The sequence below is a fragment of the Melopsittacus undulatus genome, chromosome 3 (assembly GCF_012275295.1).
Source record: "Melopsittacus undulatus isolate bMelUnd1 chromosome 3, bMelUnd1.mat.Z, whole genome shotgun sequence".
NCBI lineage: Eukaryota > Metazoa > Chordata > Aves > Psittaciformes > Psittaculidae > Melopsittacus > Melopsittacus undulatus.
Window position 1 is genome coordinate 28,577,274 of NC_047529.1, and position 144,179 is coordinate 28,721,452.

General features: G+C 42.1%; 2 protein-coding genes across 8 annotated transcripts; both read right to left on the reverse strand.

The window, feature by feature from the left end:
* Positions 1 to 14,697: 14,697 nt before the first annotated feature.
* GRHL1 (grainyhead like transcription factor 1) lies at positions 14,698 to 58,132 on the reverse strand. 5 transcript variants are annotated; one of them, XM_031052685.2, is made up of 16 exons: positions 58,013 to 58,132; positions 54,097 to 54,283; positions 51,183 to 51,253; positions 49,262 to 49,652; positions 48,393 to 48,469; positions 47,433 to 47,589; positions 46,797 to 46,908; positions 45,744 to 45,838; positions 32,343 to 32,501; positions 27,032 to 27,119; positions 24,684 to 24,823; positions 22,738 to 22,775; positions 22,549 to 22,637; positions 20,677 to 20,762; positions 18,873 to 18,937; positions 14,698 to 17,726 (listed from the first exon to the last, which is right to left on the reverse strand). In XM_031052685.2, exons 1-16 carry the CDS (start codon positions 58,030 to 58,032, stop codon positions 17,612 to 17,614), a joined length of 1,890 nt encoding a protein of 629 aa, XP_030908545.1. In that variant the 5' UTR covers positions 58,033 to 58,132; the 3' UTR covers positions 14,698 to 17,611. The 5 variants fall into 5 exon arrangements, with proteins under 5 accessions (XP_030908545.1, XP_005153302.1, XP_030908546.1 ...); XM_005153245.2 differs by having other exon boundaries at positions 27,068 to 27,119; positions 58,013 to 58,032; XM_031052686.2 differs by lacking the exon at positions 58,013 to 58,132 and adding an exon at positions 57,408 to 57,581 and having other exon boundaries at positions 27,068 to 27,119.
* A 7,844-nt stretch (positions 58,133 to 65,976) lies between these two features.
* TAF1B (TATA-box binding protein associated factor, RNA polymerase I subunit B) lies at positions 65,977 to 117,039 on the reverse strand. Of its 3 annotated transcripts, none has more exons than XM_034060875.1 (15): positions 116,973 to 117,039; positions 116,064 to 116,162; positions 115,482 to 115,569; positions 113,561 to 113,658; positions 113,172 to 113,267; positions 112,420 to 112,552; positions 108,069 to 108,225; positions 101,390 to 101,489; positions 79,615 to 79,762; positions 77,314 to 77,491; positions 76,951 to 76,997; positions 74,082 to 74,172; positions 73,583 to 73,653; positions 71,184 to 71,409; positions 65,977 to 66,625 (listed from the first exon to the last, which is right to left on the reverse strand). In XM_034060875.1, the coding sequence occupies exons 1-15, from the start codon at positions 116,988 to 116,990 to the stop codon at positions 66,430 to 66,432; spliced, it is 1,746 nt and encodes a 581-aa protein (XP_033916766.1). In that variant the 5' UTR covers positions 116,991 to 117,039; the 3' UTR covers positions 65,977 to 66,429. The 3 variants fall into 3 exon arrangements, with proteins under 3 accessions (XP_033916766.1, XP_030908602.1, XP_030908601.1); XM_031052742.2 differs by lacking the exon at positions 116,973 to 117,039 and adding an exon at positions 116,665 to 116,753; XM_031052741.1 differs by lacking the exon at positions 116,973 to 117,039 and adding an exon at positions 116,562 to 116,647.
* Positions 117,040 to 144,179: the final 27,140 nt, after the last annotated feature.

Here is a 144,179-nt window from a genome sequence, read left to right on the forward strand (position 1 = left end):
CTGCTGGATTATCAGTCTTTGTTCCTTCCTCCGTTTCTCAAGACGTGACATCCTCCCTGCCCGTGCGGAGGGATCAGCTTCAGTGTTTCATCTCCTTTTGCTGTTAGCACTGGGGCTCATGTTTTATGTTAACAGCTCTATCCGAACCCTGGTTCTTCCCTGCTGTCCGTGTAGTTTCTAAAGCTTCACTGTACTGTGCTCACCTCTGGTCTTCATTACCACACATTTCATGTGCTCCAGCTTCCCAGCGCTACTTCCAGCCCATCAAACACCAAATTCATAAAACTGTAGAACCACAAGATGGCTTAGGTTGGAAGGGACATTAAAGCTCATCCAGTTCCAACCCCCTGCCATGGGCAGGGACACCTTCCACTAGACCAGGTTGCTCCAAGCCCCATCCAACCTGGCCTTGAACACTGCCAGGGATGGGGCAGCCACAGCTTCTCTGGGCAACTTGTGCCAGGGCCTCAGCACCCTCACAATAAAGAATTTATTCTTCCTAATGTCTCATCTACATCTCCCCTGTATCAGTTTAAAGCCATTCCCCCTGTCCTGTCACTACAGGCCATTGTAAAAAAACCCTCTCCAGATTTCTTGTAGGCCCACTTTAGGCACTGGAAGCTGCTCTAAAATTTCCCCAGAGCCTTCTCTCCTCCAGGCTGAACAACCCCAGCTCTCTCATCCTGTCTTCATAGCAGAGGTGCTCCAGCCCTGATCATCTTCATGGCTTCATCTGGACTCACTCAGGCAGGTCCATGCCCTTCTTCTGTTGTGGGTAGGAAACCAGTTGTGTGACAGAGAATGAAACAGTGACTAAAAAGCATGATGGGGGTGGCACAGGGGGGGCACAGGCTATGTGCCTCTTCTATTGATCACTGGCTGTCCCCTGTAAGACCAGAACCACTCACACTGTCTTGTTTTGAGGGAAAGTTTTGGGAACTGTAAAACTAGGAAAACACTGCGCTGTTCTAGTTTGCATTTTCTCCAGTTCTCGCAGTCGAGAAACGATTGTGTTTGTCTCTTTGCTGCTTGTTGGAACACATGTAGTTTCTGCTGAAAGCGCTTACACACACAGCCTTAGTCATTCACAGCGCACATTCTTAATTGAATAATAGCATCTGAAGGCAGCACAGCAGCCTTCACAGTGAAGAAGAAGTCACAGGGAAGCAGAGTGGGTAACTTCTCCCGACTCCAGCAGGGTGTTTCCCCATGTCATGTGCCACAGATTTTGGCTACGTGTTCTGAGTCCCCAGGTGGAAGTCACTGGTCCGGGGGTCCTCGCTGCAGTGCATGGATGCAAGACCAAGTAGAAGAAATGATGTTGTTACATGTCTGTACTCCAGCTTGCGACATAGGGGAAATGTGATTGTGTTCCCTTTGCTGAGCTAAAAATGGCAACTAAGCTTTTTAGTATAAATCCTCAGAGCTCTTACCAAGATCACCTGGTCTACCTTGTTCTGCTGCTGCCAGCTGAGACAGCATTAGATGAGGAAGAGCATCTTCCTCCTCTCATCAGATGTCAGTGGCAGAGCACATGCCCTGGAGCTTGAGCCCCAGCAGCCTAGTGCTTCCCCCCTTTCCCAAGGCTGCACAAAATGGAATATGAATGTAATTAATATTATCTTGCTTCTTTGTACTTCAGCCTACACCCACCAACTTCCCTATGGGTTTCTACCAGCAGCACAGCTTCCCGATGAGCATGCTCATCAGGATAACCTGTGCTGGCTGTGGTTCCCTCCTGAAGCTATCAACCTGGAAGAGGGCCTAAGTATCCCCAGTACTCCTTTCCAAAGAGCTTGGAGGAGCCTGCCCACATTGGCAGCTACAGGATGCTGGTGCCCTGCACTGCCTGGCCGTGGTGGTACTCAGCAGAGTCATCCTCCACCACCCTGCCCCTGAAGCACTGATGCTGCTTCACTATCCTCCGGATGTGGTATCCTCTGGACCTGCCTTTCCAAGCACCGTTTGGTTTTATAGAGGCCTATTTGACTCAGACTGTTGGCAAACACTTCAGAGAAAAGCTTTCTTTGTCAAAGATAGACAATGTCTTTGTTTCAGTGTAGGAAGGAGCAGATGTAAGTCACTTCAGCAGAGGGTTGGAATGACTCTGCTTGGGATGTCTTATCCTTTTGGCTGGGAAGAGAAGAATCAAACATTGCGTGTGAGCGGGAGGGAAAATATTTAATACTGCAGACTGAAAACAACAAAAGGGCACACAGGCAGCTCACCCTATTCCTTTTCTGCAGTTAATTACACAATAAGTGATTCAAAAAAGACCAGAGAAAGAATATTATGGGTTAAGACAGTTTTCCTAATGTTTACCAGCAGTTAAAAATAGACCAACGCAGTTGTCTGGGGTGCAGCTTTAGAGTTAGTGCAATTTGGCAGTGGCGTCTGGTCTGGCTGAATACAGCAGCAAGCTACTGTAGCAAACATAGAGCCTAGCAAACAGGGTGGGATTAAATAATATAGAGAATTACAGAATAGAGAATTCAGAGCTCCCATACTGGAGACATGAGAAGATACTTCTGAAAAAATGAGAGACTGATGCTCATGTAGGATGTGTCTCTCTGTTCCCTTTCCCCCTCTCTGTCATGCGTTTGAAGGATGGGGTAGTTGAAGCTGCCACAGCCACATGTTGCCCCAAAACAGGCTTGCTAGACTAACAGCAGCAGCCAGAGGAAGAACTCCCCACCATGCAGCAAATGCAGCAGTTCAAATGGAAATAGCTGCAGCAGCCCTGGCCAAGAGCAGGACCAGGACTGGGGAAATTCACCCATGGGGTGAACACACCATCTTCAGTGGGAATTGCAGAGTTGTACAAAGGATTTATAATCAGAGAGTTATGTACAGGATATCTGTGAAAAACGGGGAAAGTGATAACCATGAAGAATGGGGGGGGGAGGGGGGGGGGGAAAGGAAGAAAAAATAAAAAAAAAAAGCAGACAGAACAGCAAGGAATATTTCTTGTTGGAATAATTTCTAAATGAAAAACCATGATAAATCCAGGGGCTTTTACACAGACGTTGGCTGACAGTGTGGGTCTCTTTGAGTGATGTTTGAATGGATTGCCTTTTTCCTAGTAAAACTCCTAATTTTCCTAATTCCTTTTCATTTTCATTTCTCTCCTAGCTAGTGGGTGCCACCACACAGACCATTCAGCCTCTGGCTGTCCCTGCTCGCGTGCCTGTCGCTGTGCCCAGCTGAAAGGACATGCTCCCAGTGTGACAACAGAGGCGACTGCACTGCTAAGGGAGGGAGAGCAAACGTGCACTCCCTCCATGCTGTCATGCCGCATGTGGGCCAGCTGCTGAAGGGGAGATCTCATTTATCGCTGTGGGCTATCAAATAGCACAGCAAATCCCCCCGCCGCTGGGCAAGGAGCCCTAGCCCTCCCCAGCAAACTGCCTACGTGTCTGCCTGCAGGGACAGGCTGTGACACAGCAGCCTTTGCCCAAAGGGAGGACGTAAAAACACAGTTCTGGCATGCCATCCTCAAGTGGAGTGAGTCAAAAGGCAACTTGTGCCTCGCCTGCATCTTTCGTATTCATTTTATGAAACTCATTGAGCTTCAGTACGTGGATAAGCATCCAAGGAGCAGGTAAGCAGCCAGCACAGCAGAAGGAAACATAGCCAGGTTACAGCAAAAGGCGTGGGTTTAAGGGAAGAACCATGGAGATTGTTTCCCACTTTATTTTAGACCTGGGGTGCTTATAGAATAAACACACTCTACCAGCTATTATTTTTTTCCTCCACTCCTAAATACATGTTTCTACCTGAAAAAAATACCTGCTGCATCAGTCACTTGCTGAGACCTGGAAGTACTATGGGGAGAAATCAATGCTCAACCAGATTTCTTCTGAGTATGTGAAACACCATGTTTGCTGAATTAAGAAAATCCAATCCACAAATATTGATTACAGGTGAGGACCAACCAGAGATCCACCGTAATAGAAATAATAAAATAAGTGACAATAATAAGCATGACACACTAGTGCACCATCTGCTCACTTGAGTGCACCATCTGGTTTTTCTACTGCTGCTATTTGTGCCCTGATCTTATTTTAGTGACACCAGCAGATGAATTCAAATGCCAGCAAAATAAAAATGGCATGTTATTTATTTATTGTTCTGCTTAACTGGATGTCTTCATCGTTTCCACAATTCTCTTGACCTCAATATTACTGTTAGCTAATCCCATGCGTGCTTTCTGACACACAGTATATTAAAGCATTAGCAATGCTGACAGATGTTCCCCTCTTTTGGTCATTTCACAGCTTCCTTGGGCAGGTATCAAGCCTATATGCAAACCTGTGTTTCATCCTGAATCATCTTTGACATTTTATTAATGCCAAAGGGTTTTCATGCAGCACTTGGGTGCTGGGAAATGCCCTGTGTGACCAGAGACTAACTGCCAGACCAGCAGGATCATCCACACTCAGAGCTATGTGACTGGTACCACAGATCTCCAGCAGGCAGGGGCGATCTTGCACATGGAATTAACAATGATGTCCTCACAGTTGGAGAGAAGATCCTCCAGTACCAACACTGACATCTTCTCTAGATTGTTGTCTCTACACACCCGTGTACTTGTGCAGCACCCAGCACAGTACAGTGCCAAGCCCAAGGGAAGTCTATGGGTAGGAGGATTTGCCTGTTTTGGGTGTCCAGCTGTCTTGTCATATATGTTTAGTTACCTCTTCACTGGTTCCTGGCCACATGTGGTCAGAAGATGGCTGATGCAGTCTTCCTATGTGGCTACTGTGGCAGCTCACTAAGAGTCATCTGTTTTGACCTCTCCCTCTACCTTCTTGGTCATGTCCTGGAGAAATACCAAGAATAAGGAATATCCACATAAAAAAAAAACAAGTCTTGGATTGCTGTTAATGACTATCACTGAAAATGAGACAGATGAAGGCACTGCAGAAGGACAGGAGGAGAGGGTAAGAATGTGGTTGTGGGGCCACCAGCATGGCAGGAGCATGGTCCTCCCCACCTCACTGCCTGTGGATGGACGGGATCTGCAGGAGCAGATGAGCAAGAGACAAAAGCTGAGTTACTCTGCTCTGCACGCTCAGCTTTGCTTGCTGCTTTCTATAACAACATAAATGCCTGAAATAATGTCTGAGTGAGTGCCACCCTGGACTTTTCGCTGGATAAAATCCTCCCCATGACAGCTAGCTGTCACATTGCACTGACATCCACACTGAAATGTGATCACTAACCCATTGTATTTATAAACTCCTCACCAACCAGTGCGGCTACTGTGAGAGACTGAACATCAGCCTCCACTGTCCATCACCTTGAAGATTGGCATGAGAAGCTGAGATGGGATTCCACTGACCACTGTCTCAGAGATGGGTTGGAAGAGCTGAAATAAGACCCCAACTCCAATGCCTGAGAAAAAGGTGGGAAGAGTTGAGATAAGACCCCAGCTCCAATGCCTGAGAAAAGGGTGTGAGGAACTGAAATGGGATGCCATGGTCCATTGCCTGAGAGATGGGTGGGAGGAGCTGAGATAGGATTCTTTCATCCATTATCTCAAGGATTGGTGTGAGGAATTGCTGCCCATTATCCCAAGAACTGCTGCAGAAATGTGTGGTTGAAGAGCTGTCTGCAAGAACAGTGAAACTGGTCCACCAGGAACATGTTGTAACAGAGGTACTCCCTCAACTCATAATAAAAGGGGAAAGGGTAATTGCCAGTGAGGACGCCCTCCATGGGGACACTTCCACAGGACACCTCCATTAGGACACCTCCACGAGACATCCTCCACAAAGACACCCAACTCTGACAACTACTATGGACTCTTGGGGACACTCCTCCAATGCCGACTGTGGACCCTGGAGGACTCCCACCACCAACGACAGTGAATATGGACACCTGGAACACTGCTGGATCCACAGTGGTGACTATGTCTCTGCACCCAGAATCCTTGTTTCATATCTATCCTTTCTCCAATCTGTCCTATCGCTATCTCTTTTTTTTACAGTAATTTCCTTTTTTATAATCATAGAACAGTTAGTGTTGGAAAGGACCTCAAGATCATCCAGTTCCAACCCCCCTGCCATGGGCAGGGACACCTCACACTAAACCATGGCATCCAAGGCTTCATCCAACCTGGCCTTCAATGGAGCATTCACAACTTCCTTGGGCAACCCATTCCAGTGCCTCACCACCCTAACAGTAAAGAATTTCTTCCTTATAGCCAATCTAAACCTCCCCTGTTTAAGTTTTAACCCGTTACCCCTTGTCCTGTCACTACAGTCCCTAATGAAGAGTCCATCCCCAGCATCTCTATAGGCCCCCTTCAGATACTGGAAGGCTGCTATGAGGTCTCCATGCAGCCTTCTCTTCTCCAGGCTCAACAGCCCCAACTTCCTCAGCCTGTCTTCATATGGGAGGTGCTCCAGTCCCCTGATCATCCTCGTGGCCTCCTCTGGACTTGTTCCAAAAGTTCCATGTCCTTTTTATGTTGAGGACACCTGAACTGCACACAGTACTCCAAGTGAGGTCTCACAAGAGCAGAGTAGAGGGGCAGGATCACCTCCTTTGACCTGCTGGTCACGCTCCTTTTGGTGCAGCCCAGGATACGGTTGGCTTTCTGGGCTGTAAGCGCACACTGAAGCTGGCTCGTGTTTAGTTTCTCATCAACCAACAACCCCAAGTCCTTCTCCGCAGGGCTGCTCTGAATCTCTTCTCTGCCCAGTCTCCCGCCAGATTGCTCTGACCGAGGTGTAGGACCTTGCACTTGTCATGGTTAAACTTCATGAGGTTGGCATCAGCCCACCTCACAAGTGTGTCAAGGTCCCTCTGGATGGCATTCCTTCCCTCCAGCGTATCAATGGAACCACACAGCTTGGTGTCATCGGCAAACTTGCTGAGGGCGCACTCAATCCCACTGTCCATGTTACCAACAAAGATGCTGAACAAGACCAGTCCCAACACCGATCCCTGAGGGACACCACTGGTCTCCAGCTGGACATTGAGACAATAATAATAATTGTCTTTTTCTAACACAGACCAATCAATTATGGTACTTGACCTCATTTGTGTCTTAATTACACTCTTGAGATCACAAATGAAATGGGTCCTACACTGGGGTTTTCTCCAGTCGGACCCTGACATCATCTTCTCCCAGTTTCCTTGGACTGTGCTGTGCTCACTCCTGTCTTTGCTGCTTGTCACAGTGTCTCTACCTGAACTTGCCTGAGGCCTTCCTTCACCTCCGGAAAGGCTATCTGGCAGACAAGCCTAGTGCCGCTTGATACATTTAACCCCTGTTGTCTCCTGCTGAGTTAGCCCATACTCCCTCATGATGAGGGGGTTTCTGTGTCCCTCTCCAGTGCCACTCTCCTGCTGGGGAGCTGAGCACAGATGCATGCAGCGGGATGGGTAGCAAGCACAGGGACAAGGACACATCCCTATCTAACAGCAGTCAAAGCAAAAGAAGGCAAGAACTGAAGGTGAGCTTGCTTGTAAGAGTGGTATCTCCCCCAACACTTGCACTCATACAACTAATGGTTATATGCCCTGAGTGCCCTCATATAATGCTAAATTAACACTGTGCTTTGCAATTAGCTGTATATATTAAATGGGTACAATCAAGAATATTCAAGGCCAGGCTGGAGAGGGCTTTGAGCAGCCTGGTCAGTCTAGTGGAAGGTGCCCCTGCCCCTGACAGGGGGTTGGAACTTGATGATCTATAAGGTCCCTTCTAATCCAAACCATTCTGTGATTCTATGATTCTAAGTGTAGCAATTTTACTACTGACATACATTTTCCAGTAAGAACTGAATAAATAAAAGCCCCCTATGTTCTTCTGAGACTCTGGGGTTTTGGAGGGAAAGACAGCAGCTGATCCTCTTTAAATCCCTGTTCTAACATCTAAGGGGGGTGTCTCCCCCTAGCAATGTCCGCATCACATCCCTTCCCTGGCTAAGGAGCTGGAAAACTGAATTTCCTGTTCTTGTGCTACTTTCTCAGCAGTTTTGCTGGTCACAGATGACTCAGCCTCCTATACCCGCTTGCTCAGAAGCAGAACATACCTTGCTGCTTGGCTGAAGTATCCCACCTGCTGGGCTGCTGAGTATGACCTGATGCTTTTTCTCATAACTGGTGCTTACTTGGATTTCTTTGCTGTTAATTCTCTGCACAACGGAGATCCTAATGCCTCCCTTCCCACTTAGTTTTATGGAGTTTTATAAAAGGGAGAAGGAATCCCCATTTTTGTCACAGCATGGGTAAATCCTTACGTCAGCCTTGGGTGTGCACTTCCCTCCACTACTTCAGTGCTTCAGGATGTTAAGAAGATGCAACAAGACGACTAATGTGAAATAAACCCGGGCTCTAATTCTAGGCTGTGGCTCGTCTGGTTCGAGGCTGTGCTATTTCCCCTTCCTGAGTACAGACCACACTGTTTATACTGGATTTCTTTCCCCTTGGGCCTCCTCCCATGGTGCTAGAAGAGCAGAACAACAAGCCAGTGCCGCGCATTGCAGAGGTTTGCCAGGCTGTGGGTGTTGTCCCCTCTGCATGCCCTGACTGGGCTGCTGCGGGGAGTGAAGGGCAGCAGCCAGGCACATGCTGCAGGTATCAGGCTTCTTTCCTGATGAGTAGGTGAAGTACTTGATGCTTTTGCGCTGTGCTGGACTATTGCAGCGTTTTGGCATGCAGTGTTTTCCCAGGGCTTTCAAGCTTGAGGAGCTCAGCCACCTTCTTCTCATGACAGATTTTCACTTAGTATCTGTCCTTCCCTGTAAAACCCAATTGCACTTTACAGTAGAAATAACCTACTGCTCCTGGGCACATCAAGACCTCCTCTCTGCTCATGGGCATCCCGTGCTGATGGGGCGCTGCCCAGAGGGAACCACACTGGCTTTGATTGAGTTCCTTGTAATGAAACAAGCTGTTTAACATCTGATGTTGAACATTCAGAACACTTGCTTTGGCTGTTTCAACTACAGGATAGCTCTCTTCCCCACACAGTGTTTTAGCCTAGGAAACAGAAAGCTGGAAAGAGGAGAGGAAAGTAGCATAGAAGACATGCCCACAGCTAAGTCTCAAGATTCAGGATCTCACCTTCAGGAGAGCTTGATCTTGTGATCTCTGTGATGCCTGTGACATGGATCCCATCTCTAGTTAAGCTCCAGGCTGTCAGTAAGGGAATGCCTGGCATTCAGCTACACCTTGGTAAAGCTGTACAGATGGGCTGCACAGGACTTAAGGACATTGATAACTAGCATCACCATCAGACTGCTCATCCTCTCCTTGCATCCCACATTCAAGCCTCCCCTGTAACCTATGAGGAATGGTGCACCCCTTCATCATCTCACCTGCTGTGGCTCAAGCCTCAGTCTTAGCTGCTCTCACCCATTCTCTGAATCTCCACTGTCCTCACTGAGACACCCAGTACCACTAGGTACCATTTTATTTTCATATTGATAACGCAAGCCCACTTCATCTCTCTTATCTCTTGGTACTGTTTCCTCCAGGACATCCTCCACGTACTTTCACAAACCGAAACACAGGGGGAGTTTCTGAACATCAGGAAACACTTTTTCACTGTGTGGGTGACCGAGCACTGGCACAGGCTGCCCAGGGAGGCTGTGGTCTCCACCTTGGACATACACAAAAGCCATCTGGACACAGTCCTGGGCAACCTGCTCTTGGTGGCCCTGCTTGAGCAGAGGGGTTGGACCAGATGATGTCTAGAGGTCCCTTCCAACCTCAACCATGCAGTGACCCTGTGAAGAGCTGCCTGAGGATGAACATTCACAGTTCTGGATATGAAAGGCCACAGGCTGGGGAGAAACCTTCCCCATCCACCCAGGGTGTAATTCCCATGGTCAAACTGAGCCCTGGCCACAACTCTTCCTCCTCCACAAACATTGCCCCTCCTTTTCTCCCATGCAAACTGACCAAAAGCTGAGCTGTGAATACCTTGTCTGAACAACTTCACCTGAAGGTTTGTGCTTCCATTGCAGTGCCAAAGACAGACTTGCCCACATTATATTTTCCCCAGCTCTGTCAGTCTCAGGCCAGGTCCTTTTTTCCCCTTCACCTGGGTATGAAATCTTCGTGCCACTGCAACCAGCCACACCTTCCCTTACCGGGCAGATCTGCACCTCCTATCTCTGCACTTTGTGGCTTTCACACAGGCTGTCACACTGAATTACATCTGCCTGAGTACTGTTGTCAGGGAGCTCAAATATGCTTCGTAGAAGCCTCAAGATGTACCTTTGGAGCTTGTTCAACATCTTTCTCGGTGACATGGACAGTGGGACTGAGTGCGCCCTCAGCAAGTTTGCCGATGACACCAAGCTGTGTGGTTCCATTGATACACTGGAGGGAAGGAATGCCATCCAGAGGGACCTTGACACACTTGTGAGGTGGGCTGATGCCAACCTCATGAAGTTTAACCATGACAAGTGCAAGGTCCTACACCTGGGTGGGAGCAATCCCAGGCACAGCTACAGGTTGGGCAGAGAAGAGATTCAGAGCAGCCCTGCAGAGAAGGACTTGGGGGTGTTGGTCAATGGGAACTAAGCATGAGCCAGCTTCAGTGTGTGCTCACAGCCCAGAAAGCCAACTGAATCCTGGGCTGCATCAAGAGGAGCGTGACCAGCAGGTTGAAGGAGGTGATCCTGCCCCTCTACTCTGCTCTCGTGAGACCTCACTTGGAGTATTGTGTGCAGTTCTGGTGTCCTCAACATAAAAAGGACATGGAACTGTTAGAACAAGTCCAGAGGAGGCCACGAGGATGATCAGGGGACTGGAGCACCTCCCATATGAAGACAGGCTGAGGAAGTTGGGGCTGTTGAGCCTGGAGAAGAGAAGGCTGCATGGAGACCTCATAGCAGCCTTCCAGTATCTGAAGGGGGCCTACAGGGATGCTGGGGAGTGACTATTCATTAGGGACTGTAGTGACAGGACAAGGGGTAATGGGTTAAAACTTAAACAGGGGAGGTTTAGATTGGATATAAGGAAGAAATTCTTTACTGTGAGGCTGGTGAGGTACTGGAATGGGTTGCCCAGGGAGGTTGTGAATGCTCCACCTCTGTCAGTGTTCAAGGCCAGGTTGGAAAGAGGCTTGGGTGATATGGTTTAGTGTGAGGTGTCCCTTCCCACTGCAGGGGTTTGGAACTAGATGATCTTAAGGTCCTTTCCAACCCTAACTATTCTATGATTATAAATAACAGCAGGGTAATGGATAGATGTAATGCAGTGTGAAAAAACCTTGGGGAGCAGAGAGAGGGTTTTCAAAGCAGTGCAACAGGCTGAAATTCTGCCAAGGAAATAAATACTGCAAAATTTGATGCTGTTGAAGAGTGTCATTCACCCCAAGCACTTAGGAACTGGAAGATGGACATGAAGTAAAAAGAAAAGTATGGTCACAATCATCTTCATTTATTTTCCTCTTGAGGCATCTTCCAAACACCCTCTGCAGTCCTGGAGGAGGGCTCAGAATTTTCCTTTGAGAAATTAATGAAAGTCAGCATGAGGTCTTGAGGCCCCACACCACATACAGATGATCTGGGACATGTTCCACTACAGAGACCCAGCAGATGTGGGTCTCTACCACTGAAACTATCACCCCTGCTGAGTTTGGGAAGCCCAGAGGCATGCAGTGTCTCCTTGGGCATGGCTCAGCCCCCTTCCCAGGCCAGGCAGGGTGTCACTCACAGGTGAAGCCATGAGGTGCCAGCTCATCTGGGGACAGCCATGGGGCACAGCAAGGGGTCATTTAAGCCGCAACAAATGCTTTTTGCCATTACTGACTTTATAACTGTCTCCTTCTGTTTCATCCGTTACCCCAACCTCGAGCTTTGCACAGAGCAGGTCTCGACTGGCAGCCTGGGCTCTTTCTGCACATAGAGCAGAAGCAAGCGGGAGAGCAAGGGCTGGTTTAGGACCCGACACCCATAGGATGGGTGACCTGGGACTGCTGCCTCTGAGAGCCCTTGGCCAGTGCTGACAGGCTCAAAGCAAAGTATTTCAAGAGAGAAGTCATGGAGCAGACTGTGGAGAGACGACCTGCAGAGCTGACCAATGAGCTATCCTTTTCACTTATTGACTTACTGATGTTTGCAAACCTCAGGTAGTTATTTACTTTAAAAACACCGAAACAAACAAACCCAAGCAAACTTTATTGTGCCAGAGTTAAAAGCAGTATCAAGCCAACTGCTGGCAACAGCCCCACTGCCACTGATACAGCAGCCAGCAGAGCTGGTGGTGATCCCTGTGCTCCTGAACCCTTGTCTTCATGCACACATCACCCCTCTGAGCAGGACTGAGCACCCATGTGGATGCAGCTGCTCCAGCCAATGTGCTTCTCCTGGCAGGGGACCAGGCTCTGCCCAAGCACGTGCTGATGGCTGGGACAGGTGCTGGTTCAAGCCACACTGCCAGGCAGTGGCAGTAGTACTGTGCCCAAGCCATTAAGCCCAGAAACTGACAGTGCAAATGCTGCCTGGCCGGAGCTCCATCCAGCTCCCCGTGCCTGCTGGGCAGTGAGGAACCATGGGATTTGATTTCCATGGTGCCGGGGAAACACGAGACTTGGTTCACCCACCTGTGGCTGGATGCCCACCAAGCTGCTCTATCACACTCCTCCTCAGCAGGATCAGGGCAGAAAATAAAATAGCCAAAACTTCATGTATCAAGATAAAGACAGCTCAATAAAGCAAAAGCAAAGGTCACTCACAGAAGCAGAGGAAAACAAAAGATTTCATTCTCTACTTCCCATCAGCAGGAGATGCCCAGCCACTTCCCAAGAAGCAGGGCTTCACTATGCATAGTGGTTGCTCCAGAAGACAAATGTTTTAAGTAAAGAATGCACCTTTCCTCTGGCCAGGGTGTGCTTCCCACGCATCACACTGCAGCAGAGGTGACTGACCTGCAGTCCAGCACCAGGCCTGGGATGCCGTCCAAGACAGCACCTACAGTGGGAGCACCTCAGTTCAGTGTTGACACTGGTCACCAGATGGTATTTGCTCATGCATCTACAGCCTGCAGGGTGGCTGTGCTGGAGAGACAGCAAATAACACTTCAGGCAGCGGGCATCCCCATCCACAGGCTGTGTGTGCAGGCAAACACAGCAATGGGTAACGGAGCATTGCCCTGTGCAAATATAAAACTGCAAGATGCACTGAAAACCCCACAATCACCCTAGCCATGGCAGCTACTGAAAGCAACCAAGAAGAGGAGAAAAGCCAAGATATTGCTTCTATGGTATTGGGAGCTATGCAGAGGTATCCACCAAAGAGCAGTGTGGTATTACAGTCAAGGACAAACAGCAAAGCAAGCCGTGAGACCTATTTTTTTCATTAGACCAATTCATGTAGTTGAGATGTCATCTCAATATTATCTAGTAATTTCATAATAAATGAGGGAACTGGGGTTGCTTAGTCTGGAGAAGAGATGGCTCAGGGGAGCCTATTGCTCTCTGCAACTATCTGAAAGGAGGGTGTTGGTCTCTCCCAAGTAACAAGTGAAGGGACAAGAGGTAACAGCCTCAAGCTGCACCAGGGCAGGTTTAGACTGAACATTAGGAACAATTTCTTCACAGAGAAGGTGCTCAGACATTGGAACAGACTGCCCAGGGCAGGGGTGGAATCACCATCCCTGGATGGAAGTGTTCAAAGACCTCATCAGGCCCTCAGTGACACGGTTTAGCGGTGGCTTTGGTAGTTCTGGGGTAATGGTTGGACTTGATCTTAAAGGTCTTTTCCAACATAGTTGATTCTGTGATTCTATGAAATCAAATGATTTAAGTATCAAACAAACCAAAGAGAGTAGCAGGTAAGCTCCATGCTCTTGCAAAGCCTCAAGAAAAAGCTCATGCAATTAATAGACAAGTAATAGTGCTCCACACACTACAGCCACAGCAGCATTAGGATTACTCTGGAGAATCAGAACAGTTTTGGTTGGGAGGGATCTCAAAGCTCATCCAGTTCCATCTCCCTGTATGGAGGAAGGTGGTTCTACCCCTAGACCAGGTTACTCAAAGCTCTGTCCAACCTGTTCTATTTAACCCAGCCACAAAGATTTGCATGGGGTTTAACTGAGTGTTTTCATCTCAGGGACATCAATGCCTGCAGCTTTACCAGTGATCCCCCAAGCTGCCTGGCAAGTACCAGCTACCAGCAGTGGTGGGGAAGACCCAATGCTCCCTGCAGCCACTGTGGGCTGAAAATTACATGAAGCACCTTAGACCTGGCAGCCAAGGCAGCCGCTGGCACCACCACAACCCCACAACTCCCCCTCCTCACCCACAGTGATGGGGACCCCACCCCTGCTGCATGGGCAGTGGAAGCATCAATGCCCTTATACTGGTGACCAGAGAGCAGAGAGCATCAGGCATCACCATTAGCCCACTATACATTTGAGCTCATGCATGGCTGTTCTCTTCTGTTTTAATGCCAAAGGAAAGGGTCCTACAGACACAAAATGCTTCAGAGCTTCCCTGCACTTACAAGTGGATGAGGTCAGTTGAAAACAAGCAGGGAATGAGAACAGGACTAACCATTCCTTACATGGGAATTACAGCAGGTCTGGCATTAGGATTATTTTCTTCTGTAAAGAAAAGAGCAATTAGAAAATGATCACTGACTGGGGTTTTGTTTTATAGATCCCAAGTCAAAGGAAAAACAAAGGGGTAAGAGGAGATGGGTTTAATACATAAGCGACTTCTCATTAGAAATGAACATATAAAATTTAATAGCTTGGTTTAAAATACATTTTCAATTAAAAAACAGCAGGCAAAACAAAAAAAAAATCAGTTTCATAACACATACATAACATTGCTGCTACTGTTACAAGACCCGTGTCCCAGAGTATCTTAGGAGTGGAAAACAATCATCAGATTTAGTTCACATACTTCATTAAGCAGTAAAAAGAAATAACATTTGTATCAATCTTACCTCTATAGACTCTAAATCTACTTCCCTGACCCTAGATTGAGTTTCTGTAATAAAACTTCCATTTTCAATAAAAATGTGTAAATATATATATATGTATTCTATATATCAGGTTTAAAAAAATTCCCTTGCCATAGTAACAGTGTACCTGTGGCTGATGAAGGGGAGCCCAAGCTGTGAGTTGGTGTTGGCTGTGTGCGAGTCCCGTGGCTGCTCTGCTTGGCTGGTGGTAGATTCCTGTATGGGGTAGCATCTGTTGGCCAGTCAGTCTCTTCAGTGCCAGCTTCTCTGCTTCAGCTTCAAGCCCACAGTCATGGATGCATCCATGTGGAGCCTGCTTAACTCCAGCCACAGAGCAAAGAAGGGAGCACATGGTGCCCAGAGCATTGGCAAGCCTCCGTGGGGCCCGTCAGCAGAGGAGGAGGGGGAATGGAGGGGTCTGAACACAAATCCCAGAATACTGTATTTCATAAAAAGCATTAAAAAAAACATGATGGGGAGGGACTTCAATTGTCACCTGGTCTCAGCACCAAGGGAGGATCAAATACACTGTGACAGTGCAGAGAGTTTTGCCCAGCCTGGCTGTGAAGACCTCTGATGCCTCCCTGGGCACCCTGCACTGCTCACCAGAGAAAACTGCCTCAACACCTACCCTGAACCTCTGCAGTTCACACCCAATACTTCTCATTGTGCTTGCCATGGAACCAGGAGAACGCTTCCACATGTTGGGAGGCCGCTCCTCTACACCTGCATCCTTGCTTATGGAGATGACCCCTCTTCTCCAGGGGACTCACCCAAGCCCATCCTCCTTGGAACCACATGCTTTGGCCTCACTAGGACACCTGACAGGAGGCTGCTCTGCTGGAAGCAAACAGTGCTCCAGTGGAGGCCTCTGCAATGCCAAGTAGAGCAAAAGGCAGGTCTCCAATTTCCTGCAGGCCACGCTCCCATTTATCAACTCAACCTGGCATTTGCCTCCCTCTTCCAAATAGCAACATGACACAGCTGAACAACATTCAGTCACAATATACATTAAGTAGCATCGTTAACCATTAAGCAGACCCACATCCCACTTTTCAGGACTATTTCTCCAGTCTATCCAGGTTGACCTTCAGGTGAGGCACATGCAGCTTTGTGCTGCCTGAAGATGTTATAAACCCTTATTTTATTATCCAGATCCCTAACAAAAGCACTGACACTGAACCTGGTACTCATGCTCATCTGCTTGCTCTGTAATGCAGGTTTTTCCTTACAGCCAAGGGCTGCTGTTTAAATTGAGCTAACCTTAAGTTGCTGCTAACCAGAGGGTGACTTTCTTCATAAGCACATGCACATGATGAGTAAATACTCTAATGCTGAGCAGCATCTGGAGCTATGCTCAGACTGCCTGCTGCTTAGCTGCCTTTTTGATCTCTCCCACCTCAGCAGTGGTAGCAAGGTAGGTACATCAGGAAGCCCCTGTTCCCCACTAAAGCTTGGCCTGCTGAACTGGGATGCCACCCTCCTCTCCCAAAAGCCTTGCCTGAGAACTTCCAGCTGTTGACATCCTAGGCCTTGCAAGCTGGCTCCAACCCATGGGTTCATCCAGCCTGACCTGCTACGGGCAGTACACTGCTGCTGAAAAAAGCATCCACCCTCCAGGAGACCTTCTTCCTGACCCCAAGATGGGAGATTTCCAGGAAACTGCATCTGCTCAACTCTTCTTGGAACCCAGCTCTCAGACTTGGCCCAAATGACCTCCCAGGGCAGCAGCACACAGCAGTTCCAGGGCTAAAGGTCCCAAGAGGAGCCAGGACTGCCATCGCCTGGCTGTGCAGGAGGGCTTGGGAGAGAACCAGTACCTTTTCTTTCCACACAGGGAGATCCATGTTGAACAAGCAGGTCTCTTGTGCCTTCTATGAACATACAAACATGTGCTCACCTTTGGTGCATGTTAAGGATTTGTCCATTTTTAAATAGCGACGTTAAATATCTGTTTTCTCTGTATATGGCATCCTTTTAGATGGGCTTCATTGCATATATTCACGGTATATACAGAACACCATATTTTATATATATTATATATCAGTTGTATGTACACATTTACAGACCTTCAAAAATATATTGCACTTATATACAATATAGCTTCATCTGATGAGGGTTCACACAGTTACTAAGGCGAGTTCTTCATAAGCAAGACAGTTTTACATTCCCCCCCCAGTGACACAAGTGATTTCAACAGTCTGCCCTGTTCATGAGTAAACATTAGAAAGACTTTTCTCCAACCTGCACACAACTCCTACTACTATCAATGAGTAGTTCTGCAGTTCTACCGAGCAGAAAACAGTCCAATAAAATGGTATTAGCTCATAACGGGCTCAAACATAGCTACCAAATAGATAAATATTACCACTCTAAAAGGCCACCTTCCAGGAGTTTTCCCCTCCTGTATTTACTAGTGTTTTATACATGCTCTCTTATTTAATTGCTGATCTTTGCTCACTCAAGTGCAAATAAGGTCATGAGCACTACAATGTTCTTTGGAAAGAACAGAAACACTATATTAAGCAAAACCACTGCTCTGCTCCCCAGAACAAGTCAATACCTGGCTTTCTTCTGGAGAAGGTGATTAGTGTTTTGCCCAACATACTGAATTATGGGAAAATGTTCACTTGAGACCTTTGTTTAAAATCCACAGAGGAACTCTGATCTTAGATCTCGGTCAGAGTGAGCTTGTAAGATCCTCCAACTTCTTCAATCTGCAGCTGGAAGGTATCTTCATTAGAATAGTGTTTCACGATGTTATCATCCATGTTGACCAGGATCCTGGAAAAATAAAATAGATCAGGGATATATTATAGATCTAAATGTGAAAGACAGCAAAAGTACCCTGAAACCTCAGAGAGCCCAGACCGTCCTGGGGTAACACAAGTTCCCTGCTCACCTCTCTCTGCCTCATTGCTTCCTACAGTAGATCTAGCTGTCCCTTCCCAAACCTGCCATCAATGCTTACAGCCCCTCTTCTAGGATATGAACAAAAGGGTTAAAGCTGGCTCCCAAACCAGGGAGAGACATCATGGAGCTGGCAGAAACCCTTCTGAACTGCAGACTTAGGCAAAACCACTACAGAGCTTGCTGGGAAGAAACCTCTGATGTTTGACCACCTTATTCATGTTCCAGAAGGGCAAATATTTTGTGTCTGTGTGCAGGCACGCATGTGAGTGTGCATGCACACATAAAGCTGTCCTTAGCAGTGGTTTAGCCACCATCAATTCAAAACATTTGCAGTTATCCTGCTATGAAAACACAACCCTTGAAACTACATTCCTAGGGTGATTAAAAGACGTAATTTTCTGGCAGAAGGGCATTGGGGAAGGGGCTGAAACACCCAAATGACTTTAGAGAAAAAGAAAACCAAGAAACTTACTGGGAGATTAAAAGGAAAACCAAAAGTGGACAGTGTTCAGGAAATCCACTATTTACACTAAAAAATAAGACAGTGGAGTGTGGCCTCTGTGGAGAATGGGCAATTCACAATAAAGTTCTCCTCAATTTAGCCCACAAGACAACCAGGCTTAGCAATTGTAGCCAAATGCAGACATAGCAAGTCCAGTTAACCACTGGAACACATTAACATGGGTTGAAGTAGGGTCCTCACCACTGGGAGTCTTTAAACAAATGGAACTCTTCTTCCTCTGACATGATCAATCTGGTTCAAATAGCAATAAATTCAGAGAGAATCTGTGACTTGTATTTACCCAGGAAGTCAAACTGCTTGTTCCTATGAGACCCTTCCGGTGTTCAGCTCTATGAATGAGGCTGGAATGTGGGTACATGGCACGCACACACACATACCACAAACAGCATTTGCATATGTGCAGTGCATGGAGGAGTTCTGAAGCAGCTTTGCCTACAGGTCTGAAAGAGGGGAGTTCATGTTCTCAGACAGCTGCTGTGTAGGAACATACTCACCCTTTTTTACATTTTTTGAAGATCTTCCCTATTTTATCAAAAGGCACATCATACTTGTCAGAGATCTGGAACAAAAGAAAGCAAGCACTGGTGAAGCAAGGAGGTTGCTGGCATTGTCTTCGACTTCCTATTTTACAGAAAGGAACAAAAAAAGCCCCACCAGTCTGCAGATGAAAGCAACTGCTCTGCCCTATAAAGACAATACTAAGTGCTGAATTATAGAATAAGCCTATAGATGAGAACCCCTCTTCTGCATTTTGCCAACTGCTATGCAAAAAATTTAACCATGTTCTAAACCTGGCCACTCACCCCTCATACAGCAACCCATACGCACACCAAAAAGCCCACACACTAAACACCCCACATGCTGGTTCTCCTCCTCTCTTGGTTCTGTTCTCTTAGCACATCAAAACCCATTTGTAATTCAGTGCCAGAGGGATCAAATGAAAACTAGTCATCACAGTGGCTGGCACAGTAAGAGAACAGCAGCAGAGTGAAGACCTGTGCAGCTAAGGAAGCAGGCTGGTCAGAAACATCCTCCTTACCCAACAGGATAATCTTTGAATGAGAACCCACAGCCACTCACCATGGCACTTCACTGTACAAACCCCCAGAACTCAGGAGGTCAGCATTACTTTGCCAAATGGCTCTGTCAAACCAACACAGCAAGAAACAAACCAAAACACTGTTTCAGGATACAAAAGCACAGGGGGCTTACTTCAAGCTACAGTTGTGAGCTCTTGGTTCCCTGCTTTAAGTAGTCCCAAGTGAAACAATTTACCCTTCAGGACCATGAGGTAAGGAGGACTTCATAGCCTTCAATCCCCCTACCTATTAGCCCCTGCCTCCAGCCTGCCTGTGCTCCCACAGCCAGGAAAGAGACAGCCTCAGGATACAGACACATCTCTGGGTCCCAAAGCTACTGGTAGAACCTGGCCATACAGCCCCAAAGTCTCCATCCTCTGAGCATCAACACGGCATTAGTCACAGAAAGAGACAGCTAGACACGTCAGCCTTGAGCTCGCGCCAAACATTACAGCATTCCTCAGCATTAAGCTCTCTGCTTCCTCTGCAGCACTGCAGCAGCAGGGACAGTGAAAGGCTATTTTGGAAGCCAAATAACAGACAGCAATTTCACACACATGTGCACTGATATATAAAAGTCTTCAGGCACTCTCAGAAGCTGGGACAGCGGCTTTTCAAAAGCCGGTTATGAAAGGGGAGGGGAGCCCCCCCTAGACAACTCAAGCCACTGAACACATTCTGGATAGCACTCTATCTTCTAATGAAAATACCCTCTGACATGAAGGATGTCCACAGTGGGAATCTGTTGACAGTTTTTAGATGCAGCTAGGAAAAGACCTACACAGCTGCTTCTGCAGCTTGGCCAAAACAGAGTCTGCATAAGAAGCAAGTCTGGAAGACTCTCTCCAGCACCTCCTGTCATTTTGAGACTATTTCATGCACCAAGCCAACAAGCTTGACACACCTGGATTTTCAGGAAGGCTGAGAAACACCTTCTTACACCCAGACCATACAGATGTAGGATAAAGTACTTAAAAGAGAAGTCCTTTCTCGAGTCCTTTAATAATGAATTAAAGCATTATTTACATTAATGTCCATGTTATTGAAAGGAAATCCGCCTTATGCTTCTTAACCAAAAGAGCAGGAATACACGGACACAAGCTGCAACTGAAAGTCTACCTCCTATGACTGCCCAGTATATGAGGACTAGATAGCAAGGGACTATACTTGCTTTTTCTCAAACTGAAGGCAAAGGCTATAAACCAGCTTTGTTACTTACCGCTTCCATTAGGCCTTTCAGAGATGGTGTCTTTAACATTAGTGCATCAAAGACTTCCTCTGACTCTTTTCGGACATAGAGCAACACTGAAAAGCAAATTGGAGAGAGGAGTTAACAGAATAACTGCTCCTCGGAAGAGATCTGTATATGATAGTGGCTAAGCACACAGTGACACACACTGAGGATCTTATGAAGAGATATATATACGTACATTCAGCATATATTGAAGATCACATCACAAACATGCATAGCTAGGTTAGCTCAAAACATGCTTTTGCACATAGAAATACTGCATGCTGGAGCATCTTTATTGTCAAAATAACTCTAAATCTCTATTTGATATTTTCTCTATTATTCGGGAAAAAAAGTTATACTTGAAACACAGAAAGGAGAAATACAAAACACAGCTTTGAGAGTCTCCTGTCACTCTGTATCTTACAGGTCACTTGCCATAAGGCTCTGCACAACAAAATGATTTGACAGATGCTGCCACAGCAGGCGAAGCCATCCTGCCCACCTCCTCATTTTTAAATAACTTATTTGTACAATCCTCTGCTGCTCCTGTGCTGTCTCATCTCCATTCCTCCCCCTTGCCATGTTTCAGCAATACCCATACCGTCACTGCTGACATGCAGTGCAGACTTAGCCTCCTGCTAGGAGGGGAATGACAGAGTAAAGAGCCCAATGAGGTAAGTATCCCTAGCGTTCTCAAGCTAGCAGAGAGTCATCATATGTAACATCTGCCTCATTAAAAACTGCATTAAGGCTGAGGAATAATCCATGAGAGCAAGAAAGCTTCGACTTAAACAGCTTTGCTGTCTTTAATCCATCTTCTAATGACTAGGTATTACAGCCTGGATTGTTTACAAGGTTCATCAGCCACAGTTTTGACACACCTGCAACATGGAACAATTGCTGGCATTTCTAAATGACCAAAGTGAACTCAGGGCAGCACAGCACCTCGATGGACTTCCTCTGCTACAGGCAGGTTTAAAAACAGAACTGTAGGTGTAAAAGATGAAGGCAGCACACACACTCTCAGTTACAGCACAGGTCAGACAACACACCAGCCAAAGGGGAGAGAATCCCACGGGTCTCATGGCACAGAGCAACAAGAAAAATGAGGAAGTAACTTCCTTTAATAAAACAGAATTTCCTTTTATAAGATCAATCCTTCCTTACTAGTTTATCCAGACTACAGAAGTGCAGCCCCATTAAGGTCACTCACAAGATTTAACCTTTTCAACATCACAAGTTTAATCTTCCTACTTCTTCAAGCTTTGGACTGGTCCTTCTACACAGTCATCATCAGGCAGGTATTCCTCTACACCATCTCCAAAGGGACCTCTCACCTCCTTCCACACCACCACAGCAATATTCAATCCCACAGCAAATTGCAAAGATCAACAACAGGTTAAAAACAAGCAGAATGTTCTCTCAGTTTGGCTCTCAGCAAGCATCCCATTTCCCAGTACCGGTTTTGCAGGTTTTATACCCAGAACAATTCACGGCGTTCATTGCTTAAAGTCCCAGAGAAGTTTTCCAAAGTATTTTGTAGTGGATTATGTGATGAATTCTCTCACCCAATCCACCAAGGAGACTGGTAAACTGCTCACTCTTCTCCAAGCCTCTCTGTTAGAGGTTCAGAGCCAATTAGTGCCTAAATTGGCAGAAAACCCCAGAAATTCTGACACTGTGAAAGATTTGTGGAGCTACATCCTGATGTACAAACCCTATTCCTAGTCAAAGCCAGAATAACCAGGCTGAAATAGACTCTAAAATAAACTAAAAAAATTCCTTAACCTCCGATGCATCTCTATAATAATGGACAAATACTCCAATAATTCAGTCTCTGAAAGAAGAAAATAATACCTCTTTTTGGTTCTTCTATTCTGGCCATCTTATTTGGAGTAGCGATGAAGTCCTCTTCACCAATATAGGCTCCTCTCTTCAGGTTGGAGCTGTCATTGACAGGGAAAAAAAGTTAGTGGTACAATTACAGGGACTTACCCCACTGTCTGAGGGCAAGACATCAGTAGGCTGAAGTAGCACAGCTCTTACCTTTCACCCTCCAGTTCTTCTGAAGCAACAGGTAGGACCTTTTGAAACAAAGGGGAGATGTTTATTGACAGATGCAGAGAAACACATGGTGAAATAGCTAGTGAGTACCTGATGTGGTACCCAGTCCTCAGAAAACACAATATGCTCTGAATGCTATGAAACAAAGTTGCCTAAGGACAGACCATTAGCTAGTGTAACATGGTCTTGTCAGCAACACTCTCCCCATCCCTTTAAGTGCTACCTGTTAATATAGCAACACAGCATTAGCTTTGTTTGCACTGAAAAGTCACTGGCATAAAACCACCCTGCTGCATCCAGCATCAGCAGTGGTTTAATGGCACTGAGTTAAAGGATAGGGAACCCCTGATCCCACAGCAGGGACAGGCAGATGGCTCAGCCACCCAACCCTCTTGTAGGCACATCAATACAGGACATAGGAGAAATCAAGGCTGTGAAGTAGGGAACCAGTCACAACCACACTACTAGAAATAAGATGCTCTGGTCCAAGCAATAAACATTGGCCTTCATTTTAATACACAAATAATATTTGCAGTTAGGGTAGTAAAAATTTTATCCAGAACTAGATTTCATTTATTATTATTATCTTTCAACCCTGTAAAAAATGACACTGGTTCAACCTTCCAAAAGCCAGGAAGCATCTTATTTATCTTTTTTGATAAAGGCACATTGAAGGGTCTCAAATGAGAGACGCAGGAACATACAGTTCAGGTGTCCTCAACACAAAAAGAACATAGAACTGTTGGAACAAGTCCAGAGGAGGGCCATGAGGATGATCAGGGGACTGGAGCACCTCCCATATGAAGACAGGCTGAGAAAGTTGGGGCTGTTCAGCCTGGAGAAGAGAAGGCTGCGTGGAGACCTCATAGCAGCCTTCCAGTATCTGAAGGGGGCCCATCGAGATGCTGGGGAGGGACTATTCATTAGGGACTGTAGTGATAGGACAAGGGTTCAAACTTAAACAGGGGAAGTTTAGATTGGATATAAGAAAGAAATTCTTTCCTGTTAGGGTGGTGAGGTACTGGAATGGGTTGCCCAGGGACGTTGTGAATGCTCCATCCCTGGCAGTGTTCAAGGCCAGGTTGGATGAAGCCTTGGATGCCATGGTTTAGTGTGAGGTGTCCCTGCCCATGGCAGGGGGGTTGGAACTAGATGACCTTAAGGTCCTTTCCAACCCTAACTATTCTACGATTCTATGAGTCTATACAAGAGCTGACCAGCTTTCTATCTGGACTGGTGCAGCCTTCTGACAGACCTCAGCGCTAGAGCCTTTGTAGGAACATGTGCAGGAAAGTCAGCCTCATGGGCACAAGTTTATTCTCCATTCCTGCTAAGACTTTAGGAAATACTCTTAAAAGGCGAGGGTTGGATTATGTTACAGGGTGCCAGAACTTCCAGCACAGCAGAGTCCGAGATTTTGAAACTTGGCTGTAGTCTAATTTTTTCCCTTCCAGTTTCCTGTCAGCTGGGACTTTCCAGGAATGCTGAGGCAGGGCACTCTGGCAGTGGATCACAGAGCCACACACACCCTTGCCAGTTTCAAAGAAGAGATTTTCACCCTGCAGCAGCAGGCTGGAGGAGCCCGCGGTCTGCAGCAGTGCACCAGGAACCGAACGGTCTCCACAAGAGGAAACCGGCCTGCAGCTCATTCAATGAACTCTCAGTTGGAGATGCTGTGATAAAACCCTTTCAGGTTCATGGAAACAGGAGTTCACAGAAAGATGATTTAACCAGGAAACATACCCAGTTAACCCCAGCCAACATGTCTAGGAGCAACATCTCTCACTCACATGAGACTCACCCCGTGTTTACAGCATTGATGCAAACAGTCTGGCATTTCACATGTGTGTATGTACACACAGCATCCCAGGCTTTTTCCAAATATATTCCATACCCTCCTCATCCCCGCATTTATGAGCTTTACTTACGTGAGCCCCACGCTGAAGATTCGCAAAGTGAACGTCAGGAATGAAAAGGACAGGCTGAGTGTCTAGATCCATGAAGGGCTTGAAGATGGTGATGTCCGTGCGCTTGTGTGAGGGAAGCATGGGCACTTTGACATCAGAAACTGTAGAGACCAAAGATTGAAGTAGAGAATAGTGAAGGCACTGACAGGGCTGTAGCTTTCCTACATCATTTGAAAGGCACATACACTCTTGGACAAGGGTGCACTGTAGTCAGGGTTAAAGGGAGAAGCTCCTGTGGTAGAGGAGTCTGAATCTCGGTTGTCTCCCTCTCTGATGAGGGCCTGGATCCTGAAGAAAGACCTTGTTTCACAGAGTAGGACAAGTTTTCTCCAGTGAGCTGCTTTACTTCGTTCTGATATTAAACTGGGCTGGAAAAGGTTTGAACACCCACCCCAAGAGAGAAACCTAGGTACTAAGCAAACCACCCAAACAGAGGGCAAAAGCTAGTCCAAGCCTCTGCTTCTCCCTTCTCCCTATCCATTCCCTCAAATGGTTGCTGTATTTCCTCTATCAGGAAGGCAGAAAGACAACAGAGACAACTTGTAACACATGTGGTTCCAGTGGGGAGCCTCTCAAAACAACAGCATCACAGAAGCATCATCATACTATAGTTAGTACAAGTATTGTTTCTTGCAAGATGATACATTTAGTTACATTTTGATTCCACATTTCCAATTTTACATTGTTGTTCATCTCATTGTTCATCCTCACAAGCTGCCAGACCCTGATTCATCCTCCCCCAGACTCTAGTTCTGTCTCTCACAGAGCACTTGGGCTTTCACGATGCACCAACTGATGTGAACAAGCCACCAAGTGGATAGGCTTCACCCACAAAGGATGGGTGAGAGTGAGGCAGGAGGCACCTTAAACTGCACTTCAGACGCACTCATGTCAAACTGACCCCGAAGTGAAGACCTGGTTTTACTAAGTGAAAACATTTCAAGTTTGGGTCAAGCTACCTGCAAACACTCCACTTCCGATGTCCCCAGTGCAAAATGCACTTCTTTTTTTCACTGAAAAACTTAACTCTAACTCAATCCCTGTAAAAATAACTTTGGCCAAAAGCCACAAACTATTTCTGCTGTTGACGAGTGCATGTGCACGTGGCATTTGTGATCCTGGAGCTGGGTATAACAGCTTATGGCTTAAAGCAACCAAAAACTTCCCACACAAGAACTGAACAGCAATGGACTGTACTTTCCAGGAAAACAAAGGTCGTATCAGGCTAAGCCCAAGCTCAGGGAATTCAGTTTGGAAAGCAGCTTTTGTAAAGTCAGACAGTCCTGGAAGTCTGCACTGAAGCTGTTAGCACTTTTCCTGCCATGACGCAAGGGCTGCATGCTGTAATCTGCTGGGAGCCGCTGGGGCTGCTCCATGTGTGAAATGCTAACAGTGTGCTAAACCTGCCTTTCTTTGAGGACAAACAAACCCAAAACCCAGCCCTTGCTGCAACAGCCCTTAAACAAATGGGTTCCCTTACAGCATTTATCTTCTTCTGAAGCTACTCCAGCAGCCTGTACCTGCTGTGTCAGGAAAATCCTGCCCAGCAAGCTGTGAGGTGCATGCTTGTTGAACCAGTTGGACTGTTAATAGCACAGCTCTGACAAGAACGCTGAGCAGAGCAAGTGGGAGCACGCACCTGCCCCCTGCCCAGCAGGGAGATACATTATCCTCTGCGCAGCTCTGCTGGTGAAGTGATCCAAACACGGGATCTGTTGCAGTCACCTTCAGCAGTTAAATGAAGGATGCTCAGCAGGAAGAGGCTCCACAGGCTTTACATGCTGCTGAGGCTTTCACATGTGCAGAAACAACTGCTGGAATTATTTACTGAGGACCACTTTGCTCTCTACAAGTGTGTGTGCAGGACTGGGAGGATGAAAGCTCAGTCCCAAGGCTGCCACTGCCTGGGTAGAGCGTTGTAAACCATCTTTAACTTCAGTTAAACCTAAGTTTAGGATCAAGCTGGAAACATCTGTAACAGCTCCATTTCTCTCTGCCCCTTGGAGTGTAGGGGGTCCGCAAGTGCCCAAAAAATCCCACTCTCACACCATCACTTCAACTGCTAAAACTCATACCTGATTGAATATGCAGAAGGACCCTGCCTTGGATAGGGAAGCTATGTAGAAGTGAAGTCCTAACTGACTCAGTATGTTGAAAAACACAATTAATGACTCCATAAGACACTGCTTAAAACAAGCCCTATTCCATAGGCAATATAAATTCACTTAAGATGAGCTCTACCACAGAAGTTATTTGTAGTCAAAATGATTTCTAATATTCAAAACACCGATGGAATAATTTCTACTTACAGGCATTCAACTGAGAGCTGGGGTCAGTGCACTTGCCTTTTCTTTTGCTTTGCTTTCGCTCTTCATCCCTGATCTTCCTCTCTGCTCCCTGCCAAATGAGATTAAAGGAAGGAGAGAGAGAGAAAGAAGGTTTTTTTAGGCTTTTTAGTCTTTTTCAGCTGTGGAGGCAGGAACATCGATTCGTCAGAGGTCAGCTCCATAGTACCCAAGCTACAGGTTTGCCAGCGAGTACCAACTTCGGGGATCTTTTTACTTTTGAGTCCTGTCTAATAAAATCCCACAACATATCCAAGATGCAAACACTTTTCTTTCACATCAGATAAGGATAAGATGACAAAAGATACCTACGGCTATAACAACTTCATAAAGTGTTACACAAATATATATATTTGAAGCATTTAAAACAAAAAAAATTACAAGTTCCCTCAGTTTAAGAGTTCACTAGATCATCATTACATCCCGATCCATAAAAGCCACACCACACCTGGATCACCAAATGCAAGATACCTTCCTGCACACTGCACATGGAGCTGGTAGCAGTTGTACCATTCACTGCTCCTAAGCTGCAGGCATGCATCATTTTAAGAAACAGGCATTATTTCTTCTCTTTGTATTGGGGCCAGACTATGGTGGAACCCACAGACACCTAAATGGGTTCATGCCTGCATAGTTCCCAGCTCTCCAAACCAAGCAGCAGTGGGGAGAGACACATATTTTTTGCAAGGTATAGACAGCTGTGACAGAGAAGGAAGATGGTTTGTATTGGAATCGTGTTCATTCCTCCAGTTCTGCCCAGACCTCACACATGACTGTGGGTCAAGTCAGGTTTGTCATGTTGTCAGCTGCATGAGGCAATAAGCCCAAGTAGATCCCCAGCATTCAATCCTGGTGCCACCACCAGATCACTGCCCAAACTGGTATACACGAGTTCTACCTGTCTCCCAACACCCTCCTTGCAAAGCAGAGTAAAAGGTAACGGTTATCTGGCCACAGGAAGCCATTATTTCTCATTCCCACCCCTGAAAAGCTGCCAAAACACACCCACATCCCTACGTGGTGCCAGTGGAAGACTAGGTTAGCTATGGCAAACAAGATGTTAAAGAAGCATATGGCGATGGGGTGGGAAACAGTGTCTAATGTTGTGCAGCACTGGAGAAGGGCAATAGCCCTCCTAAACTCCCAGTAAATCAACACCCTGTAGGTGACAGGATGTCTATGTGTAGTAGGTAGCAGAGGGCACATCTGCACCAGCATCAAAAAGCAAAATTAGCCTAGATATTTGATATGCATTAACATGTATCACCTTTTCTCCCTCACAGCAGAAGGGACACAAGCAGCTTCAGGCAGCTGCTGTGAAAAACAGAAAAGAATCATCAATGAAGACGCAGGCATCACTAGCTTTCATTGACCCCATAGAGCTGATACAGCCCACTACAGTGACAACATCCCACTTGAACCACAGCACAGCTGGACCCACACATCTCTGCAACTTCCCTTACCAGAAGAGTCACAACATCTCAGCTTGACAGCAGGAAGACCAGATTTGGCTCCAGATCTGTTTTTTACCTTTCATGAGAAAACAATAAAGTTCTGCTGCTCAAACACTGGACTCCAGAACAGCACCTGCTTCCCTGTGAAGAACGTGCTAATCCATCAAGACCACACGCTGTGGGAAAACCTCTGCCTTCCCATACCTACAGCCAGAGTTCTGCTTGAAAGTCAACTTGATCCAGGCTACAGGGGCCCAGGTAAACATATCTCAAATCCACATCAAAAAAGAAAGTCACATCTTGATAACAGGCTTTTCTGCCTTGCCAGGGAGCTCAGCAACAGCCAGGATCAGATACTTCTGAGGAATAGGCAGTGGCAATCCTGTATTCCACAATTATGGAATAAATGAACTAGTAAGAAAGAGGTTTTCCCAACTTCACCTAGACAACAGCCTACAGTCTACAAATCAGATTTCATACTCTCATCTAGGTGTTGAAGGCTGCAGGGGTTTGGGGGTTTTTTTTTGTGGTTTTCTTCTCCTCAAAAACTCCAGTTGTGTAACAGACTCCTGGTCTGAGAAAGGGAATTGGCATTTTGGAGAGACCTGCCATTCCTCCCTTCTTTCCTCCCATGGAGGGACATGATCTATCTGATCTGCAAGAGAGGTGCAAAGGGAAGATGCAACATCCGTTTACTATGAGAGTAGGGAGATACTGGCACGGATTGCCCAGAGAAGTTGGACACTGCCAGGGATGGGGCAGACACAAGGCCAGGTTGGATGGGGCTTTGAGCAACCTGGTCTACTGGAATGTCTCCGTGCCCATGGCAAGGGGTTGGAAGTGGATGATCTTTCAGGTCCCTTCCAACCCAAACCAGTCTATGATCATTCAACAGAAGGAACACTCTTAGTGTTGCTGTCCATCCACATCCATGCTGCCTCCAGCTGTCTTGCACCCTCTGTCCTTCCAACAGCATCTCACTTGTAACTACCATCCCATAAAAAACTTCCCACAACACTGCCCATCGCTACAACAGAAACAGCAGATCCCAGAGGACAACACTAACTCTGGTGGGCACCTGGTGTCCAGCCAGGGTCAATCCAGCACCGTGAGTCAGTACCTGCAGCTGTAAGGACCCAAGTCTGCTCACAGGAGCACTCACCCTGTGCCTCAAACAAGCGTCTGAGTACAGAGTTTGATTCAGTGTGGTGACAAATAGTACTCTGCTTGTTGGCCTCTGTCCCCGTCTCCCACTGCCAGACCTGGAGAGGATCTGAAAGGCAGCAAACTTCAAGACCATTTCTACAAATTTCTACACTGGCTGCACGCTCACAGAACAAACAATGGTCAGGTTAAGTACAGAAAAATAATCTTTTCCCCTTGCCTCCCTCTTTTAATTCAACTTGCAAAGTATCTGGAGGAATAAAGCAAGAGAAAAGGTCAAAATCCCAGACAAAAATCAAAGTTACACTGGCATTACTGTAGTAATAATACTGTGTCAGAGTATTACTGTACACTGTATTTCTGTACTACTAGATTTGCTGAAATTTATGGTAGACTGAAATGGTTTCCTTTAAGTTATGTCCTGACTACACACCTGCTCGTTTATTAACCATTTATCTTACTAGCAGTGGCGCAAGCTTGTCAGTAATTTTAGCACAGCGTCAGTAATTGATCAGACAACTTAGGGTTAAAAGATCCTCCCATTCCCTGCAGCAAACCTATACTCACTGGCATTGGACAGAACCCATGCTGATAACACACCAGACTCCCAGATAACAAAAGAGCTTTAGATGACACTCTTGCCTCAGTTTCATTTTAGAGCAGGAAAAAGAAAAATAGAAGGGGCAGGCGGAAATGCCTGAAAAAGCCTGTAAGACCCAAGCTAACCAGGTTCACTGGCAAGTCTTTAAGATAGTTGTGAAGAGTATTCATTGACTCCCTAGTAAATTCTTTGCAGAGATCATCACAACAGAAGCGACCTCAGGAGGTACTTGAAGGAAGGTCCACAAGTAGCAGAGTTTGATTCAGTTCAGGTGGTTACAGGCAGCTTCTCCCAACCATACAGAAAAGCAGAGGGACCTTGTCATGGTTTGAGCCCAGCTGGAAACCCAGAACCACGCAGCCACTCGCTCACTCTCCCCCGTCAGAGGGATGAGGAGGAGAATTGAAAGAACGTAACTCCCACGGGTTGAGATAAGAGCAGTCCAGTAACTAAGGTATAGCACAAACCACTGCTGCTACCACCAATAATAATAAGGGAAATAACAAGGGAAGAGAATACAACAGCTCACCACCAGCTGACCAATACCCAGCCCGACCGAGCAGTGATCCAGCCCTTCTGGGTTAACTGCTCCCAGTTTACATCCTGGGCCTGATGTGCTGTGGTGTGGAATACCTCTTTGGTTATAGTTTGGGTTAGGTGTCCTGTCTCTGCTTCCTTCCAGCTTCCCCTCCTCCCTGGCAGAGCATGAGACTCAGACAGTCCTTGGTCAGACTAAATATTACGAAGTAGCAACTAAAACTATTGGTGTTATCAGTGCTGTTCTCAGGCTGAAAGTCAAAACCACAACACTGCACCAGCTACTAGGAAGGACAAAAATGACTGCTACTGCTGAACCCAGGACAAACCTATTTTAAAGCATATAGATGGACAATAAAACATGGGAGGATGAGTCAATAGGATGCTACAGTAGAGGTAAGACTGTAGAGTCCCTCTATTTTGGGAGGGAAGTGGTAACAGCATGTAAGAATCTTTATGGCAGTGTCCTGGGGAATGACAAGGTGAGACTGCACAGTATGGGACCTGAGCAAAGGTAGCACAAGACTCAAGAATGGGGGTTATGAGCCCATCTCAGACCTGCAGCTGCACAGAGGCAGATCTGAGGTGTCACTCAGAAGGAGCCTGTGCTTTGAAGACAGTCTGGATGTACAGAACCAGAGACCCTAATTAAGTAGGATGCCAGCAAAATAGGAAACTGGTGTGATTCACAACAATCAGAAGGACTAGGGAAGTCCAGGCAGCATTTATCCCAGCCCTGAAAGATCTTGGTCACTCTAGAAATAGCAACATTTCACGTTACTTGCTCTGATCCTTCGAAAGACTCTTCAAGGCAGGAACAGGTTACAAAGATTGCGAAATGTCCTTTCTTTTGCAAACTCACTTAAGCTTTTACAAATGCTTTCAGCTCAGCTCCTGCTACATCTCTTTCACAGCTTCTGGTGAACAACGGCTTTGGGAAAGGTTATTAATTCCCTGCATGCTAAATCCATTTGACAAAGCAATCAAACTACAGCACCCACCCAACTTGTAAATGGGCTTCATTATACTGCTGTATCCCAGAGAGATATGTTCAAGTTAGTGGGCTTTTCTTATAACAAGTGCACTAAGAAGGCACAAAGACATGTAAAAGGACCAACACTACACAGCTTCAGCAAAAAGACAAGCCTCCACTTGCTCTAATCAATTGCAATGATTTCTCCTACTGAGAACACTCTGCAAGACTTCCCAGGACTACGAACAGTCTTTTGCCACTGACTGACCTTTCTCCAAAGTCATCGCTCAAAAACACTTCTCAGCACTCCAGCATTTTGAAAATTGCAAATTTATCTGAGGTCACCAAACACCATAACATAATCTGAGGCAAGTAGAAGAGGTTGAACTCTTTTCCTTGCCAAGGCTGAACACAGATGAGAGTTTTCAGGAAGCCAAAACAGCAAATGGTAGAATTAAGGGAAGAAAAGTAAAATTAAGGAAAAAATGCTGTTAAGCTGTTGACTAACCTCTCCCAAGGGTCACTGGCACACTGACCCCATCTTACCTTGTCACAGAAGACTTTAATCTGGCAGTAGGCTCTATGGACAGGCTTGTTACTCCTGTTATTGTAGCTATAGGTGTCAATCTGAAGATTCAGAGGCAGGCCTTTAACTCCCTTCTGAGAGGAGAAATCCGTGCTGAGGCAGTTCACAGAAATGAAAACCTGCAGAAGAGGAGAGCAGCACCCATCAGTAGTGACACACAGAGTCCTGGCTGGCTGCTGAGCAAGAGACTACTCACTGAGTGCCGAAATCTGTTTGTCCTTGCACTGCAAGCAGGATCTTCTTTAGAATCATAGAATAGTTAGGATTGGAAAAGACCTTAAGATCACCTAGTTCCAACCCCCCTGCCATGGGCAGGGACACCTCACACTAAACCATGTCACCCAAGGCTCTGTCCAACTGGGCCTTGAACACCACCAGGGATGGAGCATCTTTCTTCTGAGAGATCAAGTAAAATCCCTTAGCAGCAGTACAACATCCTTAATTCTTTATATAAAGCCACTGCAGGGGACAAAGCCACTTTTTCCAGAAGAAATTTCAATGAACTCTTCAAACTTCATGCAGAGTCCACCCACCTTTCCCAGAATATTCTGCCCATGAGATTTCCAATCAAACCTTTAGCAACAGGAATCCTCTTACACCCAATTCCCACTGCCCAGTGTCTTACCATAAGAACACAACCATGCTTCAAAAGAATTATGTTACTTTGGACAAGTTATAGCAAAGCTTTCCACGAGTTTTACATAAGTGGCTGTGAGCACAGCTTATGCGTGAAACAACTTGGGTGGTTTTTGTTGGGTGTTGCTTGTAAGTAATATTAAAACCTTTTAAAAATGTATTAAGCAACATGTTTCCTTTAAACACAAGAATAACACTATTATTTCAGTGAGAGAGTTTCAGGGCTTTATGCCTACAAAGATGAACACTATTTCAAATATTCCCCAGTATGACTTAAAATATTCTGTTAATGATCATATCAAAAGGGAAAGAGAAAAATTTTCATTATTCTTATAAAAATTGAATTGTGGGGAAAACTGAGTGATTTTGAACACAACTGTTTTCCTTTTCATAACTGCTTAAAAAAAACCCAAACAAAACCAGAGAACAAGGCTACTTAAAAGAAGGAGGAAATATCCCTATGTGGATATGAACAAATAGACCAGTGTACTTTGCATCCACATGAGCTTGCTGAGTGCCAGGCCTTTTTCCCCAGACACAGTCCTCATTACTGGCACATCTCAGAGGCAGCTACAATGATTAATTACCAGGAATTTATGACCTACCAAGACCTGCAACGGCTCCTCTCACCTCATAAATAAGGGCTGGGAACCCAGCCTTCAAAGAATAATCAAAAGCCTTGGGAGCCAGAAGCACCTTGCCAGAGATTTCGAAGGATCACTACCTGACCACTTACTGTGCTACTACTAAGGACTAATTTGATAGCCTCCATAGTGAGTTAGTGCCATCTCCCGGCGCCATCCCGGTGTTGCAAAGACTCAACGTAGGTTTGTGGCTTTGCAAAGTGCTTATCATGGGCTTCTTCACACAGGTCCTGCAACACCCTTTGTTAGTTTTAACAAAAGAGGGGAAATGGAAGCTTAATAACTTCCCCCATACACAGCAGTATGAAAAGCTTGGTGGGGATAGTGAAGAACAGTATAGGCGCCTTCTCTTGTAATAACTTGTCTGAATGTTCGAGACTCACATGTAGTTTCTGGTAGCCCCTGTGAGCACCAGCTCCCCTCACACCACCTCAGCAAACAGTCTCACAGCCCTAGCAATGCCCCTGCCAAGTTCTGGTTGTGCAAAGGGACATGGAGATGTGTGAAGAAAGAGTTAACTCATGCCCGCATGGCATCTGGGCAGAGCCCCATCCCCAGCCATCCTGACCTGTGTTGCTCATTCTGCAGTGGCCCAAGACAGGACACCTTGCAGGGACACCTTGCTGGGTCAGAGCAATCCCAGGCACAGCTACAGGTTGGGCAGAGAAGAGATTCAGAGCAGCCCTGTGGAGAAGGACTTGGGGGTGTTGATCGATGAGAAAATGAACATGAGCCAGCTTCAGTGTGTGCTCACAGCCCAGAAAGCCAACCGTATCCTGGGCTGCATCAAGAGGAGCGTGACCAGCAGGTCAAAGGAGGTGATCCTGCCCCTCTGCTCTCATCAGACCTCACTTGGAGTATTGTGTGCAGTTCTGATGTCCTCAACATAAAACGGACATGGAATTGTTGGAACAAGTACAGAGGAGGGCCACGAGGATGATCAGGGGCTGGAGCACCTCCTATATGAAGACAGGCTGAGAAAGTTGGGGCTGTTCAGCCTGGAGAAGAGAAGGCTGCGTGGAGACCTCATAGCAGCCTTCCAGTATCTGAAGGGGGCCCATCGAGATGCTGGGGAGGGACTCTTCATTAGGGACTGTAGTGATGGGACAACAGGTGATGGGTTAAAACTTAAACAGGGGAAGTTTAGATTGGATATAAGGAAGAAGTTCTTTACTGTGAGGGTGGTGAGGCACTGGAATGGGTTGCCCAGGGAGGTAGTGAATGCTCCATCCCTGGCAGTGTTCAAGGCCAGGTTGGATGAAGCCTTGGGTGATACGGTTTAGTGTGAGGTGTCCTTGCCCATGGCAGGGGGGTTGGAAATGGATGATCTTAAGGTCCTTTCCAAGCCTAACTGTTCTATGATTCTATAACATCAGTGTCAAAGGCAAGCCCCCACTCAATGCCTGTAACCCAGCATCCCAAACCCATGCTGTGCCAAGGTGACATTTCTGAAAACATTAAGTACATCACAAATCATAGCCAGGAAAATTATTTTCAACTAAGCTCTTCTCAGCCTTACCCAGACCAACCCCACTGATGGCTTTGCTAGCTTTTATCCACCTCCTTCACTTCCTGCTGCCTTCAGCTTTACAAGTGCATTTTGCTTGCAGCACTGGAACACGCCAGGGGGAAAGCTTCACAGAGTTTGAGGAGCTGCTTCCAGGCGCTTAGGAGCTAGGTAATCAGATGTATGCACAGCCTGAATAATTGTATTCCCTGAGCAGGGGGTTTGTTTGTTAAAGAGCATCAACTCTGGTGTTTGCATATTTTTACATATTACATCTTAAATTTATTTGCCCATCCTGAATATTCACACTCAGCCCTCACTTCTGCATGAAGAAATGACCTTGTTCTTTGAGATAACATGCCCAGGCAGCCATGCCAGCAGGTCCACCACAGCCTCCCAACTTCTGTGAAATCCCCCATCTGAGTTTCACACCACTGGACACCAATGGACTCTACGTGCAGCATCAACCAAATCGCAGTTCCCTTGCAAGCAGGGCCACTTTTCTTCTGGGAATGCAGGTTTTCAGTTTTCATGGCTTATGAGCCCTGTAAAGCCCACACAGCACACTGGGCTGAAGGTAGAAGGGTTGGTCTCAGCATGACAAGACACATGCTACTACAGTGGAGCTGCACGAGCATCCCATGGGAATTTGGGATTGCCTGTCAGATAACAAAGATTATCCTCCTACTTTAGAGTCTCCTCATTTGACTAGCTTTAGCTTTACACAGCTGACTTCATTTTCATGCCATTTAAGTCTTCAGGACTCCAGGCAGGAGATGACAACTAAAACCTAATCACCTCTCTGAAGCAACAGAGCCAGCTTGTCTTCTCCTGTCCATACAAAGCCATTTCAGTTCAGAAGGATCACCTACTTCTCCCTACCTGTCCTGTAACTCCTACTTTTGAGCAGCTTCAGGTGGCCTCAAGTACTGCAAAAACAGAGTTTTAGTGAACAGCTTCTCCAGCCGGGGCTACAGCAGTTTCAGCCAAGTGTGGTTTTTGTTCAGGAAGATTTGACTTGTGCTCAAAAAGAAGCACAAGGCCCAGTGACTGCGCCAGCTACATCCCCACCCCAAAATTGCCAGAAGAAAGAAAAACGTAACCGCAGAAGTTGCTCTGCGTCTTCAGCCTGCTGAGCAAGATTCCTTTTCATGTGTCCAACCTATTTTTCTGAGGGCAGTTCCGCATTCTCAGCTATATTAAGATTTGTTGTTACTTTTAAAAAGACTTCATCTCACCTCCCAAGATTCGACATGAAGACAGCACTTAAAATAGAGCCTGAGCACCAACAAACCTGGAGTCAAACCCTCAGAAGTTACGCAGATTTTCTTTAAAGCTGAGATCTCTAAAAGGATTAGATACCCATTCTCGAGTTACTTTGGTTGTTTGGCAGTTAAGCCTTTAGTGTGTAGTTGAATCCTATTTCCAGGCTCTTCTCTCCAATCAAAGTCAAGCTTTTTTTTATCTTTTCTTTTTTTGTTGATTTTTTTCATGCCTTTTTAATTATTATTATTATTGAAAGCTGAGGTTCTCATTGAGACAAGTGGCTCCACAGTGGCGGGGCTTCACATAAAACACAAAACAGCATGAAACCTGTGAGCTGGTACAAGCTGCTAACTGCCCCACCCCCAGCCTCTTGACATTCACCCCAACAGGCTACAGAGCCTCCTCCACTCCACACCAGGTTGCATTTCCTGCAGCCTTTGGGGCAGACAGGCAGCAGCCCAGCAGCACACAACAAAAGACCAAAGGCAGAAGGATTAAAGCACCTCCTTTGGGATCACACTGGAAGTCAGTGTGGGAAGAAGCCAGACCTCATGACTTCTTGGTCTGCTTTAACCACTGACCACTCGTGCCCTTCCTTGCCAAACTGGGGAGGAACACACAGTCCTATGTCCACATCTACGAGAAACAACCTTCCATTTTAATAATGCAGGAAAAAAGAATCCAGCAGCTCCCCTGCATGCCCTCAAGGAAGGGCAGCAGAGACAGCCAAGTTCTTTCCACACAGCACCTTTTTCTAACAAGATCTGCCTTTCAAATAAACCAGGAAAAACAGACATAATTAAAGGGCAATCAAAGTGCTGCAGGAACCTCGCTGTCAGCGAGATGAAAGATGCCTTTTCTAAATGAAGGCTTGCATACCCAGATCTCTTCTCCTCAGTTTATCTTGGACACTGTGCTCTGTCACACAAAAAAGCACCAGCAATTTTTATTAGACCAAAGGCTACATACGCAGCAGCATATGAAAACTCACCTTGTACAGCCTCTTCTGACTCACCGCAAAGCAAAACCGAAGAGGAACGATAGGTAGGTACACATCAGCAATGTCTGGGGTTGCCATAGCTAATGGCAAGCAACTCAGGTAGCTATTAGCACGCCATAAGCTCTGGCCAGTCCCCAGCAAATACAGGTATGGGTAAGATCGCAATGGACATGTAACAGATCTCCCCATCATGCAGTCTTGTACATCCTCCTGGATAAGACCCTGTGTGGATGGACTTGGAACTATTCCAGTCTGATCACCTTGCTCTGCATGGTTTTCATTTCAACAGAAGACAGTTAAATTGAATTCACCTCCTATTTATGCTCCATTATATTTTTGTACTTAGAGAATGAAGACATCACGCAATAATCCAAGTCTACTGGGTATTTCTTTCTCTATTGAAGATTTAGATAACTTGAGCTCTTTTCTAGTACTAGTAGGCAAAATCCTCTCATTTTAATGTTCCATTCAACTTAAAACAGTATTTTAAGTTCAATATAGGATGCTTTTGATTTTGGATTACTGTGTTTGTATAGAATACAGTTTGGAGCCTACAATACAACAACCAGGGAAAAGGGAATGCAGTTGGATGCAGTTTTTCCCCAGTGAATACAGTTGGATATGTTTTTTCTTGACCTTGGTCAAATAATTTCAATATTCTATCCAGGACACAGTAGGCAAAGGGATTCCAGTGGGTCCTAGGACCATTTTCCCCACACAGAAGATGGATCATCAGACATCCTACTCAATTATCAGCCTGAGGCTATGGGCAGCCCTTGCACAACTGGACCCACTGGACTTACATTGCCTCTTATATTTTGCTTTTCTTTGGAGCAGCAAGGAAACCATTCCTGTGGTCTCTGGCCAGGAGGGCAGAAGTCACTGCACAGCAGACTTGATCTACAAGTTGTTTTCACTTTTTGCAGGACAAAGGATCATAGAAACCCTCAACCAACCTGATGTGAAGAGGAGCCTCTGAGGCTACAAGAGGAGATTAAAAACCAGAGGAATGAATAAAGGACCCATCAGACCCAAATAAAAGGACTTGGGTATAGACCTAAAGACACAAACGAACTGCCTCTTCCTCTGCCTGCATAGTGTTCCTCAGAGAACTAAGGCATGCACCAACACTAGGGAGCAGCCCAACCTGGCTACCAGCAGGAATTCTGTGAATGTCAATGCAAAGCCCAGCAGCCACCAGGTTGCTTAGTCTCCTGCAGATGCCTGTGCAGTTCAGGGGTATGTAGCCATGTGGTCATAGCACTCCTTGCTGGCTACCTGAAGAAACAGCCCTAGGCCCAAATTCCACAAACAACTCATCTATCAGCCCTCTCTGCTAAAGAAAAAATACCCAGAAGCTCAAAGGTTCTTATTTTAATGCCAGTGGCTGAAAACATACAGTTTCTCAAAAGACTGGAGCAAATACAGTCATAAAAGGGAAAAACTAAGGGTCTTTATTCTAGAGATGTGTCCACATGTGCTTCATCCATGCTGTGAGCTGCCTGGATGCAAACTACCTCCAGCCCAAAAGCCTTATAAATCACACCAGCACAGCTCTAAGCCCTTCTGAGAGGGAGAGCTGCCAGCCCAGGCACTGTGCTGTGCTAATGCAACTACATGGTTTCCAGGATTGGCCCTGGGTTGGGGCCAGGCAGCTTGGAGTGCAGGCAAGGCAAGCACAGGTCTGCCCGCACACATCCGGCAAAGGCACGTCCTAAGAAAGCAGTTCTGGGAAGACAGCTCTGTCTTGAAAAGAAGGAGGAAGAAAAACCCCACACTTCAGTACAGATCACCTGAGAGGTGGCTGATCTTACTGCTCTCACATTCGTTTCTTCACCTCCCACATGCACCACAAGTTTTGCATCAGCAGCAGGCGAGCCAGGAAACAGAGATGATAAAAATTGGGCAACTCATGCACCTGTGGGCTCCCAAGTCTCCTCCTGCCTTCGGGATCGGACGCTCCAAATAAGGCTCGTCTGGCAGATGTGTGATAGGGCCGCATCCGTTCCAGCCCCAGCATTGTCCTGCTCCAGCCCAGGGGAGTCAATTTACATTCAAACCAAACCAAATTTGGGTGACTGACACAAAGCACATCGTGGGCCCCAAGCCACACCAAGGAATGCCGGGTGGGAAACAGGACCCAGCCCCGGATAAGAGAACATCCTCCTAGCAAGTTCACTCCATCAACAAAACAAAAATGAATGGTAATGAAAGGAAAATGCATATTCCTGCTCAAAGAGCAACACTCCTTGTTATTCCAACCTGTTCTGAGGCAAGGAAATACAGGAATGTCTCCACTTACAACACGTGGGAAACCTGGGGATAGAGGTTCCCAGTCCTACTGATGCTTGCTTCCTCCAGCCCCACACACTGATAAGATAAATGTGCAGGGCCAGGTGTCAGCTTTTGTTTCACTGGTTGGAGAGAAGGTAAAAGCAGCAGTTTGGCCAAAAGTGACAACATGTATAAAAACAAACAAGAACACCCACCTAAAAACCCATCAAACAAATAAACCAACCCCCTCAAACAAACCCACAAAACCCCCCCACAAACCTGAAAGAGTTAAGTCTACAAAGGCATACAAGTAGCTGAAAAGGAAATACTGCCATTGGGTTTAAAGGGAATGGAGAAAAGGGCAACAAAAAAAAAATCTCCCAGTTTTCTCTATAGAAAAATTAACATCAGGAAGACTTTTCTTTTAGCTTCTTTAAGAACTAGACTGTGATCACCATGGTTGGTTGGGAGACCAGATGGGAATGTGGCATTTAGGACACCAAGTTCTGAAGAAGAACCGAGTTGAAAACTTGCTTCTAATTTGAAATGTTTAATATCAAGGGCAACACATGCTTGTTTTTAAGGAAAACCCAGGAGTAAGGAGATGTCTACATTAAGAGGCAGGTAAGCAAAACTTGCTATGACTTTCCTATGTCACTGCTCCAAAGGCTGTGTGTACTTGTGCCTCAAAGTTCTTGTGGTCTGCAGCCTTGGCTTCAAACCAATCTCTTTCCTTTAAGTATGTTTGACTCATCACATTTCATAGTTTCATTTCCAACTAGCCAAACCTGTACCTAGTCGATGCTGCTGAAGGTGGCAACACCTTTAATGAGGCATATGACTACTGCTTCATTACAATGGCATCCATATAAATGCATGCAATATTCATCAATCAAAAAAGATGAAATTCTTTCTACAGTGAACACCAAGTGAGGATTATGCTAGAATAAACTCTTAAAACAAATCAGTGGTGTACACCCAGGCTTACTTCAAGTTGTAGGGAGGGATCCACCCTCTCCAAAAATTGAGCTCATCTGAACAAAACATGAACAAAAAAATCCTGCCCCAGAAGTTCAGTCAACACACACAAGGATCTGCCAAAGGACCACCCTTGTTGCCCAATCTGCAATTTCAAAAGGCAACCCAAATCAGCTGCAAATTATCTTAACACAGGATTGTTGCCCCTTTCTTGGACAAAAGAGACAAAGAGGAAAGAAAAAAAAACAAAAAGAAAAAAAGAGGCACTCTAATTGCTCTGTCATTCAGGTTGTCACTTAAAGAGATACCACAGCACCTTCCTTTTGGTGGAAAGGCAGCAAAAAGCTCTACAGTGACATTCTCCAGCTGGAAACACCCCTTACACCCTCACCACACACCCTTTTTTAGCAGAAAGGGTTTTTCACAGAGTATCTGGCTTACAATGGGGTTTTTTTTGGAGGGAAGGAGTGGGAAGACAATAGAGCCCTTAATGTGCAGTGACATCACCTTTGGCCACAGACCCACCATGCAGCCTAAAGCAAGCCAGGCAGAAAACCTCCACAGGGGCCCCTCTCTGGCTGCTGCTGGAAGCAACATTATGTTTCAGAAGGGACACGTTGGCAAACATGGAAGGGGTGCCCCGGTGCAACAGCAGGGTCCTGCAACTGGAAGGACTTCAAAAACAGGGCAAGGAGGCTCCTGCAATCACCATGCAGACAACAACTTCCCCTGTTTAGACATAAGGCCTCAACCCTCCTGCTCCACAGGGCAGGAGCTCAAGACAGGATTGGAGCAAAGAGAGATCCAGCAAAGCCAGTTAACACTGGGGAAACCAATCTGTCCAGATTGTTCAACTGCCACTGACCTGAGAGTAGGCCATGTCCTCGGGCCAGAGTTAAGGGATAGAGAATTTGCTTCACAGCCTAACGGGTAATGCAACGGAGGTAACAGGACAACGGCCAACACCACGAAGAGCAGCAGAAAACACTCAGAAGAAATGTACATTAAACCATGCATATACTGGCAACTTTCATTAGAAGACTGTTAATGGATACCAGCCAACAGAAGGAAAACTGGGCATGCTGTACAAACCTGGGAACATACAGTTCCCAGCCTCAAAAACTCATGACCTGAACCTACAAATGCTTCTCCTGATTAACATATGGAGGTCTAAGACACAAGAAGGGCTGCAAGGACAGAACTCCTCTTCCCTAGCTTTAAAACCCTGATTTTAAAGATGGCCAAGCCTGCTCAGTCAACAAGGAAGTGCAGGCATCTCCAGAGAAAGCTCCATCTCAGCTCTAGACACCCCATCCCTAATGAAGTCATAGAAGCAAAAGATGATGAGCTTGTGTTCAGACATCTAAAAGCTTCTTTGCAGAGGAACCCCACCTCAACTGTCTGCCCAACACAGCAGACACCCAGGATGGGGTGGGAAAAGTGTTTGAAGTCTCCACAAGCCTCAGGGTAACTCCAGCATTAGCTGTTGCATGCAAGTGAGTATCAGTTACACATCTTTGTCACACTCATTAGACCATGCTTCCACCCAACTACAATAGCTCCTGACTGAGTAGCTGTGTTGGCTTTCCTAAATATCCCATTCACAACTCACCAGTTCATCAACTAGTTTCCCAGTTCACTATCTCCCCTATTCTTCTCCAAAGCATGGTGGTCTCCTCATCCATTTGTTCCACTCCCCTGGTCTGTCAGGGGATGGGGTCAGACCTCACCTCTAACACAGGCACCTAGAAGCCCACCTGAATCACTGCTTCCTCACTCTGCAGTGTCTCCTGTCAGTCTTTCCAACCCTGACCTCACTCTCCTTCCAATCTCAGAAGGACCACTTCAGACGACTCCCTCCTTCCCTCTCGAATCCTGGCTTCCTCCCCATCCTCGGCTCCCTTCACTGCCTCAGAGCAGAGACGCTTTGAATCCTAGGCTCTTTTCTAGCTTGAACATATTCTTGCAAAGGTCACAGAATACTTAACCCACCACTCCTCTATAAAGCAGCTGCTTCTAGAAGCTCCTGTGATGTCCCAAAGCAACAGAAGAGGGCAGAGAGGAGCTGCCAAAAAGAAGCACACAGCATTTGCTCTGAAACCCACGGACACTGCCTGATCCCAGAGTGGGAAGTGTCTGTCATGCACTAAATACTCTGGTTTCTTCACGCACGTGCTCACAAACAGCACAGCAACACAGCCAGCTCCACCCATGCAGAGCCAGGCCTGCCTGGTGCCTCCAGAGCCCAAAGCTCCAGTGCTGCCTTCAGCTCTCCCAGCACAACGCAACTAGGACATACCAGTTGCTGAGGACACCTGAACATCCTTTCCATCCCCCAACTCTGCAGCTACGAAATTCCCTTGCACATTTCCCTGACTACAGAGGGAGCACATGACTTGTACTGCCTGAAAACCGTGTTTCTTCCCCTAAGACATGTGTTTTACAAAATCCCCAAATGCCTCAAGGGGACTAGCAAAGCACTCTCTCAGGCAGGTGACATCCTCCCGCACAGACAAAGCGGCAGATGTATGATATTCCTGCACATCCCCACAATGAGGACTAGCACTAAGAGGGCAAGTACCTGGTCCCAGAGCTGCAAAGGGCAGCTTCTGCTAACATGCTATTTCTACATCAAATACAACACACACACACACAGAGCCCTGGGTGCCTAAATGAATAATTACATCAAAACCCCCAGACGCAGAGCCCCATCACCTTCCATGTGACACTGCTGCACAGGATCAGATCATTCCCGCAGCAAATTGGAAGCAGGAGGGAAATGGGAGAAGCAGCAACCCCAGAAGAATCACCTGGCTCTGGACCAGGTAACTTCAGGGCTCAGGAAGCAAACTCCTAATAATCAAGGGTTGTTGGCTGGCTAAATACACCATGTATGCAGCACCGCTGCTGTTATTAAATGTAACACACTATTTATTACTGTGAAACACTTTCTGTGCATCAGAAACTCAGCTCTCTTTATTCCCTGCTCTCCTCATATACTTCAAGACTATTGGGTTTGGGTTTTTTTTTTGGTTGGGGGAAGGAGAAACATCACAAAGGAAAAAAAAAAAAGGAAAATAAAAGAGAGAAAGAGCATGCAAGGTAAATGAACCATGCAATAAAAATTGTTGAAACTGGCTCAGGCATCTCCTGATAAGATCACAGGAGTTGAGAAAGAACTGCAGCTCTACTGGTGAGAAATCCAACCATTGACAAAACACATCTACTCAGGGGGAAAAAAAAGAAGTTAAACAGACACTTAAACACACAGAGCACTTGCTAAAAATGCCAATTATTTGAACACTAAAGTCTAGAGTATTTTTGTCTTAACATGATTCTGATCCCAGGAGCCAAGGCATGCATTCTTCACATCAACAGTCCACTCTGCAGGTTCATACAAACCAGTACTCAAAGTACATGTATCTCACATACTGAGAATCTGAAAGCAAATTTGTCTCTGTAGTTACAAAACCAGTCTGGCTCACACCTCCCCACACCACTTCATCCCACTAAGTTCAGTCCTGAGCTGAAATATCACCATAAGGGTCCGTAGACCTTTTCAAGTTGCAGTTTTACTATAGACTGAAACTACCCACTCGGGGTCTGTAGAGTATCTGGGCAATAACCACCTGCCTCACAGGCCTGGGGTCTGTCACCTCGTGGAAAGGGATGGTTTTCCTTGGGATAGCCGCAGGGTTCTCACACCAGTTCTAAGCCCTGATCCTGGGTTAGCACCTCCTTTTGACAGCCCTTCTGAAGCTTCATCTATTTGTTCATATAGCGAAGCTCTTCATGTGTCAAAGACCTTCAGCCTTTTAGCATCCTCTAGAAGGTAGGGCCTATCTGCCATCCCTCTCAACCCAACTGAACCCAAATCTGGTGAACAGGGAAGCCTGGCACCCAACAACAGCTTCACAAGTAGTGTCACACATACTGCAAGGCGGCACTTTCATCAGCAGCACACACAGTTCCTCGCTGCTACCTGCCAAGCATCCTTAACTTCTCCCACAGAGCTGAAACCTGGCAGCAGTCCCCATACAACCTCTCCCCGTCTCTTTTCTCCATAGCCACCCTGCGCAGCACAGGGCAGAGGTCATGGTGACAGTGAGCTCTGTGCAGTGACAAGATCCCTTGTGCCTCCTGCAGCACACAGTGGCACACAGAGAGCCAGAGAAGGACATTTGTTTTCTGCTCAGAGCTCCAAAGTCCCCCAAGGTAGGCAGCCATTGGTAGTTTTTGCCCATGATGCTGGTAACTAGTAAGGCCAGTCTCCAAAACTTGAAGGAAATCATTCCCAACTTTTAATAAAAATCCAGGCAGTAATGAAACTCTCTGAAGAAAATTCCTGCACTTTGACTCCAGCAACAACTGGTGAGGAATGCTTTGGAACTGAGGTGACTGCACTCTGACCTGTTGTCCTTGTACCCAGAAGATGCATGGGCCTTTTTCAAAAGCTGGAGCGGCTTTAAACAGCTGCAGTTAGCTGCTAGTTAGGGAAGCTGTCCATACTTACACACCTACCACAGTGCCCACAGTTCTGAAAAACACATCAGAGTTCACCAGGAGGCTGTGCTAGCTTGAAATAGGTCACTGGGTGTTGGGATCCGCAGTTTCAGCAACACATGCTTTGGAAGCTCAACAGCAGCAGCTACTCCCTCTTCTGCTAAAGGTGAGCTCATTGCCACAGCCTTAACTCCCTCAGAAGCTGCCCCCAGTCTCCCACAGGGATTCTCCAGCAGACTGTGCTCACTGCCAAGCCCAGCTCCGCTCCATCACACCTCCCACACCACTTCACCTGCTCTGGAAACACTCCGCGCTTCCTTTTGTCAGTACTTGTCTGTCAGGTAGGCAGCTCTGCCAAGAACCTTACAGCAGTTGCTGAGCTCTCCACAGTTGCACATGCAAACCCTCTTAAGAAATAGCCAGAAGGTTTTGCCTAATGTCAGAGCATAAACAAACTTGTTACACGCTAATCACCAGGTAGGCCACACACCCTTCCCCTCCCCCAGCCCCCAAATCTGCTGAAAGGACAGGAAATAGAATCATGGTCACATACCTTGGCTTCCTCATTGATGTCCCAAGTGAAGGATATGGCGTTGTACGCGATCTCCTCAATGTTACTGATGGTGTTGAAACTCTCCTTGTAGTCAGCTGATAGAAAGAAATATGTATGAAGGAGAGACGATACCATCTGGAATCCTTAAATCACACAAGGCAGCCAGAAACTGCAACTCCTCAGCAACCCCTTGGGGGCAAAGGAAGCTGAACTATACTTAAGAAAGGATCATTAAAAAGGCTGGAAATTATTCTTGTACTAAAACAAAAAACCACACCAACAAACAGGAGGAAGGACAAAAATTGGACTCGGCAGAAATTCCGAACTAGAAACTCCAGTGAGGAAACCAAATATACCAAATATCACATGTCCTGTGCCATAAACCAACTATGCTGGGGAAACTCTACCCTGTATGGCAGAGGCATAAGCTCTCAATAAAACTCCTTCAATAACAAAGATTTGCATGCGCGTCTGCTTTAAGTGCCGAGTGATTAATTCCTGCTCTTATTCACAGAAGGAAGGGACAAGGAGTACAATCCAGCCTTCAGCCTCAGAAGGCTGGAAGCCAGCCAGCCCCAGCCTTGTCTGGAGGCAAGTGGAGATTTGCAGCATTTTGTTTTCTACGTGTACCAAACACCCGTTGCGAGTGAAGCTGTGGTGAGGAGGATCAGTAGTGACCAGGTATTTCTACAGGGATCTTGTCCTTTGAATAAATGCAGTATTCAGGACATCCCTAGAGTCTATAAGCTGTGATTTCGCTACAAGCACCAGGATATGCCAAAGCAATGTGGTCTGGAGGGGAGTGTTAGATCTCCCAGTGCAAAACCCTAAACTCAGAGTGCTCACCAACCAAAATCCTCCCAAAATCAGCTTCTCTAAGGAGTTCTGAAAACTACAGCATTAGTTCTAAGCAATGAAAAGCTCTCTCTGGGCTTTCATCAAAGCTATGGACAGCAGAGAGTGTGATCCAGAGATTCCTTAAAATAACAAAGAATTAGCCAAAAACCAAACCTAGGTTTGAAGTTTGACATCAGCAATGACAGTATTCCTTACCTATGTCAATGCATCTTTGTTTGGCTGTGTGCTGTCTTGAATGCCAGTACTTCCAGTGCCGAAGCTGATCTTCCCTTGTTTTGTCTTCAGCAAACACAACCATGATGACACTCTGAGAGGGGTAAAGGGTAAGATTAAAAAAAAAGCAACCAACCAAACTAAAAACACCAATCAACCAAAAAACCCAAACCAAACATGCAAAAGTGTGAAACAAAAGGCCAGAGAGTACATTTGTGTTGGAAGTTCTTGTTGGGGTCATTTTCCACTTTAGGCAGATTCAACTTGATGCACCACAGTATACCTGGCATGCTGCTGCCAAACAGGAAGGCAGACAGCAGAGCTTTCTGGGTCATAAACAGAGATGAGCAGAACTGCTCTCCTAACTGCAGTTCAAGGATCTCATTCCAGGTGTTGCATCACCTTTACACAAGTGCTGACACCACTTCTTAACAGACTGAGCCAGGATGGGTTGGTCTGGAAGTAGGTGGACAGCAAAGGAATGAACACTGACGTAAGAGAGTGGGTAAGCTGGCCTTAGTGCTGATGCTCTGATTTAGATTACTGCACTTTGGGAGAGTTTAAGGCTACCCTTGTACACACCCTCTTTCCCAAGAAACCACAAGAGCTGCCACTCACTCGGACTTTACTGATGGGGTGATGGATTCCTTCACTGCTGCTGACTTCTTTCAGTGTAATGGGGTAAAATTGACCTTTATTCAGGTAAGTCATCGTGCTGTCCCCAGGCTTCTGTCGGAGGGACTTGGAAGCTTCCAGAGTGTATTCAAAGTTATTCCTACAAAGCAAAGAGGGCAACGATTTCTAAGGCATTTTCCTGGAAAGCTGATTAAATGTTCCACATTTAATTTGGAGAAATTCCAAAGTTGTTAGTTGACTCACTAAGCCATTAACAGGCAAGGAAGTTGGAAAACAGGATGAGCCCCTTTTTCAACCATTTCCTTCATGAATGAACATTTAAGATAAGTTCTTGGCAAGCTAAATCCTGAGATGTGTAAGGAGGCAAGACTGTAAAGTCCCTATTCAGGCTTAGAGCAGCAAGCTGCACCTCATGGAAAAGTATCTATTAGCAATTAAATTCACAAGCTAATAAGCCATTCACTAGCCAAGGTCTTTTTTTCCCCTTTTGGTCAGTTGCAACCAAACAACTAGTTTATTCCCCTCTCTTAGGGGTTCAGATGAGTTTCATGATTCCTATGTCTGCTGTGGATTTCCAGCAGGGAGAAAGCAAGACATGCAGGCCAGGGAGAGGGATACACAGCTGGAAGCCAGCTCCAAGACCACTGCAGAGCTGATGGACAGCACTGCATCTTCTACTGGGACAGGGAGTTGGTACAGCACAACTGAAACTGGGTGGCATTTCCAACCCTGCAGGAAGAATTTCCTGAAAGTAGTTTTCCTTAGGAATACAGCTAGGATTTTCAACCATAAAATTCAAATAAGCAAACACTGTCATGGTTTTGAGATCCACAGTGCCTCCAGTGCCTGATACAGACTGAGCACAGAAAGGCACGATCTGTACTGCTTGCTCATGGACAACTGTAAAAGAACAGGAGGGTGAACAGGGGCTTTAAGCATTACCCAGAAATGCTGTCAAAAACATAATCTTCTGAATTCATGTTGGCCATCCGGAGATTCAGTTCAGTAGGAAAGAACACCTGGGGCAGACACAAAACAAAGCAATGCATCAGCTAACACAGCAGCAACAAGTCAAGATTAAACAGATATTTGCTACCATAGAACTTCTGGCAGGCAAATTGATCATCCAATAACAACTGATATTTCGGTCTGTACAAACAGGACACTTGAGCAGGGTTTTATTCCAAAACTTCTGGGTGTCAACTAAGCACAACAGCTCAAAAACCTTCTGAGTCAGCTTGGGGCAACATTGGGGCAACATTCGGATTTCCTCGAATCTCAAAGAAAACACATAGCAACACAGCTCTTCCAGGTCTGGCTATTTAAAAATCAAAACATTCTTATGTTGCTGTTTCCAGTTGGTACCGTAACACAAAAGCTATAGATTTTCATCCAGGTTTAACTCTCACTCAAGGCCCCTAAATAAACCAACTATTTCTCACTGACACACACCACACCTAGAAACTGGCAGTAAGGAAGCTTACAGTCACTTAATTTCAGTACCCGCAAAGGCACCATGGAGTGCTGAAACTCTTGCAAAACCTAGCACAACACTGTGGATCAAGATAACTATTTCCACACTCTGCAGACCAAAGGCTCTGTCACTAGTGAGATTAGTCATTTGCTTTTGATAACTATTTCATATTGTGAAGGTTTTATTTACTCAGTCATGCATCCTTTTGAGAAAGTCCTCTATTCCTCAATCACTGGGCACATTTCTGGCTCACATAGCAAGAACAATTAAAGATGGAACTGGATCTCTCCATCCAGATCAAGACGCACACACACAGAGTGACTGCCTCTCTTGGTACCTCTTGCACGCCCTCCTTGAAAGTCTCTGAGAAGGTGGAATCTGGTGTTCGCCTCTGGGAGTTCTGAGGCTGGGTGTTGGAACTGAACTGGTCAGGGTTGAGGTTCCTGTCAAAGACCACCACCCGCTCAGGGGGCTCGGGATGGTAGACACTTGGTGGGATGCCCACTGCAAAGCCATGGGGCTGTGTCTCCGTCTTGATGGAATGGGTGGGCATGGTGGCAATTGAAACGGTGACTGTCGTGTCCGGTGTTGTAAGGTGGCCTCTCTTATCCATGCCCATCTGGGGCGTGTGTGGAAGGACAATATTGAAAGGCACATTTTTCAGAACCTGGACTCTGTTTTCTCCAGCAGAAATGAGTGACTGTTCTGTCACATTGGGGATGCTGTTCCTTTAAAGAGCAAAGAAAAAACAACAGTGCATAAATTATACAGCTCACTTTCTCATTAAATAAGACCTAGAAATTACTTCTCAGCCTTCTGGACAAGGACAGCCAACACCAACTCTCCTGCTTTTGCAGAGCAGCTCAATCCTAACCTGAAAAGCTGAGAAGCTCATTAAAAAAAACCACCTTACCCACTGCTAATAACCCCACCTCAGAGATGAATTACCCTAAAGCAAAGGGTGAGGGCTCATAGCCCAGATCCTCACTGCTCAGAAAACAGTGGTCCACAGCTAAGTGTTTCAAGGTCCTTCCTACCATGTACTGACACACCAGCTCCATGAAACTGCTCTTTGGTGGATGGAGAAGGACTGAGAGCAAGGCTGCTGCTGCTCTGCCCTGGGACTGTGTGCCACCGAGGAACCACTAATAGCGAAATTACACCCCTCTTTCATGCACAAGCCCCCAAGAAAATCCACACCGAGACTCTTGGGAATGCTTTGCATAACTTGCCACTTGCCAGCCCATTAACTCATTTCTGTCAGGACAACACTGAGATCTGTGGCTAAGCTGACCTCACAGCCAGTAGCCGCTAAGCCAGTCCTCCCTTTCTCTCTCCCCACAACGTGGTTCTGCCCTCTCCTTTGCACCAATTCTGATGCTCCCCCAGTCTCCTTGGTGAGCCAGTTTGGCTTGTTCCTCTGGCAGAAAACTAGCCACTTTTTTTTTACCTGTTAGGTGATGGGTCAGTGCAACACCACAGCTGGTACAAGGGGAGCGGTGGGAACACATGACTGAGAACCAGACTGCTCTTCAAAACAAGCTTTTAAATCAGCTCAGCCAGACCACAAAACCTCACTTTTGAGTCCTTAAAGCATTCTAGTCTATCTAAAGGAAGAGGATGGTAGGACTGGAAGCCTGGCTTGAATGAACCTCACATTTGTTATATTTACCTAAGCAGTACCATCTTCTGCTGAGGAGGCACGAAAGAGGGAAGGCAGGAAGAGGAAGAAAGGCGCTCTAGAGGATATGAAAGAAGTCCCCAACCAATACAAAACCAAAACTAAATCATAAGCACTTTGAACTCCTTCTTTATCAGTCCATGCATGAAGAAGCAATGCTGCTGGTACTCAAGAACAAAAGCAGCAGTGAGCAGCTGAGGCAACCACATGCAAAAAGGGTTGCTAGTCACCTCTGCAACCTTCAGAAGGGGTGCCTGTACTACCAGGCTGAGCCTGGTGTTAAAGAGAGCAGATTTTGCTACACTGACTGTACAACACCTGTACGTAGGAAGCAGGCAGATGGCAATGAGAAGCAGTTTTAGCCTCAGCTCTCCACATTATGGTCCAATCCCCATCCTGTTCCTGGGGCAGCACAAGAGTAAAAACAAAGGGCACAGTAGAAGGGGCACAGAGTAAAAGCAAACAATTTCTCTCTTCCAGCACAACACCGCAGTGCAGCAAGTTACTTTCTTTCAGCAGCTTCAGTGGTTTATGAGGGAAGGGAGATAAGCAGACACACAATAATGAAAACTAATACCTTTTGCTATGGTCTTGGTCAGGATGTTCTACCTCTGGTTTAGCTGTCGAAGATCTCCTCTCCCTTGGGACCTGGGAAATACAAGACATACTATAATTACATTCCTCCTCCCATACAAAAAACCCAAACAACAAAACTACCTCCTCAAAACAGAGCCATTTGGTCAAATTAAGCATTGTTGCCTGACACCCATCATTATTTGCATTACAGATGCTCAAACAGCTCTGGGATGCCAGGCAATACTCCATGAATTCCTGTTCATTCCTGTCCATGGCTGCTCCATGGCCCATTCCCCAGGAATATGTGCTCTCTAGGCCACTTCCTCAAAGACCACTCAAGGTTCTTCTTTCTCCTTGGAGACCAGGTTCATTAACCATATTGAGATGCTACAGCTCATTTTTGTGCATGGCTACATACAATACACTGGCCCAAACTGTATTAGAACCTTTATGAACAAAAATAACTACCAGTGCTTTGGATTTCAGATAGCTCAGTACTGCTCCTTGAATTTTACACCATGAATAGGATTTGCCCTGAAACCACCACATACCACAACACCAATAAAAACAAGCTACCTCATACACACACACAAACACTACACACTGCATTTAGAAGCCATACAGAAGATGGTGAGCTCTTTGACCTGTGGCAGCTTGCTCCACTGGAGCACTCAGCCAGCACTCCAGCAACCCAAACAGCTCTTGCTACCACTGGCACAAGCCCATGGTGCTCAGGTTCACCTTGACTCTACAGCAAGTCCATGCAAGCTCCTCTGCAAACCCACACATAGGGCCCAAAACTTTTGTCACCCTTTACACACCTCCTGAATGAGCAAAGCAAACACCTTCTGGTGTAAGGAGGTGTAAACTCCAACAACCTTCCTTTGCTGAAGCCTGCTTAGATACTGCCTGTGTTAGGTAACCTGGGTGCAATGCAGGGAGCCACCACTTTACTGCTAACTCAAATGCTGATGGCATACCTGCGTGAATAGCATATTTCTCTAAACAGTTCCCGAATAAAACCCAAGTCCTGGCTCTTCCACATAATCTGGGATCTCCAACAACATCAGAATTGTTCGGTTTTCCACAGTAAGCAGAAAAATTTAGCTGCCTACCATAGCTGGAGACTGTTAGGGGGTCAACACTAAGCAGTCACTGAAAAATAAAGATCTTCCCAGCGGCATTTGGCCAACACCGCTAAAATCCAGAATTTGATCAAAAATGGGTTTCTGCAAGGCCTGGTTAATCACAGCTGAGCTGTGACTGATGGTGAGCTGAGCAGCCCATTAGACATACAGAAAAACACTTGAGTTGTTTGGTTTTGGGTTGTTTGGTTGGTTTTTTTTTGTTGTTAGTTTTATTTAATACAAAGGTGATCTCATCAGGTGCCTTTAGTACTGTAGAGGGGGCGTATTAGAAATGCCTAGACATCATCCCTATAGCATTACTTCATAACAGCCCTCAATAAATCTTTCAAAGCTCAAACCATTTTGCTTAACCAAAGCATGCAGCATACCTGTTCTTACGCCAATTTTTCTGTACACCCACTGACACCCAAACAGAAGAGGAAATCCCAAATTAGACAATAATGCATGGCAAATCCCTTCTGCTTTGCCGAGCATGAAGGATCAACATAAATGCTCTCTTTGTAATCTACATGCTTAGAAATCAAAACTGATTTTGTGGATTAAAATAATTCTGGTGAAAGTGGGGTTGTTGGTTCCCCCATTCCTCTCCCCCCTCAAAAAAAAAAATCATAGCAAGCACAAGCACAAAGCAGAAAGCCAGTTTTCCTACAAAACTGGCTGAATAACATCCACATCAGTGAGTCTGTGGCACTCTGTTGTGTGTGTGGAGTGCTAATCTCCATATTAACATTACAAGAATATTCCAATACTTAATATATGTCCAGCTCCTAAAAGGGCAAGGCAAGGATTTCAGATTCACAAAGAAACCTCTCCTAGTGTGTAAAGAACATACTGGGGTTGGCAACTGTACTCACTACTGTTAGAAGACACCAACTGAAGTGTCGGGCACACAAGCCAAGTCAGCCTCATGGCCTCCCTGCTTGCTCAGCAAAGGAGAAACGGGTATCTCCACCCAGTGAGCCAGGCCACCGTTAACACAAGCATCTAACATGAGCAGGACGCCTGCCTGCCTAGAAATGGCCACTTGTCTCCACTGACTTGGATGTAGACTGGAGATAACTGCCCTGGCTTAGACCCCTGGCATTTGGGAAAAAAACTCAGCAAAATGTATTCCATGCAAACCTGAAGGTTATCTGTTTGACTGTGTTCAATTCACTGCTGAGCTCCTACTAAGGCACACGTCTCTGAGAAGATTGTGAATGCTGGGGAAGACAACCACAACTGTCAAAGGATTAACAGATTACAGCAGCTGAAGGTTAGAAGGACACAGACAGCAACTCCTTCAAGCAGACACTTCTGCCCCACACTCCACCAAAGCTCTGTAGTTATAGCTTAGTATCAGCTGAGACTAAGCTAGCACATCAAAGCTCCAGCAAAAGAAAACAGTTCCACCAGAACAGGGATCACACCAGAAAAAGGAGAAGAGTTTTCTTCTCGATATGTAATTACATTCAGACAGACATGCTTCCCAAGCCTCATTCTTCATCACTATTTGCATTAATATACTGCCACCTGCAGAACCTGGACTTGACAGGCAAAGCTCGATCAAAGTTTTTGACACACTACATTAAGATCCAGATGATCTTATTTTCCTGAGCTAAAAACAAACTAATTTTCAGAAAAAGGGATGTGGATTTTTCTCCCCTTTTAAAGCCCACATAATTTAAAGTCCTCATGATCTATTCGTAACTTCTGTAAAGTCCTCTAGCAAATGAGAGGCAGAACAAGAGCTCCTCTGGCTGCCGGAGCTTACCCACGCCAATCTACCTTGTAGTAATCATAGAGCAGTCCCAGGGCAGCTGCGCTGTCTTCATCACCATTGATGCTCATCATAGCTTTGGTAGCTGCTGTAAGGGGATTTTCAAGAAAGGTTTTCCAGGCCTCATCTTCACTGGTGTAAGGACGTCTCTGAGAGTAGAGAGAGTCATTCTGAAGAACCAGCACAGGTCTTTTACTTGCATCATAAGGGGGGGAAAAAAAAAAGGAGGAAAAAAAGCCACCTGTTAGAACACATGAAAACCATTCCTAAAGTTCTTCAAAATTAACTGCTCCAGTTTCACAGGGTTCATATTTTGATTCAGTGCACTGCAAGGATTAGCCAATACAAAAAGCCCAGAAAACTAATTCTGATCTCATTCACACTCAGTGTACATCAGGATTAATTTGACCAAACTCAGCTGGATTACACCAGCCTATATGAAAAGGCAAATCCGTTTAAGAGCACAACTGACCTACTCATGCTCTGAATCCAACTCAGAAAGAGTAATATGCGCTTGCTAGGCTGCCACCCACAAAACCTCTAGCACATCCTATGTAATACTACCAAGCTGCAATCTGCTCCAGTTGCTGTTTCTAGTAGTTGTTTCTAGTTCCAGAGCCCGCATGGAACTAGAAAATGTGAATTAAGGAAACATGTCTTTCCCCCAGTTTTCAGAAGGTGTCTTTGTTCTCAGAGTATTCCTGGAAACATCACCTAAAAGCTGCTAGTTCGTTACAGACTACACAAGGAAAATGGTCAAAGGGTCTTCCAATCAGTTTGGCAGTGAATTGTTTTTTTGAGAAGGGAAGCCCAAAGCCTGATTACTGCTGAAATAACTTGTGACACTAGTTTGAAACACACTCAGCAGATGACTGGGGAGCAAAAAAAAAAAAGGAGGGAAGGGGGAAAATCAGTTTTCCCTTTATGTTATAGTGTACAAAAAAAAAAGTTAATATTTACTCTGAGCATTTTGAGATTCCTGGGAACAAGAAAGCTCCAAGATGACCTGGACTTCTGCCCACAGGCAAAAGTGGGACACCTGCAGAAAATGCTGTCCTCCCAGCTTAGACAACTTAGTATGTTTCGGTTGTACTGGTAAAATAAACGCTTCATTTTTCAAGTCAGTTCAAGCTAATGTTGCTTAAATCTGCTTTGTTAAGCAGCTCAAACAGTTTTCTTTCCAGTGCTAGCCCACCACTCATTTACTGCAGACTGGTGGAGAGAGAAGGAAGGCTTTTGTTTTCTTAAGTAATTCCAGACTCATTTTGTAATGAATTGGTAATAATTTAAAATAAATAAATAATTCTATTTTTAAGAAAAGACCCACAAAAAGCAGTTCCCCACCATCACACCCCTTCTCCAGTATATATTTTTTTAATTTCTTTATCCACATGCATTCAGACTGAAATATACTACAGATACAAAAAGTTATGAAATATAGAAGTTATGAAATACTCTAATCACTATAATCAGCTTAACAGTATCCTACATTTATCACCACCTTCTACCAAAAAGATTGCAAAGTCCTTTGCAAATCACACATTCGATCCTTTATTAGTTACACAAGTAGCTTCAACAGGACAGCTTGGCTGAGTTGAAGACACTTAAAACATGGGAGTTTCCAGGACTTGTAAGAGTACTTTGTGGATATCAATCAGTATTATATAGTTGGAAAAAAAGCAAACAAGGACAACAAAAAGATGACAAGCTCTTGCACCTAGCCCTTTGGTTAGGTCTTCACATGTACACATTGACACAGATACCAAAATGAAGTATACCGAATTACAGACAACTATGGTATTGAGGACATCCACCCTCTATCAAAGCAGAAGACAAAGCAGAATTTTCTTCAAGGACATGGAAAAAGTTCCTGTTCTTACACAATGTGATAAAAGACACCTCAAGCATCTAGCAAATGGGTAAATCACCCAGTTAAAGTCACTCATAAAGAAAACGGCAAAGTAACATGAGTGCAGTTCACTTGATTCATCCCTCCCAAGCTGAAGGGCTAAGTCTGCCTTGCTGGAACTCCCAAGAGCACTAAACTGATTCCTTCCAGCCAGTGCAAGGCTCCCAAGTAAAGAGACACCAAAGCCACCAAGAAATAAAGCAGCCACTACCCACAAATATACAAAATGCAAAGCCTATATATTTTTGTGTGATTTCTTTGCCATTGCAACACCTAAATATAACATGTATCGCCCTACAGGTAACCTTACTCCCTTAAAACCAGCGTAGAAATAATTATCTGCAGAATTATCAGAAGCGTAGGGTTTGGCAGCAACTCAATTCCTTAACAGAACCACAGCTTCTTCAGGAAAATTAGAATATTATTAATAAGAGGAAAACAAGCATCCTAAGTTTTATGTTTCAACGTTATTGGTACATGGATCTGCTCCTAAACAGACAAGTCCAGCAAAGGCTGGAAATACATTTCCTACTGCAGCTTTAGTAACTTTTGAATTTTATTTTCTACATGACCAAAGTGGAAGCAGAACAGTATACATAAAGCAGACTCTCTCCTTGCCAGTGAGGATCCCACAGCCCCCAAGTGTTCTGTGTTCAAATCACAGAAACTTCTCCTACTTACTTCACCGACCCAAACCCCACTGTTTCTCTCCCTCGCCGTGCAGTTTAACTCCAGTCAGCAAGAGATCATCAGCCGCACAGTGCTTTTATACCTGGTCTTGCACAGAGCACACCTTTAATGCTGAGGCAGCAGACAGGATTTCTTCCGCCGGCTTCTACGTGCCAGAAAAGTGAAGCGCACGCACCTAAATTACTATGGCCTCATCTATTAAGTGTCATCAGAGGTAGAAGTACATATGAAAAATCCTAATCACAGGGTGCAGTTACTGAGCTGCTGCGTTAAGAGGCCTCCTTCCAGACAGCAATGTATTAAAACCAAACTGAATCCTTTGGTAAAAAATACCACGCTTTCCCCCCAAAAAAAACCCTAAAAACAATTTCGTTTAAATCACCGATCGTTCAAAACCCAGTAATTTTAGAATCAGTTCTTCCAAGTCACTTCAGAGTTTTCCCATTTTCCATCCACTTGCAGCGTCCACAGCCACCGTCGCCAGAGTGATACAGTGACAAGTGCAGCAACAAACCCTAGTCGTTAAAAACGGCAAAGGATCCGTCTGAAGAAGACAGAAGACGTCTCGGCATTCAACACCGTGAAGTTACAAGAAAACACACCCTGAGCTCAGTTTTAACTCTTCTAACCCCTAGTTTCGCGCAATGCGAGACGGCTGCAACCGACCTCACCGAGAGCCCCCCTCGGGGCTCGGCTGCGGGCCGGCGGTCGACCCCTTACCTGCCGAAATCCACCTTGCCGGAGGGGTGCGCCTCGTAGAAGTCCATGGGGGCAGCGGCGCGGCGCTCTGGCGGGGCGGGGGACACAGCCCGGCGCTGCGGCTCCGCCCGCCTCCCTCAGCCCCACGACAGGGGCAGCCCCGCGCTCCACCGGCGCCCGCTCCTCCCGACAGCGCGGCCCGCTCGCCGCCACCGCCCGCTTTTAAGGCGCGGCACGGCGGGGGGCGGACGGCGGCGGCGCTGACCCACGCCTCGTTGCCGGTGTCGGGTTTCAAAGCCGGCCCTACCTCGCCGCTCGCTGCGCTGCGCAGGGTGGGGTGGGGAGGCCGCGGGGGTCGTTCCGCTGCGCCGCCGGGATCCCCTCTGGCCTCATCCCCCGTCACCCCCCTCAACTCCCCCTCCTGCTCTCCTCCGCTATTTCGCACCGCCCCGCCGAAGCCTCCGGTCACTCCCCAGAAAAGATGGAGGGGGGCGGGACCCCAGGCAGAGTGGCTCCCCCCGGCCCGGCCCCCGGGCGGCGAGCCCCTCTCGCCGCAGCCCCCCTGAGGGGCAACAGTACCGGTCCGACCGGACCCGGCTGTCCCCTTCCCCGCCCGGCTCACTCACTTGTCGTAGTCTTGTGTCATGTCTGGCGGAGGCAGCGGGCGGCAGAACTGGCCCAGCTGGTCGGGAGGGCAAAGAGGGGGGAGCGAAGAGAGCAGCGCGCAACCCGCCGCACCGACGGGTTTTGTCGGCTTTTCTCGCCCGCTCAGGTGGCTCTCGCAGCCGCAGGTGGACGGGCCCCGAGCTGCGCCTCCCATTGGCTGCCGCGGACCTCGGGGCGGGCCGCAGCGCCCCCATTGGGCAGCTGGACGGGGCGGGGCCGGCGCTCCGTGAGGGCCGGGGGCCAGCTGAGGCGGCCCGAAGGGACCTGGCCGAACAGAGCCGAGCCGAGCCGAGCCGAGGTCGGCCCGGGCAGTACTGCGGGGTGCTGGCCACAGCGCAAGTGAGGGACGAGTAAAACCTGGCGGGGAAGGTGCTTCTTCGCGGCTAGGGGCTCCCTGGGGCGGCAGCGCGCTCCACTGTCAAAGGCCGCTTTCCTGAGGTAAAAAACAACGTAAAAACCAACACAAAACAACTTTTCTGTCCGGTTTCACCATCCCCCAGCACGCGTTCACCGGGCTAAGGCTAACGCCAGAGGCGGGGCAAGAGGGAAGCACCCGGTCAGCTTTATCGCACTAAAAAAGGGTTACCCTTCTCCGTTTTCCATCCCGTACACCCTTATCGCTCCTGCACTAACCCTGTTTTTCGGAAAACTGCATTGGCTGCTACAGTGCAGTAGATACTGGCATCGTTATGTGCCTCACAGGTGAACCCGGGTTTGCAGAGAAAGCAAGCTTTACAATGGAGCTACTGCTGGAAATACGTCTTAAATCCTTTGGTTTAACAGCAGCAACATTACAAATACATCAGATAGATCCAAACTGGCATGGGTGAATTTGAATCAGAAAGCTCTTAAGTTTCTCCTTGAGAAATAAGGGTGGGATGATGGTTGTTTAAGTAACAAGTTGAATCCAACCCATATAGCAACAATGCTATCTATCATATGTCAAGATGCTGCAGATAGCTACTGTAATTTAGAAGTATGCACACTAATAAGAGGTCTCTTCTTCTAGGTCAAAATCTCTTCCCTATTTGTACACAATATACTCCAATGCAAAATTATAGAAGGACAATTCAAGCAGCCAACTGAAGGAAATACAAAACTGAATGGAACAAACTTTCACTAAGGATCTAATCCTGAAAGTTGCTTAATATCCGCTGACTGGATTACAGCTAGCATTCTAGAAACAAAATGTTTGTTGCCATCTGCAGACATTGCCACTAGGATGGCAAAAGATAAATATCATTACTGAACCAGGATCCTGCTCTTATGATGTGAAATGAGCTGATGTAAACTGTTCTTTACGACATACAATAAAAGTTATTCTATATTTTTAATCCTTTTTATAAATCTAACTTGATACTACATGGAAGATTTCTTATCTGCTCTCACATATGAAAAAATACTGTCATCTGATTAAGATGTCATTTTCCCAAACAAGTATAACTTGCTTTGTTTCCAATACAAATTATAAAACCAGCTTAAAATCCCAAGTACTGGGAAGGACTGGTAACATTCTTGGGTGTTATTCACTGCGCTTCACACTCCCTGCTGCTGTTTGTAGAATCCTGGGATACACGGACACAATTGCTGCTTCTTGGCATATGTGCATACTTTCCACTAGCAATAAAATATAATACTCTCCTGTAAGTGACCCAGATGCAGCAGCTCTGTCACATAATTGCATTGCTCCCAAACTGCTACAATCTTAATGATGTGCCACACTTGGTACTTGAGCTTAACTAGAATTTGCCATGATTTTATTCCAAGTAAATCAAGGCTGTTGTCTCTGCAAAAGGAATGGCTTTTCCTAACAGCCTGATCCGCTGATGAAAACTTAGTTATCGACATAGGAATCACTTCCACGTTCAGGAGACAATGATATAAACACTGGATTGTGACACCACTGACTAACCTGCCGGTCACAATCTAGACTCTGTAACACCACTGGTAGGTGTATTTCTGTGATGTCACCAACTGGGTTGCATAATTGCTGAATAAAATCAGGGAAGAAGCACAAAAGGATTTAGCAGAGCTTTGGTTTGGGCATAAAGCCATGCCAGCCTGGTGTGGCAGCGCCCTGGCAGGACTCCCCTTGCCCTGCGCTGTTCTCTCCAGCTTCTTCCCTCACTCAACCCTTTCACCTCAGTCTCGTTGCTTTCCTCCACCTCTCACATCCTTCCATTTACTTTTGCCTCTGCCTTGGTTCTGCTGTCAGCGTTCTTGCCTTCTTCACTTGTCTCCCTCTCAAAACACATTAGGAACCACACAGAAGTTACATGCCACTTGCAACCATGTGGCCAAGTGCTGTCTCAACTTGTTAGCACCTCTTCCTAGTCTTATCTTTTGTCATCACTATCTAGAGAAACTGGGATTTATTCTGGACAAGAATTAGCTACTGTGATGACTTACCTAACAAATAAGGCTTTAAAATCTCATCCCTGTTATCATCTACACTAACTGGCCATTCACACTTGTGCAATAAACAAGTTGCATCAAGTTTGCAGCAGTACTTTTGATTTCACAAAATGCAGCACAGAGTCAAAACAAGACTACCTAATCTGAACCCCTAAGATGTGAGGGCCCTGCTGCAGAGCTTGCTGTAAGGAGCAGTGACTCTCCTATACTCTCCACTACACAACACACCAGGCAAGCTTTGGTTTTCTTCAACAGGCCTGTGGTTACTAACGACAGAGCTGGAAGAGCAAGCGTGAAGCTGATCACTGACTCTCCGAGAATAAGCCTGAAGGCATCAAACAGGTGGAATACCAGACAAAAACCCGTGAAGATGTTCGTGAACTCACTAGAGGAAGCGAGGTGAAAGCAGGTACAGTGGAAACAAAGTGACAGTAGGAAAGGAAGTTGGAAAGAGAAGCTGGAAAGAGCTGGGGGGTGGGGGAGGAGGAAGGGTAAAGAAATAAATGAAAGCACAATGTGTGAAATATGGAACAGAAAAGTTAAAAGAAACAGTTTGCTTTTCACTTCAGTCATATGTAATCTTGCAGGCATTCTTTAAAATTCCCTTTTGATTCTGTATTGAGCCCTAAAGATAATGTAGATGCTGTTGAGAGCATACAGATTATGCAGGGGCAGGAGATGCAGCTCCATCAGCCTGAGTACCCTCCAAAATCACTACAATGTAAATTAATCAATTTTACAGCAGCCTATATATTAAAGCAAAGTTATCCTGAAGCCTAGAATTTTATTGACTAGATCTTCAGCAGGTTATCTAGTCTCACTGAACATTTATTGTCTCTACTTAATATTATGTTTCCCCTGGTTTGACTTGCATGCATGCAGGTCCTGCCACGCAGGCTAACAGTGGTGTAGCAAGAGGACAGTGTGTGCAGCTTTTTTCACTGTTCTCTGCCTAATGAACTCTGGTCCTCAGCACGGAAATCACCCCATTGCCCAGTTAGGAGTCAGCAGTGCCACGGAGCTCAGTTCAAGTGCACAAAAACTTTCTGCCACAATTTCTATCAATGCAGCATGATTTACTGTGCAGATGAGATCCAGGTGGAGGGCTTTACACCCTAGCATCAGAGCATACTGAAAGTGGTGGTCACAAGGCCACAGTCAAAGTCCTGCTCAGCAGCTGAGGAACCAGCCTGCCTGCAGAACTGAAACCTGCCTAGCTGGTGAGGAGCTGATGGCTCACCAGGAACTCACTAGCTCTGCAGTACAATGTCTTCACCTTGAGAGTTGGGGTACCTGGATATCGTTTTAGGATGCTCTTTTCTTCCATGAGTCTGTCAAGTGGCAGCATCTTCACCCTTGCGCTCTATGCCACACCACTAGAGCAGTCCTGTCAGAGGTATGCAATACTCCATCCATCAGCTATTGCAGGTGTCCTCCATGGAAAGGTGGCACAGAGGCATCCCAGGATCCAGATCAAGATATGAGATCACGACACAGGCACTAACCACACATGGTGGCATTCTCAGGAGGCAATGGTGGGGGTCTGCAACCAATGAGCAAAGCCACTGCTGGGAAAACAGGGTGGTCTATGAGCACAGAACACTTTACAATACAGAGCAGCCATGTGAGATTATCAAGAGGAATGTGCTTATATTTTCTTTTAGAACTCCCTGATGTACTGCCAGAGGCAGAGTGTAGGTGCTGAGGATTGGCAAATAGCATTCTGGCTCTGGAAATGCTGCCATTAGCAGTTGTACAAGGGCAGCTATAACCTCACATGAGGACACAAGCATTCATCATCTTCTGTTCTGCCAATCCTTACTCACCCTCTTGTTCACTGTTTCTAGCATAAGCAGCACTGAGGAAAGCTCTTTTATGCACCTGTTTCGACATCCTGGCATCCCCTTTATGCTCTCTCTCCCTCATCTAATTGACCCAGGAACAAAGGAGCTTCACAGGTGAGAAGCAACAAGACCAGTAACTGCAGAGAAAATACCAGAAAGCAAGCATCCTGCATTGAGTACAAGGACAAACACAGTGATGTGGGGAAAGGACATGGGGAAAGGGCAAATGAACTAGGGAGCACACATCTTCCTCAAGGGCTTAACATTTCAGACCTCACCTCTCCCAAAAGTCCTGTGGGTTGTGGTACTTTTGCTCCCAGCCCTGCAAAAGCATCCTCTTGAAAAATCACCATAAATATCCCAAAATAATTTTTCAGGACCATCAGCAAAAGTCTTGTTTGTCCATAAAGGGAGAAAAGTAATTTTGAGGAAGGGTTTTTGAGCTTTCCAAGAAGTCATTAGAGAGTGAGTTACTCATTGTGTTGCCTGTAACATTGCATGGAGCTTTCTGAAGTCTTCCAAACACAATTGTTTCAGGGGTCATGCTAAAAATGGGTTAGGGAATACGTAACTGCAGTGAAGCCCGTGCAACACAGTATGCCCAGTAAATTAAACTAGCGTTGCTTGCAGGCACTGGGCTTTGCTGATTCTCATTCTCTGATTAAATCAGGTTCAGAGCCTTCACTCTGTGTAAAAAGTTAAGGAGAAAGTCAAACCCCCCTCCTTCATGTCTGGAAAATCGTAAAAGCTTTAAAAAGAAAAATATATGTTACTAAGTTGCTATTGAGAATGCAGACACACTGAGGTAGTGAAAAATTAGTAAGGTAAAATATCTGTTGTGCTGAAGGTTGTACATTTCAAAAGAAAAGGATATATCTGTCATTTTCATATATATATGTATATATATTCATACATATATATTGATGGCCAGGTTGAAAGGGGCTTTGAGCAACCTAGTTTAGTGGAAGGTTCCTTGCCCATGGCAGGGGGCTGGAATGAGATGAGCTTTAAGGTTCCTTCCAACCCAAACTATTTCTGTGATTCTATATCTCCACTGAAACAACAGAAAGGTTGCATTATTTGGGAGAATTCATAAAGCAAGGCTACTTTTGCACTCTTAAAGATAGAAAAAAGCAGTGTGTTAAAATGTAACACACAAACTAAAAAAAGGCTAAATTCCCTTCAGAAGGCACATCTAGGTCTCAGAATAACTGATTTGCTATTGTCCAAGTTAATAATTATTTAACTATTCTAAGTCTTCTCAACATACATTGCTTTAACAGTTTTATCTAAAATAACCCACTTGCCTTTATCTATGTACTTAAGAACTCATTCAACTTTTAGAGTAGGAAACAAAACAAACTGAGTCTCTTTACTTAAAATTTCCATGGGAAGAAGTACAAAAAAGTAGCTATGAGAAAGCTGAGCTTTACCTGGACATTTTCAGCAAATAGTTACAGAAAGGAGCTGTAACTTAGAAGTAGATAGAGGAGGTGGTTAGAAGGGCTGGGCTGTGGCAGACACCCTACCCTTCAGCTATCCACCAGCAGCTGTCTGTTCAACCAGCACAGCTCCACCTCAGGGTTATATTAACTGGACTCAAAGTAGTTGTCCCAAGAATGCTCAACTACACTTCACTGAAGATAAGGAACTCTTGTGGCTCATCAGCTTCTTCAACATTATTACTCCAACATAAGTGTTGATTGATTAAACTGGATAGAACTAACATTAAGTATTTTAGGGGCACACCCTTTACTTTTAAATCTGACTCTTAACCTATGTGTCCAGAAGGCACATGGCTCTTGATGATTAACTGCAAGCTTTATTCCAGTTTATTAAAGTACAGCCTTAATTTATTCTAACATCTAAGGCAGCTTTTTTACTTTTGTAACAATGTAACAATGAGCACAGTATTTTTAATTTATGAAGCTCAAATTTTACTACTACAGTAGTTTTAAAAGAAAGGTATACCTATAATTAAGTGCAGAAGTCTTTCAAATAAAGACTTTCGAATTAAATGAATCCTTTAAGTAGAACAAGGTGTCTTTTAGATAGTTAATTCAAGCCTTTAACAGGTATTACAGTAAAAAGAATGAGACACTTTCAGTCGCTTGAGCAAGCACTGTGACAATGCATATTACCCTTCTGTGGATATTTAAGTCAAACACCCATCTAGAACAAAAACGATGAGTAATTTTGCCAAATATTCACAAAGTTTAGCAATTCACTCAGGTGAGGTCAAACGTAATAGCTAATGGCTAATTTTAAAACACAAACACCAGACACAACATGAGCTTCAAACTGGTATATTCTGACTCCATTAATATAAACATCAGTTCAAGACACATCTCATCAGAAATCTGAGGTATGTACGCACAATGTGGCAACAGATTTTACTAAACTGTACCCACCTATGAAATCCCTAACACATACAACAAGCAGCAACCCAGTCTGCTCTTTTTTTTTCCACCATCAAATACAGTTTAGCTCTGTATGGTTAAAACTATAACTTCTCATCTGCACGTTACAATCATTTTTTAGGACTGTTGCTCTAAAACCTTATTCTACAATAACTATATTAAATATCTGAAAAAGTAAACACTTTCACCCAAACTGTCTTTTCTACCACCTTAAAACAGGACATCACCCTTACTTACCTCCTGCTTCCACTGAGCAGGCAAAGCCTCCTGGCTTGCCCGCATTTTGAAGTAACTATGACAACTTATCTTTAATAGTCTTGTCTGCTCTGCCTGTGGTTGGCAGACTACTTTATTACTTAGCTTCAGACAGGAAAAGCAGCACATCTCTCCTATCATTCACCTGGTCCAATTTTTTAGACAATGGCTTCATGGATTGAACTGCAATAGATTTTAAACACTTTCATTATACTCAGAGTCTACTCACTGAACTGTTTATCTTCCCACATTGCATCTCACTGAAGAAGCCCTTGCTCAGGAAGGAAGACACTACTCTTTGTAAAGTCTGCAGGCACCATTTTTCTTGACTATAATAATACTTAGCTATTGATTTTGGTTTTGATCAAATGGATTTGGCAACTTCTGTACTCTGCCCGTACCGATGGCTGGAGTTGCTGAATTTTGTTGCATTCAACTGAAAGCAGCATTATCCATCTGGGTATCTACTCAACATCTCTGTTCAACATATACATATGTTACGGTGTCTTTAATTTAGTGGCAGCATCCAACTTCATTTACACATTGTCTGGGACAGTTTAAAATCACAGTGCATAAATAATACTGAGCATGAGAAACTGGTAGAATGTCTGAGGTGCAAGCCGCTGAAGATGCTGAATTACAAAACGGTCAGAAGAAATTTAAATGACAATAGCTTTGCAAAAGAAGAATGACAGGAGGACCTGGCAGATACCGCTGCACAAGAAAGAGGATGGACAGTATTTAGGGGTATAAAAGGTTATATTAACTGGACTCAAAGTAGTAAGTATCTTTTAAGATATGAAAGCAGCTGCAAAATCTGTGAAGCCTGGAGTGAAATATGAACCTGAATGAGAGGCTCAGGTATATCAAGAGACTGGGAGACATACAGGATGCAAGGAAATGTAGAAAGCAGTGCCAGAGTTGCTCCAGCACAGATTGTTGAGAATAAATGACTAAAAACTCACTGCAGTGAAAACACCAACTGCTTCTTTTATTTGTTAACATACTATTTCAAAACAAAGTAAACATTACTTTCTAGAAATATATTTGCTGTCATATAACAGTAGGTAAAAAAATAGATATCTTAATTGCAAAGTCTCACAATGTAATTAGATGCCAATGTGCTGTCCAGTACACTCCAAACATGTATAACTATGCCAAAAAACATGGTAATTTCATAGCTTCCTGTTGGCTCTGATGCAAGTGAGGAAATAAATAGCAATAAACTGTTTCCTTGGTAACTTTCCCAGCTGGAAACCAGTGACTTCAGTTACAGATAAAATGACACTACAACTAAAGTACAGTAGTAGGTCTCAGCGATGCAATCTTAACAAAAAATCTGCAGGCAGGCAAAAGGATCAGGTCCACCTTAGGTGTAATATCATGGTTTGGGATCAAACCAACTAATTTACATAGTTTTAATAATGTTATTTTTAGGCCTTTTTATTTCCTTAGGCCTCTGCTGTATTTTGGCTTTTTATAGAGTTTTTTATTAAAAAGTTTGTGTTCTATCACACAGACCTCATCATGGATATAAGAAGGCTGTATTCTCAGAAGAAAGGAGAATAACCTTAGTACAAAATGATAACTCTGGGGAAAGTTCTCTTCTCTGGAGTAATGAGCCAGATGACCACATGATCTGAAAAGAAAGGGGGAAAAAAAAAATAAAGCTCCTTACCTTAAACTACAAGTATATTTAGTTAGCATTTAGCTAGCATTTATATATTCCATTTTAATTAGAGGAAAACTCTACATTTTACCAACAGCATAAATCACAGTTCTGATTTTCAACATCAATTCTGTGGTGGGACCCACTCCTGCAAAACTCTGAAGGGCAGGACCAGACCAAGACATGTTCAGAGATGGTGCAGACACAGTAAGATAGAAAAGCCTATAGCTTCTTGCACTGTGAATCACTATCATAACCAATATATTCTTTGTTTTTCAGGACTAAATTGAACCACTGTTTATCCTACCAGCTTTTAGTAAATGTAGCAAAGTGTGAAAAATGGTTACACTATCCCATTTTTAAAATCTGCAAGACTATCCAATGCAGGCACCCCAGGCTCTATTCTCTAGTCCTTGCCCACACCCTCCATAGGGTCCCTCTCCCCTTGCTCACACTATGCCATGGGTTTGTAACCCATCATTTCTTGTCCATTTCCTTTGTGTCCTAAATGTAATGTAAATGTCTAGAACAAGAAACTATGTTCAAGTCAATGGAGAAACATAGGAAACACACTGCGGCAAACACTGACCAGGTCAACAGAAAGTAGTAAGTGCCATAGCAGCCTTCTGCTTAATTATTTTGTGGCTTTCATGGTGAAAATGTTAATGAAAATGATGAGATGATTTTATTGATGAAGTATATAATGGTGATAGCAGACTGAACTTGCTGGTAAGAAGCATCAGACTGAATAGATCATGACACAGAAGACTGCAGGGAGAGTTCTGTGTTAAGATCAGCAACTTAGGTTGGAAAATATCCTGTTCTGGGTTAGCCTCAAATATGTTTTTAGTAAAAGTGGTAAGTTTAAAACAGTATAAAATTCAGTTGTTTCCATTTTTGTAAACAGACTTTGGGGCTGTTCAGCCTGGAGAAGACTGTGTGGAGACCTCATAGCAGCCTTCCAGTATCTGAAGGGGGCTTACAGAGATGCTGGTGAGGGACTATTCATTAGGGACTGTAGTGACAGGACAAGGGGTAATGGGTTAAAACTTAGCAGAGGTTTAGATTGGATATAAGGAAGAAATTCTTTACTGTTAGGGTGGTGAGGTACTGGAATGGGTTGCCAAGGGAGGTTGTGAATGCTCCATCCCTGGCAGTGCTCAAGGCCAGGTTGGATGAAGCCTTGGGTGCCATGGTTTAGTGTGAGGTGTCCCTGCCCATGGCAGGGGGGTTGGAACTAGATGATCTTGAGGTCCTTTCCAACCCTAACTATTCTATGATTCTATGATTCAGCTGTTATTCCCCATAAGTCCTATGCATCTTCTCACTTACTAGGTACTGTATTGCCCTGGGATGTGGAGAAGCAGGGTTTAAAATTTCCCCTCTGTCTGATTCAGAGAAACGGTCTTAAGTATTCACCAGAACAAGGACTGGAATCTGTCTGTCCCAGTTTACAAGCAAGTGTGCTAATTACCAGACTATAGAGTCATTTGCTCGCTCCCTCTGGCCCAACATGCATTTACATTTTACCTCAAACTGGAGGAACAGACAGACCCATCCCGCAGTGCCATGCAAGCTGCACTTTGGGGAATGGAGTCTTTGTTTGAAGCCTCCTGGAGTCTGGCAGATTGGAAATGTGAAATTAGGTCTCTCATGCTGTACATCCCATCCTCTGCCCTACCTCACAGCCCTGAAAGCTGCCAGCGACTTCCTACAGAAACTAAATTAAATGAGACATTTCAGCAGCATCAGAACAAACCAGCTGTCCCCACAACTCAGTGCGTTGTTTAAATTCCAACTTCATTGAGAAATGTTGGGTTGAACCAAATCTGCTTTTTTTGGCTAATATGAATTAAGACATTTTGCTATGCCCCTGAGATTCAGAAATTACAGCTCTTACGGCAATTTAAGTGTCAAATCTCATTTTCACTGGGGGGCAGATTAGTGATACTCTGTATTCTGAGGCAAATGCATAATTACATTGATATTGTAAAGCACTTATAAACTGGAGTTACATTTTTCACAAGAGTACCTAAACATTGCTGCCCCCTTTTGTGCTATTTTTGTGCTCTTTACACTAAGAGTATCTCTGAAGAGCTAAAAAAACCCCAAACCACCAGGTGATTTTAAATTTAGATGTAATAAGTGAAATCCATTTTTCTCAACATTTTCACACATTGTAATACCTAATCATATGTAGGCTTACTGAATTATTTAGGCTGGAAGAGACCTTTGAGTCCAACCATAAGGCCTCATATCACCTAAAGGCTTCTATACCAAATCAATTTAGAATCCAGTTTAAAGCTTAAAGTTTTAAAATACAAGCAAATGTAAAAGCATTTCACCAATCATTTGACTGATCTCAGGTTTGCCCACACTGAAATCATGCTTTAGTCCTAGGATTAAAGCATTTCAGTAGTCCCAGTTAGACCATGCTGATGTTTAGAGAAAGAGAATTTGTAAGTTTGTTTTTAGCTCTATTATACATACACACACTTGCATAGGATAAACCCTCATATTTAAGGGAGTAGATGTTGTTTTCCAAAGTTAAGTAAGTGTCAGATGTATAATTAACTACTTGCATTGCAAATGATATAATGGGAAATTTAACTGGTAAGAATTTTAATTCAAATCTTGTTTCATGAAGGCTATGACAGTTTGCCATTAACATTTTAATATATTACATATGAAAATGTAGGCTTAAAAACAGACTTTGCATGAAAGATTATTCACACAAACATACACTGAAATATCCACTCATTCACTGTGTGCACAAGATTTACGCAAATTTGTGGTAAAAGGATTATTACCTCTCCTCCCTTAAAAAAAAAAGTTCTTATTCATACAAAAGAATGAATCCATACAACCAAAGCTCTTGTAATATAACACTGTGCTTACATTATTCCAACCCATTTCTGTCACGGTGGATATGTGAAAGGTAATATGAAAAGGAAAATAAAGATAAGCAAATAAATCCACTGACAGACAGAAAAGACTGCATAAATGTAAACCCAGTTATTTTCAAGAGGAATATTTAATGTTTTAAAAATCAGGAATGCACTGCTAAGACTGTAGGGGCTATTGCTCTCCTGAGCATGCCATTTAGAAGTATAAACAGATAAAGATTTAAGATGTTATTCAATGCACTAATAAAATCTCATTTCACATTAATGTAACTTGACCTCCTTTCCAGAAAACACCTTCCCACTGAATACATGAGAAATTCAGGAGAATCCAAGCCAAGTTCATTTCTCACCGATACTCACCAGTACATTCTTTGTCTGTATTAGAGTTTCATGATACAACAAATGGCAAACTGAAATCTGGTGCATGATCCAGAAGTCATATCTACCTTACCCAAGGAGCTCAGATAGTTCCTGTTCCCTGGAGTAAATGCTGCTGAACGCCTACACTCACTCAGCGGAGCTTTTGCCCTCTGTCTCTGGCCATGGTCATAGAATCACAGAATGGTTTGGGTTGGAAGGGACCTTAAAGATCATCCAGTTCCAACCCCTTTGCCATGGGCAGGGAGACCTACTACTAGACGAGGATGCTCAAAGCCTCATCCAACCGGGCCCTGAACACTGCCAGGGATGGTTCTTTGCCAGCACCCACCAAGTAGAAAACTCACAATTTTTTTTGCAGAATTTCACAAGATGATAAGGTATTAAAGGAAGAGAAGTTCAACACAAACCAGACAGATACTTAAAATATCCGTACAAGGATGGATTAGCAGGGATATCATTCTCCTTTGAAGACAACAACTTTAGTAACAAATAGAATGACTATTTTATATAACCTAATGGAAAAAAGGATCCCTTTCACTCAAGAAGGCAAGATTTGGGAACAGTTCTCTACTAAACACAAATACTAAACTTCCTTAATAGCACAAAATTTTCTCATGTTTCTTCTTTTACTCTCCCAGTGAAAGAAATCTCATTTTTACTTCTGTGCTTCCAAAAAATACAACTGTTGATTGCTGCTATGCTTAGATGAAATAGTTGCAAAGTCCTTTTCACTCACAATTACTTTTTAAAAAATATATTCTGAAAGCATTTATTGCTTATTTGAACTTTCATTTTTATTAAGGCACCACAACAGTAGCACAGTGATTTAGAAAATTAATTTCCTATGTCTTTTTGGGGATCAGGGAGGAGAGGAATGGAGCCATTTTCCCATTCTCTGGAGGGCTGTGGCACAAGTTTTGTCTAAAATACGATGAAGAAAGAAGCAAAGTGAGTATTTGTATCTAGCTGCCACTCTTGCCATGTGACTCTTGTGGCTGGTTTTGTCTCATCTTTCTTACCAAAAGTTCACTTTGATCACTCTTCATATTACAATTTGTCTACTCCCAATACGAGACTAACCATTCCACACACAACCCTTTTACAAGTGATTTTAATTAGATGTGAATACATACATAGCCGTGTACGTGCTGTGTATTTGTCATTTGTAAAAGCTGCATACATGCCACTTTATTTTGAAGAGAACTTTCCAAAGTGTATTTAACAAAAATCTGAATACTTACTTCTCAGTGCATAGTTTAACTGTACACAGCCAATAGTCAGGGTTCATGGGCTTAAGTAAACCACATTTTTCTTGCAAAATTCCCTTCAGGCTATGCCCGTGAAAACAACTCCCATCTGTGTTTTCTTCTGACCAACTTAACTGAAAACTTGAAGGATTTGGCTTTTCAGGAGGTCGCACGGAACCAGACAGCTTGCCAAACTGATTTTGTAAGTTCACAACCATTTCTGTACAAATAGAAAGAAAAAAAAAAGAACACCAAGGCAAAAGTATTAAGTATTAGAATACTGTTTAGAGGTGATTAATACAAGAAGAAACTAGGGTATTTGTGCTTCTTTTTTCTCTTTTGATTTATCTTTTTCTTTAAACCTTGAAAAACCTGTATGTTCTCTCCCCATTCCATTTAAAATTCAACTCTGTCACGTGTTCTAGCTAAAGATTTTGAAAGATGATTCAAAATGCCATGTCTTTCACACATAATAATATTAAGACTGGGGCAGTCCAAAAGCATTCCCCCAATTAAAACCTGTAAAATCTAACTGATATTGTTGGTATTTTTATGCTGATAGGCACCAGGATGCTTTTTGCTATATGTAGTTGGCTGTATGCTATCTCTCAGACTGGCTAAGGTTGTTTGAGTAGTTTTCTGTGTATCAGAATTAAGGAAGCCTGGTTTCATATACATACAGATTTAAGGTTAAGCTTTTTATAGTGCAATTTTTAACTGTGAAAAAAAACCCAAACAGACAAACAAAATGCAAAAAAACCCAACCAAACAAAAAACAAAACTAAAAAGCCCCCAACCAAACAAAAAAACAACACACCCCACTCCATCTTTCCCCGCTGCTCATGAAAGACTGACAAACTTTCCTAAGTCACTGAGGCTAAGAAGGGAAAGAAGTTATGATGATAGATAAGCACACACAGTATGTCTGCCTAAGCCTTGTTTCCCTAGGATAAAAAGCAGGTTAAAAAATACTGTTATTGGAACTTCAACTTCCTTTTATGACTTGTATCTGAATAAACTCACTGATAAACTGGAAAAATAAAATGGCAGAAAAGACATCCTATAGTAATCCAAGACTGGTAAGCTTACCTTTCAAGAGGATACTAAAATCTACCATCAAAAACAAAGGCTGAGAAATGTTTCTGAAATCCTGTATCTGGCACATAAGTGTTCTTTCTAGAGCACGCTTTGTTTCTATTATCTGAAATTTGTTTTGCCCATTTACAATTGCATTATGTGATAGTCCTGCTCACAACAGCCAGTGGTAAAACTCCATAATCTAAGCGGTCCTCTTTTAGATTGAAGAGAAGCAGAGTTGGAAGAGGAATCTAGAGTGCCACAGAAATGATGAATGATGAATCATTCACTTTTTCTTATAAATGCAGGAATTTTAGGGCATCTGGGCAAATGATCAGTTTGAAATAAACAAACCTAAACACGTTTTTCCATGGAACATGACTTGAAGTTGACACTCACTGAATTTTGAAGAGCAAGAACATTCAAAAAAACCCCAACTGCATTCTTGAAAACTCCAACATGAGTTATTCAAACCAAACAGGATTACACAACTTATTTAGAAGTCCCTTAACAAGTCACTTCCAGAAAATGGAAGCATATAGAGGGATAAAGGGAAAAACACCATTTGCCACACTTAATATATCTCTCCCTAGATAGCTGCTGCTTACTAGATACTGTTAAATATAGAATGAAGAATTTCTGAACCGATTTGGTTGAGTAAAATTCTGGTCTTCCGTATTTCCACAGGTAAGTGGGGGTTTTGTCTTTTTTTTCTGCTTGCTTTTATGTCAGTGTAAACCCCTGTAATTTCTTATACATACTTCTAGAGCTACTAAAATAAAGTAGATGTACTTGCATCCTCACCACATATCACTAGCTATTCAAGTAAAGTCATGTTCAGACAAGTCTTCCTCACTTCCTATAGAAGGCTGCAAGAAGGAGAGGGAGAGAAGAGAGACATGCAAGATCTACCAAAGGACATCCTGGGATATCCATACTCGAGGATATGAGAAAGTAAAGAAGAAAAGGGATGGGAAAGTTACAGAATAGCAATAACAATTCACAAAGCTCACAGCTATAAAAGGGCAGCTGACAAACCAGTGAAAATGGGGACAGGCTATCCATTTGAGATGTGGCTCAGTAGGTCATTAGGAAGACTGGCAAAGGCAGTTTCAATTAAGAATGAGGAAAAAGTCTGTTTGAAGAATTCCAGCCACAGGTTGTAAAACAGAAGTACAGTAATTGTACCAGAGATGAAAGAGAGAAGAGAAAGTATTTTAAGATGTAAATGTTATCAGTCAGGGCTGCAGGTTTTCTATGGTGGGAAAAGTTACAGCAGATTTCTGCATTGCTGGGAAGAAGTAAAATTTACTCACGTCTTCTCTTCAGAACTTTAGATTTCATCTTGGCTGAATAAAACAGTGGCTTTTCACATCTCCACAAATACCTACCAGTAAGAGATATATGAACTGTTAGGAAAGCAAGTGGAACAAATAAGTAAAAGAATAGCAATTTCTTACAAATACTGCTAGAGCTATTAAGTTTAAATCAAAATAATCAAATGGTTAGTGCTATTCAAAGCTGCTGCCCCCCAGCAGATCTAGAAAGTCTTTTCTTCAGAGTAGACAAACCAAGGTATGTTGATTGTTCAGCTGTATAAGCTACTTGTCACAGAAAGTGAGCATTTCATTAATATGCTGGATAAACACTATGAGTGTAAATAGACATTTAAGATAGGGATTTAATCACGCTAGTCACAAAAGCTTGGCGGATGGGAATGTGGAGCAAATTCCTAACCTTTTTAATTTCTGTGGGGGCCAGGATTTAATGTAGAACTCTACCTTAAAAAAGAAAAAGTACTTTAAAACCTCTTACTTGGCTCTTTCTTCATCTAATTTCTTTTGCTTCTCATCCAAGGAACATTTTATCACCTTGTACCACTTTTTGAACTCAAAATATGGGCCACCTGAATAAAATATACACATTTTATGTTGGGAAGAAGTGAAAGAAATGTGTAGTTCGCAGATGGTGGTCTCCACACAGTTAGACTGTGGGTTTTCCACCTGTTAACAAACCTGCCCTGAATTTGATGTGCTTAAAGAAAACATTCCTGATCTAACAATTCTGTAAGAAACAGAAATGCAGTGAAAGAACAACCTGTCATAAGAAGTGAAAGAAGCCCCTTAGCTTAGAATAGATATCATAGATTTAGTATAATTCAAGCCTTTTCCCTCCTTTCTGAAAATTAAGCCTAAAAACTCATTTCTACCAAATGAACATTTCTACCAAATGAACTAAACCTCCAGAGTGCAAAGTTGCCTTCACCTGTTTGAAGACTCACTTCAAGGGATTAATGAAACTATACATGAAGCTTAGGTTTAAAGAAATAACATCTAAACAAGCTCAGATGTGAAATTTCCAGCATCATCTCTCCACTCTCTTCTACTATCCATGACACTGTACAGGGCTGGAAAGATAAACTGGAGAACTGTAGTCACTTTGTGTCAGCCTCCCATGTTTTTGAGTACAGGGAAGTCACCCACTGATAGACGAACAAACATTCACCGGCACATGCAAAACCATAAAGGGATATGGCATTCTAGCAGCACATTTATCATCAATGCTCCAAAGAGACACAGGGCTGAAGAAGACCAACTGGGTACAGTAAAAGAATTCCAAATAGAACTATGGTGTAGATTTATATATTTAAAATATAATCAACTCTTATTACCTGTGGGTGGATTATCTGCATTGTGAATTAACCGGGTTTTGCATTTCCCCATCACCCAAGCTGCACTGCATGTGATGCTTGCATCATGCTTAGCTTTGCCAGCGAGCTGTTTAAACCGTTTTAAAGGTGAATATACTGTTCTTATAATCAAGCTTATAGATATTTTGTATTATCTGCATTTTGCTATTTGGGTTATCCTGCCAAAGGACATCTAAGATGCTAGAAGTATAGACGGACTCAAAAAATAACAGACAAATGAAGGGAGGAAATACGCTTCAGTGGTTGTTAAAATTCAAAGGTGTGGATACAACTTCTTTTATGAACTTCTTAAAACCAGAGGTTAAAGTAAATACTCTTAAAGTGCTGCAAGTGCAGTTTAGGGGTGGTGGAAATTTTTATTAAACTTCATATTAATTATTAAGCATCTGTCTCAAACAAAACTATTATCAGAGACATGATGCTACACTATAACAACAGTTTGCCTGGCCAGTACTGCTAGTTTGATGTTCATAGAGCTGAGCTGAGTGGAAATTGCACAGCTCTGTGATACACACATACTTACATAGATCTCAATCACATGCTTTATTTGAACATAAATTGTACTGTGTATGGGTGGAGTTCATAGAACATACACAAACACACTAGGGAACTACAACTATCTACTGCACAGCTTCCAGCCTGTCCTCAAGAACTGTAGGAGCTGAAATGCTATTTTTTTTTAATTAAAAGAACAAAACAAAACAAAAGACTAGAGAAAGGACAATTAAACTGAGAATGGAGCCAACATAAATTGGATCTTTAAAACTCAGTATTAACCATTACTCGTTTCAGCACGCTAACTTTAGGAAAATGCCAGAGGCAGTTTTGAGCTCTGGCACTAACCACAGCTCTAACAGAAATTCTCACCTCAGCTCCTCTGCGCAGCTGCTCACTATCACCCCAGCATTTTAAGGATAGGGACAACATAACACAGCATATGGATCATTCTGCACCAGCAAACTTTAAAGTAGAAAAGTGGGCAAAGAATGAGCTGTTAATTCCCAAGGGCACCGGGACTTGTTATTAAAGGAGAAACCCCATTAAGACATTAATGGCTCTGAGCCTCAGCCGGTAAGCAGTTGCATAACTTTTACTCATGTCACTATTACGTACTTCAAGTTTTCAAGGGATAGGGAACAAAACCAAAATAAGTTTGTGTATCCACCAGAAAATGAAAATTACCAGTTTTAGTTAACAGTGATACCTATCTCCAGATACAGTAGTAACTGTGCTCATGCATGGCTAACACCACTTTTATTATTGACTTAAATTTTTAAAAGTGACAGAAGGGTCAAAACGGACCCAAGCCTAGATAAAAGGCTTAAAAGATAAACCATGGTAACACATCTTTGACCTTATCTTCAACTGTGATCTGGATCAGGCCACAGAACATCTTCCCGAGGATTTCTAATCTTTGATTTGGTCTTTCTGCCCTCCAAGAACTATGTTCACACCATTATCTGCTCTATCTTAATTGCTGCTAGCTTTTCCACACTCTCTCAGGATTATTTGGACTAAGAAAATAGATTACATCTGGAATATGTTACACACTAAGACATTTTATTTAACAAGACTAAACAAGTTTGGATTTTATCATAAACATGGTTTGATGCCCCTAATAAGTATCTGCTATTTACGATCAAAGTGTGCTCCCTCTTTACTGCATATCCATTCATCATCACCTAGCATGCATAAAATTCTAAAACAAGAGGCAAACATGCACAAGGAGAAGCAGAAAGGTACTGGGCAGTGTGTACTAAATGCCCCTATCAGTACAACAAGAATTATGCAGGTAAACTGGAGAGATTTTACATGAACAGGATCTACTGTTTTCTTTGAATACAGATTTGCCCTAAAAGAATAAATGACAAAAACCTGTTTTAATGATCAATAAAACAAGTCTTTCTAAGTCTGATTACAAATTTATTTCATTTACAAAATCATAAGACTGATTCTACTAGAATATTTATGTACCTTCTTTGCTATTTTTATTTCTCTCTCCAGCAAAGTCTGAAAGTAACCTGAAAAAAAAAAAATCAGATCCAAATACTGCACTTTTCACATGAAGTTCAAATACAACTGACAAAAATCACATCCTAATTTATTTCAAGTTTCAGATTCAAACTGATGATTTTTAAAAATAAGGAATATTTAATGTCTAAAATGCCTTCAGGTGTATGTTTTATGCTACTGAACTTAATGGAAATTCAAATATTATAAACTTAATATTACTAAATAAATTAATATTACTAAATAATTTTACTAAAGAATGATCCCAGACAATCATCTGCACTATTTGAAATCTGGGCTTTGCTATGGATTTGCCTGAACACTTACCATTCATACTTATCATCTAATAAAAACAATAATTTGAGCACAACTACAATAACTGCTGCAGCAAGAACATCGTATTTCACTTTTCTTGTTGACATATTTCCAGGCACAAGAGTCAGGAAATCCACATCTCCAATACCAATCTTTTTCACCACTCGACAAGTCCAGTTATGCAATTCATCTGATTCAAGTAAATAAAATCATAAAATTAGTAAGTTGAGACAAGCTAGAAATACTTTTACAGTCCGAATATTTTGGTCACGTGAGGAAAGAATGTCTTTTTTAATGGTCTTTTAGGACCATTAGACAACACTTTTTTAGGCTGAGAAGCATTTAGGGTATTTTTAAAAATACTGGGCAACCTTCACTATGTTTATATGGAAAACAGTTGCAATTTATTATATAGTCACAGGGAGGGAAGGAAAAATATCAAATTTTTAATAGTGTTTTGATGTTACTCAAATGATGTTGTTAGACCATCATGAACAGTCCTGGGGGGAAGCGTATCTTAAGTCTGCATAGATATAGTTTCAAAACACCACAAAAGCCAAAAACTTTTTCCTGCATGTTGACTAAACACTCAGGTAAAGACGGATTCAGTATTGCAATGAGGAACAGGGGCTAGTTGGAAGGAAGCTAGTTGAGTAAGAACAGCAGCCTCATCATGGCAGGATAGTACTTGCTGTTACCCCAGCAAGATCTGGCTGAGTTACAAACAATCCCAAACCTAGGTTAAAGCTGGCTTTGCACTGTAGAGCCTAATCACACCTGCTAGTGTGGGTTATGCTAAGAAGATACAAATACAGCTCCAAAAGCAGCAGTAAGGTGTCTATACAGTCTCTTATTACTCTATGCTTATTTTTCACAGATACAAATCCCCCAAATTTCTCACCTTTCCTGTTCAGCAAGAAATACAGGAGTTGATTACATCACCATCAGATTCCACAAAGGTTAGCAATGTATGACTAAGTACAACCTTAATCCAGCTATACTTTATACTCTCTTGCTGCTTACAGAGAGTTCAGTAGGCACTCATTTTTAATCCTTCTGTACATAACAGCAAAAGTTAAACAAAATCTGGAAACCAATTTTTCTTATAAACATTGTCAGTATGTTTTCTTTCATTTCAGACACTTAAAATAGCCTTTTCATTAGTATTTATTGTCCTAAGAAACACTGCCAATTTATGGCTTGCTTTATTTTTTTAGGAGTTGCTAGACACCAACAATAGACTTTCTTCAATTTGTAAAAAAAAAAATGCTTCTATACGATAAAAAGCTTAGGTGCAAGGAAAAAGGACAATATATTCTTCTACAGTAATTTTCCAATAGTACTAAGCTTTGGATTTTTCTGTAATAAATCTGAAAATGCAAATTTCCTCACTTCTTCTTTGATTCAACTGATACTTCAAAATCTGGAAAATAATGTGATCTTCTATGTGATCAGACCACTGGTGTAAAACTTCATAATCAGAATTTCTGCTATGGAATTTTAACCCTAAATATGTCAGTTATCTTCTCTTCATTCAACTGTAAACAAAAAGCCAAGTAGCTTTACTCAACATAACTAACTGTAAAATAAGACAATACCTCCCCCCCAACTATTAATTTTTGGAATTCTTTGAGGGGGAAAAAAAGTAATGTCAATTTACAAGCTATTTTGCTGTATAACTCATCTTCTGTGACAGTGGTATTTGAAGTATGGTAGCTCAACAGACAGTTCACGTACTAGGACTGACTGGTCCTCCTTTGGCAATTCAACATTCAGGACGATTTCAGGATAAACAAAACCATTCAATATTTATTCAGTATATGATTTCAAAACTAAATTGGAAATCAAGTGAGAGCACAGTTGATCTGTCACATAGCATCACTTGTTAACGTTTAAATGAATGGTAATAGACAATATTATGGAATATACAGTCAGTGTTATATATCAGACAATCCCAGTACTAAGCAATCAGGTCACAACTTCATGAATTATTTAGCTACAGTTAATAAATCACGTGAAATCAACTAGTGCCTCTCAGTTCAAATGGATACTAAAAGATTTGAAATGAAGTATCCACTCCACAGCCTTGGAGAGCCAAGCCCAGAGTACCCCTGCATATCTGGGTCTATAATACATACTCTAAATGTTTGATGAAGGTGTTTTCTATAGAAATTATCTTTCAGTTCAAGCTTAAATGGGTATAAATTAGAAGGGAAAGAGCAGGCACTTTTAAAGTAGTAATTCAAGTCTTTTTGCTGGAGTTTAATAAACCAAAGAAAAATTTTATCAGTTCAGGTTTGGGAAAATATTTACCAGGTAAATTAGCTTCCATCAAGTACTTCATGCACAACATGTCTGGATGAAGAAAGCAGGTGTCTGTTATATCTGGAAAACGAGGCAGTTCTAAAAACACTGCAAGCTCAAGCATTTTGTTGTATACATCTTCATATACAGGCCATGACTGAAAGAAAGGGTTAGAGGGTGTTATATATTTGCTCTATTACAATATTTGTTAATGGTTTTAAATTATTATTAAGTTATTGATGATAAATTCTATATTATTTAATACAGAATTATTTATACAGACTCTTTTAGCACTCTCTATGACTAAGCACTCATGCAGGAACAGAGCGAGACTGCAGTACTGCAAAAGCAAAACGTATGCTAGCTTTAAAGCCCAGGAAATAATAAGGAACAAACAGGAAGTTGCCTCAGACCAGTAACCAATCCCCTATTTTTTTTGTGAAGAAATCAGTATGTCTCCAGATGCTCCAAAATTGAAAAGCATTGGAAAAACAAAAAACAAAGACAAAACCCAAGTGTAATTGGTGGTGAACTCTCTAAAGAGCTCTGAGATCACAGAACCACAAAAGGGTGGAAGTTGGCAGGGACTGCTTGAGGTCATCGAATCCAAGCCCCTGCTTGGGTCAGCCAGAGCAGGTTGCCCAGGGTCATGTCCTCTTGGATTCTGTATATCTCTCTGGATGGCAGCTCCACAAGGACTATGGAAAATCTGCTCCAGTGTTTTATCACCCTCACTGTGTAAAAGAAAAAAGGTTTTGTCTTTATGTTTAAATGGACTCTTGTATTTCAGTTTGTGCCCACTTCTTGTCATCTTGTCACTGGGTACCACTAAGGGGGATCTGGTTTTCCTCCTTTGCATTCTCCTGGATGTATCACATAGTACCCCATGTGAATCTGCTCCATCCTCAGGCTAAACAGTCCCAGCTCTCTCAGCCTCCCCTCATTTGTCAGATGCTCTACTCCCTTAATCATCTTTATGGCCTTTTACTGGACTCACTCCACTATGTCCATATCTCCATTGTACTGGGGAGCCCAGAAATGGGTCCAGCACTCTAGGTGTGCCACACCAGAGCTGTGTAGAGAGGATCAGCTCCCTTGGGCCACTAATCACCTGCATAATGCAGCCCAGCATGATGCTGATGGTCTTTGTCACAAACACACACTGCTGGCCCACAGTTCATCTTCACAGCATCTTGTCCACCAGAACTCCCAGGGGCTTCTCTGAAAAGCTGCTTTTCAGCCAGACAGGCCCCCAGCATGTGCTGGTGTCTGTGACTATTCTGCAATGCATCTTTATGTATTCATTTATCATATTTATCAACAAGAATGTGATCAGTATGAGGCTGATGGGCCTGTAGTGCCCCAGATCCTCCCTCCTGCCCTTCCTGAAGACAGAGGTGATGTTTGCTTCCTTCCAGTCCTCAAGACACTCCCCAGTCATCATGACTTTTCAAAAATTATTGACAGCAGCCTTGTGATGACACCAGCCAGCTCCCTCAGCACTTGTGGCAGCATCCCACCATGGCCCATGAACCTCCAAATGTCCAGTTAGTTTATATATTCCCTAACCTGCTCCTTCTCCACCAAGGGTAACTCTACCTTCCCCTAGACTTTCCCATCAGTTTCAAGGACCTTAGATTGCTGAAGGCTGCCCTTATCACAGACTAAGGCAAAACCCCATTCATCACCTTAGTCTTCTCCTTGGTCATTGTGACCATGTCCCCATTCCCATTCAGCAGCAGGGTCACATTCTCTAGAACCTTTCATGGTTGAACATTTATTCATGACAATAAATCTGTGATTTTCTTTTCAAAACTATTGACTGCATGAAGAAAGTTCTCCCATTTCTACTGAGGTTTTCCTGCTAGAGGAGAATATAATTTACAGACAGATTTTGACATGCTTATTCATAATGAACTCAGCAGGACCTGCAGTTTGCGTAAGTATGGGCTGTAAGATTTGACCCTCATTTCTTAATACCTAAACTGTTTTATTAAACATTCTTAATTCTAGATATTTTAAATTATTACTTAACTTACCTCTTATAGCAGTAGCTTTCAGTTGTTTGGGCTACTTCACCATTTTCAATGTATAAAAAGTAATACTTTTTCTGCTCTAATTGGTGGTTCTAATTCAGCAGAGCACATTATCATGTATTTATGTTTTATCAAGTCAGTTTGTGCACAAGGTATTTTACTTTCATAGAATTTTAGCAGGGGTTTACACTTCATACACAAGTTCAATACTTTCCTGAACTAGAGTGAATTCAGGCTTCTCTTTGGTTGGGTTTTTTTTTTTCTAGACCTGATTAAAACCAGAACAATCATGTTCACAACAAAAGGACTGAAATAATGTGTTTTTATTCATGCATTTGGTTTCATCTATTTTAATATGAGCTGTGTAGCCAGTGTTCAAGTTTTATTGGTTTGAATGATTCCCAGCATTTCCTTTTCTTTTTTTAAATGATCTCCCCTCAGACTGCAGTTCAGACTTGCTTAACTGTGTGAACACATGCTTAAGCAAATGAGTAATTTTGCTGTCACTTACGTACTATTACACATGCAACTGCTTGTAACAGTTAGGAAGTTGTATCATGTTCATTATATGTTGTTCTAAACAGTGTTTAAAATTGGCTCAGACTGCTGCAGGACTATCTTGAGAAACAAGAAAAACACGCATTACCAGACTTCTACAGAAGACGAGGCTCACAGCACTTTCCATTCCTCTTAAAAAGCACAGCTAAATTGAATAACAAAACAATCCTGGAACAAAACCTGAATCATATGTAACTTCTCTTGAGTGTATTTGGAGAAAAATTAAAGTCTCAGATGATTCAAACAAAAGCATTACATAAATACTATTCCTAATTAGATATAAAGGAAATATGTTTTTCCCTTTAATGAAAAGCAGTTGAATTAGTAGCTTCTTAATAATATGTCACAGACAAAAATAAATTAAGACACTGGGAATTCAGTCATTTGAAGCATTCCCATTCTCAAACGTTAAACTATCACCAGTGAAGTTATCTGAACAGTCTAATTTAGCACAAAGTGACTTTAAGGAATATAGCTCTTAATTGGGGAACTCAAGGTAGACACCTACATCAACTTCTACCTGAGGTTCTCTCACTGTGTCAGGGTAAGTAGATAGCTTTCCCATCATAGGCGCTAGTGAATCATCCTTTCCTCCTCATGCCCAGCACTGACTGTTGTTTCAAGACTTTGGTTTGGAATTTAGATAAGGCAAATAAAGTTCTTTTTCAAAATGGCTAGAAAATGCTTCTGCTTTAGAATGACAACTGATGTATTTTTTTTTATATATATAGAACCACAGAATGGTTTGGGCTGGAAGGGACCCTAAACGCAGTTGCAACCCCCCTGCCATAGGCAGGGATACCCTCCACTAGAACAGGTTGCTCAAAGCCCTGTCCAACCCAGCCTTAAACACTGCCAGGGATGGGGCAGCCACAACCTCTCCTTTTGAACAGCAAACACACATGGTATAAAAACTACAAATAAAATACCAAGAGCTATCACTTGGCTTATTCTAAAAAAAGTGTTAACAGGCAAAATCTGTTCTTCATTGATGTGTGTTTACACAACTGGGATGTGCAGATCTAGGCAGGGGATACTAATCCACTATAAAGATCCACTAAATCAATTGCTACTTTCCAGGACTTACCTCCCTAAGCTCAAAAACACTCTCTATAGTACTCATGTTTCTACAACACAGCGCTGAGTCATGACAATGCAAGTTGAACCGAACACCACACTTCTAGGAGTATGCAGTAATCTCTTGAACTGTAAACTGCAAGCATAAACTGGATCCAGCACAAGATCACATCTCTGTCAGATACACCATAGCAAAGGGCTGAAAGGCTGAGGACTGAAGAGACTTACTTCAGTAATCAAGCACTGGTAATTTTCCCCAGTCACCACACAGCCTGCTCATACTTCTTTAATTCTGAGAGAACTGTGATTTCACAGAGCAGATCTCTCATTCTACAAAGTGTCACAGATACTGGGAGGGTTAAAACAGAAGAACACCCAAATTCCACACAACCAGCATAGCACATGTTAGCACAGTATTAAAAAAAAGCAAGATACAGCAAACAAGCAACCTCAAAATCAATAAAATTATCACCTTCCACCCAGCTCTGTATCTCTGCCAAAAGAAAAGAACCTGATAAAACAAGTTGCATTGAAAGTCAACCAGCAAATCAACTAGGAAAGCAAGATCCACAGCTGCGGCCTCCCTCCTTCAGGTGAAAAAACTCTGCCTCCAGCACCCCATGATTAAACCCCAGGGGAGGAGTACTTGGGCAAGAGAGGACAGTGTTAGATCATACGCCACTTGCTCTCCAAGTATAACTTTCACTTATCCAATCATAAATTAAAAAATTCAAGTTGCATTTCTGTGCTAAATATTAGGACAACTCCCCTGTCCATCAGCACATAGTGTTACTGAGCTCTCACCTTGTTTCGAGAACCTGGGAAACACTCAACATATAAAACTCAGTTACAAACCCTTGAGGGCACTTAATAACTTCAGGAAGACTGACAGAAAATCCTTTTAAAGTTCTGCCACCTGCTAGTCTTTTCAGATGTTTCGCAAGCTGGGATTTCTTCAAGCCTGATCAACAGCGCTGACAGTCTCTAACTCCTCTAGATTGGGTACAGAGGTTACTGAGAACTTTTCTTAACAGCTTTGTCTTTAAAATCTTTGTATTTTATTCCCACATGTGACAAATAAGGTCGCTGCAGGTCTTCTCCAGAAAGCTGTACAGAAGATTTGTACTACTTGAGAATACATTTTTCTTTTCCTCCCCTCCTCGCCCCTGCCAACTTCAGCTGAACATAGGACACACACTGTTGAGTTGGTGAAGAAGTGTCTAGAACAAGATTTTTCATTATGATAAATATTCATTAGACTATTTAAATTGGTTGCCTTTATCTTTCAAAGCTACATGGCATTTTTCACCTGTATTAGAAAAGAACAAGCTGGTTTTCAGAAGCAGATGAGCCAGACTATTAGCATGATAATCAGATCACAGTAACAGGTAATTGTTCTAGGTAAGCCACACTGCAGCCTCTCCTACTTGTTTGGACAGTATCAGAATGTTGCTGGTCACCAAACAGAAAACACTATGCATTGGCTGTCTGTCTAAATTAATTTGGAGGCTTCGTAGCTTCTTGTTTTACATGTGGTCTGACTGACTCTTAGATGACTGCATAAGCCATTTCCTTCTCCTGTATCAGGATAATATCTCAGCAAGCATTACTTAAATATTCACAGTTCAGTTGATTTTATGATGATACTGTTCTTTCTGAAAATAATTAATTACAGAGTCCTTTTAAATTCTCCCTTTCATATTACCCCTATCTCCATCCTCCTTTCCCATTCAGTACCCTTTGCATCACAGTTCCCTTCCTCTTAATCCTTCTCCCTGTGAATTTCAACCCTGGGAACCCTTTTTTCCCATGTCTGCACATTCTCTAAGGCTCTACCTTCACCCGTGCTGCTCATGTTCAGCAGTGTACAGATATCTTTTTTTCCCAAGAGATTCATCTAATGGCCATTTAATACTGGAATCTAATAAGGTCCAACTTATTTCTTTTCATTTTTGGCTTTTCATAGGTTTCTGGGAATCTTTGACATTGAGAGTTTGTGCAGGCTTGCAATAGCTCAAAACCCAAGTATGGTTTCACCATTTTTAAGATAACAAATTCAACCTAGGCTAAGTTTGAAAAAGAGTCTACCAAACTTCCCAGGAAATGGACTACAAAAGCAATTTAACTTGAAGGTTTGGAAAACACCAAGTTATGAGGGTTGGGAAGGGTTTTTTTGCATCATAATCCAGAATTTTGGTTCAATTCTTCTGGAAAGCAAAGCATATCCATAAACCAAAAGATATTTATTATAAAAGTAATGAACCAAATGGCTGCCCTAATGTGTGTAAACATCTGTGAATGCAGCTTGCATTGGAACACGCATTCCCAGGAACCCAAGCTAGCTTTAAATTCACTTAAGGTAAAATTAAGTACCCACAGTGAGCACAGCAGTTAAGTGCTCTGTTGAGCCTGGTTCACTTTGCTTCTGCTGCTCAACTGCTTCTGATATATCTGGCTGTCTGCAGTGTAATAGTGGCTGGGATGATGCCAGCCCCAGTGCATGCAGGTCACACAAAAGAATTGACAGTAAAGACAATAATTGTAGCAGCTGTGAAATTTACACCCAAATTAGTATTTAAACCTTAATGAAATGACCTTGTGAACCGATTGGTACAAACTAGAGCCTTAATGTGGCCAGCAACCCTAAGCACCTACATTACTAAATATATGGGATTTTTTTTCATGCTTTCTGTGTAGTCTCATGGTACTCCGAATCTTGCTACCTCCCACACAAACACACACCAATAAACCTTGCTGATGGGTATTTTTTAGACATATTTTCCCTTCCCTTGCTTAACTGCCATCTACCTCTCAGGGACCATCACCTGCTGAAATAGCAGCAAATTAATGCAACAGACATCACACACAAATTAAATGTGCTTTAACACTGTATATTACTATGAATACAGACTTTAAAAGATAAGCAACACTCACTAAACCTACCTGGAAAAAAAACCCAATGTAGTCAGCTCTGTTGCACAGTTTGATTCTGTGTAGTCTCTTCATGAATATCTTCTTTGCCAGAGCAAAGAAGTTTACACAGAAAAGACATACAAATTTTTAGAGGGACTCTTCAGAATCTTCAGGAGTCGCTTCCAACCCAAACCATTCTATGATTCTATGGTATTATAAGCACTGTTACCACTGCTTTACCAGACCTGTGGATTGCTAATGAGTGTGAAAGTATACTGGGGAGAACGACGGCATCCTGCTCTTCATCCTATCCTAGGTCACTATCAGAAATAGGAGACCAGATTCATCAAGCTTTAAGTCTGACTTGGTGCAGCCACTTTTATGTGGACTAAACGAGTGGACACATTTCTTCAAACCCTGATATCCATGAATCACATACAGATGCTGATGTAACCGTGAGAGGGTGTGCCTGGAATTACTAAAAGGTAACCAAATGACAAAAAGAACAAAGACGGGTGAAACTGCTTCAACTCCATGTAGATAACTGCTGAGAAATATGCAGCTTGTGAGACTTCTTCCACTAGAAAAGACATAAAGAGGCCAAGCACACAAAGTCACTGCTTTACAGGCCTGCCATCGAGCAGAAAGGATAACCGAAAGGTTAAGACAGGAGAATGAAATCAATTTTTTCACCTTGAAGACAGGCAAAGGGGTTGTCTAAGTTATCTGCTTGCAGCGAATGGGCAGAGGAAAATGAGGGAAAAAAAAGTCAAGATACAATTAGAAAATCAGAATTTACACTGGCAGCCTCTCTTCTCTCCTTTGATAACTGTTTCAGTTGAAACAGCTACTACATCTTCAATCCCCACATTACTCCGGATCATTGTTGCAAGGGAGTAAAAGGGACCTTTGTATAGAAAAAAAGAATTAATTTTAGAAGATGATTCAATAAACAATGTATATGCTTTTTTGAAAGAAAAAATCCAGATGTGCTGGGATATTAGACTGCATTAAATTGTCACAGGCGGGTCCTACTGAAGAATTCAAGATGGCATGTGGATGAGCCAGCAACATAAACACAAGAAACAACCTAACTGAACATCCAGTCCAGATGTACCTATTTACTAAGAAAGAAAAGAGAAAAAGACAAAAGAAACAAAAGGTATGACATTTTCATTAGATGCCCAGCAGACCTTTTAAGAAACTACTTTCAGAGGAAGACATCTTTTTCATTACATTATTCCTGGCTGAAGTGGTTTCTGAATAAATGAGTTTCAATATTATTAAACCAAGAGACACGTGCTTGAGCATTAGGATTGTTCATGCTCTCTGAGAAATATCACTTTTCTGAAAAATGTAGTATTTCCAAAGCCAGCAGGGAGCTGAACTGCCAGGATGTACTGGGATTTAAGAGTTTGGGAACAAATTTTTATGGAATTTCATAAATATTTTGGTAGATTTGTTTTCTTTCTTCATTAAGTAATGCTTAAAGGCAGGTATGGACAAGCTAGAGTTTCTGTTACACAACAGCAAGCTCCCATGATAAACTTGATTACAATAACCCTTTCAGCAGTGAACTTCCTTCTCAGCTACTTTTTTTTTTCTTTCAAATAAAAGCCTCACCCATGCTTCTTTTCATTCTGTGCTACTTTCTATCCTCAACAAGTACTGTGTGCACCTGTTAAAATGCACTAAAAATTATAGAGTTGGACAGGAAAAAAGGTCCCACAGATAGAAAGGCAGCCACCCCACAAAACTAAGATTACAAGGTATCTCAAAACACCAGCACCCAGAGCAAGGATCACTGCTTGTTTTGGAAAGTAAAAGCTGCATAGCTGATTAGCAGAATTTGTGTGGCTAGAATTTTATACCTTTTAGGAGACTTTTCTTTCTCAAATGAAACAAGAATGACCAGCTTCTGTCTTAATTTGAATTCTTTAAATAGTTACCACTCAAAACCAAGTAAATCACATGGCAATTAAGCTCATTCAAATTTTCATCACGAAATGAGGCTCTTAAGACATGAGACCTTGAATGTTTTGAGAAAAGGATCTCCGCAAACAGAAGAACACGTGTGAAAGCCAGTCTGGTGGATACACTTTCCAGGGAAGCAAAAAGCCATTGCTGTTTCAGTCTGAACACTGGGAGAAAACAAAGCAAACATACTGACCTGCATTCATGAGTTTATGAATAGATTTAGTCAGGAATTACTTTCTTTGGATCAAACCCAGACTAAAATATAAATGTGCAATCCACCAAACCTAGAGTGTGAGACAATCCGAACGGCAACAGCTTCCTATGAGCTGCATGACGACTTGAAGACATGGGTATTAGCCAGTAGAAGATTATAAAGTGATATGAAAGTCTTTTGAAAAGCCAGTGTGAAAAAAACACAGGGACAAGTTGACAGGATTTAGGAAATCTTCAGGTTTCCTCATGATGGTGCCACAAACCCACCCCTTGCCTCAGGCAGGTCTCTTTGTCCCAGTTTTCCACCTTGTGATAGAGCAGCACACCACCACCTCCGAGAGCCCAGCCCTGGAGAAGCAGCCACCAGGTACCGTCAGTTGCATGATGATGGGAGATGACCAGCATCAAAAGAAAGAACCAACATCTTGCAACTCTACTGGCTTCATGTGGGGTGCACTAATGCAGGCGTAAACTCCCACATGAAATGAAGGGAAGGAAAAGATACATGGAGCAGCTCATTACTCTCAGCATGCTAACCTAAATGCTCTCCTGGTTTAGAAACAACATGAGATGAAATAATTAATGATTACACCCTAGCACCTTATACACAAGTTTCAGCTAAAAGCAAATTTATTCCAGTAATTCTGAAATTGCATATGCTTAACTTTAAAACCTTAATCGCTATTCAAAGACATGAAAAGAAGACAGCATTAGCTTAATCTTTTCACAAATCCAAGACCTTGCTTTTAGGGCCAAAAGAGAACGGCACAGAACTGAAGGCTGTCTAGAAATATTATGGGTAAAGTGCAAAACCCATTAAGCTGCCATCTCTGCCATTCCAGTATGGCTCCTCCATGACCTAGAAGTTATTTACTTTTACACGGCTTTTCACATTTCTCCTCTTGCCACATTTCTATGCCAGACTTCTTGCAAATGCTCCTTCTTCCTCATGGTGTTGGGATCATCACTACTATACAACAGGGAGAAATTTTGCATTGTGAGTTTTTAACAAGCAATTAGTTTAGTTCCTCCAAAAAAACCCTAAAGGATCACTAGAAAACTTGCAGTTGTGAAAAATCTCTTTTCAAAAGCACAGGTTTTGCTTAAGAAAACTGTGTAGGTTTCATTGCTTAGGACTCTTTGCCATAGGCTAGAGATACCCTTATTAATCAGCAGTTCTGTATACTTTTACCATTTAATCATTCCTCAGCATTTTTCAAGTTCAATGAGAAACATCCCCACATCTCTAAATCTGAAACTTTAAAGGACGTAATTTAGTTCACTTAACTTAAAAGCTTGAAGAAGGACTTCAAAAAAAAAAAAAAAGAGTTGTGAGATAACAAGTTAATGAAAAATGAAGTTTTATGACCTTAAAAAAAAAGTATCCCCAGAACATAAAAACCACAAACTGAAATCCCAGAGCAAAAAAAAAGTGCATCCAGCAGCAAACAGGAGAGATGCGTAGGGAGGAATTCATTATAAACCAAGTAAGCCACAATGACACTACCAAACATCTGTCCAGCTTCACTCCATTTATGGCTGGGTCAGCAGTGAGATCTCTGCATTTTTCAGTTCCATATCCCTTTTCCTTTATGTAATTTGTGCAGTCATTATCTGGCCCTTTTAACATCCAGAACATTCTAATACAAGGAGTTTCACCAGTCACCCACAAAACATAGAAAGCCACATTTCCTGCTGCTTGACTCTGAACCTGCAGACCAGTTCTGACCTTTTCTGACACCTCCCAGTCATTCTATTGGAAGAGACAGTTGAACAGTTGCCACCTAAACACATTCTACAGACTATCGCCACATCTTCCTCTTAGTCACATCTTCAGAGGTTGAAAGGTAAGTAGATGATATTAATTGTTCCTTGTAGGAAAATGGTCCCTACATCTGATGATCCTTCTTGTGACTCTGAGCTTCTTAATTCTTCTGCAACTTTGAGAAGAGGGAAAGTAAGAAAAGCAAGAAACTCAACTAGAATTCAATATAGCATTTAAGATATACATGCATGATAGACTTAAATACAACATAAAGTAGGTTTGAACTCCATTCCTTTATTAGAAGTCAGGAGTTATTAGAAAATAATTCCAGTGTAGCTGGGCTACAACAACTGCATATTTGAAAACAGCATCACGAAGGGATTGCAGAAACCTGCATAATTAAGATCATACAGATATTTAAATGAAGGCAGGTACATGAACATAACAGCATTGATAATACCAGCTTTCAGAGAGTGATACAAATGATATTCTTTAAAAAATAAATTCACTTCCTATTTCACAAATGTAATACCATGGACAAATCTGTTGATTGACATGTACTTCATGGGTGTGCTTGGGCACAAAACAGACATGAGTGGGGCAAAAAAAGTCTATCTCTGTGCTTTAATAGCAGCTCATGGGTCAATGAATTACAATCTTTAAAAAAAGAAAACCAAAAATAAACATGTAATGCCTACCCACTGTAACAATGGCATACAAAAAAAAACCCCAAACTTGCATTGTATCTGTCTTTTAAGGTTGTCTTCTTTCCATTCAATTTTTCTTTAATTACTATTATATTCTCCAAATAGGCTTAAGGTATTTTTCTTTTACATCAACTGCTGGACAGGGAGAAAATTTGATTAATTTCAAACTGTATTTGCTCCACCTGTATTCTCGTAAAGCAGTGAAGCTCAGGGAAGCTCAGAGTTTATGTATTTCAGGAGATGCAGAATGGGGACAGTGTGCCCTTTTTTTTTTTTGTTCTTCCTCCCCAGTAACGCATTTTTTCAAGATTTGTTCCACACTGCTCATTACATAGGATTAAGAATTTTTATCAGGAAAGACAGGAATAAAAGTGAAAAAAACCCAAGACTAAGTAGAATGAAGCCAACAAAGCAACTTGTGGTATACTTATTTATCATTCGTCTTTAAAAGGCACTTCTGCAAGCGTAGGTAGTTTTAGCTTACATCAGTGATATGCATCTAATCTTTTCTTACAAGGTTTACTCATCAAAAATGGTCAGCAGACCATTTTATTTTAAAAACCATTTTCAGACTAGAAAATGATTTAACATACCAGCAGTCAAAACAATGGTGTCACTTAAGAGAATCTATTGCTGTCATCTATCAAACTAGAATACCAAAGGGTCACCAAATGGTATAAATCATTTCCACCGTAAGAATGTCAGTACAGTGGCCTTCCTCATGCAATATTCAGAATACAAAGGTGTATAGAGGAATTTCACTCCTCCTTAGACAGTGGGACAAAATACATAAAGCCCTAGAACAGTGATTCATTTCATCTGCCCCTCCTAGAAGAGTACTATAATTAGGAGACTAAATCCACACCCTCAACTAAAGAAATACCAGCACTTAAGAAATACTGTCAAGTTTATAAACTTCGATTCTCATACTCAAACTTTGTAATGAAACAAATGCTAATCCTTCTGGTTTTAAGTTGACGAAATTATAGTACCATAAATAGCATATTTGATATAAAACAATCACAAAGAATGAAATACCATTTGCTGTACAAAAGCACTCAGCCACATTGCATCTGATTTAGGGTACAGGTCAAGGAATGATACTAGCAAACCTAAGGGAGGAATTAGCCTGAAGGGCAGGACAAATATCTATTTTTTAGTGATGCTAAAAACAGTCAGCATGATATTTCTAAGGATTTTCAGTGATCAATATTAGAGCTTCATACAAGCTTATGCTATGTAAACTTAATTTACCCAGAATATTTAGCCCCTGGCTCTACCATTTGGAGAAAGGCAGGTATGAGCAGTGTGCTCTATTGCCATTCCAAAGCTCTTCCCTGGTTTGAATACAGACTTACGCTTTCCTGTGCTGCAATAAAGTTCACCGATCATCTGTTTTACTGTGTGAGAAGTTATTCATGTTTTCTGTATTTGAAAGAATGATGAAGAAGTACTTAGGCTTTGTTGTTGGTGCAAGGTGGGAAGAATTATCACTGTGAGTGAAAGCAACATGCAAACTCTACAAGCCTGCCCAGCCCTACAGGAAAAGGACTGAGCGTAGGCAAGAAGAGAGAAGCATCAATACTCTAATAACAGTTCCTCTGCTAATCTCCATCTATCCTTCTTACTATCTACACGTAAGTTAATGAAAATGTTCTCAGTGTGAGAGAGAGCTACTCTTCAAAGCCTCCCAAGGAAGCCTTGGAAGCTACTTTTCAAAGCTTCCTATCTGTCTAAGTTTAGGCACTTCAAACACAGTAAAATATTTTAATGAATCTGTGATATGTCCTGACTACAGGAAACCAAACAGAAGCAGCTTAAAGTATCTAACAAGAAAATGCAAACAGGTGTTTCCAACATGAATAAGCTGAGCAATACACCTAGACAGAGACGTGATAGACAGTTTCCATGTGTTATTCAGTACTGTGAATTCGAAGAACTAGTTTTCAAGAAACCTGTAATACTGATGCTACTTCTGGTCAGAACATAGCCAAACTCTTCAACCAATCCTATCACCATAAATTACATGAACCTCTCACACTTTATAACCAACTGGCAGAAATTACTAGAAATTAATGAGGACTGAATGCCAAATTACTTCTAACATAGAGCCATTAGTCTCAAAAGCTGAAGACTACAACCAAATCCTAGTTGTGGTTGTATACAGCAGGTAATCATCAAAATACTGAGCAGCCATCTTTTCTTAATTCATGAGAAACCCTCCAGTTTGATGTTTTCCTCCAGGCTACCTGACAGTTCTTCTGCCCCCAACATTCACAGGGAAATCAAATCAGGAGGTGTCTTAAACTACTTAAACTTGACAGCTAAATTTACAAAACAAAATGGCTTTTACTATGCTTGAACAATGCTGAATTGATTCAAGTACATTTTTGTGGCACATCCCCAATTAATTCAAACCAGTTTTTACAGAGGAACTGAGCTGTTAGATGGTCACAAGGCATAAAATGTTTATACAGCTCAAGTATTAATAACCATATTCCAATTGTAATGCTGCCTGTAACGAAGAGAATCAGACACCTAATTGTAAGGTTCGGTATAGTTAACCCTTCTGCCATAGTATTAGCTCAGCAGCATTCAGCCAGATTGTAACATACATGATTAACACTACCTCAACATTTTGAACCTGGAAGATAAGTCCTGCATTCAGTAACCCTGCACAAGGACACAAGTTCTGAGTTTAAACCTTGTTCTCAAGTAGGATAGTAAATGATATAAAAATGTGTTGCTCCTAGATATGAAAGCACACACTTCAGACTTCTCCAAATACAGTTTTGGTAGGTCACTACACTTTTTATTGTGGGATAATGGACTAAAGGAAAAACCACAAGAACCCTGTTTTGAAGCAGATGGGGGTTTTGACTGCACAGTGCTCCTGGATAAAAAACAGCCAAGACAGAACACTACAGATATTCTGAAATGAAACAAGACTGAGCAGCAGGGAAACTAAAAAGCAAAAATCAACCAAACCCTTGAATTTCAATGTCACAGGTAAAGGGTAAGTCATGAAACAAACGTGAAGAAAAGGAAAGATTGTTCTATAACTAGAAAATGCATATGAACCCATCTTGTTAAAATTATATGCAACGAAAAGAAAAATTATGTCTGAAAAAAAAGCAAAGCAGTATCTGATAAAACTGACTGCTTTACAAAGGAGAGGCCCAGATAATTTACACACAAGAAGCTTCAAGGAAGTAACTGAGGAGCTCTCAGAAACACAAATGTTGTTTTTTAAATAATCGTAAGAAATTATAAACATCAAAGGACAATCCAAATTAATATGCAGTATTTTAAAAAATGTAAAAAGGGGAGATTCAGGAACTCTAGAATTATTAGCTTGGCATGGATCATGAACAAAATAATACAATGGTAATGGGAAAAAAGGGAAGCTAAAAATATCCTGTCAGTCAAGCAAAGGTCAGGAGAGGAGAGAGCTGACTGAAGCTCCATCTCCCAAAAGGAGCTGCTCTGAAAAACCTTTTTCCTTCTTTATGGGATAACTAAAGGGAACCCAAATCAAATTAATGCAAAGTCTCAGTAGAGAGAGAAGAGTATAACTCATAATTGTACTCAAAACTCAAGAGGTGCTCTGCTGGAAAGCAAAGCATGCAGAACAAAGGAGCAAAAACAGAAGCATCCTTCATAGCAGAGCAGTACCTTGGCAAATTCACCTGAGAAATTGGATCTCTCAAATCCTCAGCAGAAGTGAGACTTGATTGAAGCTGACACAGAGAGATGGGTGGCAGAAGGATTAGTGGCAGGGAAATACGGATACAAAAGTGCTGCCAGGAATAAAACCAAGCAAAATTAAAAAAACAAACCCAAAATTGTAAAGAAAGAAACGGAAGAAAGGAACAAAAGAAAATACAAGCTATGGAATACTGTAAAAGAAGAAACCAAGGAACTGGCAAGTTTCCAGACAGCATAGAGATGATCATCTCTCAATGTTTAAAGCAAGCCTTTCATTCCCAAATAAAAGAGGCAAGAAATTTAATAATCCAGGCTGGGTGTGTGTGTGAATGCATAACTGCAAAGTATATACTCCTCCAGCTCAAATAAAATAAAATAAATCCAAAGCATCAAATAGAATAAAAGACTCTGCACTGAAGTAGCACATTCTCAAAAGTGCTAAAGTTTTCCAGTCTACTTTATAAAAACATTATACTGACTTCAACACCTATCCCAGCTTACTTTAAGGAAAAGGAAGACTCTGGATGAAGTACTTTTTCTTAGGGCAGCAAATATTTCTTTCCAAATTCCTCCCATCATCAATTCATACTGGACTACAAATTAAAATTCTTACTAAACTGAAAACAATGCAGAGCTGGCCAGAGCTACTGCCCTAATCCAACACAGACAAAAATAGATATAATTTTAATGTAGAATAATAGGCTATTAAGCCTGAATATATATATATATTTATATATCAGGGAGAAGAAAGAAACAAGAAGCCTTTCAGTTAGGTGAAAGGAGAAGAGGTGGGAGAAAATCCTGACATGTACTTTTTAGTTTTATGACAACACTGATTTCTGACAAGCACTTTACCGGAAAGCATTCAAGAATTTTCCACATGCAAAGGTAAGGAGGATGCTACCATCCCTCTCATCTGGAAGTTTAGAAAGCATTTCTGTATCATAGAAAAATCTTTAGAGTAACACTAGGAATTATTTAAGAATCAAGATGTCTAGGGATGGAAATAGCTGAATTATATAGAGCAGCATTCAAACTAAACAGAGCTTTTGTTAACATGTCTAAGTTGAAGGCAGGATCTGTAAAGAGAAAACAAAATCATTACAATGTATACTTAGACAAAGAGTAACCTGGGTATTAATTTTCTCACATGGCGAGGTTAAAGCTGTCTAAAGTACATTTCTTGTTACAGGAAGCAATATTCATATTAAAAATACCAAACAAAAACCAAAACTAAAACAAAAGACCCACAGAGGAAGACAGAGAAGAATGGAATTAAACCGTAAAACAAAAAAGGAAGCATTTTTAAGACATAGGTTCCTAGAGAGCAAGGTCTATCAACAACACTGTCAACACCGAAGCATTCAGTGGCTTTGCAGAAGACAGAAGGCTTCAGACAGAACTGTGCAGTTACTTCTATCTAAGATTAAAAAAATCGAAGAAAAAAGAGAAAGGACTATAAGGAGAAGCCTTTCCTTGACCACGCTCCAGAGCAGACAACACAGCAATGATAATTTGGTAAATAACTGTTTAAATTGTGAATTTCATCAGACTGGTGGACAATTCTGAACAGAACTGTTTAACACCTACCAAGATAGCTTTCCCTTAGCCTCCCCCCCCCCCCAAAAAAAAAAAAGAGATTCTTAATAACTTTATGAAAAAGGAATGATTTTAAAGTTGGAGGAGAGATCAAGAGAAGGGAACATCACTGAGGTCACACACGGGGCTCCTTGCCAAGACCAGATACTTGCGCACCAAAAAAGACGACCATTCCCAAAGCTCTTCAGAACAACAGGATCTGAAGGATATTTATGAGACTACACCTATCCTGTTGCACACAGCACATACTCCAAAGTGACGTGTTTGTTATCTTCGATACTTCAGTAAATCATGTTGCCCAACAGGCATGGGAGTGACCTGCTTACCTATATATACACATAAATTCAAGTTCACGTGTGCATGTTCAGAATGTAAGAATAAAAACCAAAAAGCATTTTCGGACATGAAAAAAAACAAAATCAGTCTGCAATGCATCAAGGGTAAAATATGCCAAAAAGTAGTGAGTTTTATAACAAATAATGAAAGCTAAAGGTAAATTTGAGAAAGCAAAGCACAACCAACTTTAAACAAATAATTACATAAAAGATAACTGGGTATACAGTCCTGAGATAAAAATGTAAGGAAAAACAGATCTATTGCAAGTACAAGCTGTTGCTAGCCTGAGAGAAAAGGGATGCTTGAATTCATTTTGTATGAGGATAAAGATAAATCCCTAAAAGCAAACTAGAGGATGTGTATATTAAGGATGTATGCCTACTTTAAGCAGAAATGGAAGATGGAATCTGTGTGTAGCTCCACTGGATGACAGATACTATCAATAAAACAAGCTGAAAGCAAATTAGACATGAAACTTTATGTATACCACTGCTAATTTACAAATTCATTTTAACTCCTACACCTGCAGGCTCTTAAAGAAATAGGTATCCTGTGCAATAAAAAGGAAACAAAGATGGCTTCCACCCAAAGAGAAAAGATGACTGCTTGTCAAAGACCACTGGCTACTGGCACAAGCCTCAAGGTCAGCAGGGATGTGCTGTAGTTAAACAGATTGCAAATAGCAAAAAAGAAAACCACCACAAAACCAAACAAACCTTGATATTCTGCATAGAACAAACCCTCACACTTAAATATTTTAGTCTTTCTTGAGGTATAAAAAGGGTTTTAATGAAATGGAATAAGAATACTTGCTTTAAGAAAATAAAATTTTGTGGAGCAAGAGGAATACTTGCTTTTCTTCCTCTGTATTGGCAACTCAGAACTTCTGAACTAAGCAGAAGCATCCTGCTGACACTATTTGTGCTTGTGAACCCTCTGATGGTGCATTTAGGTAAAACCCATTTACCAAAGGCTAGCTTCTAACATACATATGATTTTAATAGAGGAAGGGATAAATAGGATGACTAATCAAGTGAAGGCTTAGAAAAGAGACTTGGAGCAATTGAATGATAAAACACATATGGAAGACGAAACTATTCACTTTACACAAAGATCCTCTCTGCAAAGTACTTTTATCTGTCATAAGATACTTGTGAGGTAGAACTTACCTCCAGCTAGGACCTAAAACATGTCTAACAGTTATGCATAAAGGTGATACGGAGAGGTGAAGGCTCCTTTTTTTTATGAGGCAGTCACACCCATAGCTCCCAGGCTGCTGGACAGAGGTGTCCAGACACCATACTTGTGGCAAGTATTCTGAATTCAGTTTGGCAGAGTGAAGAATTATGCCCTTCTTATTAGCTGTTCAATTACTAAAATATGAAGTGCTAATCTGCCACCTACATTGAAAATGTGAAACAGAATACAAGGCATACTATACCATTTGACTCATAGCATACTTGAGGTTGGAAGGGACCTCTAAAGCGTCCAACGCCTCTGCTCAAAGCAGGGTCAACTACAGCAAGTTGCTCAGGATTGTGTCCAGTCAGGTTTTGTGCATCTCCAAAGATATGGGAATGTACACTGGCTCAGGGCTGCCTGTTCCAGCATTCAATCACCCTTACAGTAAATAAGTGTTATGTTTAAATGGAATTGCCCATTGACTCCTGTCCTTCAGTTGTGCACCACTGAGAAGAGGGCCTGACTCCATCCCCACTCTTTTCTGCCCAGATATTTATACTCATTACTGAAATCCCGTCCAGCCTTCCCAGTGATAAAAATCCCAGCTCTCCCAGCCTCTCCTTGTGTGACTGATGCTGCAATCACCTCTAACTGACAAACTACACAGGACAGGGAAAAATTGTCAGTGATACGGACTCTGTTCTTGCATTACACAGCACAGAAGTTCATTAGCTAGAAAGACTGAGACTAGTCACATATAGATGATGAGACAAAAAAACACCCTTGTGCATGTACACATACACATGTCACTACACAGAAAGATAGAAAGTAGGTGTGACTCACATTGTAATAATTGTTGCACTTATTTTTTTAAAGCTATCACACTCAATCTTGTACAAATTCAGTATATTTTCGCTATCTGGGAAATTGTAACTTAAAAAAAAAGTCAACTTTAAGCCATGAAGATTGTTTTTCTACAAGCTGAGCCTTACCAAGTTAAGCTTCACCTGTACTTGATGGATACTTAGAATGATACTTAGTATGACTTTAAATCCTTCAAGCTACTAGGAAATAACTAGTTCTCAACTCAGATTTGGCTTGCAGGGAATGAGCACAAGACACAGCTAAATGCACTAAAAATCTGTTCAAAATACAAATAAAATAAGAGACATGTTGAATAGTCCTGTCAATTATCAGGATTTTTGAACATTTTTGTAGCTCATATTCACCAGAGTTGAAGCCCAACATGGCATTAGGGCATCTTACCTCCCTGGCTCTTAACAGTCATAATCCCATAAAGGTTTTGAAGATAATTGTCTATAGGATATTATATACAGAACACCAAGGGGAAAAGAATGCAGGCTGCATTTTCAGGATGAAGTATTACGCAATCTGACTTCCTGCTCCAGGACAATAACCTCATCTCTTGAATTTCTCAAAACTCAGATGTCAAACCTAGATACAGTGAACTACTGGTAATCTCAGAGCCGCAACGAGCAGCAAGATCAGTCCTGAAATATAAGATATAGGAAACAGCTAATAAGGTTTTTGCAATTTTCAGCCCAATGTTGTAGTAACAAATGGTTAAAACAAAATAAAACTGAGGATGCATTACTAAAGGAACATTGAAGGTAAAGCAGGGAGCAGATATTCCTAGAAAGAAGAAGCCACAATAATACTGGAGTGGCTGGAAAACTATACAATCTCAATGAAAACAAAGATTAAGAGATGATGACTTGATTAGTATGCGTATCTACTTTATACTTTGGAAGTGAAGGGTGCAGGTGTCTGAATCACAAACAAGATGGAGGTCAAAAGTTACATATTCAGTTTTTAGCTCAGCAATTGTCCTGTAAGGTAAGCAACAGACCACACTAGATACAGATTCATCATAAGCAATATGATTTCGGGGTTTTTATATCAGTTTGTGAAAAAATGAAAGTGCATATATGCTATATAAGTGTTTAAGACAGAGGATGAAGTGGAAAAACATCCTCTTTTATATAAAGGTAGAAAAAGATTAAATTGACCGTCTTCTGGCTCCCAAATTGTGAAGTCCTGCTCCCACATCAGGACATGCTACAATCCACAGTGGAAATGTGCTTGTGGAGGAACAATAGAATAATCTGAACCGACAGCTCTGGGAGAAAGTAAGCTCACAAGGATTGATGACAGAAGGATGCCAGAGGGACTCTTCATCAGGGACTGCAGTGATAGGACAAGGTATAATAGCTTTAAACTTAAACTGGGGAAGTACAGGTTAGATGTTAAGTAAGAAGTTCTTTACTGTGAGGGTGGTGAGGCACTGGAATGGTTTGCCCAGGGAAGTTGTGAATGCTCCATCCCTGGTGATGTTCAAGGCCAGGCTGGACAGAAGTGAGGTGTCCCTGCCCATGGGCAGGGAAGTTGGAGCTAGATGATCTTAAGGTCATTTCCAACTCTAAACATTCTATAATTCTATGAGGATTCTATGACATCACCTTCAGTATTGGCATCAGATCATCCAGCATACCAGAAAAAAAACCTATCCTAAAAGAAAGCATGAGAATCCTCCAATTGTCATGTCCTCTCTGCAAACCAGATCTCCCACTTTGAGGTGTGGTGCAACTTTTACAGCTGCAATTCATGTGAATTGTGTGATTTGTAGGATGCGGGGGTAGGGTGGGGTATTTTATTTGATCCATTCAGAATACAAGTTCTATGTAGCCATTTTTCAGAGACAAAAACTCCTCCACAGGATGGAGGTAAAGAAGGACAGAGATATTGCAAATTAACAGTTATGTTTTGTTTTTAAAGTTTATGCCTACATTTCAATAAATCTTTCCTTAACAGAAAAAAACACAACACAGAAAAAGAAATCAAGAGGTTTTATATTAAAATTATACCCTTATTTTTAACAATTGAGGTCATAATTATTATTTATCCAGACAGGAAAGCAGTGGTATTAAAAATACCACTTACTGGATAGTAACATTACTTGCAACATCATCATTGAGGGCTTAGGCTACAAACACCTTATAGCAGACTAAAGCCTAGCTTTTCCTGTTAGCAGATTTACTGCTTTCTTGTCTTAAAAGCTAAGATTTTATTTCAACACTTCAAAAATCCATAACAAACTTCTTTGCAACACAAGCACCACTGGGCAATCAGTGCAATCACAATGCACAATAGCTTTAAATAAGGGAAATTTACATTTTACTCAAGACTGTCCATCACTATTCAGCTTCTAGAAGGGCCATAACCCCTTAAGTAGATTTTAGGTTTGATATTTCAACCAGTACAGGAAGAAACAAAACAATTTAGATAGCATCTAAACCATATTTTATGAAAATAATATGGAATTACAAGCAAATTCAAGAGATATTTTAAAGAAGCACCAAAAAGGATAATATATTGCCCCTACATGCGAAGCCAAATCATTTCTGAGTGTTCCAATAGAAGTTCTGAATACCTTTTCCTCCAAAAGTATTTATTGATTTTATTCTGAATTAGGTAATCAGCTTAATAAGACTGGTTAAAGATTAAAGCATTCCAAGTCACAGAGGGCACTGGTTTCTGCACAGGCTCCAATAATGTGAAATATCAGCTGTACCACAGAAGAAGAGATTTAATCAATTTATTAGTACAGCAAACACAAAAACCTAAAATACTATAAGATAACTAAGTTCTAGTCTTTTTTTTTTTAAATCATTCCCTTAAAGAAAAAAAATTACCTCTACACAAAAGATCTTAAGATCAAGTCCACACAATTTCATCTTCTCTGGAAAATGCTGGAAAACATTCAAATATGGAATATGACCTTCAACAACAAACCTGCATAAAAAAAAGACCAAAACAGAACAGTATTTAGTATGATAAATGCATACATTTATTCTAAAATTAATATACAAATCAACTTCTGATTTGAAGTAACACGGGTATTATACTGCCTAAGCAACGTGATCTGAAGCAACACACCCCTAAATGTTCTGTCAGACAAAAACCAGCTCAATCATTTAACAGGCCTCTATGTTCAAGCTTGGATATGATTGATAAATGGTAATGTTATGGAAGAAAGCTTACAATCAACATGCTTACATGGAGTTTGTTCTACATGTTCTTCAGCTACTGCATTTCTGAAATTGCCTTAAGACTCCTTTGAATGGCATGGATTTTTTGTTATTTTTTTCCAAAATTCTAAAGTTTTAAGTAAATTTTACTTTTCAGACACACACTTTCTGCTGGAGCAGCTCCAGTTGGGTAATGTTGTAGGGAGGAAAGTCACAGAATAATTAGCAGATATGCAGAAATGAGACCCCATTAATTACATCTGTGTTCTAATTTTTTAAAAGTATTATTTTGCCATGAATAGAAAGTATTTTGCATACTAATAAATACAAAATAATTATATTTTATGTGCATCTATATAATACAATTTTCTGTTAAAAACAGGCTTTGGTAAAGTGGTTGACAGTAGTATTTGGGATTTTTCTTGACATATTATATATATCTATGAAGATTTCACAATAGGTACCAGTAAAAAGTCACCACCACACCAAACCCCTGATCTTAGCTGACATTATCTAGTATCTCAGCTGACATTCACACCAGGCAAAGCAAGCACTGAACATCCATGAATTCTCACAAGGGAATCAATGCTACCCTCATTCCAGATTAAGGCAGACTAATGGTCTCACACAGAACTAAACTAAAACTGCTTCCTGTCTCTTCTCCAAGTCAATTTTGTTAAAAGAGGATATTAAACTTCAGTAAGTTAACATTTCAAACAGAGAAGACCCTGTGCTTTAAATGGTATTAGAAATTTGAAAACTATTTTCTCTCCTGCTAGCTGTGTTACCTGTGCATTATCTCTCTGATCTTGCTACAGAGATTATTAATTTCTTGGGTCTCTAAAATCTGCAAGTCTCTTCTGGGTCCCTGCAGTGGTTGTGAGGCTAGGTTCTGCAACTGCTCCCAGTGCAGGGCAGTACCTAGCCACTTCAATTGCTAGCTAGATCCAATCCCACACACTGAAACTCCAAGTTTCATAAAGCACAGCAATCTGCTACTCTCATTCAGAATTAATCTGGAGGGGAAAAAAAACAACCAACCAAAAGAACATAAGCAAGGCATAACAGTATCCTCACAGACAGAGCAGCCACTCTTGAGGAGGATTCACCTCCCTCCCAAGCCAACAGCAATTCACAAGCTCACCTTCCCTCTTCCAATGTAGTGCCCACACCATCACTTGTTGCATGTTATGTTGTGTATGTCTATTGAAGTTGACTAAAATTCTACTAAAGGCTGAAAAGTTTACAATTACATCCTATTTTTTCAAACATTAACTGAGTTTTCAGTTTAATTAGAAAATTTAATTCAAAACAGATTAAAATGAAAAGCACATTTCTTAACCAAAACTCTCTTAGTTAGAATTAACCCATCATTTATAATGATTTCTGAAAAATCTGTCTGAAAAGTCTGAAAAATCATGTTGCCTGATAAATTTATTTTCAAGCTCTACGTGTTGGTTTCTTAAATGAAGTGGTAAAAGTCATTGCACAATCCTTTCTAATCATGTGGTGTAACAAAATTTCAGTAGCTTTTGTCAACCAGGGTAAATAGCATTTCCCGACCACGAGTAGAGATGTGCACTGGTCCACACACTTGATGAGGTTATCATGCAAACCCAGAACTGGTTCCTTGTCTTTGCCATCCCACCCAATCTGCCAAGCAGCTTGCACTTCAGTTTCTTAACTCATTTTAGGCAAGGTCATCTGCACTAAATTGAAGAACTTCAACTTGAGGTATGGTTTCACAAAATGCCCTGAGCCGTCCTAAAAGCTCAACATAACTAGTAGTCTACCCTCCTCATCTGGCTGTGTGCTCCTGTTGCTCATCCTCCTCTTCCACAAATGTAACTGATAACAGCAGCAAAAGACTACCCATTACCCTATTGCCAGAAATAAGAGTTTCTTTCACATCACCTGACCAACTGAGGAGGCTCACAGATATCTCCAACAACTGTAAGAGTTGGCAGAGGGAAGGGGATGCATCATACAGGAGAAAGAAAGAAAAATCTTCCTCTTTTAGCAACAGTGACCCATTATAGGCTCAGCTGATGATAAGCTTTGGCTGACACGTGTTAAGGTGCAATCACACAATTAGCTGTCAGATCTGAAGAGCTGCTACCAAGACACAGCAAGCTGCAACCTCCTGAGCCAGCACAGTAGCAGCTGGAAGAGGACAATTAGGACCTTCCTTCGGGTGTGGTGTAGTGGTGATTGCAGCAAACCACCCTAACAGCTTGCTGCCTTGGAGATGGGAAATCCCACCCTGCAGTCCTCTGCCTCACACTCCTCCCTGCTGACAAAAGCACTTGTGTGACTTCTCAGACAGAGGATTAGATTGAGAACTAGTCTTTTGTTTTTCAGGGTTTGATTCCAACCAAACAGATTTCCAGACTCAGCTGAGTGCAGGAGCATTATTGCCAGCACAAAGCAGAAAGGGACTGCAAAGAAGCAAATTAACCAGCATGAAAGTGTCCGGTGAAACTTTATTTTGCACAATAAATTTTCTGCAGATCTCCTTCTTTCAACTAATTGTCATAAACAGGATGAATGCTAGTACCCATGGCAAGAGAAAGAGCAGGGATGTTTATGTAGGACCACAGCAACAGAAACTTCAGTCATCTTAAACTGATCCTGGAACCACATCCTTACACTGCAAGAGACAAGCAGTGTCCATCTAAATGCTGTGGGTTGTTTTGGTTTTTAAAAACAGGTTTTCACTAACCTGGCTGTACTAATTCAAAGCATTGCAGCTGCTTAAAAAATAATGACATCTTTCCCAGTGTGAAATTACTGTCTCCATACAAAAGAATGCTCCTTTGCAGGTTAAGAGTTGGTTTTACATTCTAAAAATACATGAAACAGTGTAAATACCCTGTTATGAATACACTGTGCTGATGATTCAGCTTTTTAACACTTACTCCAAATGCCCACATTTGGAATAGCACTTAAGAACATTTTCTTCTGTCTGCTGTTCTTCCAAACCTTTCATTTAACAGACAGACAATCAAAACACTTGCAAGACTATGCTCTATCAGTGAGGTGCTTAGAAACCTGACTGGCAGATACAATACACAGTCCATGTTCCTCTAATTACAGCAGCAGTATGCATTAGTAAGGGCCAAGTATGAAAAAAAGCCCAGGTCCTCTGCATGCTACAAGGAAATGATGCATCTGTTAAAGCCACAGAATAATGCCACAAACCGATTACAAGTTTAGTCTTGCCAGCACAGCTAGGTATAACCTCATTTGAAAAGCATTAGTTCTCAGAATCTCAAAGTCTAGCATCTTGAAACTTCTTCCACAAGCCAACAATTTTATTAATTAGATAAATAATGTACACCGTATGGAGTATTGTGAGACTAATCACAATGGAAAGGGATTTAATGCGTTGCATAGACTTGAGTAGCAGGTTGTTAAAAATGTTATTTTTAAACCAAAATGTCCCTGTCAAAGGAGGTAATTGTAGTGTTTTTCTGCTAAGTGTGTCAAGTAGCAAGGAGGAGTATATTTTTGGTGTTGTAAATCCTTTAAAAGCTGGCAGATTGCCCTACCATAGTGCCTAAGCATGTATCACAAGGGAGGAGCAGTAGTCACCCGAATTCAGGGTAGGGAGAAAACCAAACTGAGGAAAAAACAAGACAGAACTTTAAGCCCAACTACAATTCAGATGGTTTAATAAATAATAAATAAATTTGTCTTTATAGATTTAAAAGGTAATGCTGAATACTTAATGTTTTCTCTGCAGTTTTCATCTTTGGTCTGTAACTATATTCATCTGTGTATCTTAATGCATGAAAAAAATGGGGACATTGTCTCATTTTTTAAACTTCAACATTCATAAATTAGTAAACAAGTATTTTAACATAGTTCATGCAATATAAAATTCTTTTTCCTTCTTCATGAGGCTTGTGAAAGGCAGAGACCTTAAGGGTAAGGAGGGAAGCATGATAATGTAATTATGGTCTTATATAACTATCGTATCATGGTAAAACTTTGCAATACAAATTACATTACTTTAAACATCACTTTTTGTATTTAATCCCGTTCCTATGTTCAGTGCATTTAAAGACACTGAATCATTTTGATTTACCCACTTTTTAAAAGTTTTACACCCATAAATTTTATCTAATGAAACGATACCTGTTCATTCAAAAAATCTTACTTCAATTTCCAATTACTAGCTTCTGATTATGCTTTTCTGTGCTACTTTTGGTATTTGAATATTTTTTCTCTCCTTTTCCAGCTTTTTTTACTGTTTCCATTTTTCCCCTAAATCCTTTCAAGCAAGTGTGCTCATCTCCTAAGGATCTCAGTAGAAAGTTTGCTCTCCAGGTTCTGAATTACTTCCCTAGATCTTTTCTGCAGTTGCCAAATTTTTGAAGTGCCAAATACCACAATATACCATTAATATACAAACACAACCTACCTTTCCTCTAAATAGTTAGCTGATTTTTGTACTTGGTTGTGTTTTCCTCAAACCAGACTATCACCCTAAGACAGAAACTTGTGAGGATGTATTCTCCTCATATGACTCCACATGCTTTAGAGAGACAGTTTCCAAGATACCATAACCAAAGAATAGATATATAATTATTAATTTTTCTCCCCAAATGGGATAAGCTACACAATAATTCTTTGCTATGAACCATTTTATCTATCCCAGTAATTGTAATTTACTACTTGGATTTTTTGCCATATAAAAACATTATATCAGACAGGATTTATATATTTAGTTTTGCAATCACCGACAAAAATACAGAGTATGCTATGGCTGTTCTGACTCCTACAGAATTTCCCTAAGAAGACAGTAGTCAGTAATACATCTTGTTATTGAAAACTACTTCTGAGTTCTATCAGTTTTTCATCTACTCAATAAATACTTCTGTATGGCAGGGTGCTAGTTTGAATTCTGAACACTGTGGCGTTTTGCTGAAAATTTAACAAGTCTCTTTTATGCAACAGCGTATCAAGTTATGCAGATACGGTTTTGAGCAATTCTGATAAATGAAGGCAACAGCCAGCCCCTAAAGTTAAGTCCAAGGGTTAAACATTGTTTTGCACAGAAATAAATTAGCTAGTATTAACTACTGTATCTGAGCACATACAACCTCCCCCTTTTAAAAGTACTTGCTGAATAGCATTCTTCAATACCCATCCTTGTTGGAAAGCTTGTACAAAGCTAGGAAAGTGCTGGTGGAAGTTGGCACTCCAAGGGGAGAGAGGCCACAGTGGAGTATCAGACACTGGTGTACACCTTCCTTGTATTCATCACACTTTCAGCAGCAATATGAGTTATATGCACCAGAGGTGAGGGATGATGTACTCATTACCTTGCCTTTTAGATCACAGGTTATATATTTCAAAAATAAAAATAAAAGAACTGAAATCTACCCCATCAACTGAATTTTTAATCAGTTTTTCCTTTATTTTGTCCAAGTTTTCGATTTGATTCACCAACATGGTCACTTGAGTCTTTCTGTTCCTAAAATTTTGCCGAAGTAACATTTTTTTCACTATCTTTTTAGAAATGCATACTATTTTAGCACTTGTTAAAAAGGAGTATCAGTATACAAAAGATCTTACAAGGAAAATCTACGAATTCCTGAATTTAACCTACTTGAGCTTAATTTAAAATATTTATGGCTAACAAGAAAAGTTGATGAATAATGTTTCATTCTTTAAGTAAGTATGTTTTTTTTTAAATATGTGAACCAAGTATGTTCACAGCCTTATTGTAGGGGGAAGAAGAAAACTGCATTGTCAGCAACAGTTTGATGGTCTCCATTTAGCATCAAACCCTATTATTAGAACATTTTATTTCTATTACATTAAAAGGTGTGTTATTCTAAACTCTGATAATTACAGATTAAAAGATATGAAGACAAAAAAGGACTTCCTGTATTAATTTCTGTGCCCAACTTCATCACATGAAGTTACTTAGCTACCTTTCAGATCACTGTATACTAGTGGTATTGTTTGTATGATGCCACTGATGTAAGCCCTGGAGAATGTTTACTCATTTAATTCTGGCATGCTGATAACAGCAAATACAGCTCTGATGAATCTTAAGAAATTTTGAAGGAGGAGAAAAACTTCTTTAGCTCCAAAACCTTCTCCCTTACAAGTCTTTGAGATTCACTGCAGTCAACAGAACATTCTCCAAAAGCAGCTGTGTGAATTGCTACGTCAATGAATAGACACCTAAACATAGAAAACTTCTCACTATTACTGAGCAAATTAGTAAAAGGGAGATAGTACAGATTTAACGTGAAAAAAAATCACATTTATAAAAAATATATATATTTAGAAAAGCAACAAATATTTCACTAGAGACTCTTCATACCTTAAGAGATCAGATAATGTCATTGGTTCTCTCAGCCAGAGTAATGCCATGTAACAGAATGAAAGGGTCATTGGCATTGTCATCCTCAGTTTATCCTTTTGGTTCTTCTTTAAATACAAGCTACCATCTACAGATCCAGAGCACACAGAGGTGTTTTCTTGGGTTTATGTTAAAAAGAAAAGGAAAAAAAAAAAAGAGTAATTGATCAGATGTAAACGTGATTCAGGGTATACAGAAAACAAGATACAAGGCACATACAAGTACACCTGTTCATCAATTAACATTTTGAAATCATTACTTTGAGTAGTTGGGTAGTTTGTGTACTTTTCTACTAAACAGCTTAACTCTAATTTATTTGCCTATCACAATATGAGATGTCAACCTGTTTCATAAACTGCTATTTACCTCACGAAGACACTGGACAAAACTCTCTCTGGTACCCATCAAAACAGACATTTTGTTAGGAGCCACACTTGAACCTGGAGTACTAGAAAGACATTAACTCCTCCACAATATATAACTAACACTACTTATGAGCTGCAAATACTATTTTCTATTTGGGTGATAAAGGAACAGTGGGGAAACAAGGGAAAATTTTATGTACTTAAATCAATACCTCAGAGTTAGGGATTAAAGCACAGAGTTTTAAACTTCAGCACAGTCACCACTTTAACAAGAGAATTATTTACACTGCAGGAATTTCACTGAGGTTAAGGTATGTATCCATCTGCCATATAACCTGCCATATAACCAGGAAATGTAGATATTATTTAAAAAAAAAACACCATATCTAAATTCAGTGAAAAAGAAACACTATCAGAACAAAAATGTAGCAAGTGGTGAAGAGGGTGGAAAAAAACCCCACAACCAACCAACAATGCCTCCCTGTTTCATGACTGATGTGAATCACTAAAAATTAAGAGAAGCAGCAATACGAAATTTAATTTAATAGAGTGATTTACGAGGAAACCTTTTCAGCAGTGAAATTTGGGAATTCAGGGAAGGAGGAAGTATAAAAAAGAAAAGCCTCTTTCCTACAGCATTACCCAGCCAGGCTGAAGAAAAAGGAATTTAAAGCACACCAGCACAAAACATCACCATTAATTCTGTAGAGATTTCCTCAGTGTGTTTCCCCACAGACTGTTCACCTGTTCAGACAGGAACACTAAGGGCTGGATCTACAGCTCCCCGGCTGGGAGCTGCAGGGCCATGGCAAGCAGCCTGCAAAAAACAGCTTAAGACTTCGGAGAGGTTGGCAGCTCCGTGGGCACGCTGGCAGGTGACAGCCAAGCCCGTAAGGTGCCAGGGGTCAGTGGTAGAGGTCCAGTGCCCACCGACATGCAGCATGAAGTCACGCCAAACACTGTGATCCTGAGCCAGAACCGGTCTTTGATGCCACCTACCGGCTCCTAAAGCGGCAGCCAGTAGCACTATGGACACAGCAACAGGTTAAAAGAACCAGTGCAAACATACAACTTGTACAGACTAGGACAAGGTCTAGATGAGAGCATCCCATGAGGTCTATCACATAGGTGCGTCAGAGAACAAAAGCAAGAACATCAGTTAATCCTTTTAGTCAACAGTTTCACCTTTTACACGGATACTTAGTGCTTAAAGGCAGCTTCACGGCTGAAGCTTCATTATTAATTTCACATTCTACTCAATTTAAAGTAATCCTCATTATATTTGTGGCCTTAATGATGGAACACAATTTCCTTTTATTTCTTCCAGCTTATGCAAGGCATGACAACACACAGTTACACACATCTAATAATTTATGGGTTTAATAGGCTTCTCTAGCAACATCTCAGTGCTACAATTTGCTATTATCCCTACACAAAAATAACAAAAAGCTTGCTAGTTGGACAAGCCTCTTAAGGAAAAAAAGGGTGCTGAGGTTTCCAGTCTGTAGCAATAACAGCTCAGTAGAAACAGCACAGAAAAGGAAACTTCAGAATCTTCACAAGAATTTATAATTAACTAGAACACATTTAGCATTATTTGTGATAAATTTGAATACACAAGATAGCCTCTATGTTTGTTTGTTTTACAAAAATATACTTTTAGTGTCACTGAATGTGCTAAACTCTTAATTCATTTCAAGTGCTTTTATTGGTATGACTACTTAACAGCTGAATACAATCTCTGGAACAACAGACTAAGAACATATTAAATTATGGACTTTCTTAACACTGTCCAGCAATTCTGAAAAGCTAAACAATGTAACTATAACAGGCACAAGCACCAAGGAAGAAAGGAGTCCCTCCAGTCATCTAAAAGGTAAGAAAACTCCATAGAATATTTTCACTAGAAATTTTTCCACTTAATTCTTTCCTGTTTATATAATTTTCCTGTAAAACCCAAGATCTGCTACATGTACAAACAAACAGTGACTCTTTATCTGAAAATTGTGTTGTTTCAATACATGAGGCTGAGAGGTGCTTGCATTATATTCACAAAAATTTGTGTCACCATTTTCCCACTTCCTCCTCCCCCCCCCCCCCCGTTTAGATTTTTAAAAGTCTAATTAATTTTATTTGTTGCAGATCAAGTTTCTTATTCTATTACCATTTCTGGCCTTTACAAATGAAGAGAACATGAAAGAAAAAGATTGTAGTCTTCTGAGGGTAGACAGGCAGTATCACAGAAGAACAGAAATGGGGCATAAAGAGGATAGATGGTACATAACATGGGAAAAACAAACACTGTAACAAAGAAGGAAAAGGCAAGCAAAGAATAAAGCAAAAAAGAAAAACCATCAGAAGTTTTCAAATGTGCCTTGAAATGTATTTCCAACATCAGACACTGCAGCTTTGTCCGGCATTACACTTGCCCAGCAGTACCAAAATACCCCAATTTTCTAGAACACTTTTTAATTAAAATGTTTAGCATTTTATAAATATTTTCAAGTTGATATTGTGAACAGAAAAGAGAAACTGATGAAATAGATGGGGTTATAAGGAAACCAGTAAAAAGAAAGTAGTAAAAAATGAAGGTCCGATCCACAGAGACCTTGACACACTTGTGAGGTGGGCCAATGCCAACCCCATGAAGTTCAACAATGTGAAGTGCAAGGTCCTGCATCTGGTTGGGGCAATCCCAGGCACAGCTACAGGTTGGACAGAGAAGTGATTCAGAGCCGTCCTGTGGAGAAGGACCTTGGAGGTGCTGGTCAATGAGAAACTTAACATGAGCTGGCTTCACTGTGTGCTCGCAGCACAGAATAAGGAGGTGATCCTGCCCCTCTGCTCTTGGGAGACCCCCCTTGGAGTACTGTGTGCAGTTCTAGCATCCTCAACATAAGAAGGATATGGAGCTGTTGGAGCAAGTCCAGAGGAGGGCCATGAGCATGATCATGGGGCTGGAGCACCTCCTGGATTAAGGTAGGATGAGAAACTTGGGGCTGTCCAGCCTCAAGAAGAGAAGACTGCGTGGGGACCTCATAGCAGCCTTCCAGCATCTGAAGGTGACCTACAAGGATGCTGGGGAGGGACTCTTAAACTCAGGGACTGTAGTGACAGGACAAGGGGTAATGGGTTCAAACTAAACCAGGGGAAGTTCAGGTTAGATATAATGAAGTTCTTTACTGTTAGGGTGGTGAGGCACTGGAACAGGTTGCCCAGAGAAGTGGTAAATGCTCCATCCCTGGCAGTGTTCAAGGCCAGGTTGGACAGAGCCTTGGGTGACATGGTCTAGTGGAAGGTGTCCCTGCCCATGGCATGGGGGTTAGAACTACATGATCTTAAGGTCCTTTCAAACCCTAAGTACTCTACGATTCTATGAATGCAGACACATAAGATAACGGAAGTACCAAAATATAATGGCATAAAATTAAAAAACTAACTGTATCTATGGGATAGAAAAAAAGAACCCCAACCAAACAACAAACAAGCAAAAAACCCCAAACAACCTTCCCCCCCAAGAACCAAATAATGTTTTTTTAACATCAAAGTCATGACTGACAGCTCTGCTATTAGTTAAACAACCGCCTGTTCTTTAAAGCTGCTGTTCGTGAACACATAGCTTTGCAAATACAATAGCTTTTTTTTTTTTCCCACTGCAAAGGAGGTATGGCACAAACTTGTTATAAAATAAAACTTCCTCCTGCATTTCCCATTGTATTTCCAGGTCATGTTCAACTTTCATCTCCTTGGGTGGGCTTTGGGAGGAGGCAAAGTTTTCTATTTCTGGTAGAATATAAAGTACTCTAGCGGCAAACAGTACTGAAAACTCTACAATTTGCAACCAGTTCCTCCAATTCATTCTACATGAATATACTTTATATATACTTATTTCTATTAAAAAAACTATACAAAAATTGTTTTCAGATAGTCAAGTTCCTTGCTCCTACCTGAGACCTTGCTAGTTGATGAGGCAAAACTGTTATCAGTCTGTAGATCCCCCTCACTTTCAGAGAGGGACAGCAAGTGAAGAAGGCTGGATCTTTCTGTGTCACTGTCCACATCAGTACTGCTATCACATACCTAGGATTTGTAAATAAGTCATTGTATTATTGTCAGTTACTGTTTCAATCTGAAAAAACCAAATAAAACATGACAGATGCAAGTTCAACAGTAAATAAAGTTTAAACTTCAACAGCTCACATTTTTTCTTTTTCTGTGAATCAGCAGTAGGTAAAGAAACCCTGCAAAATGCTTTATTTTTTAAGGATTTATCAAGATAAAAAGATTTCCGGTGATGACATTATGTTTCTATCTCTTACAATGACCAAAAAGTTGGCAGTACATAGAATCAAAGCTTGGTGAAACAAGTGATATCAAGAGAGCATGCAGGTAAGGATAGTAGCTGATGATACATTTTGTATTATAATTTCTGCTGCACCTACTGACTCTCTATGCCAAGACAAAGCAGTATTTTTTAAGTAAGCAGTTTTCCATGCTCAGACAAGTATCTGTCTCTCAAAATAGGAAAAAAACCCAAACCTAACAACAAAATGGACATGTGGAACCCTGTTTAGAAGACATCCTTCATACTGAAGTGACATGAATGCCAGCCAGACATGTAGCTTGAACAAACAAGGATTCTGCTCTTGCTTTTCGAAAAGATACCAAGTATCTCATGGGATTTGAGCTTTTCACGTACTGATAAAGCTTTGACAGTTTCCCCAGCTGGTCGGATGCAGTATGCCTGTTTGCTCTTCTGAAGGTAACACCTCCAAAAATTACATAGAACTTCATCCTGATAAATACAAACGGATAGTGATTAGTACAATGTTTACAAGGTCCTCGATTGCTGAGAGAACAGAGCATAATTTCTAACTCAGGGATCTGGATAATGTTCCAGCTTTAACTTTATTAACTGTGATTTATAAACTATGTTTTAAAATTACCAGAGAAGCAAAGTTTGTTTTCATGCACTCAATGTTTTCAAATAGGGAGTTGTTCCATTTACTTTAAAAATTACAGTCTTTTAAAATGACTCCTCCTGTAACACACACCCAGTGTGTGCAACTCACACCAGCACCTTCATACCTTCATTTGTGGACATACTCCTAACGCTTCTAAAGCTTCAGCTTGTTTCTTGAGTATGAGCTGAAAGCCTTCACAAACATACCATTCACAGCCTCCATCTAAATTAAAAAAAAAAGTGTTTTATTTTTATTGTTTGTACGGTTTTGTGGGTTTTTTTAACCTTATGCACACTTAGTTCCACTTATGATTCTGACCTCTTGGTATCAGGACAGAGACATGTCTCTCTATTTAATAATTTATTTCAGATCCTAGAGCAGAGACCAGCCACACCAAATATACTCCATTAACTCCCATTTATTCACAGTCTTAATCAAGAAGAAAAACTACTGAACAAGCAGTGTTCTCCATACATTTCCCAAGAACAACATATTTCACTCTTCTCGTGTGGCATTTGTAATCAAGTGGAGAGTGGTTAAGTGACCAGTTTTAAAGTAACTGAGAACCTGTCATTAAAGTGAAATACAACTTCTTTCCCATCCCTGGGCACAGAAAGCTGGAATGCATTGTGGTGGTGAGTCAGGCAAAAATACAGCCAATATCACCACAGTCTTCATCATTCTTTCCCACCCAATCATACACATTTAAATGAAAGAAACCTTTTCAGATATTCTGAGCTTCTAGCACAACATGAATTTCGTAAGGGGCATGCCTGCTCCAACCTATTCACTATTCTCTTGGACTGCATTACATTTAGTTTTCACCCTTATCTCTCTACATTTACAACTCCTTTTCTATAGGCTTTTGTTTTTATACAATTTCTCTCCATTTCTAAACTTCCTTTTCAGTCCCTCCATGCCTTTTTCATTATTTTTTCTTCCAATCATGCCTTGCATCTTACCACCTTAGAAGTTAACTACCCAAAGCTTCTGCTCTGTTTTAATGATGTTGGCTTTAACTATTAACCACAGATACAGCTGACTCCTATAAATGCATGAAAATAAGGTGCCACAGCATAATTTAATTGCACCCACAGAAAGGACTGTGTGAAGCTAAGGATTTCTTTCTTAAGAAGCTTGGGGGATGGCTAATGAAACGGTGAGTCTTCAGGAGTAATACAGGATAAAGATAAGTGGAGGTGTTGTTCCGCTTTTTATTCTTCACTTCCACACAGTTGTTCTCTTTGAATGAATGTAGTAACCCACTGTCACCACAGCAGAGGGAAGATAGATCAGCATATCAGACACAAAGACAACCCAGTGCTTCGTTTAGCATTGTAATGCATTTCTGCTTTTTGAAAGTGGCCACAACAGTAAAACATCTACCCAGCCACCACAGGACACATACCTAGCTCCAGCAGCAGCCTTACCATAACTTATCCTTATGGCATATATCATCATACATAAGACTACTATTCTTCTGAATCATTAAAAGTATAAAAAATTACTCTGGACAAAAGATGTAAAATTAGCTTAGCTATTGTAACTGCATGAAATCTCTTCCATGTTGGTTTGTGTATAGGTTACAGGGCCAAGTACCTGTACCGCAAGCCAGACTGACAAGACATTCTCAGAGCTGGACCACCGTCATCTCACTTATGATGACAGACGACTCTTCTGGTTTTTGTGATTGCCATCACAAGGAAGGAACAAAGGGATGACCACATCTGAATGCATACCACCATTATCTTTGCTGAGTATTGGCTTCCACACATCAAAGTGGCAATAAAACACATAAAGCTCTGTTATATCAAAAAAAGAACCCCAAAATTCATAATCAAGCTCAGAGGTCACCTGTGGCTCATGAAGTCACCAAAATGTGACTACTGAAGGTTGTGATAGCATCTGCGGTTTGTATTTTGTTTCTGTTCTTACAGTCTTTCCTAGCTATCTGCTTTTGGTCACCATCAAAGACATAATGGGCTAGGTGAACCCTGGCTGAGCAGCAACTCTTACATAAAATACAGAGATAAATTTGTACATACCAGTTTTTTCCTGCTTTTTTGAGCCTTTGGAGATTGTCTGGACTCTTGTGTTAGTAATAAAGTCAGTGTTTACAACTTCTCTAGTTCTCTGCAAAACAGGAATATACCTTAGCAAGAAAAAAACCCAGCCTAACTTGCGTAGATTGCTCCTTCATAAAACATAATCAAGGAACTGGTTCAAATTTCCTGAAGTAAAGGGAGACAGAACATTCTGAACTTCTCATTCAGAAACTGCAAAAATAGAGAATTACTATCCTGGACATATAGGTGCATACAACAGGGTTTGCCTAATCTGGTACTGTACCAAGTGCAAGAGTACCCAGGCAATACTTCCAAGGCATCTAGACAGCATGCCAGTACTATGGCTATAGCAACACAGCGTTTGAAAATGGCTCATTTTAAATCTTGTAATTTTGAGGAATGTTACTTTTAAACAGTGTCAAGTAAAGCATGAAAACAAAGAACTGCAACACTACCTTCAACTTCTAATGCCAAGGATAAAAATCTTAAGATTTTCTTAAGATAAAACCAAGAAGCAATCAAAATGAACCTTTTTCAAGACCAGCAGTTTAGGTGTTTTACCTCAGTAAGATTGTGGCAAGATCTGCAATAAAATCTGCCTCCATCAGTGAGACCCCAGTTCACTTCCGAACACTGGGCACAGCGTTCATTAAAATCTTCCTAAGAGGAAAAACACAAACAGTTTCACATGTGTTCAAGTAAAACAAACAGTGTTATTACTAGGCTTTGGAGATTATTAATAGAGAATATTTATGCCCTTTATGTTAGCTCTGATTGATAAAGTAATCATAGCATTTGCTATCAGTCATTGATAACTGTGAACAAATAATTTCAGCTGGCAAGCATCAGGTCCTGTATATGTGAGCATTAGAACAAGGGGAATAGCACATTACACGGGTTGATAAAAGCCACTCATCTGAAACGGAAGCACAAACAAAAAAAAATGAGAGCAGGACATGAAAGAGAAAATAACTACAACTGTGAGTGAACATAAGCAGTGAAGAAAGCCTGCACAAGTGGGTGAGGAGATACGCCGGGAGAGGCTTCACAAGCACCCACATGCACGAGCTTGGCAGCTCTCTTCCGGCCCCTCATCGAGCCCCAGCCGGGCAAAGCACCCGCCACCGCCGGCTGTTAAGCACCAGCGCTGCAGCCGCCATACCGAGGGGTCCAGCTAGGGCCTTGCCCGGCGCTCCAGGCCCCGGCCGTGCCCAGCGGCGGGACGGGACGGGGCGGGGCAGGGCCGGGCTGCGGCAGGCAGCGCCCAACGCCCAGCGGCGCCTCCGCTTTGCGGCCGGAGCCGCCAAGCTCCTCCGGACCTGCCTCCCTCCCCAGCCCGCAGCCGCTGAGCGCCCGGCGGGGAAGCGCCTCCCACGCGGCTGCAGCCGCCGCGCTCCGCCAACCCCCTCCGGCCCAGCGAAACCAACCGCCCCCACCGTTCCCTGCGCCGCGGAGCCGCCCGACCCCCACCGTGTCCTCCTCGTCCATGCCGGCAGCCGCCCCGGGGCCCACACCATGGCAACCGCGCCGAGCGCCGACACCGCGGCCCGGCCTGGAAACGGCAGCCGTGGCACTTGAGTTCCGCGCCCGCCGCGGTGCCGGGCATCCCCGGCCTCTCGGTTAGTCAGGCCTGCTGCCGGCTGCGGGACCGCCATCTCCCGTCCGCTCCGGGACCCCATCCCATCCCGTCTCCCCGTCCTCAGAGCTCTCAGCGAGGCGCCTGAGATGCGCTAAGGGGTCTCTGCCTGAGGTGGCGCGGCGGGGGGGATGCGTAGCTGCGCCCGACGCTGTGGCTCCGCAGCACATGGGTGCTTGTCTCTGAGGGGACATTGGGTGCTTCCCCTCTGAGAGGACGTTGGAGTGCTTCTCCTCTGAGGGGACAGAAGCCCTTCATCTGTGAGGGGACACAGGTGCTTCACCTCAGAGGACATTGCAGACATAACTGAGGGGACATGGATGTTTCATGGGGATGAGGAGACATGAGTGCTTCACCTCACAGGGAACATTGTGTGTTTTACTCTAGGGGACACAGGGAACTTCATCTGTGAGGGGACATGGGTGCTTCACCTCAGGGGAGACATTGGAGACGTCACTGAGGGAGCAAGGGTACTTCAAAGGGACGTGGAGTGCTCACAGAGGAGACCCCTCTGTGGTGATATGGAACACTTCTTCACTGCACTATCCTCGGGACCAGAAGGGACACATGGCCCTCCAGCCCCAGCCCGCTGCCATGCCTCTGCACTGAGCTCCTGTATCCTCACCCTTGGTTGCCCTGGCCAGGTACACGTAGCAGGCGACTGTTGAATCTGTGCAGAAGCTGGTGGAAGGGGAGCTTTTAAGTGTGAAAAGTGCTTCGAGATCCTTAAATGAGAGAAACTATCATCCGAAATTCACTTTCAATTAAAAAACCCAGACCTCCAGATCTTGATGTAGGTCTCTAATTTCTTGCACACTAATAATAATGTTTAAAGATGTCTAAACACGGAGATCTGTTATTGCAGTAAATTTGCCCACAAAATTGGAGAACAGGTTTAGGCCCCTTAAAAAAAATGTCCACTAAGTGAAAGCATGGGAAAAAATTAAAGCAAAAATATACATAGAAAGAGGTGAGGCTGCCTTGACAGCTGTGGTTACATTGATGTTGGAGGATATGTACAGAGCTAGAGGGGAACTGTTTATGTTCAAGAAAAAAAATTATTACTCATACCAACTGTGATCTTTTTTCAGTGTGGGATGAACATTTGTAACACCCATTAAAGAGAATTACGCATATGATTCCTGACATGTTAAAAAGGTGATTGTCAACCTCACAGAAATGTAGCTAATACTTTGATGAAACAGATCCTACTTCTGATTCTAATTTCCATATTTTTTGTTTGTGGAAATATTGTTCTGGGAAAGCAAGGCCATTTCTTGTGACAGAAAGAGTTTGATCTTCTAATGAATTTCTAAGATTAAATACTACCTTGAAGAAAATCAGGGTAGCTGTATCTGTGATGAAACAGAAAGAGTTGAGTTCCAGTTCAGAAGATAAGGCATTGCTCCTCCTTAGAGTAGGGTTTGTTGTGTGGCTCAACATTGTGAGCAGGCAAGGGCTCTGGTCAGTGGGTTTAACTATATTGAATAACTTGCTTAAATTAAACATGGAAGAGACTGCTGTGATGAGGATGGACCTCCGAGTTAGGTCTTCTGTTTTCTAATTACAGCTGGTCAAAAATATGAAAGAAAGTGTAATCACAAGATTCTTCCAATTTGTCAAAATCAGAACACACCATATTTGATGGCAGCAGTTGAAGATAAGCAACAAAAGAAGTGCAGGTAACTGCACAGGTAACTATATTGGTGTGATTCTGGGCATACTGGTGTAACATGCCAGTGAAGTTTTAGAACAGGCAAGCACTTACTCTTGGTTTTGAACAGCCCGTGGTACTTCTCTGAGCTCCATTTTCCATGCAGGTAGAACAGAGATAGGAAAAGTTACTGAACTTTGGAAGGGAAGTTGTACAAAGACTAATACTGATTTTACTAGTTACTTATTATCATCCAGGCTGCATATAAATGCAAAGCTTCTATCAGTATTTCTTAAGACCATCAACTAATTAGTGCAGAGTAGTGATCTAGTAGCAAAAAATCAAAGCATAATAGGGGTAGCAAGTCTTACATCTATTTCTTAAATATTTTTTGAAATGACATGTGTAAAACCGGTTTTTCAGCATATAAAATTATGGGTAACCTTTGTCCCTAATTACAAGTTACCCAAGCATACTGATAAGGGTATGATAATTTCAAAGCCAGGAGACAGACTGTCTTCCTGCTTGGGCTCACTTTTCTAATTAAGATCATTATGCATAGTAGTCAGATTGATTCGAGGCTTAGATAAATAATGCGTCCTGTTGTTTCCATTGATTTGAATTTTTAATGAACTGAATTCCATTGCTGATACCACATTTCTGGCTCTTGACTGAAGCTTTTCTACATGTGAAAATGTAAAAACGACATATTGGACTGAAAGACATGTCCCTTGGCTTATCCTTTGGGGTATTGTTCATGAAATTGTGCTGGCTCCAGGATATGAACTTCCATAGCAGAGATTCTCCCCAGAGTTGTTGCCCATTGTCAGACACCTACTACAAAGAGAGCAGAAAACCAACCTCAGCTTCTCCAGAGATTAAGCAGGTGAACACAGGGCAGATCTACCAGATTCGAATTGATAGAAACTATACACAGTTATTAGCACCCACAATTTCATGTTTGCACCATCTCTCCATGGAAGAAATCATGTTTAAAGACAGACAGAAAACAAAGGGCACATTAGGAAACCAAGAAGCAGGTAGCTTTGCTCTAACCGATCTTGAGAACAGGCCACACTAAGAAAGGGTCACGGGGAAAACCCATGCCAAGCAGACATGCAGTGGAGGCAAAGGTGCAGAGAATTGTGTAAGGAGCCATCAGGAGAAGGAACAGGAGGAGGTGGGAACAGCAGTGAAGGGCAGGGGTTGCAAGATTGGCAGGGGAGGATAACCAGGGAGCGGCTGAGCTCAGTGAAGCTTTGAAGGAAGCAACAAGAAGAATGAATTTATCATTACAGCCTCAATACACCCAGCATCGCCTTGTGATACTATTTATTATACAGATTCAGCTCTCAAGTTGTCTTTTTAAAAATCCATATCTACCCCTGCTGTGGAAAACCTGAAGATATTACCTCAAATATCCAAAACAACAGAAAGCAGCAAACTTCCCAAAGTTTACTTGGGTTTTCTTAAGCTGTTCTTAGTATGTGAGCAGCATGAATTCAAAATTTTGACTACCAAAAGCAGCAATACTGCACCCAGGAATGGGGTGCAGGCTCATCCAGTCTTACACACTGAGGTGGGGTTTACGCCATCAGCTTTTGCTTTGCACATGGGCTGCAGCCCAGCCTGTCTCACACAAGCACATTGCAGTGCTGCAGTCTTATTCCAGTTTCGCCTGTGATTCTCCATGCCACAGATAGCTGGTAATTGTGATGGTTACCCATCCAGGAGTGTTTGGAGACAACAGACCACAGGGGAGGACCTCACATTTACATGAGCTGCTCCAGGAGGTAAAACTCTTTGGCTTCAACATCCTTATCTGATCTGAAGCTATGCTAACATGGTCAGTAATGAAGTGATTTGAGAGTTCTGCCTGAGGATGCTGAAATCCTGTCTGGAATCAAGTGAAGACCTCATTGTGGGTCCTGGCCTTCAAAGGCAGGATCTCTTTCCTGAGGAGCACCAAGCTACTATCTCATTGTTCATACTAGCAGAGATTGCACCCTTCAGTACCTGGTGACTATGTTAATCTGATCATACAGAGATACAGAGTAGGTGAAGGAAAATTCTAGGAAAGAAGGTGATCTTTAGGCTGGGAAAGTTGGGGCTGTTCAGCCTGGAGAAGAGAAGGCTGCGTGGAGACCTCATAGCAGCCTTGCAATATCTGAAGGGGGGCTATAAGGATGCTGGGGAGGGACTCTTCATTAGGGACTGTAGTGATAGGACAAGGGGTAATGGGTTAAAACTTAAACAGGGGAAGTTTAGATTAGATATAAGGAAGAAGTTCTTTACTTTAAGGGTGATGAGGCACTGGAATGGGTTGCTCAGGGAAGTCGTGAATGCTCCATCCCTGGCAGTGTTCAAGGCCAGGTTGGATGAAGCCTTGGGTGCCATGGTTTAGTGTGAGGTATCCCTGCCCATGGCAGGAGGTTTGGAACTGGATGATCTTAAGGTCCTTTCCAACCCTAACTATTCTATGATTCTATCTAGCAGCCAAAATGGAACAGAGCAGGAAGTGGGTGTTTTAATGTCCCATTTCACATTCCAGTCATGTATAATGCTTTTTTTTTCCCTCCTTTTTGCTTTACTGAACAGCTAACATGAAACATTCCTTCAAGTTATACTTTCATAATGTCAAACTTTGTTTAATTTCCAGCTTTATTGAAAGAAAACTACAGACCATACTAAAGGGTATCTTGGGTTCCACTATAGTGTTGTGCATCTGTAGAGCCCTGAAGATTGTTCTTGAGATCACTCTTGGATGTGTTTAATCCAGAAGCGCAATGGTATTTTTAAAGGAATCGAGAGCCACCTTGTGGAGCTGGGATTCATGAAGGGGCTCCGAATAGTACTGATAGGAATGGCTACTCACTGCTAGGAATTCAGATCCAGTGGGATCCTGGAGGCTGTTAATCTCATAAGCATGTACATGTCTGCACATATTCAGTGAGTGCACAGTGCATCACACAGTTCCTTGGCTGACTAAAACTAGGCAGCAAAGAAATAAATACACTTGTGGGCAGTGGCAGGCAGGAATGTAAAACTGTCAGAAAAATGCAGAAAGCAGCAGAATCAGGGAAGCAAAGAAACGTACTCATTATGTCCTACACAGCCTTGGTGGAAAGGTGGTGGTGCTCATGGGGCATTTTTCACCATAAAATTAATTAAGTCCCCAAAAGTGCTGATAAATTTTGGAATCATTGTGTGTAGATTTCTGTCACACATTTATTTTCTTCTGCAGCCGTTCCTTAACATCAAGAATTAGGATTGCCAGAGCCCAAATACAGGCCTATGCTGTGTAATCAGAGAAATACCGAAGATGGGATCAATGATGGACATAATCCATAACTGGAAATATTCACCAGTCATTGTTCGTGTGTAGAAGTAAAGAGTAGTCTGGGGTTTTAGGATTGCAATAAGGGCTGTATAATGGTTCATTTAGCATTTCTCTCCCATCATTTCCTGCTATAAATTCTGAGCTGCTTGTCAGTATCAATATGTAGTTCTCAGCATGTGGTCTTAACAAAAAAGAGGTGTTTGATTGTTTAGTACCTATATGCAGCAGCAACTTTGTCTTCAGCATAAATTTTAATTAGATGATGTCTTTAAAATGTATTTTAATTTAAAAACCTAAAGAAACTCACAAAAAAAAAAGAAGGGACTGTGATTCTGGAGTAACTCTCCAGGTGCTAGAGAGCCTTTTCTGAGAAAAATGGTTGATAATCTGCTGGTAGTCAGTCTGGCTATTGAATCATGACACAACCAAGTCCAGAGAAGCACTTGAACACTGAGTAGTTTTACTTCTTTTACCCATCTTCTAGTGAGCTTTTGTAATAGGTTATACACTATCAGAGCTCTAAGTTAAATTACATTTCAAAAAAGATACCACTTTTGAAATTCTTGTTAGCCAAACAGCCATTAATATCCCAAAGCATGCTATGAAGCAAGTAGCATGTGAAAGCCACCTGAGAAGTCATTCTTTTTAGGCCAAGTCTTAACAGATAAGCCCAGCATATCCTTTATGCTTCATAGAGTTTGAGAGTTTAGTTTTGTTCAAACATTGTTTTGGTAAACAGGATATATCTGTTGGTATCCTTAATGGTTGCTTCAGAAAAGTTTATTTTGTTTCCCCAGTAACTTAAATGTAACCATATTGTAGAATCATAAAATGGTTTGGGTTGGAAGGGACTTTTCACTAGACCAGGCTGCTCAAAGTCCCATCCAACCTAGTGTTGAACACCTCCAGCGATGGAGCAGCCACAGCTTCTCTGAGCAACCTGTGCCAGTGTCTCACCACCCTCATAGTCAAGATATATCTAATATAAATCTACTGTCTTCCAGCTTAAAGCCATTTTATATATATGGTAACATATGGTAGTAGGAGAAAATTCATAAAAAGACTATAGCAAAGAATCATATTCTGTTTTTAAAAATATGGAAATCTCAGAAAAACTTTGCATCTTTTTTTTTTTATCATACTTTATTCCATCATGCTTCCAAGAGGCCATGGTACATGGATACATACAGCACTGGGAGGGGGTTTCCAATGTTTGCTCCAAAAAATACGTGATAGATTATTACACATTAGAATACCTAGAGGTGAAGGACAGCTAAATCTAGAAGAAATAGAAATTAACAGAATGCAAACCCCCATCTTCAGAATGTTTCCAAGCTTTAGACTCAAGTCTGCATTTCCAAGTTGTCTCTGTCAGAAGAATGCAGAAATGTTCAGGAGAATCAGGAAGAACCAGTAGGATCACCCTAGCCAGGATGCTGTGCTTTTTAAGACTGACATGTGTGTTCAAGGTTGAAAAACTTGGTTGAAAAATGCCATTCTAAAGTAGACATGGTGCTGGCAAATTGAATGTTCTGCAAAGAAAATTAAACTGCAAATAGTATTTAATACACCATTAAAATAAAGAAAAACATCTCTTTCTTAATTGCTATTCCCCACCCACAATACACAGCTTTTATGATAGTTTTATTGTAAATACTTAAGCAGGATTGTAGAGTTTAAAAGGAGAGTTTAGAAACATGTGTTTTCTAACAACAACATTTTTAAAAATTACAATTAAATTTCTAGGACCCCCTGCAGTTTATGAACTAGTTTTTAAAGGGGAAAGCTATAAAAAGTAGTTGCGATTGCTATTATAATAATAAAAATGAAAATATAGTGCAGTAGAGACATAGGTTTGCTTTGACTTACAACCTTGTTTCCCCAGTGGCTTTTGCCCTCCTTTTCTCACCATCTCTTTTTCTGTCATGTCTTTCTGAAGAAAGAAAAGGTCACTAACCCTATTCAAAACTTCATTAAGCCTGTAAGTTACAGCATGCTATGGCACCTAGACAGCTTCACACTAGTATCAATATATTGTGCCTCAGAAAGGTCCAGTGCTGTTTTGAGCTCACCTGTGCACTGGGGCATTTGTGGTGTGGTGCTACTAAACAGACCGTAACAACAAGGGACAGAGCCATGATGGTTCCTTTTTATCTCAGCCCTACATAACATCCTTAAAAGAACTTATTTCTGTAGATACACAAAAAGCTCACAGAGGAAAGCTTTTCTTCTGCAATCCTGAGGACTGGACTTCTTCATTCCAGGTATTGATTTTATGATGGGGACACCAAAAGTGCATCTGGCCAGGACTGAGATGCACCTGAGATTCTGTGAGGACCTTTTTGAGTATAGCAAATTGAATTGCATCCCTGTTTTATCAGTGCAGTTTTACCAAATTTTTGGCTTGAGGATGCATTTATAGAGGTGATAAAGTGATTGTAATCTGGAGAAAAACACTGAAACAATTTTTTAAGAGCTTTTGTGCAATGAGGATGAAAAGAGGAAAGCTAGGGATGGGTCACATTTTCTTCAGCTTATTGATACGTTTCATCTTAAGACTTTTTAGTTTTTAAACAATGGCGTTTTTACTTGAGGACAGTGATTATGACTGGAAATTGTCCACCTGGTGGCCTTTTAGTGCTGTTAAAAATACTTCTTGTTTTCATGATTTCAAATATTTGGATGTTTGTTAAATTATAAGATTCAAGATCCCATCCAAAGCCCATTAAAGACAGTGGAAAGTCTTCCACTCATTTCAGTGGTTTTTGATCATGCGCTCTTGGACACTGACTCGGGCTCAGTGTATGTATTCACACTGTAGCAATTATCACGGAAGAACGTATTTAGCCTTAGCTCACCCTTGGGAAACAGAAGTATGGCTGTCACCACTTGCAGATGGATCTGTAGATCTGCACAGAACAAGTTCTCTTAGATCAGCACACAATCCTGCAGCACGTAATTCTGGAGTGATAGCTTACTATTGCATCAGAGATTTCTTTCCCTGCTGTGGTGTTGTTTATTTAATTATTTATACCTTCTTTTCTCTTCCTGGCATGTGAAGGACTTATAAATAAGTAATTTTCTTACAGCCCCTACTTCTTGGGTCAGTCTGCACACAGAAGATGTTTTACATTTGCTGTAGAGGTTTAAAAAGATAGTAATTCTTTTTCCCTATCCCTACAGCCTACCTAGAGCACCTTGTCAAATGAGTTTTCCTCAGAAGAAGCTTTGAAACTTGGAAGGTGGGATGCAAATCCCCGACACATGGAATGCTCTGGGAATCCCACCCTTGCCCTGAGGAAAATCCAGCACATATCTAGGAAATAAAATCACCTTTTCTCAGTGGTCTGATCATGCTCTGAAGGTAGTGTATGAAATTGTGTGGCATCATGGAGCAGGGATTTGGGGCTTGATTTTACTCGGGGCTTGATTTTACCATTTTTGTTCGTAGTCAAATAGATGTTTGCTTTCTCACATAACTGTAATGTGTGGTGGAAAGGCCACGTGTGCATATTACTGCTGCATTCACAATCCTTTTTTTCTTTCTTCTCTTTAGCCATGCACATAAGACACTATGCGCTAATTCAAGAGTATACCCAAGATAGGGAAGGGGTAATTTACTGATTTAAAAATTCTAATGTACTCTAAGTATCCTTCACAGTTGTTGGAAAGGAAGAAAAAGGAGATCTGAAAGTCAGGCCAGGAATCTTATTTTCATCTATCTCTGGCCATATGACAAGGGCAAGCAAACCCAAACAAAGGCATAAACAGCCTACACCCATCCCCAGAATTGCTCACACCATTTAGGCAATTTAGAGCAGTAAACAAAGATAAGCGATCTGCATAGAAGCAGCTTTAGTTGACCACAAATGGATACCGCTGTTTAATTCAACCTGCTCTCACCTAAACAAGTTTGTTTTCTCAGCAGTGTTTATTTGTACTAGGGAGTGCTAGGGAAAAGATTCCATCCTCCTCCAGATTATCTGCTACAATGTTGTGAAAATTCAGTATTTCCCCAGCCTGAGAATATATTCCTCCTACAGATACACTCTATTTTGTGGTCTTGCCAGCATTTGTTCATTGGTTGGTTTTTTTTTCCTGTAGCTCATAGCTTTTTGCTGGGATGTGAGCTGATCTCTGAAATGAGAGAAGCCCTACAAAGCTTCCTCAGTCTGGAAGGGAAACCCCATCTGATCAGCATTTCTGTCTCAAGAGGCAGGGAATGAGGAAGGAGAGATAAGGCATAAGTAAGAAGTAAAAAGGTTTGAAAAAAATGAATTGAGGGACGGTGGCAGGGAAATTTTTTCCCCTTTTTATAAAACTGCTGCTGCTGAAAAATTGAAATGTTGAGGGGAAAATTAATGCAAGCTTTTGGGTGAAATAGTTTTGTAAATCCACAATGAAATAATTGCTAGGGTAAAAAGTTGAAAATTACAGACACTTCCAGTTGTCAAAGTGTTTTCCTGTAGCTCACACATGTTTCAGTCTTTTTCACTTTCCTGTGAAAACATGCAGTATGATTAGGCAATAGCACATCTCTTGTGATCCTACTGGCTTGGATGTTGGAGGCCACATTTACTGTCAATCCTTACTTAGTTGTAGCTTGGTTAACCTCTTGGGTATGGGAAATCAGTAGCAAAAAAGCCCATTCATTCCAGGTTGCTGTCATCTGTCTTCCTTCTTGTCTTTCTGTGCAACACCAGACCTGGGAAGATGGAATAAAGGAGCCCTTGGTGTTTTCCCCTCTGTCTGAAGTTTCATGGACTCCCTGAGTAGGCAGAGGAGGACACCTGGGGCTGGATGGGTGTGTAGAGAAGGGCTGGTGTACAGGCTGGAAATGGAAAGGGGAAACAGATGTAGGATGAGAATGCATCAGGGACTGCATTCCAGAAACATGCGGGGTATCACAGTTCTCCCCTATCTACATCCAAGGACAAGAAAGTCTTGGAAATATCAAGAGACAGATCAAAATCCACAACTTCTTCTCCAAAGAAATATGGGCTAATTGCCTGACACTTAGGACCTGGTTCATGAGCTTTGAACTTTTGGGGTGATAGTCCTTGAGATATCTCAAGCTTAGGCAAAGTAGTGAGAAATTGTCTATTTTTGCCTCTCTCCTGTAAGCCAGTGCATTCTTTAACCTGGCAAACAAAAGGTTTGCACATACAAGGGAAATACATGAAATTGGTGCAGAATTAGCACCTGACGTGAAAATCTGTCCACCTTCCACCCTTACTGATTCGCAAACTCATGAGAAAAAACAGCACATGGTTTATTAGCTAGCCTTGTATTTATAAACTTGCAGGAAGGTTCTTTCAACAAGATTATATAATAAAGTATGTTAAAATAATCCATTCTCAAAGCAAGTCTGAAATAACTTTGAAGCACAGGCTGACAGCAGAAAGTACTTGTATGTGACCCTTAGCTTCAAAAGAGTTAAGGTGTTGGCAAAGGCACAGAGATTATCTCCACCCACTCAGGAAAACATACATGGCTGAGTAGCTCTGTAGCAGCGCACAGGGAAACAAAACCGTCTAGCCCAGAATTATCCCTGTGAAGGAAAAAGTACACTCTGGTGGGTAGCAGAGAGTTTCTGACCTGGCAAAGAGACCAGAGACCTGCAGTCACTTCTGAATGTGCCCCATCGTTGCATCTCCATCATTCTTTGGGTAGGGTGTAATCATCGAGAGAAAGAATGGCTTGAACATACACACAATCTGGCTATAAAAATGATGGAAAATATGATCCAGTTTTTTACAGCTTCCCCTGATGCTGACAGTCCGTGTGTCCCATACAGATGCTGATCAGCTGCTGTGGAGCACACACCAGCATCTGGGAAGATGCTGCTGGGGTGTGCTGGGCTGGCAGACCTGCAATGTTCCTGCTCCCTGGCTTTGCTAGCACTTCCCAGACAAATATGGTTATGCACTCCTTGCTCCAAAGACTTCAGCATTAAAGAAGCTGAAATAATACGTGAGGAGACTGAGGAGAAGCAAAATTAACTATTTATATATATGTGTATGTATATTTAATATGTAGCTGCAATTCTCATAGCTTTCTACTCAACCATCACTTTCTGGGAATATCTTGTATTAAGAAGCAGGGCTTGAGGATGGATTAACACACAGTTTAAATATTCTCCGGGGCTAACTCAGAAGAACATTCCCACTAGAACCAGAAAACACAGAATATTTTTATAAGTCTTTGTCTGAGTCAGAAAGATACAGAGAAATTCATGTTTGCTACTTATTTTTGCAACTTGTCTGTTCATGAATCATTAATTGATTGTCACTGAACCCCAGGGTCTGTCATGTTCTTTCTAGCTGGGATGCTTCTTATCAGGAGAGCTTGAGGTTCCATTAGAGATGTGGTCACTGTGGTCAATACACAGTGATTGGGCAGGAATCTGTCGTTGCTGGCATGCATATGCAAACTGGGTCCTCTTTACTGCTCACCTTCCCTGTTCTCAGAGAAGGGTGTTCACTCCTTTTCTCTCCTGGTCAATCTCATCAGCAGCCTTTCAACCCCAAAGGCAAAGCAAAGCACCTGAGGGAGAGAATTTCTCAACTCTCAGGATTTTCACTATAAAGACCCTTTCAGAAAAGCTGACAACCCCTTGCAAAGTTTCCTATTTACTCCCACCTCTGGCCTTCTTTTCCCAGGTACTGCTGCATGGAAAAGCCATCTGTGGCTAAGAAGCAGTGGTGACAGCCACCAGCATCCCAGTGCTGGGGAAGACCTGGTGGAGTGCTTTGATGTGGATGGCAGGAGGCTGCTGAGGCCCAAAACTGTCTGTCCACCTGCATTCAGGTGTCAAGTGTATTTAGGATCTCACTGATATGTCTCTATCCAAACTCACTCATATTTGGGTTTCTGCAGTGTACATTTTTGGTGTTGCCATCAGCACCCTCACTCAAAAGGTGCACCCAGTACTCTCATTTCAGCTTATCAGGAACATCTATAATAAAGTCAAGCTCCTAATTTCAATCATTTGGATCATATTTGGGTTAGATGCCTAAAGCAGGTAGTGTGATAAACATGCCCTGCTCCCAAAGTGATAGGAACTGCTGGAACAGTATACCCTTATTTCTGTAATTGCCTGCCTTCCTGCTTATACAGAAAGATGTATGATAGTTTAAAAACCACATATTTCTCAGATGCTTGTCTGAGAAAGTATACAAAAAAATCATATCTGTTCCCATTTCGTTTTCTAAGCACCCTTAATGCCAGGGAGGAAACTTGGTTTTTGTGAAGGTTTCCTGCAGCACATGAGCACATGGTGTTGCTGTTGTAGTTCCCCGTCTGCCTTGCTGCAGTGACTGCTGTTAAACCTGCCCTAAGGAAATTCTGTTTCTCCCTTCCCACCCCCTACACTGGTAGTTTTTCTTTGCATATTACAGTTTCTAAAGCATCAGTTTGGATACACACTGTATACTTTTAAATCACTTTTCAGTGCTTTCAAGGGAAATCAACTAGGAAGCTCTATATACTGTGACAGAAGTTTGGTTTGGCTGCTGTATTGCATTGAGGCTTGTGTCATTATGTTGCCTTGTATAACACAGATTGCCTTCCAATACATCTTATGCTTCCACACATTTGTTTGCTTGATTGCCAAACTAGAAACAAGTAAATATGGTGAAACAAATACAAACAGGACAAAGGAGTTCTCAAGCTTTTAAATGTTGCCCTGGTTTGCACAAGTCGTGCAGCTGCGTGCAGTCCTGGAGCGGAGCTGCAAGGCTGGCTGTTGGCCATCAGCTGCTGCAGAGCCATCAATACAACCAGTGTTTTCTGCGTCCTTTATAAATAACAGCTATGGGGAGTTTGGTGATGACATTCTTGAAGCAAGAGCTTAACAGAGATCAGAGGGCTTCCCTTAAAAAAAAAAAAAAAAGAGAAAAATAAGTAGTTCAGAGAATGGGAAGCAATAAAGAAGTGTCAATATGTGCATACCTTCTGCTAGTTTCACTCCTACGAACAAAACAAGATGCATAAATCATTCTCTTCATGCTGGAAAAAAGGTGCAGCCCCAAGACTAATAGTAATTGTATAACCTGTGACTTCAGCATTTTACCAGTATGTAGAAACATGCATCCTGCTGAAATGTTGATGGGAGTGACTAAGCCATGTGCATGCAACAGCTCCTACAGTTACTGTGCTCATGGAGCTGCGTCATCTCACAGCCTGTAGACAGACACCTTTGTGTTGTGGTGAGACAGTGGGTTAGATAGAAAATTGTGCTGTCTTGTTAAGGCAAGATTCCAGCATTTCAGCTGGATAATATTGGATGGTGGGCAGAAGCAGCATGTGGAGAAGAGGCGTAAGATGTGCCTCAAGAGGAGAGCTTCAGCTCTTCTCTTCACAGCTTCCTTTGGGTGGTTTGGGTGATAAGGATGGCAAACAAAGCAGGCTGCCTGGGACAGGGTGCAGGTCCTTTCCAGCTCTTGCCAAAGTCCTTTCCAGCATCTTAGCTGACTGGAATGGAAAAGGCCATGTCCTTTATGCTAGAGAGTCACTGCCTCAGAGACTCTGGAGTCTCTAGGGGTTATAATATGGGAGTTATTCTCAAAAGAGTACCCCTCCTGGAGGTGGGAGCTGCATCTGCAAGAAAGATGCAGGTTGATGTCTCCTAACACACTTCTCAATATAAAAAGACACTCTGCAACTTCCAAGCAATACAAATAAAGATGCTCATGGCATATTGTTTTTAGAAAAAAATCTTTTTCCATCTCAAATTGTGTATCTAAGAGATCACAAAGTCCAAATTCATTCTGCATAACTTTTGCATAGTAATTCTGCTTTTCAATCTGAGGCAGTAAAACCATCTAATAAACAAATTCTTGTACTTAGGGTAAATGTATGTATCTGGATGCCTCCCAGTAAACAAAATCATGGAAACACATTAATATCATACATTGCATTATGCAGGTTAATTTATCCTTAAATAGACCATTAAATATATATTGGTTTTAAATGACAACATTCATACCCAGTGAAGCTCTGCTGATAAACCATGTATAGCAGAAGCAGCTGCATAAATATATTTTAATTGAGCCCCTAAGCAAATGGCTACAGTAATGAATCATTTGCCATGTGTCCAGATAATAGAATTGGGCTGAATTCCTAACTGATGCAATGCCACCATCTTCAGAACATCTTGTTTAGTTCATTATACTTAGATAATTTGTTACCTGCACTTGACAACACATTTTAAAATTCTCTAGAGGTGTATGTGCAGCTTTATATCCCAGTTCTGGAAAACTGCACGGTTTGTCTTAACAAAGATCTTTCTATAGGAATAAGGGTTTCAAATTAGGTGTTTCTAAGGGTTCACTTATTTCAGCTTTCTGGTGTATAAATAGCTCAGGGGCCTGCTGGACTGCAGGTAGCTATCCCAGTCATTGATGGATGAAGTATGAATGGAAATGTAATCTTCTACTGTCATCTTGATTTTTTTTTCTTTATTTGAATCCCAGTATTGCTTTCGTGCCAGTGTTCCATTAAATATATCATTGATTTATCTGGGCTGTACTACAGAGACTGACAGCAGAAATTCATTACACATTTTAAATTCTGTGGGCTCGTATCTCCTGCTCAATGTTGAGCTATAAGCAGACACTTTTTTAATGCATTTGGCCGCCCTGAATTTTTTTTTTCCCAGAGTCTGGGATTTCCACTCCTTTTAGTTTTATTGATTTGCTTTGCAAGTGTGGAAGTGCTAGGATTTTTGTCAGTTTCCAGTTTACACATAGTTTTACTGAGGCAATCATCAAGGTGAATTCATGGCCATTGTTTTTAAGGAAAAAACCTTTGCCAAACTAGGTAGATTTGGAAGAATTCTTTCCAAGCATAGAGCTCAGAGCAAAGAACAAAAGGTATTACTCTCATGTTTGGCCAGAATTACAAACTGTTACTATTTGAGCAGATTCAATAATACTGTTGTCAGTTTGGGAGCTCGGTGTGATTTAACTGCCAGTGGCACTGAAACAAGTGTGCCCAGCATCCCAACAGCCAGCCCTGGGGGTCCCTGGGCAAGGTTTGTGTGGCACAGTCCTGAACATGCTCTTCTCCCAGCATACGTCTATCTGACTTATATATTCAGCCTTTCCTGACAGCTGGGTCCAGACACGATAAATCCCATGGAGCAGGGAACTGCACCGGATGTGATTCAGATCGGGAGCTATGGGCTACCCAGCCTCCACATTCATGTCATATTTCTTAATTTACTTTGTGTAAAACTGCAGTTGAAGACCCCAGTTAGAAAACTCTGGTCCACTAGCATCAATAGGGATTATCCCCAAAACAAACCCTAAACCCAGGCTTGCAAAGGCCACTCTTTTATCTGCCTTCCAGGCATTTTTTCTTTCTGGTCAACTTTCCCTGAACCCAGGAGGAGCAGAATTGTGTTAAATGTGTGGTATGATTGACTGCAGGAGCTTCCTCGGTGGCTGTACTTTATTTTTCAATAATGCAATTCTCAAGGCTTCATCTGGAATTTGGGTAGTTTATCTCCTGATCCGATGAATTGTGGCCTTTGCCAGCTATTTGTCATCTCTTACTACCATTTGAAATATAGAAATACATTTTAGAGAGGGGCCTTTTCTATTTTTATTTTTGGCAGCTTGGTAAAGTCTTTTATTCCAGTAGCAACATAACAGAGCTGTGCTTGATGTGTTGCAGCTACCTCTAAGCTTTAAGACTGGGGATGTAAAGATGTTCTTTGGCTCAACATAAAGTACAGCCACATATGGAAAGCATAAATGGTCACAAAAGCTTCTTGATTTAAGAGGTGGTACTTATTTTATTTTTACTTAAGCTCTCTAATTTCCTGAGTGTCATATATTTGCTGCGATGAGCCCTGTTTTGCTTCTTACTGCAGTAGAGAAAGCCATGGCTGGGGGATTGAAATTCATGGGTCAATGAAAGGGTTTTCATGGTGAGATTTGTGATAGCAGGCTGAATAGTGCAGCATAAAGGTGAAGATTCATTTATAGTTGTGGAAAATAGATTACTTTCTTCTCTCCAAAGCTGTATGTTTAGAATTACTAAAATTTTCCCTGGCTTTACACACGGTGTAATCCTGCTAGCTGTTCTATCATTATTGTTATTTTGGACAAGGTTTATGTATAGAAATAATTGCTTCATTTTACTTTTGTCTTTAGCACTTTGGCTTAGTGCAGTGGACAGGACTACATTTTCCTGCATGTCTAATTTATGAACTCAGTAGATTCTGTCCCCTTTTTTTGGCTGTGAAACTTCTGAATTTCTTGCCAGAAACTTTAGTGCTTACCTAGTAAAACTCATGCCAGGATTCAACAACTCATGTGATTTGCAAGATCCTATCAATCAAAGTCATGAAGGCATGATGCTGTTAAAGCCAGTTAGTAGATATATACACCCTATTGCTGCCTGGCTTTTGCTGCAATGTGTTTCTGATACACTTGTCCATTAACACTCTTCTTGCAGTATGTAATATATTAGGTACAGCTGATGTGAAAAGGGAAGGCCCACACAGGGTCTAATTAAACTGCTGAAGATGCGAGGATTTTAGTTGTTCTTCAAATCAAACAATACTAAAAAAAATATTCAATCCTTTATATGTTTTAATCTGTAATCTTTTATAACACAACTAAATAATCTACTAACATTCAGATTTTTTACCAAAGCCCTAATGAAAAGTAGAATGCACGTAATCAAAACATACATATACATAGAATGCTGCTCTTTAGCCAAGAACAATACCCTAGAATGCTTTTTGTCTCCATCTGTATATGTGTCTCAAGGTTAAGAGTTGCTGTGCAAGGTGGCTGTTTAAGAAGCCTGACTATAAAAAACATCTCGAGTCTACAGAGGACAATATGTTTAGTGCACAAAAATAAATACTCATGTAAAATTGATTGGGGAAAAATTTAAATAAGATAATTATAGTTATAAATCCAGTGGAACAGTGGGATGAGAACAGCACGGTCTGATTAGATGATTTGCAAGTTGATTAGTGATCCTTATATTTTCTTCCACCATTTAATTGCCCCTGTTGGTCTTACTTGGCCTGATGAGTGATGGCAAGGCAGAATTTGTCACCTAATCACACAGACAGGTGCTTGGAGAGAAAACTGTATCATTGCAATGGATATCCAAACTCTTCTCAAAGCTCTCTTTACAAGGGATTTTCAGCTTATTTTGGTCCAAGATAACTTTATTTCCCAAGACTCTGTGATGTATACCAAACAGTGTTTCTGTCTTCTCAGTCTAGTAACTGTGGCTGACTTGCAGGCAGCAAATTACTGCTTTCCATTGGACGGTCCTGGGGGTTTGCTCCTCATGCATAAACCTACTTCTGGAAACAAAGATTTTTTTGTGCAGTAGTGCCCAGACCTTTTTGCTGGGTAGCTCCCAAGTCCTTGGTGATGGCAGAGCAGGGTGATGCACCCTGCATTTTCATGCAATGCAAACTGATCTCCCAGCACCCAGTGGACCCTATTTCATGGGGATGAGGAAGGCTGCTGGTACCCCCATTTTACATCCTGATTCTCTTAGGAAAAAGCAATAAACCAAGGAGAAGAGGATGCAAAATAAAGAACTTTTTTTTTTTTCACTTCTTTCCATGCTCTGGAGTTATTTTCACCCTTTTCTATCAACAAGCATAACCCTAATGGCAAGAGTCACTGCTTTCATACCTCAGTGTGAACCGTGAAGACCTGTACAGTGTGAAGATCTGCACAGTGTGCATATGTGTGTGTTTACACTCACTTCTGTCAGGCAGATTAATAACTCCTGCTAATCATGGCAGGCACAAGAAAATAATATTTCATGTAAGCTTTCTAACTGAATATGGGAACTACAACCACACAGTCCAGCAGCTGGGTGATGCAACCAAATAAATCTTGTCTCCTAGCAGCAGCTTGGGCTCCAGTGACAAATGCACAGAGTAGAAAAATAAACCAAAACTGAGAGCAGAGAGTTTTGCTGGAATTTCTTGTCAGTGTTATAGACACATCTGAGGGGAAAATTCAAACATCAACAAAACAACAAATAGCAAAATTAGGCTTAACTCCAGCCATCAGTAATGTCCAGCAGTTATTGGTAAGTCACAGCCTTGTGTTGCATTTCTACATGTTAGCTCAGAGGCAGGATGATCCCTCCAGAGACAGCTGCCTGGAACGTGTTTGAGAGCATCTGTATTGTGTGTCTGATCCACCTCCTTGGACTTCCAGCCAAGTCCAGCACCTTCATCTTTGCAATCCAGCAATCAATAGGGGTCAGTGATTGCATAAAAATATGACCCCAAACCTTGGGACTTCTGGTGATGTAACTCTCAGTGTTTATGGAGCATTCAGCAGCTATTCATGGCATGAATCAGTGCAATCATACTTGCCTAGTAAGCATTACTGTAGGAAGGCCTCCACCCACAGCAGCGCTTTGCTGGGGCTGAGCTCACCACCACCAGCAGTTTCAAAAGGCAGACTGCAAAAGCATTTCAAAGCCAGAGTTGGGACACTCAGTCCTTTCAAAAATAATTGAAACTTTAGGTGTCTGACTTCTATACGCTTTCTTACCTCCCATGAACTGCTTCAAGAGAAAGTCAGCAGCACCATACAGGATGAAATACAATGTAAAGCAAGGACTTAATGCAAAATATTTATCAGGTAGGTTCGTCTAATGCAGCTTCAGGCATTCAAACTTTGCTGTCTAAGTTTAAGGTAAGTCCCATACACAGGTCATTCATCTAATTCTAAAATACCAAGTCACAGCATCCTGTATCTTTCTACTGACTATAAAGGAAACCTAAGGTTGTAAACACCCAACTTACCTTTTTCTTCACCATAGTTACCTGGCTTAAAGGTACCAGGGATCAGCTGATCCTCTCCTGTCTGTTGCCTGTCAGCAGATTAATTACAAGCTTATAGCAAAACAAACAAATAAATTAATGCATGACCCTTTTCTTATTCTTGTAATCTTCAAAGCCCTTCAGGTTTTTCTGAACTGTATTCTGATTCTTCTGCCTTTATCAGTGACAAATGTCATTAGCACTGGAATGCTTTTAAGGTCAAGTTTACTAATAAAAATAGTAAGTTGATTCCAAGATCAGTTTTTTAGTAGCTATCTAAATAGTTGTCTGCCACCCCAATAATTTATTTAGCTACCATTTCCATTTCAGTAAATTTTTCACCTGCTTTGGATCTGTTCCTCATATAGTTGTTTCTGAAGTGACATTGTATGAAATACTTTACTGAAAATAAGATGACAAAAAAACTGGGGACTTTCCCTGCTAAGAATCAATTAAGCTTATCAGAGAAAGATAGCAGAGTAGTGTTGTATGACCTACCTTCGATTAAGCTGTGCTAAACTATACTCTCTTTTGTCTACCTCTGCTGACTGTTGAAATCAAACTAACATTTGGTGTTGAGCTAAATCAAAATTGTCATGCTTTCTAAAATATAGAAGCTATTCTTATTCTTCTCCCAGCACCCATTCCTGACTTAACATATCAATATACGAGTTTTAGCAGGTTCCTGCATTGGTTCTTTCAGGGTTTCACATAGAGAAGGAACTGCCACCCTTGTCTGAAAATATCAAGCCCTTAGATCTTTGTTTCTGCCCCAGATGCTCTCCCATTCCCATGAGTCATGGGCTTTGCCCCACATGTCACCCTGCTTACTAAAAACTGAAGCAAAGTTTTCATTTTGGTTTTGGCCCATGCTTAGGATGTCTTTAACACCCACCCCCAGTCTTTACGCAAAGTCCTCTTTTTTGCTCTCTGTTTATATGACTAAAGAGCATTTTACAACATGTTTTTAATTTCCTTTGCAAGGTCTAACACAGACCAGCTTTTGGCAGATCTCACTTTCTCCCCACACTTTCTGACCTGCAAGATGCAATTTTCCATGTTAGTCAGCCCTTTTTACTTTCATTTCTTGCAGGCTCTTTTCCTACTTCTCATATCCTTTACAAGGTGGATTGTCATCAACTGGGTCTGGAGTTCTTCTCTGTGAGTTTTTTCTCCTTCCCAAAATGCAGACCCATTTATATGTCTTTGACTACAGGAATCTCCTTTACATTCAGGTCTCCAAGTTCCTCAGTTCAGTTGACTTCACTGCTTTGAAATTTAAAAAAGCCAAACATGAGAACCCACAAAAACAAAGATTTGTTTATCTTTCCATTCAGTTTAATCAAAATCCTCTATGATCTCCTAGATCAGGGCTATTTTCTACAGCAACCTCTTCTGTAACATCCTCACTATGTATGTCTAAATTACCACTATCTCCTGCAGGCTCAATAAATATCTGGTAGAAAAGAAGTCTGTCAGCAGTCCAGCTTCAAAAACATTTGAGCTCTGTCATCACCCATAGCCTCAGTTTATTACCAATCTCCTGCTGCTCTCATCTATTTCTAGGAACAGGAGGTCTCCCGCAGGTCCTGTTGACTGTCTAATACTATTCCATTATTCCATAGCCACAGCCAGATTCTGTCTAGGAGATCTATGGTGGATCTATGCTACTGTTGTAGTGATGTAGTTTTACAGTGCTTTTCAGGAAGACAGCAGACCTTGATTAATTTTACTGTATCACGCTTTTCTTTCTTTACACACTACCACATCAGAGGTGTATGGTGCTTTTCTGTTACCCCTACCTTCGTGTCCATCTGTCCTGAGTATTGCCTTCCTTTCTATGCCTGTACTCCAGCCAGAATGGACATCTCATCATGTTTCTTTCAGCCCTGTAAATGCCTGGCTGTAGGTCCTACACCAGAAGATTTGGCTCCTACATCTCACTGCATGGGCTTGTTATGTATTGTCCAAGCAGTCAGCTCTTGTGCCTCAACCTCTCTCAATTTCCTAGCAAGCAAAATCGTTCCACTACCTTTTGCTTACCTGGCCACCCTTCTTGTGAATATAACTTTGTGCTTTCTCCTTGCTTTGCAGATTCCTATCTTGGATATATATGGGTTTGCTTTTTTTTCCTTCTTCCTCACTTATTCCATTTTAAGTTTCCTACATATTAACCTAGGGTGAGATAATTTGAGTCTGTTCCAGCCTTAACCCCAGCACTTTGATACTCTGTATACAAAGGCAGTTCAGCCACTAAAGACAATTTTCCTTCTGTGGAAGCTTTCCAGTAATTGAATGTGCTGAAACTATCCTTTCTAGCTCTATCCCTGAGCTATTTGTTGGTTTTGTTAGCCTGACATGCTTTTACCTTTTCTTGCTAGGAACTCTGAGACTTGAACTACAGATCATTTAAGCAAACATAAGTCACTTCACAAAAAACATTGCTGGCTGATTTCTTCTCTTGGAGCTTAAAGAGATCTAGAAATGTACCTACACATTGTTCTCACCAGAGCAGTGACAAATAAAAACAAGATTCAGAGAAAAGGTGCAAATTAAAGCAAATCTGTGTCATTCTTAAAATATTTCTTCCTGTATTTCTGAAGCTTTACACATGCAATCTGATGTAGCTGCTTTATGTTACCGATAACTTCCCATTTGACATGCTACATCAAAGGAGTTGTTCCCTTGTACAGCTGTTAATGTGACGTACTCTCTTAAAATGTTAAAGAGGTGAAACTTATACTTGAAATGTCTGCCTAAAATGGCATATGCTTCATTAAATATACATTTGGAAATTAGAAGGTTGCTCTAAATGAGTATATGTTGTCAAATATTTAAGATAGAATCAATAGACAGCCTTCCTAAGTTTCACATTAAGTAATAAAAAATATTAAATGAACAGTTTGTAGTAGTTTCCTACACAAGGCTTTCCAAGAGTCAGCACTTAATGCCTTCTTTGATACACGTACATTAATTTAATATGTATGTTTTGCCTAAGAACATGAATAAGTCATTCCTTTTAATGTTTTCATTTGCATGTTTAATTTGAGTATGGGAATCAGTGGAAACACACTTAAATGCTTATGCTAGTTTATTCACTTTGTTTTGAAAATTGGTGCGTGCAGCATGGGCGAGAAAGAAGTCATCTAGGTAGAAGCAAAGTTGATGGGAAAGTAGGTTGGAATTTACTCACACGTTCTCCATGCAGTGGACAAGGGGTCAAATCTGCAGGGAAATCAGTATTTTCTAATGCATTAGAATGGGATTTAAAAAGAAAGACAACATGGTCAGTACCGGTTTCTATAAAAACAACTTAATTAACTACATTTCCGTAGTTACATGTTTCCTGGCCCAGCCCTGCTTTAAGAACTATCATGCCTGCTTCCACCCAAGTGCAGAGAAATCATACTGTTTATGGAGGCAGAACTGAGGCTTTCATGAGCATCTGTGGGCATTTTGACTTTCAACTACAAGATCATGATTCTTCTTCCATAATTCTCTGAAAGTGCCCACTCCATGGGAAGTTCAGGATTTCTTTAAAAGCTATTTGAAGAAGCCATAGAATTTCTGTAGGACGTTTCTGGAACTGGTATTTTTGAACAAGCATGTTGTAACAAGCTGTGTTAGGAAAAGGATATTGCTTCCTATTAATTTATAAAACATGATCAAAAACCATAAGGAGGACCTATCTTTTTTTATTATATCATGGAAGGTTTGTGAATGGGCAGATTAAGGGAAATGGAAGGGAGGGAGTTCTATCATTTCTGTGGCAGCACCCCAGGGATGTTTTAATGCATTTTCCCTGAACAGCTTCATGAAGCTTTACAAGAGATGTGATGCTGCCATGTGCAGGTCCCCATCTCTCCGTGAAAGTCTCGTAGTAAAGGCTGCAGTCTGGCAAAGAAGGCATTCCTGTGCTGAGTCCTCCTGAGGATGCTGCAGCATCCCTGAGCCCAGCAAGGCATCTCATGGCTCTGCCCTTCTTAGAGGAGGAGAGCTGGGGCTCGCAGCATTCCCCTGAAAAAAAGAGAGATTCTCCCCACTGCTCCTCTCCTTTTCTGTAAAACCTACAAGTGATGGGGACTCCCTGTGCCATCTCACCCCTCATTTACCCTTATGGAAACTAGAGCTCTTTGTGCTAACTCCAGCCCCACAACTATTCCTCCTTGCTCTATAGCCTGAGACATTGCTGGGTTAGGTTATTCACTTCTCCCCCTCCTGACCCAGGGAACCTGGGCTTACTCTTCACTTTATACCCCCATCATGCTCCTCCCAGTCTCTCTCTTCCTGCAAGGAATTCTGTCAGAATTTGAGCTTCTTTGTTCATTGCTTTTAGCTACTTTGCAGAGAAATGTCCATAGATCTGACATCCCCAGGCCTGAATATTGGCAAGCTGCTTCTACAGCAGCCAGAGAAGCCACTCCACGTACTATGGGGTACCAGGTAACTTCTTATCTGAGCCAAAGAGGTGACAAAATCAGGGAAGACCAGAAGGTCTTTAGTTTTAGGCTATGTATTAGGCTATGTATTCAGTTTTAGGCTATGTATTTCCAGATGGTTATACACATTTCTCTCATACCTGTTTGACAGGTAAAATGGACTCACACTATGCAGACAAAAATACCCGAAGAACTGAATATTGAGCAGAGATGTGAAGCTACATAGGAAAAAACTTCCTCTGGATCTTCTGCCTTCCTTGTTTAGTCAATGAGTTCAGGGATGTAGAACTAGTTATGCACCACCAAATTTGTGGGTCTTCAAGTTTTTGAGTTTTGTCTGTTTTTTTTATAATAAAACAGTCCAAAAGACTTAAGTTTTCCCTATTACATTTAACAGCATAGCACAATTTCCTTATGGCTTTGGAAAAAATCTATAAAAGCTTGTGATTTTTTTTGTTCTGCTGGACACATGAACCCAATTATTGAAAAGCAAAGAATGATTTACTGCGCAACACTGACCTTTCTCCTCTTTTGGAAGTGAATGCTCCTGCCATTACACTAGCCAAAGCTAATTTGCTGAAGAGACAATTGCAGAATCCCAGCTCACCTGATTTCGGCTATGTATTAAATAACATTTCACACTGCAGAAGAACTCAGACTGGGGTCTTGTCTTCCCTTTTTTCCCCATAAATAAACATGCAAAAATAAAGAAACAAACCCAACAATATTTCTTACTGGAGACCAAATTGTTAGATAATATGTAAACAATCTCCTTTTCCTATAAAGTACAAAATGCCTGGAGCACAATCAGTCTAAACTGAGAAGCTGAGGGTCGTGTTTTACAGCACTGGAAGACATAAATTTAACAGTGAGTGACTGGTGTGAGGGACTAAGTGAGCACCATGTGTAGATAATTCCTCCAGTTACAGAGGAAATACTTTTACACATTGCAGAGCTGCTCTGCCCCTCCTGCTGGTAACCCCCCAGGTCTCTGGCTATCTGCAGCCCGGCTGCAGGTCACCCCAGAACACCAAGAAATGGTGCAGAGCAGCTCCACACCCCCATGGGGAACTTCTCTGCCTCTTGGACCTGCAAACATTCACAAGTCTGTTTGTGCCTCAGCAGTGACACAACACACCCAAATATCAGGTGTTTCACCCTCCAGCCCAGGACTTGGTTACTGCTCAAAACCCACCTCGTGTTATACAGTGAGAAATTTGTCACTGGGAAGCAGGGACTGTGCTCTTATGATTTGCTTGTTAGTGCATCCAGGTATCTACAGTCCCTCCTAGATGCTCTACCTTCTGACAACATGGAAAGAGCTATTGCTCACCCCCAATTGTACATGCCTTGGCATGCAAACACCGGTAGAAACATTGGTACTTATAAGCCAGGGTAGGTTGCATTTCAGTTGTTTTTAACCAGCTAAAATTGCAAAAGTTTCCTCCCCTTGCTTAGATGGTGTTTTAAGATGGGGCAAATGCTCCCTCTGGAGGTGTTCGTCTCTGTAGCGTGCACACAGGCAGCGTGGGGCATGCATGCTGTGCCACTTGTAGAAGTCACCAGAAATTGCCAGAAATCTTCTAAACAGGGAGAATGACCAGGAAAGGAGGGGAAAAACTGGGGTTTCTAAACCACCAGCCAGTTTTGGTCACACAACAGTACACTGGCAGAGACCTCAAAGGTATGCAAGTCCCTACTGCAAGTCCCTGTTCATAGTTCTTTGGCGTGGGAGGACTTGCAGGAGTTGTGGGAGGTGGTTGTGATTGGGGGTTACAGAGATTAGAGACCCAGAGCTGCGAGGAGCAGGGTTTCACCTGCGCCATTTGCTCAGTGAGCATCTTTTGAAGACAACACCGACCTGTGTGTGCTTCAGCCAGGCAGAGTGCAGGTACTGCACCCTGCGGATCCTGCTGTCTGCCCAGCAGCCTTCCTGATGGATACAGCAAATTACAGCACGTTTCTCCCAGTTTTGGCATGGATTAACCCATCTTGCTACAGGTGCACAGAAAAGTGCAGTCCCGGGTATATGGAAAACTAGCCCCATTGATTTTTGCACCACTGGAGGTGGAAATGTTTTGCTGAAAAGCCAAGCCGAATTTGGCCCTATGTTAATACAGGACAAAGAAATCATAAGTGCATAGGGCATGTCTTTGTCTGTACTTGTGTGGCCAGACACTCCATAACCAAGAAAGTACATGTCGTGCCAAACAGGTTTGAAAGACAAACTTATCCTAACAAACCCAGCATTTAAAGACAGGGAGAAATAAATAAGATGAAAGTGTGTTTCTACCCACTACAGCTCTGTTGTGGTATACAAAATTAGCCTAAAGGACTTTCCAAAATCATTTCCAACACTCTCAAACACTTACAAGTTGTTTGTTTTCGTTTGGTTTGGGTTTGTTTAGTTTTTTTAATTTAGAGGGAAAAAAATAGATCCTGTTTTCTGGATTTTATGAAATATAAAACCAGGAGCTACAACATAAAAACAAGCTGCTTAGTAGTGCATGACATCATGGATTACAGTTCTCCCTCTTCCTAAGTGCTGCCTGTTCTTTCACTGGGGGGTGATGGAGACCAACCAGCCTGTTCAGTATCACTCTTCACATTATCCAGAGATGCTGTGGCAATATCTAGCAGAATAGGAAATCAAAATCATGGCTATTTCGAATGTAAATTTTCTAGCTCTAGAGAAGAAAGATAAAACTTCTGTAAAACTGCCTTTGTTTGCTCTAAATCACTGTGGTGGTTGGGATTATATAGAAAAGACAGCACAGTATTTTTGGCTATTTTATCACACATTTGTCTGCTTTCTGGTTCTTGGGACTGGCCTTTGCCTTGTCTGTGCTCTTTTCTAGCTGTGTGTGTAGCCATCAGTCTGTCACCTGCAGTGCCTCAATACTGCTCTGTCTGACAGAGGCAGCAGGACAGAGCTCATAATTAAACTTGGAAAGCATTACATCTGTAAAAGGATTCATAATAATCATTTTAGTGACCACACTGGTCCTCTTATCCATCAGCAGCAGGAGCATTTGGTTATTTATGTTATATATGTCAGTATTAGGATTATATTATCAATATTGCTGTTATTGTTTTTATGTTATGTATTTCTGTATTTGCTCCTTTGGGGGAATTGAAAAGATCTGTGTTAAAGATGCATCAAAGCAAGCAGCTCTGCCAGGAGCAAACAGCAACTCGGTCTCTACTGATTGGTCCAAGGAAATCAAAACACCTCCAGTGCACAGCTTGTTCTCTTGCACAAGTGCTTTGCCACCACCTCAGACAAAGCACCCACTGACCAAGGGAGCAATGTGAGAAAGCTCTGGATCAGAAATACCTTTGAAACTGAGAACTCTATGCCTTATTCTTACGTCTGGCCAATTTGTGTTTGTCCTAGAAGAGGAAGGGAAGTGTATCGGTGGCTTTTGGGATGGGGGATTTGGGCAGAGGGATGCTAAGGCTGGTTTTAGCCTGAGTTTTATTATTGGCTTGACTTTAATATTGAAATGTCTGGGTGCTCAGCACTGGTTTTTGTGCCGACTGGCCCATACCAGGCTCTCCCCATGGTTGCTCCATGCCAGCAGCTACCCCCTTAATTGGGGTTCACACCATATTCTCTTAGGTTTTGTTATTCCCAGCATAAGGATATTTGTCAGGAGATAAGTTGGTCTTTTTATAGTCAGACCTGGAGTTTACATGGTCAAATTAGCCAACGGGAGTTTCCTCTGCAAAGCAGAGCACATCCTTTACCGGCAAAAATACATTACTCCCTTGGTTGTG

Coding starts and splice junctions, on each gene's coding strand:
- GRHL1 (XM_031052684.2), bottom strand. CDS start 57,454: ATGGACTTCTACGAGGCGCACCCCTCCGGCAAGGTGGATTTCGGCAG. Junction 45,839..46,796: donor ACAAAGATGCATTGACATAG/GTAAGGAATACT, acceptor TCTTTCTATCAG/CTGACTACAAGGAGAGTTTC. Junction 17,727..18,872: donor TTCAAAAAATGTAAAAAAGG/GTGAGTATGTTC, acceptor TTATTTTTCCAG/GATCCTGGTCAACATGGATG.
- TAF1B (XM_031052741.1), bottom strand. CDS start 116,597: ATGAGGGGCCGGAAGAGAGCTGCCAAGCTCGTGCAT. Junction 79,763..101,389: donor TTAAGATCTTTTGTGTAGAG/GTAATTTTTTTT, acceptor CCTTTCTTTCAG/TCATGGCCTGTATATGAAGA. Junction 66,626..71,183: donor GTTAAACTATGCACTGAGAA/GTAAGTATTCAG, acceptor CTTTCTTTTCAG/ATCATGTGGTCATCTGGCTC.